The sequence below is a fragment of the Lathyrus oleraceus genome, chromosome 6 (genome assembly GCF_024323335.1).
Source record: "Lathyrus oleraceus cultivar Zhongwan6 chromosome 6, CAAS_Psat_ZW6_1.0, whole genome shotgun sequence".
NCBI lineage: Eukaryota > Viridiplantae > Streptophyta > Magnoliopsida > Fabales > Fabaceae > Lathyrus > Lathyrus oleraceus.
Window position 1 is genome coordinate 259,724,351 of NC_066584.1, and position 144,179 is coordinate 259,868,529.

Sequence of the window (144,179 nt, forward strand, 5' to 3'; positions counted from 1 at the left end):
AAATAAAAGAAAATAAAATGTAAAAAATCATGGAGCGTTAGATGCAGAGCTCATTAATTGAGTTGGCAAATCGTGTGGCTCCTGAGCGCGCTTCCACCATACACGTGAGTCAATGCATCACATGCTGCCAATTAAAAAGTCATAACATTGTGTGGTAATGATCTGATCTGGAAAACCAAACGCACGACCAAGATCTAATCTGGAGACCAGACGGTGGTATGCACCACCGTCTTCTCCGACCAGCTTCCGTCGAAGGTCAAAGTTGAAGAGAAATGAAAGTTCACTAAAAGCCACGATCCAGGTACCAAACGAAAGCTGGGGTGATGTACATCACCCCTATACCAACCAAATTCGCTCTAGGCTTCCATAGTAAGAGGAATCAGAGCATGAATTTTTGTGGTGTTCAACTGAACATGTTGGAAATTGAAAATTGAAAGCTCTAAAAGGTTGCCTCTATGAATAGGACTTCAGACAACAAGAAACAAGCAGTATATGAGCTGATTCGAAGAAAATAAAATTTGAAGTGAACCTCTGAATTGCAGAGCTTGAAGGCACGATCTCTTGAGGTTGATGCTTGCAGTGTACTCTATGGATCAAAGTGAGATAGGCTAAGGAACTTTAGATCTAAAATCAATCAATGAAATTGAAGTTTAGATCTGAAAAAAAATGAGAGAAAAATGGTGAGTTCCTTTGAGTATGGGTGAGGAGTAATTAGTGCAGCATGTAAGGTGCCTTTAGGTTACTGAAATGAGGAGCACAAGGCATGTATTTATAGCAAAAGGCATGGCTGAAAGCATGATCAATTCATTGCATGGATGGAAAAGGCCTCCATGCATGGGCCTGTACAAGCGCATGGAGGGCCCAATTCCACTTAGATTTACAAGCTAATCATCAGCAGATGCAAATTGGACGTGCAGATGGTGTATGTTTAGCTCATGCAATGCAAATTTAATTGATTTTTAAAAATGCACCAATATGTTCATGTCCTCGAAAATGGCTTTTCCATAATTGAAACACAACCTTATAAGTAATGGTTAGAAAGCTTTTTGCATGAGGATCATTTGTTATGTTGATCAAAACTTCATTTGAAGCTTGGAAATTGGTGAAAAGTGATCATGAAGTGTAGGGTGCAAAACATGTACATGTGAAAATTTCAAAAATGGCCAAACTTTAAGCACTTCTATTTCAATGATTCAAGCTCCAAATGATAAAACTTCCAACATCAAAGTTATAGATATTTTCAAGGTAATCAATTTGGACTTAAATTTTGCATCATTTGGATTTCTGATGAAGAAGTTATGGGCACTTGAAGTTGGACTTTTTCACATTTCAATGCTTTGGGTCCAAAGTGACCTATAATGTTTTGCATTATCACATGTATTTCTTTTAAGATTTTGACTTAAACTTTCCAATGCATTTGATCCCATCTCAAAATCATGAAAAATGAATGAGTTATGTTCTTGGGAAGTTGACCCAAAATTAGGGTTTCAGTCAAAATGACCTATAATGTCTTGAAATGGATGATGACCTTCCAAGATTCAAATCAATTTTTGATGAACATGAAAGTTGTTCATATGGCTATTAAGAATATTTTTTCTCTTGGGGTCATCTCCATTTGACAAGCACATAAAAAGTTAGGTCTCAGTGGATTTCAAAATAGTCAGATGAATTGACTGATCAACTTCTCAAGTCCATACCTCAAATCTTGATGAATTGATGATTGAGGGAACATAAATAAATTCAAATATTCATGAAATTATGAATTAAAGAAGTTCCCTTGATTGCATTTGATCAATGGGTTGAGGTTGCTTCATGAGCAAGGCACAATTGATGAACATATGAATTAGGGTTTCCTTGGGAAACAAGCCTCAAATCCCTTGATTTGCTTTGATAAAAATGATGAATTGAGATATTTGGGAGGCATATTTGATGGATGAGATATTTGGGAACCATTTCCATGCTTGCTTTCATCTTCTCTTGGCCATATCAATGCACATCGGATCTCCTAGAAGCTTTGGATCTTGTGACTGCTCAAGCTACAAATAAAAGATGTTAGTGACATATTTTTGTGCTTTTGGTTAGTAAATAAAATGAGAAAAGAAATAATATACAATTCAAGCATGCTTGGTGATCTCAAACCAACTCTCCAAAGTTCCCACCCAAAGGTAAGGAGCCAAGATGCTATGATCCTTGAGGCAAGATGCAAATGTAATATTATGATGCCATGAGGGATCTTAGGGTCAAAATTGGGGTCTTACAGATGCCCCTATTTAAGGTCATTCTAGCCGGAGAAGTGAAGGTTAAAATCTTCATCTCGACAAGGTAGAATGGGCTTAAATAATAACAAAGACACAAATTTTGGTCCCTAAGAGACCTCATGATGTAAATGTATGTATGCGAGAATTAATACTCTGTGGGGATATGTGTCCATAAAGAATAAAAGAAATCAGGAGAAACCGACAATCCATATGAGTAATATACTTAATGGGACAGAGACTCTGGGGACTCTTATGGGAATAAGAAAGGGAATAAATTGCGTGATCAGGTCACGACTTAAAACTTGCTGAGAGGCATGAGAGGAATTCCATGAAAATAAATCAATGGAAACACTCGAGATGACTCAGAGATGCATGTATTGGGGAATATGCCAATACATCAAAACCATTCACAAAGGACACCTCGGATAAAAATCCGGACTCAGATGGGGAAAATCCACTAAGGGAGTTCACTGGGGAATGTCCAAAGAGGACTCATCTGAGGAAACAACAGGATGAGGTATTACCGGTTACTGGGTAATAAGCTCAAGGAGACATGTGAACGAAACACCAGTATGAGGGTGAGAGAACAACACGCTCGGGGAGAATGAATATCTAAGACCGGTATAAGGGTGAGAGATATCAAACATCCAAAAACATCTGAGGAAAAACCTAAAAAGGTATACTTCGACTCAGGAAATCTGACTCCACAGGGGACAAAAAGTCATAATAGGGAGCAGAAAGGGAAGGAACACCAGGGATACCGGTTACTGGGCATATAATAGGTGACCACCCAAGCGTGAATCGGAGAAAATTTCCAAGACACTCATCATCCGAAAGGAGGGCTGAAAAAGCAAACTCGATTATAGGATGGATATTCGGTTTCCATGAGGAAATACGAATCTTACTCGACTGGGGAAGAACAAACGACTTCAACTGAAGAGCGCATGAGATATATTATCTATTACCGTCAGAACATAGATAATATACTCGCATGGAAGATTATCCACAACCGGTTACTGGGTTAATAAAGGATAAATCAACCGAAAGGAAAGGACATCGGGATACCGAATACCAGGTATAAAATGATGACCAATCAAAGGGAGAAACAATCATACCAACCAAGGGTAAATGAAAGATGACCCGCTGGGGATAAATTGCTTTATCAGAGAAATCATTCGGGAGAAATATCACCGGTTATTGGGAGATATACTCAAAAAGTGAAGGAATATCAATACCGAATATTGGATAAAGATAACCAACAAAGAGGGGATTACATCTACCGGATACTAGGTAGAAAACCACGGAAGAGTAACCGCCATCGGTTAGGATGAACAAAACAAGGTTAACTCTACAAGGGGATAAAATGGGGTTTACAACTACCGGTATGAGGGTAGAAAACCACAGAAATAGGACTTACAGCTACCGGTTACTGGGTAGAAGGCCACAGACTTCGCCGGGGGAAAAGATGGACAATTACTAGTTACTGAGCAATCGTTCATCTAAACTGCGGGGAATTGCAGGGGAAATAAGAAGAGCAGTCAGTCTAGGAATAAACTAGAGAGACACAATGAAACAAGACTCAACCCCATGAGGATACATCTCAGGGGAGAAACTCCATCCCAATATATATTTTGGGAGGAAACTGAAATAACAGTCATCCACGAGGACATAACTCAGTGGGGAATATGGAAGAAAGGGTATACACTTTCTGCCTATGGGGCTGACTCTATTATGGAGATATCAAACACCGACATCTGCTTGGAGAATTATGTATCACCAAATAGCAGGAGACAACAATCAAAGATATATGGCAAAGAATGCAACATGAATAATTGAATGTTAAGAATATGCATGTATATGCGTAGTTTATGTATGATTAATGCTGACAAACAGACATATCTAACACAACCAGGTCCAAGAATCGATGGACAAACGTCTGGTACTACATCTCAAAAGAGAGAGCCAGGCCCACAGGAGAAACATCCAAACGGATACCAGAAAACAAAGATCTCTGCAGGGAAAGGAGAACTAGTCACTCCCGTTGGAGAATGGATCAACACATCTTCCTCAGAAGTTCCCACGCCACTCTGAAATCAGGCAAAGTCTTGGCTAGGGAATCTACACATGGATAAAATCCTCCGTAGAATCAACTCTACTAGGGAAATTACCAAAGGGAGAAATGAAACTCTATAGGGGAATATCCACCTACAAATTCCTTGCACTACTGAAAAAGAAACATATCTGTCGAGGAGGAGAGAATACTACTCCGTTGGGGATGGAAAGATAAACATCTTCAACAAACACTCTGCTCGGAAGGAAACCACAAACGGGCTCTGATCAGCCAATTCCACTGGGGAAACACTGCTGACGAGCGATCTCGGGATCACCTGTAGGCAAACTACTATGTATACCCTGCTGGTGACCATACTGGGGAGTGAAAGTGGGATCAACTCTGCTGAGGATGGTCGAGGAGCAAATCTACTGGAGAAATAAAGTAGACAAGTCCATCAAGGGGAAAATCTACAAACCAACTTTGATGATAATTCTGCTCATGATGGGGATTTCCTGCTCACTCTAGCGGAGAGATTTCTAGCTTGAAGTGAGGGAAAACCAACTTCTTCGAAAAGATTAGCATATTCAATTTTTCAATCTATAAGGGATTTTAGGTCAATCCACGCAAGGGATGACAACCATATAATTGATGACACAAATGCTAAATCCAGCCTCACTGGGGCTAGGAGATTAGGATCAGACTTCCAACTCTCTAGGGATTTGGTGATGCATAATCTTCTTCTGCACCCGCGGAGGAGACAGTTCTGGAAGATAATGAAGAGGATACAAGTATGCAAGGAATATGAACAAATTTCTTACCCTTTCGGAGATCATACCATCCTTGGGAGAGCACTGAAGACGTCCCAAGTATCCTTTTTGTCATTGTGAATGTTCACTTTGTTAAAAATAATTTATTTAAAACAATGATATTTTTCAATTAAAACATGCAAAACATTTGTTGAATAGAAACAAATAAGAGTGCAAAGAAATGGATAAAGGTTCAAATTTATTTGATGGAATGGTAGTCTGCAAATGGCAAGACTCCATGGATCTTTAGAAATTTGAAATTGGTGATATATATTGGAAAAAGGGCTACATTGAACATAATGACCATTTCTCCACCAACTCTGAATCCAATGTATCTGAAGCTTCAGTTGACGATGATTGAGCGAGAATCTTTGACAGATGACAGTTGTAGAACAAAGTCTTGTCAGGACGCAGTTACTTGCCAAATCCCTAATTTTTTCCTAGATTGCCCCAGGGTGAGGTACTCAATCTAGCGGGATATATATTCACTTTTTATGTCTCTAACTTTTTCCTGGATCGCCCTTTCGGGTTTTCAATCCACCGAGACGCTCATTTTTCCTAAGCCGCCCTTTTGGGTTTTCAACTTAGCGAGCTATTCTGTTTTTATTTTAGGCGAAGTATTTCTTGACTGCATCTGAATTCACAGGACGAGTGAAATCCTCCCCATCCATAGTTGTAAGTATCAAAGCACCGTCTGAAAAGGCTCTCTTAACAACAAATGGACCTTCATAGTTTGGAGTCCACTTGCCCCTGGAATCGGGCGCGAAAGACAAAACTTTCTTGAGCACGAGGTCACCTTCTCGGAACACACGAGGCTTGACCTTCTTATCAAAGGCTTTCTTCATCCTCTGCTATTATAACGTACCATGGCACATGGCCATCAATCTCTTCTCTTCTATCAAATTCAGTTGGTCATAACGACTCTGAACCCATTCAGTATCAGTCAACTTGGCTTCCATCAAGACTCTCATTGATGGGATCTCCACCTCTACTGGGAGTACAGCCTCCATGCCATATACAAGGGAGAAAGGGGTTGCCCTTGTTGAAGTGCAGACAGATGTACGATATCCATGCAAAACAAATGGAAGCATTTCATGCCAATCCTTGCACGTAACAACCATCTTCTGGACAATCTTCTTGATATTCTTATTGGCAGCTTCAACAGCCCCATTCATCTTGGGTCTATAAGGGGAAGAATTATGATGTGCAATCTTGAACTCGCTACATAGCTCTTTCATCATCTTGTTGTTCAAGTTAGATCCATTATCAGTAATGATCTTGTCTAGCACACCATAACGACATATGAGTTGATTCTTGATAAACTTCACAACCACCTGCCTGGTCACATTTTCATATGACGCCGCTTCAACCCACTTGGTGAAGTAATAAATTGCTACGAGAATAAATCTGTGACCGTTGGACGCCTTTGGCTCTATCATGCCAATCATGTCAATTCCCCACATAGAGAAAGGCCATGGTGATGAAATCATATTCAGAAGTGTCGGAGGAATATGAATCTTATCCGCATAGATCTGACACTTGTGGCATTTCTTCACGTATTTGCAGCAGTCAGACTCCATTGTCAGCCAATAGTAGTCTGCTCTCAACATCTTTCTAGCGATGGCATGTCCATTGGAATGAGTACCAAATGAACCCTCATGGACCTCAGTCATTAACAGGTCTGCTTCGTGTCTATCCACACATCTGAGCAAAACCATGTCAAAGTTCCTCTTATAAAGCACATCGCCATTGAGGTAGAAACTACCTGATAATCTCCTCAAAGTCTTTCTATCCTTAACAGATGCCCCAGGAGGGTAAATCTGACTTTGAAGAAAACACTTGATATCATAATACCATGGCTTATCATCCTGCACCTCTTCTACTGCGAATACATGAGCTGGTCTATCCAAGCGCATCACGGTGATGTTGGGAACTTCATTCCAAAGTCTCACCATAATCATCGAAGCAAGTGTAGCAAGAGCATCTGCCATCCGATTCTCATCTCGAGGAATATGATGGAAGTCAACCTCAGTAAAGAATGTTGAAATCCTCCTTGCATAATCTCTATATGGGATGAGGCCAGGCTGATTCGTCTTCCATTCACCCTTAATCTGATTAACAACAAGGGCCGAATCACCATAAACATCAAGATGCTTGATCCTAAGATCAATTCACTCTTCTAATCCCATGATACAGGCCTCATACTCTGCCATATTATTCGTGCATTTGAAAGTTAGCCTTGCTGTAAAAGGAAAATGTGTGCCCTGAGGAGTAATAATCACTGCCCCAATACCATTTCCATATTGATTTGCAGCACCATCAAACACCATGCTCCATCGGGAACCAGGCTCTGGCCCTTCATCGAGCGTAGGCTCACCGCAATCTTTCATTTTCAAATACAGAATCTCCTCATCTGGGAAGTCATACTGAACTGACTGATAATCCTCAATTGGTTGATGTGCCAAGTGGTCAGCCAAGATACTACCTTTTATAGCTTTCTGAGCTCGATACTCAATATCATACTCAGATAACAACATCTGACAATAGGCAATCCTCCCAGTTAAAGCAGGCTTTTCGAAGATATACTTGATTGGATCCATTTTAGATATCAACCAAGTCGTATGATTCAACATATACTGGTGTAAGCGCTTAACAGTCCAAGCCAAAGCACAACATGTTTTCTCAAGCATTGAGTATCGAGACTCACAATTAGTGAACTTCTTACTCAGGTAGTAGATAGAATATTCTTTCTTCCCTAATTCGTCTTGCTGACCAATGACACAACCCATGGAGTCTTCAAGAATTGTCAGATACATAATCAATGGTCTCCCTTCCACAGGCGGGGACAGAATCGGAGGCTCGGACAGATATTCTTTGATACTGTCAAAGGCTTTTTGGAAATCCTTGGTCCAATCATGAGACTTATCTTTCCGGAGGAGCTCGAGTATAGGTGCACATGTGGCAGTCATGTGGGATATAAATCTGGAGATATAATTCAAGCGGCCAAGAAACCCTCGGACTTGCTTCTCAGTTTTGGGCGCAGGCATCTCTTGTATTGCTTTGAACTTTGCAGGATCAACCTCAATACCTCTCTCACTGACGATAAAGCCCAATAACTTGCCGGAACGGACTCCAAATGTACACTTGTTAGGATTCAGACGAAGCTTATACTTCCTCAAATGCTGAAATAGCTTCAACAAGTGCTCTACATGTTCAACTTCCGTTCTCGACTTTGCAATCATGTCATCAACATATACCTCGATCTCCTTGTGCATCATATCATGAAACAAGGTAGTCATAGCTCATTGATACGTGGCTCCGGCGTTCTTCAAACCGAAGGGCATCACTCGATAACAGAATGTTCCCTAAGGTGTGATGAATGTTGTCTTCTCCATATCCTCGGGTTCCATCTTAATCTGATTATATCCGGAAAATCCGTCCATAAACGAGAAGACATTGAATTTAGCTGTATTATCTACCAACATATCAATATGTGGTAGAGGAAAATCATCTTTCGGACTAGCTTTATTCAAGTCTCTATAGTCCACACACATTCGGACTTTTCCATCTTTCTTAGGCACGGGAACAATATTGGCCACCCATTGAGGATATGTAGAAGTCACCAGAAACCCTGCATCAATTTGCTTCTGAACTTCTTCTTTGATCTTCACTGCCATATCAGGATGAGTTCTTCTGAGTTTCTGCTTCACAGGCACACACTCAGGCTTCAATGGCAGGAAATGTTGCACGATATCAGTATCCAGACCAGGCATGTCTTCATATGACCAGGCAAAGACATCGACATATTCTCGTAGCAACTCAATCAACCCCTTCTTAATAGATTCTTCTAGGAGTGCCCCAATCTTCACTTCTCGCACACAATCTTCAGACCCCAAGTTGACTGTTTCCAGATTCTCAAGATGCGGCTGAATGATCTTCTCTTCGTGCTCAAGTAGACGAATAATCTCGTTAGGAATCTCTTCAACATCATCTTCTTCGGCCTCAAATACAGGGAACTCAAAGTTGGGAGATGGTGTTGGATCATTATGTTCAATGGGTTTGATCAACCTGCATAATGATTTGGGATATAAAAGATTTTAGAATTCAAGCAAGGCAAATCATTATGCAGATGAAAAGATTGATTTTATTATATTTTTAAGGTTTTATGTGATCACCAATTTCATGCAAAAAGAAAAAAGTGAAAATAATTGGAAAAATAAACATTTAACATGAATTTATTGAATGAAAATATCATTGTATTTATGAGCCAACAATGTCATCACTCCTCCTTTTGGCATGGGAGGATGGTTTTTGAACAAAATGAATATTACGTTGACTTATGGACGACTGTTGGAACATCAACAGCGACCCAGTTATTGCAGACCCCTCTAGGGATGACAAAGTTGCCAGGATCTTCCTCTGCATCCTCTTCCACAATAGCAGCAGCTTCCTCGTCTTAGACGGCGTGGATGAACCCACCACTCTGAAACAGCCCGGGATTTGTTGTCTTCCAGCTTGATCATTTGTCCTAAACCAGTAGTTGTGCCATGCTCAATGGCCAACTTAGCATCATTGTAGGACACAAATGAAGAATTTCTTTCTTAGTAGGCTCAGCAATAGATAAAGCTTGGAACGGCGTTCCAACTTCATCCTCAGCGTCTATGTAAGAAAAGGAAGACAAATGGCTAACCAGGAGAGCCTTCTCTCCCCCTACCACCAGCAACTTCTTGTTCTTGACAAATTTCAATTTCTGGTGTAGGGTGGATGTCACGGCGCCTGCCTCATGAATCCATGGTCTTCCCAACAGACAACTATATGATGGGTGGATATCCATTACCTGAAAAGTGATCTGGAAATCACTTGGTCCAATCTTGACTGGGAGTTTAACCTCTCCAATCACTATTTTGCGGGATCCATCAAAAGCTTTTACCACTACTCCACTCTGCCTCATGGGAGGCCCCTGGTATGACAATCTGGCCAGAGTGGACTTCGGCAACACATTCAGTGATGATCCAGTGTCTACCAGCACATTAGACATGGCATCATCCTTGCAGCTCATAGATATGTGAAGTGCCAAATTATGGTCTCTTCCCTCCTTAGGGAGATCAGCATCACAAAAACTCAGATTGTTACAAGCGATAATGTTTGCAACAATACTATCAAATTATTCTATTGTGACGTCATGGTCTACATACGCCACATCCAACACCTTTTGCAGAGCTTCACAGTGTGGTTCTGAGTTCATCAACAAAGATAACACAAAGATCTTTGATGGCGTTTGTAGAAGCTGATCTACAACGTTGTATTCACTCCTCTTGATGAGCCTCAACATCTCATCACAGTCTTCTTTCATGGGGCCACTCTAGCCAGCAGAGACAAGAGTTCTTACAACAGAGGCAGGTTTATTGGCAACAAGTGCCGGATTCGGAGCAATAACAACATTCCCAATCGGGCGCACATCACAATCAACAACATCGACTCTTCTGATGTCAGCCTAGGGTTTCGGCGGAGCCGAGAAAACACGACCGCTACGAGTCAGGCCGCTGACATCGGCAATATTAACAACAGAAGTAGAGGGCAGAGGCACCTCCTTCCCATCCTCCAATGCCACAACATTGTAGCGATAGGGGACAACTTTACCAGACGAGTATGGCACAGGGCCAACTGGTTTTAATAATCAAAGAGGGAGAAGCCTTCTCCTTACTACCATCGTACCAGATGACAATAGGCTCTGGGATCCGAAATACCGGAGATATCACATTAACCTCATCATCGTCAACATCTCGATTCTGAAGTATTTCAATTACACCTTCATCCAGCATTTCTTGGATGTCTTTACGGACTTGGCGACATCCCCTCTGATTGACAGTGCAAACTCGACATCTATCATGGTCGTGCTCGTAATGACCGTATTCACATAACAGTATGTGCATCTCGACCAAAGATTGTCGAATATGGCTGACATATTTGACCTTATATTTACCAGGGCAGCCCTGGACCATGTTGATAGAGGATTTCCCATGCTCGGGCAATGGGTTCTTCTTTATATTGGGACCTACGTCCTCGAAACACAAGATAACACTTCTCACAAGGTCTTGAACCTTGGTCTTCAGCGGGTAACAGTTTTCCACGTCATGTCCGAGGGTACCAGAATGATAAACACAGTGTAGCTCGAGCTTATACCCCCACTGAGGGTTGGTAGGTATAGCCGGTGGATCGCGTGGAGTAATCAGCTTCCTCTCTATCAAAGAGGGATAGAGCTCTGCATAGGTCATAGGAATAGGATCAAAGGTGACCCTCTTCCTCTCATAGCTTATGCTAGTCTGATTGTTGTTTCGAGGCTGGTAGGCCTGCTGTTGAGGACGGTGTTGTTGTTGTTGATATTGTTGATGTTGCTGTTGCTGGTTATTGTTGTGCTGATAGTGCTGGTTTTCTCTGAAAACAGGTGCTATGTGAGCCACCTGATGTTGATTACCGGCAGGACGCACGGTCTTCCTCCTTAGTGAGGGTCTTCTTGGTTTGATATGGGAGGTCACAACATGTGCCTCACAATCTTTCTTCTTTCCAAACGCCCCATATCGTTTGGCAGAAGAGCATTCTTCTCTGGTCAGGCGCCCTTCCCTGACTCCTTCCTCCAAACGCATCCCCATGTTCACCATCTCGGTGAAATCAGAAGGAGCGCTGGCAATCATCCGCTCATAATAGAATGAGCTCAAGGTCTTCAGGAAGATCTTGGTCATTTCTTTCTCTTCCAGCGGAGGCACAATCTGTGCTGCTAGCTCTCGCCACCTCTGGGCGTACTCTTGAAAGTTTCCTTGTCCTTCTTGGACATGACCCTCAATTGATCCCTATCGGGAGCCATATCCACGTTATAATTGTATTGCTTGACGAAAGCTTCACCAAGGTCATTGAAGGATTAGATGTTTGCGCTGTCCAAGCCCATATACCATCTCAGGGCAGCACCGGACAAACTGTCCTGGAAATAGTGAATAAGAAGCTGATCATTGTCGGTCTGAGTCGACATCTTCCTTGCATACATAACCAGGTGGCTGAGAGGGAAAGTATTTCCCTTGTATTTTTCAAAGTCAGACACTTTGAATTTTACAGGGATCTTAACATTTGGGACTAGGCAGAGTTCAGCAGCAGACTTGCCGAAAAGGTCCTTTCCTCTGAGAGTTTTGAGTTCCTTGCGGAGCTCAAGAAACTGATCGTTCATTGCATCCATCTTTTCATAGACATCTGGGCCCTCAGATGGCTCAGAGTGGTAGATGGTGTCGTCTACTTTGGGCATAGTATGCACGACAGGAGGTGGAACAGCGAGGACCGGGCTAGATGCCGGTAGAGAAGCAAATGTGGGGGCAAGACCCTCAGGAACAAAGTTGGAGGACATCCCCCAGGGAAACCCGGCTGGCATATCAGTTGGTGTAAAGTGGGCGCTGGCCGCAGGCACTGTTGAAGAGGCAATCTCAAAGATGACTGTCCTCTGGGGAGGAGTTGAGGGTGTCGGAGACGACTGGCTCTGGGCGGCCATGAAAGACTCCATCAGGGCAGTCAATCTGGCCACTTCCTCCTTGAGTTCACGGTTCTCTTGCTCTAGGTGATCCATCAGTCTTGAAGCGTTGGATCGAGTGTGTATTGGTGAGTCAACTTGTCTTCAAAATAAATGAAGAACACAGAGTTAGACCTTTGAACAAGAAGCCTGGAGCAAAACCTGCTTATGCACATGATGCATGCAATGCTTGTGCATATGATTTATTTTAGTTATCAGAGGAACTTTAGAGTCCTATTCGCAAATATTTGAAAATATTAACCATTTAGACATATATGGAAATAACATATCAATGATATCTGGAAAATATTTGTACACCAAAGAAGTACAGTCTTGGTAACCAAATACAATACAAGAGAGAAGGAAAATGAACATCCTATGGAACCCTAGAAACAATCATCCAAAGCTCTGGAGACTGGAAGATAAGCTGCACGAAGCCTCTTCACCTCCCTCTCGTAGGCTGCCTCCATATCTGCCTTCTCTTTGGTGAGTCGATCATACTTCCTCTTCCAAAACTTGGAAGACTGAGGAAGAAGAGAAGTCAATGCATCATCAGGCTCATCAATAACCTGGTGCTCAAGAAACTCTATCAAAGCATCCTTCTCTCTATGCTGCTGAAGTAACTCCTCTCGTTCATGGATCCAGGCACGTGAACGGTCTTCGTCTCTCAACTCCTCTATTCTTTGGTCAGGGAGGGTTGAAGGTCCAGCCACAACCAAAGGTGTAGGTCTCGGATACTCATAAGGCATAAGGTACTCGAAATCTCTCCTCCTAACCCATTAAGTATAGGGTTCTAAAGTAATACAGTTCTTCGGACCCAACTCCTTTCTTCCCTTCCTATGGATCTTGCGCCAAGCGTGGACCATCCTGCCCTTCAAGCCTTGGGGATCTTTACCCTCCTGGAAGAACACACCTTCTAACAGAATGTTATTAGGTTTATCCTTTAGGGGGAACCCAAGCTGACGACGTGCCAAAATAGGGTTGTAGTTAATCCCACCACATGTACCGAGAAGAGGCACATTGGAGAATTCACCACAAGAGTCGATAATCTGCACACCATCATATACACGGTTGTGCTAAAAGATATCATCATTAGTGAGAGACATAAGTCTCGTAGACCACCATAGACATTCCTTGTTCTCCTTGAAGGCGACTGTCTACGGCAAGTGCGAAATAAACCACTTGTACAGCAGAGGCAAACAGCACACAATGGTACCACCACCCTTTGCATTCCTCATATGCAAAGAGAAATAAGTGTCACCCAACAGAGTCGGAACGGGATTAAGAGTAGAGAAAATCCCAATAGCGTTCACATCCATTAATTTGTCGATGTTGGGGAATAACACTAGCCCATAGATGAGAAGCACAAATATGGCCTCAAAGGCATCCTCACAAATGTCCTTCCCATACAAAGTAGCTTGAGCAATGAGGAACTCGGAAGGAAGACCTTGAATTCCACCTTTGGTAGTCATATGGGCACCAACCAGAGATTCATCTATATGCAACATATCAGCAATCTCTTGAGAAGTAGGAACCCTCTCTAAGCCACTGAACGACAACTGGTCTAGGATAGGTATACCCACAAGATAGGCATACTCCTCAAGCGTAGGAAAAAGCTGAAAATCCGGAAATGTGAAGCAACGGTACAAGGGATCATAAAACTGCACCAATACACTCATCAATCCTTCGTCCACTTGAGTGGCCAGAATAGATAGAAGCTTCCCATAACGAGCCTTAAAATCCAAGGGATCTAATACATAGGATGTCAAATTCCTTAACTCTTTCAAGTCGGGTTGTCTGAAACTGTACTTCTTCGTATTCCTTCTTTGTCTATCCATGTCTTAAAATTTGCAAATAGACCTATTAAGTTCCTTGAAATTTTTCTCATTATTGATGATATGGATGCAAATGGGTGCATGAATGCATGGATGCAACAATCACACTCAAGGATCAAGCAAAGCACACCACACAAAGGTCATGGGATGGATCAAGTCATCCTTAATATCAATCATCCATTTTGGTGGCTTATGGTTTACACCTTATCAACACCTAAGTTCCATTGATATTAAGGATACAAGAACGGATCAACCATGAATCAAGGGTTTCTTGCAAGTCACGAGCATGGAGTCTCGGTTAAGGACCACCCAAAGGGAATGTACTAGGGTTTAAACCTGCCAGACATGTTCTACAATGGGTTCCCATAGTCATCATCCCATCTTTCGGATATTATCGGATAAACGACTACTCGTATTCCAAAAATATTCTCAAGAGAGACTCTTATGAGTGTAGTACCTCGTAACAATCGTATCAAAACTTACACTTGAATGACCTTCGCACTACGTCATAAAAATAGGCTAAGATGGGCTTGGTAAACTAAGGTCCTTGGCTTCTAAAGTCTATATTGGAAAGAGTAATGTCTAACCACGACTACTCGTGTGACATTATTGATCCCAACATGATCTCCACCAAGTGAATGGGCTTGTAAGTCAACTTGCTAAGGAATAACTCCACACAAGTTAACAAGACTATGGCATTCTCCTATCCTAAGTGCACTCGAGTTCGGGTATAGAACTCATCTCACAAAGATCACCAAGCATACAAGGAATTAATATATCAAGCAATTCAATCATTACATACAATACAGTAATCCCAAATTGCACAAAAATATGTCACAAAATAATATACAATACAATACAACAAACATGAAAAGTAGGCAAAACCCATTGGACACATATCCCCAGCAGAGTCGCCACTTTTCTATAGCGGGGTATTCGTTACCTTTAGATTTATTGACTAAATCAAAAGTAAATCTTACAAGTCGAGTCGCCACCGCACTTCTATTTATCCAAAGGAATGGTTAGAAAGCGAACAAAAACCGAGAAGTTTTATCGAATCAAAAACTAATAAAAATGTCAGAGATTGGGGTAAGGGGGTTGGTTATGCAATGGGAAGGTTTTAAGCACCCAAAACATCCTAGGTACTCCTAGGGAGCCCTTTTCACACTTGTTGTAAGGTTGGTATTTTGTGAAAAATTTGTTTGTGCAAACATGATTGACGAGATGAGAAGAGAATATACAAGTTATTCACAATTTGTGTTTGGATGGATAAACCCATTACCTACGTACCATCTTAAAAAATATTAGGATCAAAACCTCGTAGTTCGGGGTAAAAATCTCAAAACAAGTTGGTGAATTGATTGGTCTAAAAGCCTTAAGGTCTTTTGTTATCCATGGGAAAAAACTCAACCTAAAACCACAAATGCACCATGTGAGGATAGCTTCAACATGCTAGTGAGGGGTTAACCCTATAATAAGCATGGAAGACACATTGTCCATCACTAAGGATATAGGTGAGTATTACATCTACCTCAAGGATAACTCAAACCTAATAGCTAAAGGTTATGAAAAGTTTTTGATTAGAAAGTGGCCATTGAAACCACAAAAGTATTTGAATGAGTTATATTTACCAATGAAAAGTATTTACAAAATATGGTCAAAGTTGACTTAACGATTCAATTCAAAATGAGTGTTATGAAAAGAAAGTTTGAAAATAAAAAGCATAATGCTTAGGTTTCTAATGCTTGAAAACAAGTGCTAATATTTGCACAAAAGTTTTGGCTTGGGTTAGAGTGGAGGGAAGAAGAAGAATGGCTAAAGTTCTAATCATACAAGAGATGAAGGATAAGAAACAAGACCACAAATGGAGTTCCTCTTTTGAGATCATATTGATGATCCAAGTAGCTCCCATCCTTTGGAATATGCAAGCAAATAAGTGTATACTCAAGCAATCAATCAATCAAGCAAAGCGCTTAGGAATCTTCCAATGGCTCTTGGATCTCTCCCTTTTGAAGCACATGACAGTGGTTCTTCAATTTGGCTCAAATAGGAATCCCTAGCACAAAAGCACACACATCAAAAAAGTTCCATGAAGTAAATCAAGAATGGACAAGAGTGAGTTTAGAGATTTGGTCCTTCTAATCCATCTTCAACATTAAGGTCTTTTTACTCCATTTTGCATAGGGTATGCCCTAGAATCTAAGTCCTTTTTGTCCATTTTTGGATTTGGTCTGCAACAATCAAAACAAAAGCACAAGCACAATAATATATACACAATTATGTGCTCAAGTGAGCAAAAGGCAAATTGCATTAACATAAATATGTGCTCAAGTGAGCAAAGGGCAAAAGCAAATGAATAATATGTACAAGAATAGTAAATTGCATAAATGTAAAGTGCAAGAATTAAATGTTAATGGTTAATGGTTAGTGTTAGAGTTAGTGTGTCATAAGGAAATTTAGCGCTATGTTAAGCAATCGTAATTGGACTTATGTAGAAGTCACAACTATCTGAGGCCGGTCAATAATAATGTAGGCAACAACACAAGTTAGAGATCTTGATTAGTGAATCAAGCTCCTACAACTTGCCATGTCAAAAAGAAGATGAGAAATGATCTTGTATTGATTTAGGTTCTTTGCTTGATTAGGAAGCAACCTATCCTTAATGCAAAGTCATTCACTTGATCCATGATCAAGATGAATTAGATTTGAATCAAGGAAGGTTAGACCTCCCATGTATCAAGGCTAACCACCAATCTTTAACTCATTGATCAAAGAAGAAGAAGAAGAAGAAGATGATGAATAATAAAGTACATTAATGGAAATGAAATGAAATAATCAACAAGCCTTGACCAAAGATAGAGAAGATCAAGGTCAAACAATTGTAAACAGAAGCAAGATGAAGATTAGAAGTCAAGAAACAAATAAAATATTTTTGGTATTTTTATAAAAGTAAAATAATACTTGAATTAAAATAATAAAGAAAGGTCAAACTTCAAACTCACTTCAAATCAACTTTGAAAAGTCCAAGTGAATCATCCCAAGTTCAACAAGGTCAAACAAAGTTTGACAAAAAATTTCAGCATTTTTAGAAGTCAGAAACTATTTTTAATCAATTAAAAATGCATAAAAATAATCTAATTGAATTAAAATCTCAAATAAATCTCAAATCAATTAATAAATTGATGAGAATATTTTTCATATATCTAACATCATTCAAAGAGGTTGGAAAAATATTTTTGTATTTTTTGAATATCAAAAACTATTTTAAATGAATTAAAAATAACCAGAAAAAAGAAAATTCCTAAAAAATAGCAAATGCTAAAATAAAAAATATTAAAAATCATTTTTAGAAACTAGAAATTAAAAGAAGAAAAATGAAATTGGTCTCACATTTTTTGGACCAATAATGAAGGAGATATGAATTTTTAAAATGAAATGGAATTAAAAGAAATAAAAGAAAATAAAAATTAGAAAATAAAATGTGAAAAATCATGGAGCGTTGGATGCAGAGCTCATTAATTGAGCTGGCAAATCGTGTGGCTCCTGAGCGCGCTTTCACCATAAACGTGAGTCAATGCATCACATGCTGCCAATTAAAAAGTCATAACATTGTATGGTCATGATCTGATCTGGAAAACCAAACGCACGACCAAGATCTAATCTAGAGACCAGACGGTGGTATGCACCACCGTCTTCTCCGGCCTGCTTCCGGCGAAGGTCAAAGTTGCAGAGACATGAAAGTTCACTAAAAGCCACAATCTAGGTACCAAACGAAAGCTGGGGTGATGTACATCACCCCTATACCAACCAAATTCGCTCTAGGCTTCCATAGTAAGAGGAATCAGAGCATGAATTTTTGTGGTGTTCAACTGAACTTGTTGGAATTTGAAAATTCAAAGCTTTAAAAGGTTGCCTCTATGAAGAGGACTTCAGACAACAAGAAACAAGCAGTATATGAATTGATTCGAACAAAATAAAATCTGAAGTGAACCTCTGAATTGCAGAGCTTGAAGGCACGATCTCTTGAGGTTGATGCTTGCAGTGTACTCTATGGATCAAAGTGAGCAATGCTAAGGAACTTTAGATCTAAAATCAATCAATGAAATTGAAGTTTAGATCTGAAAAAAAATGAGAGAAAAATGGTGAGTTCCTTTGAGTATGGGTGAGGAGTAATTAGTGCAACATGTAAGGTGCCTTTAGGTTACTGAAATGAGGAGCATAAGGCATGTATTTATAGCAAAAGGCATGGCTGAAAGAATGATCAAATCATTGCATGGATGGAAAAGGCCTCCATGCATGGGCCTGTACAGGCGCATGGAGGGCCCAATTCCACTTGGATTTACAAGCTAATCATCAGCAGATGCAAACTGGATGTGCAGATGGTGTATGTTTAGCTCATGCAATGCAAATTTAATTGATTTTAAAAAATGCACCAATATGTTCATGTCTTCGAAAATGGCTTTTCCATAATTGAAACACAACTTTATGAGTAATGGTTGGAAAGATTTTTGAATGAGGATCATTTGTTATCTTGATCAAAACTTCATTTGAAGCTTGGAAATTGGTGAAAAGTGATCATGAAGTGTAGGGTGCAAAACATGTACATGTGAAAATTTCAAAAATGGCCAAACTTTAAGCACTTTTGTTTCAATGATGCAAGCTCCAAATGATAAAACCTCCAATATAAATGTTGTATATCTTTTCAAGGAAATCAATTTGGACTTAAATTTTGCATCATTTGAATTTTTTATGAAGAAGTTATGGGCACTTGAAGTTGGGCTTTTTCACATTTCAATGCTTTTGGTCCAAACTGACCTATAATGTTTTGCATTATCACATGTATTTATTTTAAGATTTTGAAAATTTGTTAAACATAAAAATTGAAGTAGACATCTTAAAATGTCCAATTAATTTGATCCCATCTCAAAATCATGAAAAATGAATGAGTTATGGTCTTGGGAAGTTGACCTAAAATTAGGGTTTCAGTCAAAATGACCTATAATGTCTTGAAATGGATGATGACCTTCCAAGCTTCAAATAAATTTTTGATGAACATGAAAGTTGTTCATATGGCTCTTAAGAACATTTTTTATCTTGGGGTCATCTCCATTTGACAAGCACATAAAAAGTTAGGTCTCAGTGGATTTCAAAATAGTCAGATGAATTGACTGATCAACTTCTCAAGTCCCTACCTCAAATCTTGATGAATTGATGATTGAGGGCACACAAATAAATTCAAATATGCATGAAATGATGAATTAAAGAACTTACCTTGATTGCATTTGATCAATGGGTTGAGGTTGCTTCATGAGCAAGGCATAGTTGATGAACAAATGAATTAGGGTTTCCTTGGGAAACAAGCCTCAAATCCCTTGATTTTATTTGATCAAAATGATGAATTGAGATACTTGGGAAGCATATTTGATGGATGAGAGCTTTGGGAACCATTGCCATGCTTGCTTTCATCTTCTCTTGGCCATATCAATGCACATAGGATCTCCTAGAAACTTTGGATCTTATGACTGCTCAAGCTACAAGCAAAAGATGTTAGTGACATATATTTGTGCTTTTGGTTAGTAAATAAAATGATAAAAGCAATAATATACAATTCAAGCATGCTTGGTGATCTCAAACCAACTCTCCAAAGTTCCCACCCAAAGGTAAGGAGCCAATATGTTATGATCTTTGAGGCAAGATGCAAATGCAATGTTATGATGCCATGAGGGATCTTAGGGTCAAAATTGGGGTCTTACAACAACATAAAAATGAGGGATCAAAACCTCGTAGTTCGTGGTATCAATTTCAAAGTGAGTGCATTTCTTTTAACAAAAATTTAAGTTTTACAAAGGCACAAGGGCCTAAAAATGGTTTGGATGAGTATTAGTTCTTTTTGGCTTTTTTTTTTGAAAATTTAAAGTCAAGTATATGTAAGTTCATTTACAAATTTGATTAAGAAAAAGTTTGAAAATGCAATGACATAAGGCTAAAGTTTCTAATTTGCAATATGGTCAAAGTTTTAAAAAGATACAATCAAAGAAGATTTTTAAAAGGGGGGAGAAATTTTGAAATTAAAGAAGTGGGGAGGAGATGAAGAGACTAATCTTATGCACAAAATTAAAAGTGAAGAGTTGAAAAGATCTGATCAATGGGCTACAATCCAATAGACAAGAATGACATATAGAAACCCAACTTTCCCTTGGACTTTAGAATCAAGAAACAAAAAATACACAAATAGAAAATTGAAGAGCAAGGCATCAAATAAAGATAGCCACATCCAAGCTTAGCAACTCCATGATCTTCTTCAAAATCTTCCTATGTAATAGATGTCTTCAAAAATGGCATAAGTCACAGATTCAAAATAGCAGCTCCATAATGATCATGTTGCAGATGAACTCAAATGGATCTTCAAAGTTATATCAGATGAATGTTCACTTCACAAGCACTTGGTTTCATGAAAGTTGGCATTGGCCAAATCCTTTGCATAGGGAGTGTTGCCTAAATTCTAAGTCCAATAGTCTCAGATCAAACCATCAGTCCACACAAGATTTTTTTAGGGTTTTTGTTCTTACTATGTACATTAAGGTCTAAAGACCACACAAACAAATAAGTATATACAAACACAGGATATCACAAAATATGGTACAAGTGGACAAAGTGAAATTGACATTAAAGTAAACAACTTGAATGGTATGAATAATGGCAAATGAATAAAGCTTAAAATTAAAATGCATTAAAATTAAATGACTTGAAATTAAATGTTAGTTGTTAGTTGATTAGAAGTTAGTATTTCTTTTGCTTTGTTTTTGTTTTATTCATTCTTTGGAGAATACTCAACCCACTTATCACAAGCATGGATCCTTGAACCAAGACATCTTCCAAAGGAAGGAAAAAATGCCAGGTTTCCACACAATACCATGAAAGAGGGGAGACTTACAATCTCAATAACTAGAATGTTATTCCTTTTGTGTCACAACTATTTGAGGTCGGGCAATAAAATTTTGGTGTTAATGCATGTTAGAGACATAGTGTAATGGACTATGCTCATGGAACATACCACACACAAAAAGAATATGCAAAGTGGGGGACCTAATCTCATGCATACTTATGTTGATTTTGCAATCAACTAGCGTTAGGATATAGAGATATCATAGGTCCATGACATGAATGCATAAAGAAGAGGAATGAGATGAAGAGGGAAGGGGAATGGATTCAACACAAATTGGTCAAAGGAAGACTTTTACCAAATTAAGATTATTCATTCATTTTGGGAGATGGAATGTACATTCCATCAATCCCCTAAATCCAATGATCTTAACCTAGCAAAGTCAAATCAACCTTGACCAAGGCCCAAGAACACAAGTCAAATACATACAAACAATCAAAATGGCTCAACACAATTATTTGGCATTTATTCAATTAAAAAAATACTAAAAATAATGCATTAAATTAAATATGGTTTGTCAAATTCCTAAAACCTCATCAAAACACCAAAGAAATGACCATGAGATTTATCATAGGTCAAACAAGGTCAAAGGACCCTGGAGAAAAAATTTCAGAATTTTTAGAGACTTAAAAGTATTTTTAAACAATTAAAAACATTCACAAAATCAATTAAATCATGAAAAATATTATTAATGATCCAAAAAATAATTTTAATTCAAAATATGAAAGTGGATTTTATTTAAATTTTTTTGGTGAAACTCTCATATTTTTTGGATCAATATTAAAATTAATATGAATTAATGAAAATCAAAAGAATAAAATAAAAATCAGAAAATACAAAAAATGTGGACCACTTGATCTCCCTCATTAATTGAGGTAGCAGATTAAGTGGTCATCAACACGCTTTCCACCATGGAGTTAAGTCAATGTGCCACAGGGATGGTAATCAAAACCAATGCGTGAGATTAAAACATTTTGAATTGATCATGTAAATCAGAATTTTGGTGTTAATGCATGTTAGAGACATAATATAATGGACTATGCTCATGGAACATACCACGCACAAAAATAATATGCAAAGTGGGGGACCTAATCTCATCCATACTTACGTTGATTTTGCAATCAACTAGCGTTAGGATATAGAGATATCATAGGTGCATGACATGAATGCATAAAGAAGAGGAATGAGATGAAGAGGGAGGGGGAATGGATTCAACACAAATTGGTCAAAGGAGGACTTTTACCAAATTAAGACCATTCATTCATTTTGGGAGATGGAATGTACATTCCATCAATCCCCTAAATCCAATGATCTTAACCTAGCAAAGTCAAATCAACCTTGACCAAGGCCCAACAACACGAGTGAAAGTCACAAAGTGAATTAAAATGGCTCTACAAAATTAACTTAGCATTTAATCAATTAAAAATAATAAAAATATGCACTAAATCAAATTATGGTTGGTCAATTTCCTAAAACCTCATCAAAACACCAAAGAAATGGCCATGAGATTTATCATAGGTCAAATAAGGTCAAAGGACCTTGGAGAAACATTTTCATAATTTTTGGAAACTTAAAAGTATTTTTAAACAATTAAAAATATTCACAAAATCAATTAAATCATGAAAAATATTAATAATGGCCCAAAAAATAATTTTAATTCAGAAAATGAAAGATGAATTTATTTTAATTTTTTTGGTGAAACTCTCATATTTTTTGGATCAATATTAAAATTAATATGAATTAATGAAAATAAAACAAATAAATGAAAATCAATTAATCAGAAAAAACGTGGACCACTTGATCTCCCTCATTAATTGAGGTGGCATATCAAGTGGTCTAAAACGCATGTTCCACCAAACACACGAGTCAGCGCGCCACACCAATGGTATTCAAAAGCAACGCTCAAGATTAAAATGCAAAGGCTTGATCGTGTGGCTCAGAACCTGTCCAGCACACCGCCGGAGCAAACCACCGATCATCTTCTCTGATGACCTTGGCCGAACTGGTTCTTTCATCACCATCACAAAAATGAAAAAGAAGGACATGATCTTAAAGAAAAAATGGCACTGATCACGAATCTGACCTTATTCCAACCTAACTCCAAGTATATTGAGAGATACATGGAGTTGAAATTTGAGGTACATGAACTGAGTTGCTTCAATTTGACCTCAAAGCAACTCAATCTTCTTTCCTACATTTTTAGGACTTCAGATAACCAAGGATCCAAGAGAATTGATGATAATTGAGAGAGAATGGAAGAGGAGAAAAATCTGGAAAGATACCTTTAATGTTGTGTAGAACTTGATCTCTCTTGCTTCAGTTCATGTTTGATCTTGCTTAGGAAGCTTGCAGAAGTGGATTAGGATTGGTAAAAGGGTTTGGATCCTAGACTTTTTGAATCTCCAAATAGTGATATTCAAACTCAATTTTAAATTGAAAATTATCAGGTTTTCCTTTCAAATGTGAGGGTTTCATGTGTGGGAGGCAAAGCTGGCGCGCAAGGATCCCCAAGTCTGATGCCAAGGCCTCTTATATATAGCAATTCCAAGTGTTATTTGCACCTTTCAAAATGTTACCAAATTTGGAAAATGATGTGCATGCTTGCATGGGCATGTATAGGACCATGAAGATACTCAATTAAGTCCACATGCAAGTGCAATTGAGCTGAAAGTGGATTGTGATGCAAGGAAAAAGTGTGTAGATGTTTGAAGATTGATCCTTGCCACATGATGCAGCCCTGTTCAGACCATGGGCGGACCCCTCAAACCTTGTCCAAAATGAAAGAATTTGGACTCTTTGGAAAGGTTAGATCAAGGGGAATAACTCTTATGTTGAACACTTTTCCATTTTAAACTTGTATCATGATGAATTTTGAGGTGGAAGTTTGGAAATTTCAACATGTCAAAATATTTTCTAAGTGTCAAGCCCTATGTTCAATTATTCCACCTTGGCTAACTTTTTATGTGAGCTTAAAATGTGAAAAGTGTCTTCATAAAAGTTGTAACTCTTTCAAAAACCTACAAAATGGAAACCAATTTGACCTCATTTGGATTTGGGATGAATGAGTTATGCATTTTTGAAATTGTGGAAAATCACTTGCTCAATGGTATTGGTCCAAAATGACCTATAATGATCCTCATATCACATGCTCATAAGAGTTGAATTAGATCTTAAACCAAACATCAAAGTTGTAGTAGACACCTTGAATTTGATTTTGAAACTTGTAAATCTTTCATCTCATAAAAATTGAGCAAGTTATGGCCTTGGGAAGTTGTCCTTCAAATAAGGGTTTAGACAAAATGATCTATAATATTTCAACATAAAAAGTGACTTTCCAAGAAAAAACTAGCTCTAGACCTCAAAATTAAAGTTTCTTGGAATGTTATTTAGAGTAACTTTTATCTTGGAGTAATTTTCATATGATGAAAATTCTAGGAGATAGGATCTAGGAGAACCCAGTTTTGATCAAATGAATTCCTCTGGTCAACCTTCATCAACCACCTTGCTAACTTGCACTTCTCTTGACTTTTTGGACTCTTGGTAGATCAAATATGCATAATATGATGAAAGTTGAAGTGTCCCTTGAAATATTTGATCAATTGGTGTAGAAGCTTGGTGAAGAAGTTACACAAGATACCCAAATGAACTAGGGTTTCCAAGGCAAACCAATTCCAACCTCTTGAAGAATTCTTGATCAAAATAACATGTAGAGATCATGGGGACTCATGTATGATGCCTTAGATCCATTATGGATCATTCCTTGGTTGAGCTCTTAGCAATGAGGGTCTCAAACCATAGTTGTGAACTTGATAGATCAAAGGTGATCATGTGCCCTACCTACAAAAGAGTTAGACAAATGCAAAGACATATTTTTGGTATTTTGGTTAATAAAATGATAAAATAAAAAGTATGATACAATCACATGGTGCTTGGTGATCTCTCCCAATACAAACCCACTAAATGAGGGGTAAGGAGGATGCCAAGGTGTGATCCCAATGCTAATGCATATGATGAGATAACATGAGGGATCTTAGGGTCAAAATTGGGGTCTTACAACTCTGATATAGGGTAAGTTCATAACCTGTGAATCCAAGACTCTAAAGTCTCATTCCAACTAGGTTATGAAGACATACTTTAACTTCTGATCATGCTTTAACTAATTCTATAAAAAGCCTCTGATTCATGAAGTTCAGTGTAAAGATAACAATGACTCAAATCAAGCTTCAACAAAAGTCTACAAGAAGTCTTCAGTCAGATGTTATCTAAGAAGACCACGTGATAATGCTACACTACTTTATGTCAGAATCTAATCTCTTCAACTGCTATGAACTCTACTCTTCTCCTCTCAAAGTCTTTATGCTAGCTGAGTTTAAAGTACACTTTAAGTGTTCTAGATAAATCCCTTCAATGACTACTTGTACGATAAGTAGTTTCAATCTTCAATGAGTAATCTTCAATAAATATCTACTTAAGAAGAAGATTAAAAAATATCAAATGTGTCAGTTATCTCGGAACAACAATGAATGGGCTTGAAGAATGCGTGACTGTGTTCATAAAGATATGATACTAGTTCGACACTTAGGAGAAATAAACTTATATTATGCTCAAAAATGTGTAACCTTTGTTTATCTTCTTAACCAAGAAGCACACACATAAACACAACATTAATACCAGACTCTTTTCTTAGGAGAATCTGAATACTCTAGCCGTTATGCTCAGACTAAGTCTATTTCTATTAGATTGAGCAAAGAAATCTCTTGTTGTGTCCTTGAGTAAAGAAGTCTCTTTCTGGATAGATTGAGCAAGGAAGCCTCATGCTTTCAGAAAGAGAAGGGAGTATCTTTCTAGATAGATTAAGCAGGAAGCCTTGAACGAATAGTTTATGCAAGGAAGTCTCTTGCTTGAGGGTTTGAGTAGAAGAATCTTTTCGTGGGATTGAGCAGGAAGTATTGAACGCGTAGTTCAGGAAAGGAAGTCTCTTTCTTGAGGGCTTAATTAGAATTATCTTTCTAGGTTGATTGAGAAAATTGTAATCTTAGTGATTATAGTGAAAATATCTGGTGCTGCAAGGGAACTGGACTACTCTTAGTTTGAGAGGAACCATGATATATTGTGTGTCTATTTATTTACTTCTGCATTTATATTATATTGTGTAACAAACTCTAAAGTAAGACTCTGATCTTATCGAGACTCTTACTTAGATCAAAATCTGAGCTTGATATCTCAGGTTCTGAACAGGTTTAAGAAAAAGAAGTAAATTTACCAATAGAAAATTCAACCACCCATCTTGTATATAGTTTTTTGACCTTCAATTGGCATCAAAGCCTGATTCTGCTTATTTCACTTAACAGTGAAACATAAAAGATCCTGAGAAAAAGCTACTCAAGTAATGATTCAACTTTCTTTCAAGTTTCCTCAATTAATCACAAAATGGAAACTACAGAAGGTAAAGAAAGATGAGTTGAACGGACCAAGAAACTTGTTTCTACTCTAAGTCACTTGTTTTATGATTATGAAAGGATTTTTAATCTTTAAGAGTGACTCGTGGGACAAGTGTACTTGTTGAAGAAATCAAGAAACCTTTTCTACTTTAAGTTATTTGCTTTGTGATTACGAAAGGATTTCCTAATCGTTAAGACTAACTCGTGGGGTAAATGTGCTTGCTGCAGGAATCAAGGTTTAATCTTGACCTACTTGTTCAAAAGGAAGACTGATAAGATTTCCAGATCCGAGAGTGAAGCCAATGCAGTGATCGTTGGGAGGCAGAAGAGGCCTCATGGCAGAAGAAATCAACCACCCCGTCAACATCATCAACAATTCTCATCAGTAATTCCAGTATTTTCAACAAATCAGTTAACACCAATTCAATAACAACAACGTCAACAACAACAACCACCGCAACGAACAAACACCTACAACAACAACAATACTAACAATCATCCACAACAAAATTTTGAGAGGAAAAAGGTCTCTTTTGACCCAATTACGATGACATATGCAGAATTATATCCCTCTTTGGTTCTCAAAAACCTACTACAACCAAGAAATCCTCCACAAATTCCCGAACCACTTCCTTGGTGGTACAAACCAGAACTCCACTGTGCTTTTCATCAAGGAGCTCCTGGCCATGATATAGAGAACTGCTACCCTCTCAAGTATGAAGTTCATAAGCTGGTAAAGAATGGGATGGTGTCCTTTGAGGACCGAGCACCGAACGTCAAAGCTAATCCATTACCTGCCCATGGGAATTCATCTATTAATATGGTGGACGGTTGTCCAGGGGAGTTCAAGGTATTCGATGTACGTTTCATAAGAAGGTCCTTGGTGATGATGCACAAGGATATTTGCTTGGTGAGTGATTGTGAGCATGACCATGATGGTTGTGCTATCTGTAGTGTTAATCCCCGAGGATGTATGGTTGTGAAGAGGGACATCCAGAGGTTGATGGATGAAGGTTTGATTCAGATTGTTCAGTCCTGTCTCATAGACGACGATGTTAATGTAATAGTACCGGTTTTCAGTAATCCTGAGAGAGTGGTTATTCAATATGATAGCAACAATAGTAACAACGTCAACAACAAATCGGTATTACCGTTGGTTATACGGTTGGCGGGTCCAGTCTCGTACGCATCCGATAAAGATATTCCATATCAGTATAATGCAACTATGTTGAAATATAGTCAAGAGGTTCCATTACCTATAACCAGTTTTGTTGTAAGCATTGCTGATGTTACTAAGGTGACCCGTAATGTTGTGTTTTTGGGCCGGTATTCCCAAAGAATGTAGAAGATTTGTCTGTCAATAAGAAGGTGGATGTGCCTGTTGTAGAATCTGTTAGTGTTCCAAAGTGTCAGTTTGGTGAATCCAGCGATTTGAAGCCTAATGACGATGATGAGGTACTCAAGCTAATTAAGAAAAGTGATTTCAACATAGTGGAGCAATTGCTCCAAACCCCCTCGAAGATTTCAGCACTGTCTCTATTGATGAATTCAGAAGCGCACAAAGAAGCACTGCAGAGAGTTCTTGAGCAAGCATATGTGGAACATGATGTTACAGCTGATCAGTTCAATCATATTATGGCTAACATCACTTCCTGCAACAACCTCAATTGTTATGATGAAGAACTCCCTGAAGAGGGTAGGAATCATAACTTGGATTTGCACATCTCGATGAACTACAAAGATGACGCTCTGTCGAATGTGTTGGTAGATAATGGATCTTCTTTGAATGTACTCCCAAAGTCAACATTGTCGAAGTTGTCATACCAAGGAGCGTCTATGAGATATAGCGGCGTAATCGTCAAAGCTTTTGATGGTTCGCGCAAACTTGTGATTGGAGAAGTGGACCTTCCGGTGAAGATAGGTCTGAGTGACATCCAAATTACTTTTCAAGTAATGGATATCCACCCGACCTATAGCTGTCCGTTGGGAAGGTCATGGATCCACAAGGCGGGAGCTGTTACATCCATATTACATCAGAAGCTCAAGTTTGTCAAGAATGGGAAGCTAGTTATTATTGGCGGGGAGAAGGCGTTGTTGGTCAGCCACCTGTCATCTTTCTCTTATGTTGAAGCCGAGGATGAGGTTGGAACTCCGTTCCAAGCCTTATCTATTGCTATTGAAAAGAGAGTTGGGGCACCCATGTCCTCATTTAAAGATGCATTGAAGGTTGTTAAAGATGGTCAGTCTGATCAGTGGGGACGAATGGTAGAGGTCTCCGACAACAAGAGTAGATCCAGTTTGGGGTTCCAACAAGGTTCATCAGTAGATAGATCTACAAATGTACAACTCAACTTTCGTAGTGGAGGATTCATTCATGGTAATGAACAACACTTATTTGATGTGCTAGAGGATGATGAAGAGGAAGACTGCACCAGTTTTGTGACGCATGGTAAGGCTTGCAACAATTGGACCGCTGTTGATATTCCTGTTATTATGCATCGATCTAAGTAATTGCTTTTATTTGTTTTTGAAAATCCTTCTCCTATGCCTAAGGGAGAAGTGAACATTGTTGGGCATTTTCAATTCGATCATCAATAAAATATAATTCTATTCATCCATATCTATGATGTTTTGTTTTTACTTTTTGCTTTATTATGAAAATGGTAATCACAAAAAACATAAATAAATAATATAATTGTCCATCTGCATAATATTTGGTCATAAATTCACTTCTCTAAAATCAAAATATCAAATCATTATGCAGGTTGGTTTCTAACCCCATTGAATACAATGATCCGTCTCCTTCTCCAAATTTTGAATTCCCTGTGTTTGAGGCTGAGGAGGAAAGGGATGAAGAAGTAAGTGATGAATTGTCTCGTCTTCTTGAGCATGAAGGAAAAGCCATTCAGCCGTTCGAATAGCAGATTGAGTTAGTCAACTTGGGTTCCGAGGATAACGTGAAGGAGGTCAAGATTGGATCTCAAATGTGTCCTGAGGTTAAGAATGGGTTGATTGATCTTCTCCGAGAGTATTCAAATGTGTTTGCTTGGTCCTATCAAGACATGTCTGGGTTGGATTCTGAGATTGTGGAGCATATATTGCTGTTGAAGCCAGAATGCCCGCCAGTCAAGAAGAAGTTGAGGAGAACTCATCCTGATATGGTAGTAAAGATCAAATAAGAAGTGCATAAGCAGAACGATGCCGGTTTCCTTGTTACTGCTGAGTATCCACAGTGGGTGGCCAATATTGTGCCTGTTCAGAAGAAGGATGGAAAAGTTTGTATGTGCATTGACTACAGAGATTTGAATAAAGCCAGTACGGAAGATGATTTCCCTCTGCCACACATTGTTATGTTGGTAGACAATACAGCTGAATTCAAAGTCTTTTTGTTTATGGACGGTTTTTCCAGATATAATCAGATCAAGATGGCACCCAAAGATATGGAGAAGACCACATTCATTACACCTTGAGGAACATTCTGTTATAGAGTGATGCCTTTCGGTTTGAAGAATGCTGGTGCAACTTACCAAAGAGCAATGCTTACTCTTTTTTATGATATGATGCATAAAGAGATTGAGGTCTATGTTGATGATATGATTGCTAAATCCATTGATGAAGAGGAACATGTTGAACATTTGTTGAAGTTATTCTAGCGTTTGAGGAAGTACAAACTCCGCTTGAATCCCAATAAGTGTACTTTTGGTGTTCGTTCTGGTAAGTTGTTGGGCTTTATTGTCAGCAAGAAGGGTATTGAAATTGATCCCGCCAAGGTCAAAGCAACACAAGAGATGCCTGCGCCTAAAACTGAGAAGCAAGTCAAAGGTTTTATCGGCCGCTTGAATTATATTCCAAGATTCATTTCGCACATGACTGCCACATGTACGCCTATATTCAAGCTTCTTCGGAAAGATCAGTCTTGTGATTGAACCGAAGACTGCTAGAAAGCTTTTGACAGTATCAAAGAATATCTGCTTGAGCCTCCGATTCTGTCTCTACCTGTTGAAGGAAGACCATTGATTATGTATTTGACTGTGCTTGAAGAGAGTATGGGTTGTGTTCTAGGTCAGCAAGATGAGACTGGAAAGAAAGAATTTGCAATGTACTACCTCAGTAAGAAGTTCACCGACTGTGAGACTCGATATTCTATGCTTGAGAAGACTTGTTACGCATTGGCTTGGGCTGCTAAGCGTCTGCGTCAATACATGTTGAATCATACCACTTGGTTGATATCTAAAATGGATCCAATCAAGTACATATTTGAGAAATCTGCTTTAACTGGGAGGATTGTCCGTTGGCAGATGTTGTTATCAGAGTATGAAATTGAATACCGATCTCATAAAGCTATCAAAGGTAGTATCTTGGCTGACCATTTGGCTCAACATCCGATTGAGGATTACCAGTCAGTGCAATATTATTTTCCTGATGAAGAGATCTTGTACTTGAAAATGAAAGATTGTGATGAACCATTGCTTGAAGAAGGGCCAGAACCAGGTTCTTGTTGGGGAATGGTATTTGATGGAGTTGTTAATCAGTATGTTAATGGCATTGGGGAAGTAACCATTACTCCTCAAGGCACGCATTTTCCAATTACAACTAGATTGACTTTCAAGTGTACAAACAATATGGCTGAGTATGAAGCTTGCATTATGGGGCTTGAAGATGCCACTGATCTCAGAATCAAGTATCTGAACTTCTATGGAGATTCAACTTTGGTTGTGAATCAAATCAAAGGTGAATGGGAGACGAATCATCCCGGTTTGATACCATATAGAGATTATGTCAGGAGGATTTCAATTTTCTTTACAAAGGTTGAATTCCATCATATCCCTCGAGATGAAAACCGGATGGCAGATGCTCTTGCAACATTGGCGTCAATGATTATAGTGAAATATTGGAATGAAGTTCCTAATTTGACTGTGATGCGTCTTGATAGGCCAACTCATGTGTTTGCTGTTGAAGAAGTCAAGGATGAGAAGCCATGGTATTACGACATCAAATGTTTCCTCCAAAGTCAGATTTACCCGCCTGGGGAATCTTTGAAAGATAAGAAGACTTTGAGAAGATTAGCCGACAACTTCTACTTGAATGGTGATGTGCTGTACAAGAGAAACTTCGATATGGTTTTTCTCAGATGCGTGGATAGACACGAAGCAGACCTGTTGATGACTGAAGTCCATGAAGGTTCCTTTGGTACTCATTCCAATGGACATGCAATGGAAAAGAAGATGTTGCGAGCAGGTTACTATTGAATGACAATGGAATCTGATTGTTTAAAGTTTGTGAAGAAATACCCCAAGTGTCAAATATATGCTGATAAGATTCATGTTCCTCCGACACTTTTGAACGTCATTTCCTCTCCATGGCCATTCTCCATGTGGGGAATTGATATGATTTGCATGATCGAGCCCAAAGCTTCGAATGGACATCGTTTCATTTTGGTGGCTATTGACTACTTCACAAAATGGGTGGAAGCGACATCGTATGCCAAGGTAACCAAGCAAGATGTTGTGAGGTTTATAAAGAATCAGATTATATGCCGTTATGGTGTGCCAAGTAAGATCATTACTGATAATGGATCGAACTTGAACAATGATATGGCGGAAGCTCTTTGCAAAGACTTCAAGATAGCACATCATAATTCTTCTCCCTACATACCTAAGATGAATGGGGTTGTTGAAGTTGCAAATACGAACATCAAGAAGATTATTCAAAAGATGGTTGTAACGTATAAGGATTGGCATGAGATGCTCCCATTTGCTTGACACGGGTATCGTACATCCGTTCTCACTTCAACAAGGGCAACCCCTTTCTCACTTGTTTATGGCATGGAAGTTATGCTCCCAGTAGAGGTGGAGATCCCTTAATTGCGTGTGCTCATGGAAGCCAAGTTGACTAAGGCTAAATGGTGTCAGACTAGGTTTGATCAATTGAATTCAATTGAAGAGAAGAGGTTAACTACCATGTGTCATGGTCAGTTATATCAGTAGAGGATGAAGAAGGCATTTGATAAGGAGGTCATACCTCGTGTTTTCAAAGAAGGTGACCTTGTGCTCAAGAAAATTCTATCTTTCAAACCAGATTCTAGGGGCAAATGGACTCCTAATTATGAAGGTCCATATGTTGTTAAGAGAGCCTTTTCAGGCGGTGCTTTGATCCTCACAATTATGGATGATAAAGAGTTCACTCGTCCTGTGAACGCAGATGCAATCAAGAAATACTTTGCCTAAAAAGAGAAAAGAACAGCTCGTTAAGTTGAAAACCCGAAAGGGGGGCTTAGGAAAAAATGAGCGTCTTGGTGGATTGAAAACCTGAAAGGGCGATCCAGGCAAAAGTTAGAGACATAAAACAAAAAGATTTATCCCGATAAATTGAGTACCCCACCTTGGGGAAATTTATGCAAAAATTAGGGATTATGGCAAGTAACTACATCATGCTGATCTTCAGTTTTGAAGACATTCTTTAGCACAACGGTCGGTTTTGATTCATCGTCCCCACTAGCAGTCAAGAGGACAATGGATATCAAGAGTTGGTAGAAGGATTAAGTGATCATTGTATTCAATGTAACCCTTTTTCCATGTAAATTACCATTTTCAACTTTGTACAGATCTATGGAGTCTTGTCATTTACAGACTACCATTCCATTAAATAAAGTTGAGCTTTTATCCAATTGTTTCTACTCTTGTTTAATTCAGCCAAATAGTTTTAAATTTTATTATGATCATTTTGAATATTAATTTTTTAATCAAAATCATGTTTTCTTAAACATATAAAAGCATTAATTTTAAGCAATCGATTTCATTTAAAAAGAGGAATGTCAACAGCGGTTTGAAAGAAGTAAGTCCTAAATATGGAGCATTATTGGTTCTCCCCAAGCAGTAGGAGTGATTTCTCTTTCATCCCTGACAATATTGATCAGCACTCGGTGTTCGTTGATTTCTCTAGACGGTTATTTCTCCGTTGTCCCTAGCCCAATCCATATTTGGTCTCCAGTAGAGTTTGAACATTTCGTTGCCGCAGTTCACATAGTTCCGGCAGACCTTTGGTTTCCTCACCAATCGCCATCAAATCCGCTCCCCAGTCAGAGTTCCTTCCGGGTTTCTTAGCAGTTATTTGTGGTTATCCTCTGCAGGGTTGTCTCCCATTTGATATGGTATTGACCTAAAATTCCCCACAGAGTTGATAACGGTTTTCCTTAGCAGATCTCCTCCTTCCCCAGCTAGGTTTAGCCTTTGGGATGTTGATCTCTCTTTTCTCCAGTAGTTATTTCCCTCTTTTTTGGATTGGCCGATAATTGTATCGATGATTCAAATCTGCGACATTTTTGTATCCTTTGTGATTGTTTTGTTAGCATAATCATCATATATACATATACATATACATATGCACTCATATAATTTCATTGTTGCATCATTGTGCTTTGAAACTCAATCCTATAATTCTTATTCTCTGTTATAGTGGTACTCTATCCCCATATAAGTTTGGTGTTTGTCCTCCTTCAATTGTAGAGTGTCATCCACTTAAGCAGAAAGACTTTAACCTTTCTCCCTTCCCCACTGAGTTATTTCCTCATGGATAATGATCGTTTCAGATTCCTCCCCAGTTGATTATCTGGATGGAACCACTCCCCTTGAGTTATATCCTCATTGGGTAGAGTCTTGATTGACCGTTTCTTTCTAGATCTTACCTAGATAGATATTTTTGGTCCCCTGAGAGTTTATTACCCAGTAACTGGTAGTATTCTCTTTTGTGGGCGGTTTGTTACTTCTTGCCCAATACCTGGTAAAAGTAACCTTGTTCCTCCCTATAACAACCCAATTTTTAGTATTTATTTCTTATATTATTATTATATTTTATTTTATTTATTTGGTGTGTTAATCAATTATTTAGTTGATATGAGATATAATTGAATAATTGAATTAATTAACTTGGTGTGTATATTGTGTTGGTTTAATTTATTTGAACTAAATAGAGATATTATAATACTATGTCTTATTGGGCCTAATAATTAAATTAGAGGTATAATTTCTTAAGCCCAAATATAATACTAGAATAGTAAGAGGTGAGGAGAGTGAGAAGTAACACTCATTTTTGGTCATTTTCAAGGCAACAGAGAAAGAAAGAGGAAAAAGTAAGGAGAAGAGGGGAAGAACAAGGGAGAAACTAGGATTTCCATAAAATTGAAGAGGTAAGGGGGAGAATCCTTATTATTATGGGTTAGTATAATTGGGTCAATGGGTAGAAATATGTTTAGGTTGAAATCCCTAATTTTTATGGTTTTGGAATTGTTAGGTTTTGATGAGTAATCTTTGATTTGTGATGTCTAATTGCGTTTGGAATGGATATATGAATGAAATTGAGGGATAGATTGAGAAACCACTTAGTTTATTAAATTTCATTACAGTAATGGTAACGTTAAGAAAAATTCTGTTTTCGTGTTAACGGGTTAACCAAAATGTGTTAACGGGTTACTTGCTGAAAATCTGCCCAGGAATTGAATTATGTTTTCGTGTTAACGGGTTAACCAAAATGTGTTAACGGGTTACTTGCTGAAAATCTGCCTAGGAATTGAATTATGTTTTCGTGTTAACGGGTTAACCAAAATGTGTTAACCGGTTACATGCTGAAAATCTGCCTAGGAATTGAATTCTGTTTCGGGTTAACGGGTTACCCCAAAAGTGTTAACCGGTTACCACTGTTGAAAAAAGGAAAATTGAGGATTTTAAATGCTGTAACCATTTTGAAATAAAATCTAAGTGTACGTATTTGATAAATAGCCTATATTTGTGAATGGTAATTTGTTATGAATGTGTATACGTACCATTGGTGGATAATTCATAGAGTTGAATTATGGTTATATGTGGAATGTTAAGATGGTAGAGATGATCTTAATTGCATATATTGTTGGTATTTGTACATTCATTCATGGCATAGTTGGCTTTATGGTGGAAGCGGTGAAACTGTGGGTTCACATGGTAATAGACGTTGATCCTTGAATGGAAATAGGCGTAGCAGACGTTGATCCTTAAATGGAAATAGGCATAGCAGACGTTGATCCTTAAATGGAAATAGGCGTAGCAGACGTTGATCCTTAATTGGAAATAGACGTAGTGGCTTTGATCTTGTTCGGATCGGAAGCGTGGCTTGGATTCTAGATATTGAATCGGAAAGCGGTGAAACGTTGGGTTCACATTGCGGTACCACATGCATAGAGTCACATGTCTTGCATTGAGTCACATTACAGTTATGTGATAATTGAATATATGCATTGATGTGATTGTTATGTGTGTATGAGAGATGGTAATTGAATTTGGTTATGTTTGGATACATAACTTGGTAAAATGTATGGTTATGTGATAATTGAATATATGCATTGATGTGATTGTTATGTGTGTATGAGATATGGTAATTGAATTTGGTGATGTTTGGATACATAACTTGGTAAAATGTGTGATTATGTGATAATTATAGTTATGTGTATATTTGGGAATATAGCATTGGAATTTTAATATTATACTCCTTGAGTTTTGATGTATGCTTGGAACATGTGAAATAAATATTGGTTAGTATTATTTACATGGTTATACAAGGTGTGATGAATTCCTTTAATTGTTGATTTAATCATTGTTCTTTATTATACTTCTTCATAATGATTCGATTTCTCACCCTTCTGTTTGAATGTTGCCTTTACATGGGCATCGTGCAGATATTCAAGAGTAGTATTGCTGAAGTAAGTGGACGGTAGCTCACTCGAGATTTAGCTGGAGAGTTTCTGTGTTTTGGTTTAGAGACTAGGTAGTGAGTCAATGCTCTGGTCATGTAACACTGGGTAGATTAGTAGTGTTGAACTCATATCTTATTTGGAGAAGTATTATGTTATTACTTGTGAACATGTTTAATCATAATTTACTGTTTGAGAGGCCATATTGCCAAATAGTCAGGATATGGTTTTATTTTATCTTGAGTTATTGAGAGATGATCATGGTATGGGACATGAATCATTTTATGAAATACATGAGTATTCATTATTTTCCGCTGCGAACGCATATTCTTGAATATTCATGATAATTGAAATGTGTTATTTTAAATGACCAGGTGTATTGTATATTGATGATGAATGATGTTTGGTTTTTGAAAGCTTTTAATTTTTGGAAACGTCGATGTGACGCCATTTTGTTTATATGTGTGCTTATTCACTCTGATTATATGTTAAGTATTTTGGGGTATAAAAAGGGGTGTTACATTAGTGGTATCAGAGCATGGTCGACCAGTTGGTCAATAGTCGTTAATGTTTTCCATCCTGTTGTATTTGATTTGTGTATCTGACACGATCGATACTGTGTGTCTGAATTGTCCGTTGATTATCTTTGGTAGGGATTTTGGAATTGATTTAGTTTGTCTTTCGTTAAGAGTCGCTTGATGTGATTTTGGGTATGAATTGGTTAGAATTTAATCGGGTGTATATCAACTGTTTTGAGAAGACGGTTATTTTTCCTAACGTTGGTGCTAAGGAAGATTGGTTTGTATTGGCTAAGCAAGTTGATGAATCGGTGCAAGGTGGTGCCGAGTTGTTTATGTTGTTGGCAACTTTAGATATTCGTGAGAAGAGGACGATTGAAGAATTTCCAACAGTTTGTGAGTTTGCCGAGGTATTTCCTGAAGATATAAGTGATTTACCGCCGGAACGTGAGGTTGATTTTTCGATTGATTTAGTTCCTGGAACTAGTCCTGTATCGATGGCTCCCTATAGAATGTTTGCTTCTAAGTTGAAAGAGTTGAAGAGTCAACTTGAAGACTTGCTTGAGAAGAGGTTTATTCGTCCTAGTATGTCGCCGTGGGGTGCACCTGTTCTGTTGGTCAAGAAGAAAGAAGGTTCAATGAGATTATGTGTTGATTATAGGCAATTGAACAAAGTGACGATTAAGAACAAGTATCCACTTCCGAGGATTGACGATCTGATGGATCAACTGGTTGGAGCTTGTGTGTTTAGCAAGATTGATTTGAGGTCTGGGTATCATCAGATTCGTGTAAAGGCTGAGGATATTCAAAAGACTGCTTTTCGGACAAGGTATGGTCACTACAAGTACTCCATGATGCCTTTTGGTGTGACTAATGCACTTGGTGTATTTATGGAGTATATGAATAGAATTTTTCATGATTATCTGGATAAGTTTGTTGTTGTGTTCATCGATGATATATTGATTTATTCTAAGAGTGAAGAAGATCATGCCGAGCATTTGAAGGTTGTGTTATCGGTGTTGAAAGAGAAGAATTTGTTTGCTAAACTCTCTAAATGTGAGTTTTGGTTGAGTGAAGTAAGTTTCTTGGGCATGTAATTTCGAGTGGTGGTATTTCTGTGGATCCTACGAAGATTGAAGTTGTATCTCAATGGGAAGCTCCTAAGTCTGTTGCTGAGATTAGAAGTTTCCTTGGTTTGGCTGGTTATTATAGGAAGTTCATTGAAGGATTTTCTAAGTTGTCGTTACCATTGACGCAATTGACTAGGAAAGGTCAAGTTTTCATTTGGACTTTGCAGTGTGAAGCGAATTTTCAAGAGCTTAAGAGAAGATTGACTACGGCTCCTATTTTGATTTTACCGGATCCGTTAGAACTTTTCGTTGTGTATTGTGATGCTTCTTTGTTGGGTTTGGGAGGTGTTTTGATGCAAAAAGGGCAAGTGGTAGCTTATGCTTCAAGGCAACTTAAAGTTCATGAGAGGAATTATCCGACGCATGATTTAGAGTTGGTCGCCGTTGTGTTGGTGTTGAAGCTTTGGAGACATTATTTGTTTGGATCGAGATTTGATATGTTTAGTGATCACAAGGGTTTGAAGTACTTGTTCGATCAGAAAGAATTGAATATGAGGCAAAGGAGATGGTTGGAATTCTTGAAAGATTGTGATTTTGGTTTGAATTACCATCCTGGAAAGGCGGATGTTGAAGACGATGCATTGAGTAGGAAGTCATTGCACATGTCTATGTTGATGATTCAAGAGTTTGAATTGTTGGAGCAATTTAGAGATTTGAGTTTGGTCTGTGAAGCGATGTCTTCGTGTGTTAAGCTTGGTATGTTGAAGCTTACGTGTGGCATTCTTGACGAGATTAGAGAAGGTCAGAAGTCAGATTTGAAATTAGTCGATGTTATGACATTGATTAATCAAGGCAAAGGTGGTGACTTTCGGATTGATGAGAATGGTATCATGAGGTGTCGTGATCAAGTTTGTGTTCCGGATGTCGGGGATTTGAGAAAGAGGATTCTTGAGGAAGGGCATAGAAGTGGTATGAGTATTCATCCTGGTGCTACTAAAATGTATCAAGACTTGAGGAGGATGTTTTGGTGGCAAGGTATGAAAAAGGATGTAGCGGAATTTGTGTATTCATGTTTGACTTGTCAAAAGTCAAAGATTGAACATCAAAAGCCGTCTGGTTTGATGCAACCGTTATCTATTCCCGAGTGGAAGTGGGATAGTATCTCTATGGATTTTGTTTCGGGATTGCCAAGAACATGGAGTAATTGTGACGCGATTTGGGTCGTTGTGGACAAGTTGACGAAATGTGCTCATTTTATTCCGATGAGGATGGATTATTCGATGGAGAGACTTGCTAAGTTGTACATCGAGAGGATTGTGTGTTTGCATGGTATTCCGTCGAGCATTGTTTCGGATAGATATCCGAGGTTCACTTCGAGATTTTGGGAAGGTTTGCAAAGTGCTTTGGGTTCGAAGTTGCGTTTGAGTTCGGCATATCATCCGCAAACTGATGGTCAAACGGAGAGGACTATTCAGTCACTTGAAGATCTTTTGAGGTCTTGTGTTTTGGAACAAGGAGGAAATTGGGATAGTTTCTTGCCTTTGATCGAGTTTACGTATAACAACAGTTTCCATTCGAGTATTGGAATGACACCCTTCTGTTTGAATGTTGCCTTTACATGGGCATCATGCAGATATTCAAGAGTAGTATTGCTGAAGTAAGTGGACGGTAGCTCACTCGTGATTTAGCCGGAGAGTTTCCATGTTTTGGTTTAGAAACTAGGTAGTGAGTCAATGCTCTGGTCATGTAACACTGGGTAGATTAGTAGTGTTGAACTCATATCTTATTTGGAGAAGTATTATGTTATTACTTGTGAACATGTTTGATTGCAATTTACTGTTGGAGAGGCCATAGTGCCAAATAGTCAGGATATGGTTTTATTTTATCTTGAGTTATTGAGAGATGATCATGGTATGAGACATGAATCATTTTATGAAATACATGAGTATTCATTATTTTCCGCTGCGAACGTATATTCTTGAATATTCATGATAATTGAAATGTGTTATTTTAAATGACCAGGTGTATTGTATATTGATGATGAATGATGTTTGGTTTTTGAAAGCTTTTAGTTTTTGGAAACGTCGATGTGACGCTCTTTTGTTTATATGCGTGCTTATTCACACTGATTATATGTTAAGTATTTTGGGGTATAAAAAAGGGTGTTACACTCCCCAACAGATTCATTTTCACGTTTCCCCAGAAAGTATGTCCTTGATATGTTCATCCTAACCGATGACAGATATTTTCTTCCCTTGCTTTGAGTTTATCCTTGATATGTTCATCCTAACCGGTGACGGATATTCTCATCTTTTGGTATTCTACCCAGTAAAAAGGTAATTGTAATCCCTGTTTTCATTCCCTAGAGAGTTGATCCTTGATATGTTCATCTTAACCGATGACGGATTTCCTTCTCCTAGCGGTCTTCTGCCCAGTAACCGATAGTTGTAAATCCTGCTTTTTCTCCCCTTGGAGTCTATCCTTGATCTGTTCATCCTAACCGGTAACGAATATTCTCTCTGATGGTATTCTATCCAGCATTCGATAGATGTAATTCCTATTTTTGTTGTTCAAGTGGTTTATCCTTGATATGTTCATCTTAACCAATGACGGATATCCTCCAAAACATCCCCAGACAAGACTATTCTTGATATGTTCATCCTAACTGATGACAAATTTTCTTTCCTTTGAGTTTATCCTTGATATATTCACTCTAACCAGTGACGGATATTCTCTCATTGTGGTCTCCTACCCAGTAGCCGGTAGTTGTAAATCATATTTTCAATTTTTCCCTAGCAAGGCTATTCTTACCCAGTGACCGGTAATGAATATGTCTCCTGGCGGCCCTTAGCGAGTCATCCTTGATATATTCACCCTAACCAGTGATGGATGTCCTCTTTGTCAGATTTTATTATCCCCATACCCAGTAGCCGGTAGTGGATGATAAATTTCTGCTCCTCCTGTGATGAAGTTTATTTCTTCCGCCAGTTGAGTTGAGTGCGTATTTCCTTGGTGAAATCGCTCTTCCTGCATGATTCGAGTATTTCAGTTTTATTCTGATCTACCCGTTTCCCCTGCAGGTTTTCCCTTTGTTTCCCGGCTGAGTCTTTCCATTTTCATGGAATTCCTCTAGCCCCCAGTTGTTTTAAGTCGTAGCCTAGCCTGCGCACACCCCTTTTCCCCAGAGTCTCTGTCTCCCCAGTGAGTTTTCCTTAGGAAAATGCATTACACTCCTGTGGACTTTCAGTCTCTCCGGATTCTTTTCCTTTGTAGCAACACTTCCCCACAAAGATTTATTTTAACATTCATATCATATGCATCATGAGGTCTCTTAGGGACCAAAATTTGTTTCTATATGTTGTTATTTAAGCCCATTCTACTGAGTCGATACGAATATTTTAACCTTCTTAGACAAAAAATTTCATAATTTTTGAAAAGTCAGAAGTATTTTTAAATAATTAAAAATATGCACACAAACAATTAAATCATGAAAAATATCAAAACTAATCCAAAAAAAAAATTATGAAAATGAAAGAGAAAAATATTTGCAAAATTTTGGTGAAAGTACCATCGAGTTGATAGAGAATTGATAGAGAATCGAAGAGAAGAAGTTTCTGAAAAATCACCTTCGAGTTGATCTAATTCCACTAGATATTGATCTTGATTTGATTGCTTTCTCCTCCTCTTATTTGTCGAAACCAAATGAGATGAAAAGGGAAGTGAATTTATGGAGTTTGAACTTCCAAACAGAAGATGAATTACAAGCTCGATTTCAAAAGAAACCTTCATAAATTTTAAGGCAGTGGGGGTTTAAATTGGTCTAGAAAAGCTTGGGCAAGGTGTTTATCAAGAATCTAAAGCCTTAAGCTTGTTTAAATAGGCAATGCACTTGATATTTGCACCACTTAAAATTTGGACAAATTTGGAAACTCTTTTGCATGGGTGCACGGGAAATCATTTGGGCATTAGGGATGATGTAATCCACTCCCAAATCGTGTACAAAGTGTGTTGAATGCATCATGTGTAAGCATGCAAAAGAATTTGATCACTTGAAATCCAATCTTGCCAAAACACTTTTGTTGGTTCTATGTGTTGGCAGCAATTTTGGTAAAACCTAGAGTGTTCACAAGTTGTCACATGTGTTGTCTTGACATAAGATAACATGTACCTGCAGGATGTTTAAAATGTGATTATGCAGGATTTTACTGAGATGTCAGACCCGATGTCCTGACATCTGTATACAGAACATTCAGTCTGAATGTTATGTATTATGTGATTGCGTTTTTAATGTTAATCTATGTATGGTTGATGAGATGATTGAACGCGCTATTAATCAGTAATTACAACTAGATTGACTTATTTTCCAAAGAGATATAATCAAATGTCATGAGAAGATATGAATGGAAAATAGTTTTAGGGTTTTATGATGTCTAAGCCCAGCCAAATGCTTCTATAAAAAGGACATGGAAAACCTGGTTTTATACACAAGAAATAACGAACAAAATATTGAGAGAAAACAAGGGTTTGAGTCTTGTGTGGTCGTGTGTATTGTAAGCCATTCATTCATCCTTAGATGATTGAATTGGACTGATTTTTGAGTTGTAATTTGTCCACTCTAAGCTTTGAAGCATGAGTGTGTGTTTACTTGATTGAAGCTTTTAAGTAAGATCAAGTATGTGTCTTTGAAGAGTGTCTTCTTTTCATTGTAATTCTTGTTCTATATCACTGCTGTGATTGAGGGGAGTGAGTAGGATCTCATATCTAAGAGTTCTTAGGTAGAAGTCACACGGGTAGAGATTAGGTGAAAAGACTGTAACTTGAAGTTGTTTACTGAGAGTCTTTGAACTGATTCTGTTTAGTGGATTTCCTTCCTGGCTTGGTAGCCCCTAGATGTAGGTGAGTTTACACCTAACTGGGTTAACAATTGCTTGTGTCTCTTGCATTATTGTTCTTTATCTTTTATCATGTTTGTATTGTTAAGATATTAGGGTCGTGACATTACCTTCGACATCTCATATCTGATACCAGAATTTCAATTGGTATCAGAGCAGGCATCCTGCTCTGGTTCTGGGTGATATCTATGGACGTTACTTTCATGTACTATGGATAAAGACGGAGGATCTATTCACAGACCACCTATTCTGGATGGATCCAACTATGACTACTAGAAACCTCGAATGGTAGCCTTCCTTAAATCTTTGGATAATAAGGCCTGGAAGGTTGTATTAACAGGCTGGGAACATCCAGTTATTACTAAGGACGGAGAAGCTACAACTGATAAGAAGGCTGAGGAACAATGAACCAAGGAGGAGGATGATCTTTCCATTGGGAACTCTAAAGCATTGAATACTATATTCAATGGAGTAGATAAGAATATATTTAGTTTGGTAAACAAGTGTGAGGTGGCTAAAGATGCTTGGAACATTCTCAAAACCACTCATGAAGGCACCTCTAGAGTGAAAATGTCTAGACTGCAGCTTCTCACTACCAAGTTTGAAAATTTAAGGATGAAAGAAGATGAAAATATTCATGAATTTCATATGAATATCCTTGAAATTGCTAATGCCTCAAGAGCCCTGGGTGAGAAGATGACAGATGAAAAACTAGTGAGGAAAATACTCAGGTCACTTCCTAAGAGATTTTCCATGAAACTGACAGCCATAGAAGAGACTCAAGACATTTCCAATATGAGAGTTGATGAGCTAATTGGATCCCTCCAAACATTTGAGATGGGAATGTGTGATGGATCTGAAAAGAAAGTCAAAAGCATAGCCTTCATGTCAAACACTGAAGAGAAAGAGGAAGAAAGTGGTCAAGATACTGATGAAGATTTGGTAAATGATGTAGCATTACTGGGAAGACAGTTCAACAGACTTCTGAAAAAGATGGCTGTAAGGTCTAAGTCTAATGTCAAGAACATCTCATCTGACATCAGTAAGTCCAATAATGCTGGAAGAAGAACAAGATCTGATGAAAAGACCAAAGAAGGAAAAGGAGCTCAGTGCCATGAATGTGATGGGTATGGACATATTAGAGTTGAATGTGGAACCTACCTCAAGAAACAGAAGAAGTATCTTGCTGCTACTTGGTCTGATGAAAGCGAAAAAAAAGAGTATGCAAATCTTGTGACTACATTGACTGGAAGATGGGGTTCTGATGAAGACTCAAGTGATGATGAAGTAACCTTTGATGAGTTAGCCACTACCTACAGAAAGTTGTGTCACAGAAGTAAAGAAGTGTGTCAACAAGTTGAAAGTTAGAAGAAAGTGATAACACAACTGGAGAATGAGCAGGTAGAACACTTGGAAACCATCTCTAAGTTAAAGACTGAAGCAGTGTTCTTGAATTCCAAACTGGATGAGATGACAAAGTATGTCAGAATGCTAAACAATGGATCTGACACCTTACACAAAATTCTCTAGACTGGACAAATGACCGGAGACAAGTCTGGCATTGGGTTCAATGAATCCAAACCTGAGTGCAGTCACACTGGTAGCAAATCAAAATCCAAACCTGAGTGCAGTCACACTGGTAGCAAACCAAAATCCAAACCTGAGTGCAGTCACACTGGTAGCAAACCAAAGATGTCACATCATATGTCACAACATCATAAAGGAAGACAGTAGAAAGGGAAACATCAAAGATGGAGATGTCATTACTGTGGAAAATTTGGCCACATAAAACCATTATGCTATAAGTTATATGGCTATCCTAGTCCTTCTCATCATCAACCTAGACCCAATAATCACATACCTGTCAACAGAAAATAATGGGTTCCTAGGACTGGTGTTACAAACCTGATAGCTCACACTTCCTTCAGAGTTTCAGCCAAAGAATATTGGTATTTTGACAGTGGGTGCTCCAGACACATGACTGGAAACAAAAACCTGTTAACTGGCCTTCATCCTCATGCCACCAGCTATGTAACCTTTGGTGATGGAGCAAAGGGTGAAATCAATGGGATTGGTAAGCTTAACTGCCCTGGAGTCCCTAACCTTGACAATGTCCTACTTGTTAAGGGACTGACTGCAAACCTAATAAGCATCAGTCAACTGTGTGACCAAGGTCTAACTGTAAACTTCACAAAAACTGAATGTCTGATCACTAATAAAGAAACTGAAGTGATCATGAAAGGAGTCAGGTCTAATGACAACTGTTACATATGGAGTTCTTAAGAAACTGGTTATTCATCAATGTGTACTCTAGCCAAAGAAGAAGAAGTGAAGATATGGCATCAAAGATTGGGCCATCTGCATCTTAAATGAATGAAGAGGATTATATCTGTTGAAGCTGTTAGAGGAATTCCCAACTTGAAGATTGATGAAGGAAGGGTTTGTGGGGAATGTCAAATTGGAAAACAGATAAAGATGTCACATCAAAAGCTCAGACATGACACCACTTCCAGAGTGCTGGAACTTCTTCATATGGATTTGATGGGACCCATGTAGGTGGAAAGTCTTGGTGGGAAGAAGTATGCTTATGTAGTGGTGGATGACTTCTCCAGATACACCTGGGTCAACTTTATAAAAGAAAAATCTGATGTATTTGAAGTCTTCAAAGATCTTTGTCTAAGACTTCAAAGAGAAAAAGAAAGTCAAGTTATCAAAATCAGAAGTGATCATGGGAAGGAATTTGAGAACAACAAATTTGCTGGATTTTGTGCATCAGAAGGAATTAGTCATGAGTTCTCATCTCCCATTACTCCCCAGCAAAATGGTGTGGTAGAAAGGAAAAATAGAACTCTCCAAGAATCATCCAGAGCTATGATTCATGCAAAGAAATTTCCCTACCACTTCTGGGCTGAAGCTATGAACACAGTCTGCTATGTTCACAACAGAGTAACCTTGAAAAAAGGAACTCCTACTACTTTATATGAAGTTTGGAAAGGGAGAAGACCTACAGTCAAATGCTTCCATGTGTTTGGTAGTAAATGTTATATCTTGACTGATCGTGAACAAAGAAGGAAGATGGATCCCAAGAGTGATGGAGGAATATTTCTGGGTTACTCAACAAACAACAGAGCATTTAGAGTGTTCAATTCCAGAACAAAAGTAATGATGGAATCTATCAATGTTGTGGTTGATGATCAGCAGACTGATGTCACGGACGATGTTGAGACATCCCTGAAATGATTCCCCGGCTGATTTCCTAGACAAAAGTAATGAAAGTGAACTCACTCAAGATGAACCTGAAGCTGACAAAATTAATAAGGGGCCCTCTATCAGAATTCAGAAGGATCATCCTAAAGATCTCATTATAGGAGACCCAAATAAAGGGGTCACAACTAGATCAAGGGAAATGATCTCACATGGATTTTTTGTTTCCAAGATTGAGCCTAGGAATGTCAAGGAAGCCTTGGCTGATGAGTTTTGGATCAATGCCATACAGGAAGAGTTAGGCCAATTCAAGAGGAATGAAGTATGGGAACTGGTTCCAAGACCTGAAGGAATAAATGTCATTGGAATAAAGTGGGTGTACAAGAATAAATCTGATGAACAAGGGGTGGTTACTAAAAATAAAGCAAGATTAGTAGCACAGGGATACACTCATGTTGAAGGAGTTGACTTTGATGAAACATTTGCCCCTATAGCTCGCCTTGAGTCCATTAGGCTATTGCTTGGACTGGCATGTGTTCTGAAGTTCAAACTGTTCCAAATGGATGTAAAAAGTGCCTTCTTGAATGGCTACTTAAATGAGGAAGTATATGTTAAACAACCTAAAGGATTCACATATCCAAATCTTCCAAAGCATGTGTACAAGTTGAGGAAAGCCCTCTATGGTTTGAAACAAGCTCCTAGGGCTTGGTATGATAGACTCAGAGTGTTCCTCACTAACAATGGATATAGAAAGGGAGGTATTGACAAGACCCTATTTATTAAGAATGAAGGAGGAAAACTCTTGGTAGCTCAAATATATGTTGATGACATTGTGTTTGGTGGGATGTCAGATCAGATGGTCGAACATTTTGTTAGACAAATGTAGTCTGAATTTGAAATGAGCCTTGTTGGAGAGGTGACCTATTTTCTTGGGCTACAAGTCAAGCAGATGGAAGATTCTATATTTCTATCTCAAAGCAAATATGCCAAAAACATTGTTAAGAAGTTTGGCATGGAGAATACAAGTCATTAAAGGACACCTGCTCCTACACATTTGAAAGTCTCCAAAGATGAAAATGGTGTTAGTGTAGATCAAAGTCTCTATAGAAGCATGATAAGAAGTTTACTATATCTCACAGCAAGCAGACCTGACATTGCTTTTGCTGTAGGTGTTTGTGCTAGATATCAATTTGAACCAAACGTCAGTCACATAAACCAAGTGAAGAGGATACTAAAATATGTCAATGGCACCAGTCACTGTGGGATGTTGTACACTCATGGATCTGGATCTATACTAACTGGATACTGTGATGCTGATTGGGCTGGAAGTGCTGATGATAGGAAAAGCACACCAGGAGGATGTTTCTTCTTAGGGAACAACTTAATATCATGGTTTAGTAAGAAACAAAATTGTGTGTCCCTGTCCACTGCTGAAGCTGAATACATAGCGGCTGGGAGTAGTTGTTCTCAACTAGTTTGGATGAAACAAATGTTGACTGAATACAATGTCACACAAGATGTCATGACATTGTATTATGATAACCTGAGTGCTATAAATATTCCAAGAATCCTATTCATCACAGCAGGACAAAGCACATTGATATTCGTCATCACTTTATTAGAGAACTAGTGGAAGAGAAAATCATAGCCCTGGAGCATGTTACTACTGAAATGCAATTAGCTGACATATTTACAAAGGCTTTGGATGCTAATCAATTTGAATGTTTAAGAGGGAAATTAGGGATTTGTATCCATGAGAATTTATAGCAATTAATTTGGAGTGGAAAAGGTAATAAAAATATTGACTGCCCACTTAAAAGAAAGTGCCCCATTTATGGTAAATCATTACCTAGTATTGGAACTACCATCTATAGCATTTTCACACGCAACCACAACTTAACCAGTTCCATCTTCATCAAACTTTATCGACCATCTCTGCTAGGGTAACAAAAATTCTTTCACAAGCTCAACAAGATGTCACAACAACCTTCATCTTCTGGTTCTAAAAACACCAAACCTGCGCACAAAGCAAGAACACCCTCCATGAATTTTCTTCATGAAGACATTTTGGAAGTGATTCCCCTATCAGTCATCCCAGGCGACGCTCCTGGTCCATCCTCCACCGCTGGACATACTCAAGGTAACAGTTCTGATAACCCTACCTCTAAAGATGACATGCATCATACTGATCGTGTCATTAGAAATCTTGTCACGAGGATCCTAAACGAAGGACACTTAGTAAAGGGAGTTTCGACTGCTCTGTCTAGAAGGGACCCTTCTCCTGAGGTTGAACCTCACAATGAGAAAGATGATGATTCATCTAGGTCTGAGAAAGATATTGTTGCAGAAGGATTGTGTTCTTTAGGGCAAACCGTGCCTTGTAAGAAATCTGTAGATGCTTCTCAGTCTAAGAAGCATGACTCTGGTAAGAAGGTGATTGACTTGGAAGAAGAGAGCTCAGATGATGAAGATGATAGCTTGCTTCATCACTTGAAGCCAAGTGTTGCTAAGAGAATGAAGACCAGGAAGGGTAGGTATGTGGCTGAGATGATGACCGCCAAAACTAGTAAGAAGGCTACTGTTGTAGGCCCTTCAAAGTCATGGAGTAAAGTGGAGGTAAAGAAGAGAAAGGTAAGAGAAAGTTCTGATTCAGAGGAAGATGTTGAAGACGATGTCCCAGACATCTCTCCTGTGAAAAAGCCAACTGTTAGAAAATCCCTTGCTAAGGTTGTTGTTGTACATTTGGATAACATTTCCTTCCATCTGGAAGATGGTGCAGCCAAGTGGAAATTTGTAATCCAACGGAGAGTAGCTGTGGAAAGAGAACTGGGAAAGGATGTTGTGGAAGTTAAGGAGGTCATGGACCTGATCAAGTCTGTTGGTTTAATGAAAATAGTTAGTGGGTTATCTCAATGTTTTGAAGGTCTTGTTAAAGAGTTTGTGGTGAACATCCCTGAGGACATTGCTGACAAGAACAACAAAGAGTTTTGTAAGGTGTTTGTTAGGGGAAAGTGTGTGAAGTTATCTCCAACTGTTATCAATAAGTTCCTAGGAAGAGGAACAGAAGGTGTTGTTGAACTAGAGGCCACAGACAATGAAGTCTGTAGGAAAATAACTGCTGGCAAGGTCAAGGAGTGGCCAAGAAAAAAACATCTCTCTGCTGGAAAATTAACTGTGAAATATGCTATCTTGCATAAGATAGGGTCAGCCAACTGGGTACCAACAAATCACATCTCTACAATCTCTAATGCTCTTGGAAGGATCATATTTGCTATTGGAACCAAGCTTAATTTTGATTATGGAAGATTCATGTTTGAACAAATTGTCAAACATGCTTCTGCAAATGCAGTGAAGCTGCCCATAGCTTTTCCCTTAATAATTTGTGGGATAATCCTAAGCCAGCAACCTAGTATTTTGAGCACAAGTGATATCCCTAGTAGAAGAAAACCTCCATTGTCAGTTCATTACAAGTTATTTGAAGGTAGTCATGTCAATGACATCTGCGGTGAAGAAGCCAGCCTCTCAAGGTGACCTGATTGCTGAACTGAAAGAGACCTATAAGGAATTGGAGACTGGGATAAGGGTGGCTAAGGCTAGGTAAGAAGATTTAGAGGTTATAATTAATAGCTTGGAGAAAGGAGATATGGATAATGTTGGTGAAGCCAAGGAAACAGATGCCCACACCTCTAGTGAGAGGTCTGAATCTCAAGATAAATCAAGTGGCAGTTCTGGATCTGAAGCTGATGAAGATGCTAGCTCCTCAGACTGAGTGGTGGTGAAGATGGTTCCCCTGTTATAATGATGTGCTGTTTTGGATGCTTTGATGCTTGATGTTTGATGTTTTTTGGGGCAGTCTTGTTTTGATGCCTTGATGTAATTTTTGGATTCTCTTTGTGATTTCTCTGGATTTCTTTTTGTCTCAGCTTATATAGGTGTGTATAATTGTGGTTCTGTAAAAACTGACAATATGTTTTAACATTCTATATGTTTTAACATTCCATGTGACATTCTCTGTTGGACTAATAGACATTTATTTTGTATAATTGGTCTCTTTGGTCTATTTTGACTAAAAAGGGGGAGAAGTTAATACGTGGAGAGTTGCAGTTAATATGTGTTGGAGTAGTTAAGCTAAATAGATGACAACTGATATTGAATAGAATGATGTTCTGTGGTGTACAGGTGATGTTGAAGGAGATGTCAGATGGGGTGATGGATGTTATAGGTGTTGTTGAAGGAGATGTCTGTGTTGAACAGACTTAGGGGGAGAAGAAGCACATATGTGTTTAATGTGGCTTTAATAGTTGCTATTATAGTTAGTAAATGTATGGTTTATTACTTCTGCTGCTGCTTAACTGCTGATATGTTTGTTACTTGTGAACAAATGGACTGGTATATGTTTTAGCCAAAATTTGCCAAAGGGGGAGTTTGTTGGTTCTATGTGTTGGCAGCAATTTTGGTAAAACCTAGAGTGTTCACCAGTTGTCACATGTGTTGTCTTGACATAAGATAACATGTACCTGCAGGATGTTTAAAATGTGATTATGCAGGATTTTACTGAGATGTCAGACCCAATATCATGACATTTGTATACAAAACATTCAGTTTGAATGTTATGTATTATGTGATTGCGTTTTTAATGTTAATCTATGTATGATTGATGAGATGATTGAACACGCTATCAATCAGTAATTACAACTAGATTGACTTATTTTCCAAAGAGATATAATCAGTTGTCATGAGAAGATATGAATGGAAAATAGTTTTAGCGTTTTATGATGTTCAAGCCCAGCCAAATGCTTCTATAAAAAGGACATGGAAAACCTGGTTTTATACACAAGAAATAACAAACGAAATATTGAGAGAAAACAAGGGTTTGAGTCTTGTGTGGTCGTGTGTATTGTAAGCCATTCATTCATCCATAGATGATTGAATTGGACTGATTTTTGAGTTGTAATTTGTCCATTCTAAGCTTTGAAGCATTACTGTTCTTTATCTTTTATCATGTTTGTATTGTTCAGATATTAGTGTCGTGACATTACCTTCAACATCTCATATCTGATACCAGAATTTCAACTTTCCATAATGAAGTCCTGTGCAAGTCCCTCAATTTTGATCCAAATGAGATAATATTGGATATTTTGGAAAGGTGAGATGAAGGGGAACAACTTTCGTGTTTAACACTTTTTTATTTGAAGCTTGGATCATGATGAATTTTGAGGTGGAAGTTTGGGAAATCAAACCTATTTGAAAATTTTCTAAGTCCCAAGTCAAATGTTCACTTCTTCCACCTTGAATAACTTTTTTTATGGACTTCAAATGAGAAACATTCCTTCAATTTGGATTTTTCATGAAGGAGTTATGCATTTTAGAAGTTGAGGAAAATCACTTGTTCAATGGTATTGGTCTAAAATGACCTATAATATTTCCTCTTGGCACATGCATTTGCAAGTTGAATTTGCACTTCCTACATGAATAAAAGTTGAAGTAGACATCTTGAATTTGATCATGAAATTGTAATGGCTTTCATATTATAAAAGTTGAGCAAGTTATGGTCTTGGGAAGTTGATCTTCAAACTAGGTGAAGTATCCTTTGAAATACTTGATCAATTGTTGGAGAAACCTGTTGAAGAAGTCACACAAGATACCAGATGAATTAGGGTTTCCAAGGCAAACCAACTCCAAACTCTTGATGATTTATTGATCAAAATAACATGTGAAGATCCTGGGGATTCATATATGATACTTAGAGCCAAATTAAACCATTTCTTGATTGAGCTCCTTGCATTGAGGGTCTTAAAAGCCTAGATATGAGCTTGATAGGGCATATGTGAGCATACACACTACCTACAAAAGCAACAAACTATACATAGACATATTTTTTTGGTATTTTGGTTAGTAAAAAGAAAAAAGCATGATACAATCTAAAGTGATTGGTGAACTCTCCCAATGCAAACCCAATGAATGAAGGTAAGGAGAATGCCAAGGTGTGATTCCAATGCCAATGCATATGATGAGATGGAATGAGGGATCTTAGGGTCAAAATTGGGGTCTTACACTTTTTTTTGAAATGTGAATACTTTTTTATAAATATTGCATGTGAAATTTTTGCGGTTAATAAATAAATAAAACAACTTTCAAAGAAACAACATCGAAGTTACTCTATTTTTAAAGTATCTAAACGTAACCACACTTCTAATGCGCTTGGTATACAAAGACACTGCAAAGCCACAAAGTCCTTTAGACTTGGTCAGATCAAGTAATCCTTACCAGGATGATCAACAACCACCAATAAATAGACCAAAAGCAACTTGAACATCATAAGATCCAGATTGAGATGTCGGGAAGTCAGAATTCTACTCTGCCCAAGCATACTTAAAGCCCAACTCTGTTTGATACCTCTCCAAAGCCCAATAATTATTGGCACCCCAACAAATATTTACCAGAAAGCCCAACCATACTTGAAACAACCCATAGACTACACATTTGCATATCATCAGCAACCTGAACATACATCGGCATTTTGCATACATAACATTGAATCATAATATACTATTTAAAATGGGGAACGCACGCTTAACATAAGCCACATTTAACTCTTATTCAAAAGTAGTTTCTTATAAGCATCCTCAGCAGATACACCTGGCAGGACCCCATCAGATCATAACCTTCCCAATCATTGTTAGGGACTCTCATCATTAGAATTTAGGTATTCCCAATTGTTGCTAAGAATTGTTACTGGACTTAAAACTTCCCACATGTTGCTAGGGATTGTCATCAAAATTTTAGGTATTTCCAGTCGTTGCTAGAAATCGTCACTGAACTTAAACTTTCCCAACCGTTGTTAGGGGATGTCATCATTAGAATTCAGGTATTCCCATCCATTGCTAGGAATCGTCACTGAACTTAAAACTTCCCAGTTGTTAGGGATTATCATCATTAAAATTAAGGTATTCCCAGTCGTTTCTAGGAATCGTCACAGAACATAAACCTCCCCAGTCGTTGCTAGGGTCTCTCACCATATTTTTCAATCTTCCCAGCCATGGCTAGGGATTGTTGTCACCAAATTTCAGATCTTCCCAGTCGTTGCTAGGGATTATCACCACCTGTTACATGAGAAACTTATCCCGAGCAAAGTCATTTCTCCTTCACATTTCTCTTTGGCTTTTTGTCATAGAACATTTCTCTTTGCTTTGTACACAAAGGACCTTGATCCCTAGACTTTTTGTTTGCCTTTTTCAAATGCAATGTTCTCTAGGATCCTGCAGGAATGTATCGAGTACCAGTACTAGTAAAGACAATTAGTTGAAGAGATACTTATGTTGCACATCATACCATGCATTACATATCATACACATCTTGGCATAACTACCATACAACTAACCCACGTTCTTCCCCACAAAATACTATATTCAATCCCCAGCAGATGACTTCATATCAAAGTTATTTTTCATCCCATAAACACCTCCTCACAAATGTCCATAGCTTCATACCACCTTCATTCCCAATAGAGAAAATTTATGTATATTTTTGTATTTAATCCTCTCCTACCTTGAATGTGTGAAAGTCGTTGTTATCCATACATTCATGTTAAAGAAGATTAAATAGGGGAAGTTGTCATACCCCAAATTTACCTTACCTCTTATACAACTTTCATGACCATAATGCGTAGGCGTACATTCATCATCTCATCATCTAATTTAAATTTAAATTCATAATAATAAAAGCATGGTGTTCATATCTGAGGATGACTAAGATATCTGGATCATGTTAAGGTGTCTCCAATCCACCCTAAACCATAATTCACATTTTCAAGCACTCATTAACTTTGTGATGTTGCACAAGTCACCCCATTGACCTCTAAAACCCTAATTGGATGGTAAACCTTGATTGGAAGCTTTTCTTGTTCATTTCACCCTTCACCTTGCTCATGGAAACCTTAATTTACTAAGGCCCTTTGTTCAAGGAATTATGGATCATCTAGTCATCCTTTGACCATGTCAGCTTGTAAACCCTAGGCCCTTGATGCCTTATTATTTTTCTAATCATCTGATCCCATACCATAATCCAGGAGGTACACCATGCTTTATCCCCTGTTGATCATGCTTAATCATCTGATCACTTGTGGAATACATCATGCCCAAATTCTTGCTTCAAGGCCTTGTTCTATTCATTGCACTGGTGGTTCTTGACTAAGCTTTGGTTATTTATTGTTTTGCTTGATTGTACAGTTATTCATGCATTCGTAGCCACATCATCATGATGCTTCACACACAAGTTTTGTTATGAGCATGGCATGGTCAATAACACAAGATGCATTCCAGTATTGCAGTTGCTTGGTTTATAAGTTTGCTTGTCACTTTGGTCCATTGTGTGTGATTGCATTGATTCTTGTTATGGAGACCATATTTCATTGGTCATTAGCATACCACTGATGGTTAATATATGTGTGTCATTCCTAATCCATGGTGATTCCATACACATTCATTATTACTTGATCCTTTGGTTCATTCATTCAAAATCATGTCTCTTGGTTCATATTCATTCAAGCTTTATTTTAGTAGGCAATTAAAACATTGTTCATTACATTCAAAAAGGCATGTTACAAGGAGATTCATGCACGCAAATGCCCATTCCATCATTTTACAAAAGAAAATAGCAAAAAATACAACTTTCACCAAAGGTTGACTTTGGTCAACTGTTGACTTTTTGGTAAACTTTGACCAAAGTCAACACACTTGTTATAAAGTATTGGATTCCGATCTTCAATCATGCTTTCCATAAAATTGATCCATGAAGATTTTCATTGATAACAAACATGCATTACATGTTTTCATACAAAGAAGTTCCAAATTTTATGTTTGCTACATGTTGCGCAGACTCCTAATGACATACAATACAAGGTCCATTCAATCACTATGGACCACACTTTGGCAAGGCAACCTACACACCAAACAAATCAAACTGCATCACACTCTTCAAACAAGGCATGGCATGAACCTGGGTAGCTCTCATTTCACCTACAACAACAAACCCATGGCAAGGCATTTATAATTCAACATGATGTTTTAAGGCATGCATCTTACAACAACAACTGCAACAATGACAACGGACTTCAAAGCCTGCAATGCACCAGACCAAACTCTTCAAGATCACAACATGTCAACAAGGCTAATCACCAAACTTTCAATGTAATAACACATTGGCAATGCAGAAACATCATCAATCTTGCATCCACAATAAACAAGAAGAACCAGGTCAAAGCCTACGATGCACCATTCATCGTGCAACAAACCCACGCTGCAGTGCATTCTTTAAAGCCTCATCATCGATACAACACACCCATATCAATCCAAATTGAGCCAAACCATATTCGCAAAACCAAAATCATACATGAGTCCCTAAAATCACACATCAACCAAGAACAACAATCCATATGCATGACCAAACCACAATAATTCTACAACATGCGCAGCACAACACAAACATGCACCAATGCATATCCAAAATTTCCATAAACCTATATCAAATACCAGTGCATAACATACATCCATCTAGCAGAAACTGCAAACCTACTTCAACAACCAACCAGTTTGCAAGCCTACAAAATTAACAAATAACATGCAAACCAATGCCATATCCAACCTGCAACACATTCAAACAATCAGCACACCAATCCAGACATCAATGAACATTACAAACACTCATTCCACTTATTCTTTACTACAATAAAAACTTAAGGGGGGTAAAAGCATCAAGACACAACAAGACGAAGTGAAGTAACACAGTAAAGGCACAACTTGCAAGGCGCATTTTCAAAACAAACTTGTAAATAGACAAACACATGTTGCACCTAACAAAAGTCCACCTTTCCTTTCCCTCTCAAAAATCTGGAAACCCTCTTTGTTCCTCTATATAAACATGATTTCAGAATCACAAAGGGGTTGAGCATTACATATCGAGTTTGAGGAAAACACAAGTTAAAATTTCATTTCCACTCTCAAAGAATTAGTAGAAGTATAGTACGAGAGAGAGAAAGAGAACAAAAACTCACTTTTTCCATTGCCTTTTCGATTTTCTTCTTCGACGAAGGTAGAACTCGAACACTTCATTTGCTTGCGTGTGAGTTACCCTGGTGTAGAGCTCAACTAGGGTTCTTGCACATCTGATTATATTTGGTTAACTGGGTAGAAAATAGAGTGAGTGAGCTTTGTTTTTATACTCAGGTGAGGGAGAGGAACAATTTGAGCTTTGCCTCCGCCGGTGACGAGCTCCGCTGTGATGGAGCGGGAAGTTTTTTCAATTTGAATTTGGAGGGAGATAAGTCAGAGTTTCTCTTTTCTTCATTCTAATGGGTCTGATTATGCGTGGGCCTCCCCTTTTTGCTATTTCATCAGCACCTATGCCAGGTTACACCCCCTCTTTTATTTGGCCCATTTATTTTATTCATTGTGTTTTTTATATATATGAGTGTGTGCAAATAGGTATCAACCAAGAACACTTGGTTCAATGGTTATTACCTTGGTCTGTAACCCCAAGGTCAAGGGTTCAACCCCAAGCGCCCTTTATTTTGCTTCTTTCCATTTTTTCTTTTTTTTTTCTTTTTTTTTCTTTTTACTTTTCTTTTTTTTTATCTATTATTCTTCATCACTTAATCATTTTTAATCTTTTGTTTCCCATTTGTTTTCCCTTCGTTAATTCTTTTTACTAAACATAACTCCCATCAATATCTTTTTATCATTACTATTCAGTTTCATCATTTTCTTTGTGGACCATTTTGTCGTTATATTTGGTCTTGGTTGATGACAAACTCTTAATCATTGATAATTGATCCTAGGGTTGATTAAATCTTAAACACTTTAAATATGTTGATGAATGATCAATCGATCATTCTTAAGACTTTGAGGTGTTGATAGATTGCCCTTAGTTTGATCATGTTTGAACCTCTTGATGTTTAGATGAGACCTTCGTTTGACTTGAGCTTTTTCTTTCTAATTTATTTGTATTGCTCTATTTTCATTTATCATTAGCCATTAACCATTTTTATTTGAACATTTAAACTTGTATCTTATCTAACTTTTAACTTGTAACTACTTGGGTGATATAATCTCCCATTCTTAAAATAATTGATAGATGGACTTGAGGTTGTCATAACCTTCTTTGATCCAAATATATTGATAGATGATCATGAATCATCTTCAATACTTTGCATCAATGATATGTTATCCCTCAATGTGCCTGTAAGACCCCAATTTTGATCATAAGGTCCCTCATGCCATCTCATCATTTGCATTGGCTTTGGGATCACACCTTAGTATCCTCCTCACCCCTCATTCATTAGGTTTGCATTGGGATAGATAACCAATCATATTTTATTGTATCATACTTTATTTTTATTTGTTCACTAACTAAAACACCAAAAATATATCTAGCATAATTTTATTTCTTTTATAGGTAGTGTGTGCATCCATATGTGCCTCATCAAGCTCATATTTAGGCTTTGAGACGCTCAGTGCAATGGATCAAGTTATCAAAGGTTCATAATGGTTCTAAGCCTCATATATGTACCCTCATGTCCTTTATTTTTTAATTTTATCAAGAGTTCATCAAAAGTTTGAAGCTTGTTTTCCTTGGAAGCCATAATTCATATGGGTATCTTGTGTGTCTTCCTCATCAAGTCTCTTCAAAATTTGGTAAAAAATCTAAAGGGATACTCAATTATACTTAATCTCAATCATATATGATTCTCCATGAGCCCCAAATAGCAAAGGCACTTCAAGTTTGCGTGTTGGTTCAAAGAGGTTGACCAGAGAAAGTCAACTAGTCAAATCTAGGGTTCCCTAGACCCTATATCCTACAATTTTGTCATATGAAACTTATTCTAAGATCAAAGTCACTCTTTATGACATTCCAAACAATCTTCATGTTGGAATCCAGAGCTAATTTTGCTTGGAAAGTCATTTTTATGGTGAAAGATTATAGGTCATTTTGTTTGTGCCCTAGATAGAAGCTCAACTTCCAAGAACTGTAACTTGCTTAATTTTTATGATATCAATACCATCTAAGTTTCATTATCAATTTCAAGATGTCTTCTCCAACTTTTCTTCTTTTAGAAAGCTCAAATATCACTTGCAAGGGCATGTACCAAGAGGAAACATTATAGGTCATTTGGGTCATCATCATTGAACAAGCAATTTTCCTCAACTTCTAAAATCCATAACTCACTTACATGAGATTCAAATGGTGTCAAATTTGTTACCAAATTTAATAATATTGAAAGAGATACAACTTTTAAGAAGGAACCAAAGTCATTTGAATCTCATAGCAAAAGTTATTCAAGGTGGAAAAAATGGTGATTTGACTTTTAACTTAGAAATATTTCAACTATGTATTATTCTTCCAACTTCCACACCAAAATTCATCCTGATCCAAGCTTCAAATGGAAAGAGTTTCAATATAAAATTTATTCGCCTTCATGCTAGCTTTCCAAAGCGTCCAAGATCATGGCATTTGGAATACTTTTGAGGGACTTGCGCATGGGTGCATTGCGTGGCGCTATTTGGAAACTTTTGTGCTCAATTATCAACCAACATTGCATGGCTTCATGAAGTGTGTTCAGCATCAAGTGTGCACGAATTTGGACCTTTTACAATCATCATTTGGGCCTTAGTGCATGCCCATGCAACCATGCACACCAAGTTATTATTTTTGACCAATTTTTAAAAGTGTGTGGAAATGAATTCACAAGGCTATAAATACATGTCTATTGCCTCAGAATTGAGGACCCTTGGCCCAAGCTTTGATCTGCAAATCCTCCCAACCTCCATTGATAGAATACCTTGAAGGTTTCTTTGGAAATCTAGTTTTGATTCCCATTCTATTTTGGAATTGAAACTTCAAGGACTCAAATCCTTTTGCATCCAAATCATCTCTTGCAAGCTAGTAGAAGCAAGGCTAAATGAATTGGAATTGAGATCGAGCTTCATCACTGCAAACAAAAGGTGAATTTTCTTGAACTTTCCTTCTTCGATTCTCCCTCAATTATCCATCATTTATCTTAATTTTTGGTTAGCTGAAGTCCTACAAATGGAGGCAACAAGATTGAGTTGCTTTGAGATCAAATCGAAGCAACTCAGTTCATCCACCTCATTTTTCAATTCCACATATCTCTTTGTATAGTTAGAATTGGAAGAAATGGAGGTCACATTCGTGCTCCCATTGATTTTCTCTTTAAAACCATGTATGGATCCTCCATTTTCGTGAACTTTTCAGTTAGATCAGCCCGGTGGAGGCCACCACAGAAGATGATCGGAGTTAGGGCTCCGATGATGCACTAGAGAGATCCAGGCCATCCGATTTGGTCCATGGATTCTAATCTTGGCCTTTGATGTTGATTACCAGATTTTCTGCACATTGACCAAGGTGCACCATGGATTGCACCCGCGTGACCTTCAAATCTGCCACCTTAATTAATGAGGGAGATCTGATGGCCTTATTTTTTCTATTTTATTTTATTTTCTGATTATTATTTTAAATATCTTATGTTTGTTAAATTCATAATAATTTCATTTTTAATCCAAAAATATGGCACTTTCCCCCAAAATCTTTAAATAATTTCATCTTCCATATTTTGAATTAAAATAATTTTTTTGCATTACATTTGATATTTTTTGTGAATTTAATAGTTTTTTACTTGTTTTTAAATATTTTTAAATACTTCTGACTTTGTAAAAATTCCAAAAAAAATTGTCTAAGGTCCTTTGACTTTGTTTGACCAATGATAGATCCCTTGGCCATTTATTTGGTGATTTGAAGGGATTTTAGGTTTTTCCCTTTTTAAAAATGTATTTTATTTCTTTTTTTAATTGTTTAAATGTTTAAAAATGTTGTTGAGCCATTTGGTTGACCTTGTATTGTTTCATCTTCTGTTTGGCCTTGATCATGGTTGATTTGAACTTCCATTTGATCAAAATTATTGAATTTAGGGGGTTGATGAAGTATGAACTTCATCCCTCAAGATGAATGGATAGTATTGATCAGATGAAATTCTTCCCATGATCAATTTTATTTCCCATTTCCATTTCTCTTAATTTCCATCCCTTTTCTTTCCCAATCCATCATTGACTAATAATTTCTCTACAAATCAAATGCTAGTTGATTCATTAATGACCTTGTGTTAGATGAATCAACATGATCTTTACTGAGATGGGTCCATCCCATTTTTTTTGTGTGGTATGCTTTAGGATCTTGGTTCTTTGTACCATGTTTCTAGCATGCACTAACACCAATATTTTGTTGTCCGACCTCAGATAGTTGTGACTTCTACATAAGTCCAATTACGATTGCTTAACATGGAGCTAAATTTGTCCCAAAAGTCATATCATTCTTGTAAGTGAGATTGTAAGTATCCCATTCCTCATGGTATTGTATGAAAACTTAACCTTTTTTCCATTTGTGAGAGCTAGTGGCATACCTGTTGATTTATCCAAGTTTGAGCCCTTCTCATAGATGATGACTTGGTTCATGTCTTTATGCTTATGAGTGGGTAGTTGAGTGTTTTCCCAAGAATGACTTGAACAATTGAATCCTTCACTAACATTTCACTAACATTTATTTATTGTTGTTTTATCTTTAAATGTCATTTACTTAATGTAATTTAAGTTTTAGTACCTTTATCATTCATTTCCATTTACATTTCATGCAACTTGTTTATGTTTTAGTCATCTTCACTTTGCTCACTTGAGCCATATCTTTGTGCTTGTATATATTGCATGCTTGTGATTTTTTTCTACTTATGGTCTTAGGACCTTAAAATACCTAATAACAACAAAAAACCTAAAAAGTATGTTGATGGACTGTTGGACCTCTGCCCTTGACTTGATCTGAACTTTTGGACTTAGAGTAGGAAACATCCCTATACTTTGAAGGACTTGGCCAATGCCATTATCTGAGATTGAGTTACTTTGATTGTGCCTTTCATCTAATACAAGTCTTGAGTTTTCCTTTGGTTTACCTGTTACTTTGTCTTTGTGCTTAAATTATTATCATGTTATTGTTGTTTATGTATGATGATTGTTTCTATGAGTTTGCCACAAGGAATACTTCATCTGATATATTTGAAGAAATTGAAGACTGCTTGCTTTTGGAGTGCTTGCTTGGATGTTATGGCTATATATATTATGCTTTTGGTCGTTATATTAATAGCTTGGTTGTTGTTTATGCTTGTTTCTTGCTCAACAGTCCAAAGGAAATAGGTTTCTATCTGATATTTCTTGTGTTGTGGATTGCTTCCCATTGGTAAGATCTTTTCAACTCTAAACTTTTAACTTTATCTAGGGTAGTCCCTTCATCTCCTCATTTCCTTCTTAAATTTCAAAATCTCTCCCTAATTTTAAAAACCTTATTAGTTTGTGTTTTCAACTTAGACTTGTTTCAATGAGTAGAAACTTTGGCCTTATGCCATTGATTTTCAAAATAGTTTCTTAATCAAACTTGTAAATAAACTTAATCATATTGACTTAACTTTCAAAAGGACAAAAAGAACTAACAACCTCATCTAATCCTTTTGGCCATCTTGTGCCCTTTTTTTTAAACTTTTGCAAAAGAGAGTGTTTAGATCTGCGTTATCTTTGGTTGTGATATAATTCTCCCATTCCATTATATTTTGATTATAATTCTTTCCATTTATTAGGGGTTAGTGGCATAATTGTTGATTGAATCCATGATGGAGCCCTCCATCTTAAATGTTGTAAAGCACTCATTATCGGTGTGTATTTGGTTGAGTATTCTCCCATTGATAACAAAAGATCTTTAAACTTTTGTTAAAAATAATCCACCAATCTCTTTGAAATTTTTACCACGAACTACGGGGTTTTGATCCCTCATTTTTATGTTGATACATAGGCATAAGATCGAAGGTCTTGTCAAACACAAAAACACAATAAATGAATTCTTTTCTAGTCCCCCCAATCTATATATTTAGCAAACATATTTTCAACCAAAACACTTGCACACAAAAAGGGCTCCCTAGGAGTATCTATGACATTTTGGGTGCTAATGTCTTCCGTTTGTGTAACCAACCCCCTTACCTGTAATCTCTGACATTTTATTAGTTTTGATTTGAAAACTTCTTATCTTTGGGTTTTGTTTGTACTTTTCCCTTTTCCTTTTGAAACAATAAAAGTGTGGTGGAGACTCTGGTTTTATTGTGTTTTTTTGGTATAAATGATGTTTGGTAAAATAGAGGGTGGGGATGAGAAAAGAATTCATTAATTATATTTTAGAGTTTTGCAAGACCTTCGATCTCGTGCCTACGTACCAACATAGAAATGAGGGATCAAAACCTCGTAGTTCATGGTAAAAATTTCAAATGTGTTGGTGAATTGATTTTAACAAAAGTTTAAGCAAAAAGGGGGCACAAAAGGCCAAAGGTTTGAATGGGGTTGTCAATTATTTTTTTTATCTTTTTGAAATTTAGGTCAACATGGTTAAGTTGATTTATAAGTTTGATTTAAGAAGAAGTTTGAAAATTCAATGGCATAAGGCCAAAGTTTCTAATCATTAAAATATGTCTATGTTTGAAAAAAAGAAAAGAAGATTTTTTAAATGAGGGAGAAGTTTTAAAGTTTAAGAAAGTGGCGAATACACCACTATAGAAAGAAAGTGGCGAATCTACTGGAGAGTAGTCCTCAGTGGGTTTAGCCTACTTTTTGTGTGCATTATTTTGTTAATATTTGATGTTTGTTTGTATATATGTGCGATACTTTGTCTGTTATGTTTGGGGATCTCTGAGTGGTGAGATAAGTTCTAACCCGAACTTGAGTGAAATTAAAATAGGAGGATGATATAGTCATGTTCGCCTCATGTGGAGTAGTCCTTAAAGAATTGGCTTGAGCCCCATCTATTCAGTGGAGACTGTAGTGGTAAATTAATGACCATAAAGATATGGATAAACTTGACTCAATAAAACTAGAGTCGTCACCGTGCTTTTATTATTTCCAAAGGAAAAGGTAAAAGTACGAACAAAACCCAAAGATAAGAAGTTTTCAAATCAAAACTAATAAAATACCAGGGATTACAGGTAAGGGGGTTGGTTACATAGAGTGAAGGTGTTAACACCCAAAGTATCCTAGGTACTCCTAGGGAGCCCTTTTTTATGTGTGCATGTGTTTTTTGGTATAAATGATGTTTGGTAAAATAGAGGGTGGGGATGAGAAAATAATTCATTAATTATATTTTTGAGTTTGGAAAGACCTTCGATCTTGTGCCTACGTTCCAACATAAAAATGAGGGATCAAAAACTCGTAGTTCGTGGTAAAAATTTCAAATGTGTTGGTGAATTGATTTTAACAAAAGTTTAAGCAAAAAGGGGGCACAAAAAGCCAAAGGTTTGAATGGGGTTGTTAATTATTTTTTTTCTTTTTGAAATTTAGGTCAATATGGTTAAGTTGATTTACAAGTTTGATTTAAGAAGAAGTTTGAAAATTCAATGGCATAAGGCCAAGGTTTCTAATCATTAAAATATGTCTATGTTTGAAAATAAGCAAAGAAGATTTTTGAAAAGAGGGAGAAGTTTTGAAGTTTATGAAATGGGAGGAGATGAAGAGGCTATCCTAAGCACAAATTAAAAGTTAAGAGTTTGAAAAGATCTGACCAATGGGATGCATTCCAACAGACAAGTATGTCTCATAGAAACCCATTTTACTTTGGACTTTGATCAAGCAATAATCAATAAGCAATGAGAAATATCCAGATATCATGAAGATCGAGGCATCAAATATAGATAGCCACATCCAAGCAAGCACTTCAATAGTTAGCACTCTTCATTGTCTTCTAATGTACCAGATGAAATATTCCTTGATCAACTCAGAACAAAACATCAGGGATAGGTAATAATTGAATAAGCAATTAAGAACCAAGACATAGTAGCAGATGAACAAAGAAATCCTCAAGGTCTCGCATCAGATGAATGATCAATTGTCAAAGATAGCTCAGTCTCAAAATGTGGCATTGGCCAAGTCCTTTAGCACAAGGAATGTTGCCTAATTCTAAGTCCAAAAGTTCAGATCAAGTTCAAGAGTCCACCAAAAGTTTTTTTTAGGGTTTTTCTTGTTATTAAATGGTTTATAGTCCTAAGACCACAAACAAAACCAAAAGCAAGCAAACAATATATACAATCACAAAAAATGGCTCAAATGAGCAAAGTGAAAATGACTTGAAACATAAACAAGTTACATGAAATGTAAAATGGCAATGAATGATAAATGACTAAAATTTAAATTTCATAAAATAAATGACTTGAAAGTAAATTCATAATGAATAAGAGTTAGCCAATGGTTAGTGTTAAGTTAGTGGTGAGTTTTAATTGATTAAGTCATTCTTTGGAGAACACTCAACCATTCATTCACAAGTATGGATCCTTAAACCAAGACATCTTCCATGAGAAGGGATCAAATGTCAAGTCTCCACACCCAATGCCAAGAAGGATGGGAGACTTACAATCTCACTTGCTATAATGATATGCCTTGAGGGTCAAATTTAGCTATATGTTAAGCAATCATAATTGGAGTTATATAGAAGTTACAACTATCTGAGGTCGAGTAATAAAAGTATAGGTATTAATGCATGTTAGAGATTTGGTACAAATAACCAAACTTCTAAAACATACCACACACTAAAAGAAAATGGGAAGGACCTATCTCAGTCATACTTGTATTGATTCATCTGACACAAGGTCATTGATGAATTAATTAGGCTTTTGACATTAGAGATTTCATTGGTCAAATGAGGGAATGGGGAAGAATAGGATGAAGATGAAGAGGGAAGGGGGAGATAGAAACACAAATTGATCATGAGAGGAATTTCATCTGATCAAAACCATCCATTCATTTTGGGAGATGAAATATACATTTCATCAATCCCCTAAATCCAATGGTTTTGATCCAACAAAAGTCAAATCCATCATGACCAAGGCTCAAACATAAAGTCAAACATCACAAGACCATAAAAATGGCTCAACAATATTTTTAAACATTTAATTAATTAAAAATCATATTAAAAATGATTTCAAATACATTTTTATTTGGTCAAAACCTAAAATTCCTTCAAAACACCAAATAAATGGCCAAGGGATTTATCCTAGGTCAAACAAGGTCAAAGGACCTTAGACAAAAAAATTCATGATTTTTAAAAAGTCAGAGGTACTTTTAAATAATTAAAAATATGTACAAAAACATTTAATTCATGAAAAATACCAAATTTAATCCAAAAAATAATTTTTATTCATAATATGGAAAAGAAAAATATTTAAAGGATTTTGGTGAAAGCCCCATATTTTTGGATTAAAAATGGATTTATTATGAATTAAACAAAATAATTAAATGAAAAATCAGAAAATGTAAAAAAACAAGGGACATCAGATCTCCCTCATTAATTGAGGTGACAGATTTGATGGGCACGCATGTGCATCCCACCAAAGACCAAGTCAAACGCGCAGCAAGAGTGGTAATCAGAACCAAGGGACATGCTAACACACCATTAAAGCTAGGGCTTCGGTCATATTCTCCGGTGAACCTCACCAGACTGGATGACCACCAACCATCACCAAAATGAAAAATAAGTACATGGTTTTAAAGGAAAAATGCTCAGGAGCACAAATCTGACCTTCATTTCTTCTAATTCCAAGAATATTGAAAGATACATGGATTTGAAATTTGAGGTTTATGATCTGAGTTGCTTCGATTTGACCTCAAAGCAACTCAATCTTATTGCCTACATTGGTGGAACTTCAGCCAACCAAAAATCAAAGAGAATGATGAATAATTGAGAGAGAATCGAAGGCTCAGAGTTTCTGAAAAATCACCTTCGGGTAGCTTCAAATTGACTTGATCTCGATCTGAATTTGCTTGATTCTTCCTCCTCTTGCTTGCAGTGATCAATTGAGATGAAAAAGGCTATGAATCCTAGGAGTTTGAACTTCAAAACAGAAGGTGAAATTCAAACTCGATTTCAAAGAAATCTTCAAGGAATTCTATGGTGTGAGGTTCTGAGATCTCTTGGCAAAGCTTGGGCAAGTTAAATATCCATTTCTTCCACCTTGAATAACTTTTGCTATGAGCTTCAAATGGAAAAAGTTCCTTCATCAAAGTTGTCAATATTTCAATCCTCTTCAATTTACTCACAAATTTGACCTCATTTGGATTTGGCATGAAGGAGTTATTCCTTTTAGAAGTTGAGGAAAATTGCTTGTTCAATGGTAATGGCCCAAAATGTCCTATAATGTTTCCTCTTGGAACACACCCTTGCAAGTTGAATTTTACATTTTGTAAAAGAATAAATGTTGGAAAGAAAATCTTAAAATTGATCATGAAAGTTAGATGGCCTTCATATTATACAAATTGGGCAAGTTATGGTCCTCAGAAGTTGACCTCCTAACTAGGGCACAAACAAAATAACCTATAATATTTCACCATAGAAAATGAATTTCCAAGAACAAATAGATCTTGATGTAAACATTAAATTTCTTTGAAATGTCATAAAGAGTAACCTTTCTCTTGGACTCATTTTCATATGACAAATATTGTAGGAGATAGGGTCCAGGGAACCCCAACCACTTGAACCAACTTGCAAATTTGAGCTTCTATTGATCTTTAGGACTCATGTAGGATCATATATGTATAATATGATGTAATATGAAGTATCCCTTGAAATATTTGATCAAATGATGAAGAAACTTGCTGAGGAAGTCACACAAGATACCTAGATGAATTAGGGCTTCCAAGGCAAACAAGCTTCAAATTCTTGATGATTTCTTGATCAAAATGATAAATGAAGATCATGAGGATCCATATATGATGTATAGAATCACTGTGAATCATTTAATGATTGATCTCCTTGCACTGAGGGTCTCAAACCCAAGTTATGAGCTTCATGAGGCATTGATGGATGCACACACTACCTACAAAAGAAATAAAGCTATACATAGACATATTTTTGGAATTTTGGTTAGTAAATAATGAAAAACAAAGTATGATACAATCAAATGTTCTTGGTGTTCTCTCCTAATTCAAACCCAATGAATAAGGGGTAAGGAGGATGCCAAGGTGTGATCCCAAAGCCAATGCATATGATGAGATAGCATGAGGGATATTAGGATCAAAATTGGGGTCTTACGGAGACCCCATTGGAATTACTGATGTCACAAGAGTAAGTCGTGGATAGACATTACTTTTTCCGACCTAGGAGTCCGAGAAGCTGATGATTGTATAACATTTAACCCAATTTGGCCTATTTAGGAAGAAGTGTGAAAATTGTTCAAGTGTAGACTTGATAACAGTTGTTACACGATACTACACTCAGACGAATCTCTCTTGAGAATACTATGGGTTGATGAGTCGGTCTTCTAAACCTATAGCATCCGATATATGGGATCACGACTCTGGGGACTTTTTAGAACATGCCCTATAAGTTTTTATTCGTAGTGCACTCCTTTGGGATGGTTCTTAACCTGACTCCATGCTCGTGACTCACAACAACCTCTTTGATTCTCGGTTGATCTGATCGGTCTCGTAAAAATCAATGGATCTTTGGTGCTAATAAGGTGAAAACCATAATCCACCAAAAAGGATGATTGATCTTGATGACGACTTGATCCATCACGTGACCTTTGTTTGTGTTTGCCTTGTGTGTGATCCCTTGTGTATGATTGTTGGATTCATGCATTCATGCACATCATAACATTCATCACAACAATAAATTTTCAAGGAACTAAGGTCGTATTTTCAAATATTTTCACACCATGGATTATGGATGAAGGAACACTAAAAAGTATGATTTTAGATGTCCTGACTTGAAAGAGCTAAGGAAGTTATCATCCTTTGTAGTTAATCCCTTGGATTTCAAGTAACGTCATGAGAAGCTTTTATCCGTGTTGTCTACCGAAGTTGTGGAAGTAATCTTGAATGTCTTTGTCCAATTCTATGATCCTCTTTACCAGACCTCTACTTTTCCTGATTATTAGCTCATGCCCATGTTGGAAGGGTATTCCCATCTCTTGGGTATACTTGTATCCAAGAAGGTGCCCTCCAGTGGATTAGAGGAGATTTTGAGGTCTCATGTCTTAGCCGAGGCTCTTCATTTGAAGAAATATGAGATTGATGCTAATTTGATGAAGAAAAGAGGGATTCAAGGGTAAACTTCTGAGCTTCTCATTGGTAGAGCTACTGCATTTTCTTAAGCCGGTAGCTTGGACGCTTTTGAAGCCATCTTTGTCTTTCTCATATATGGTTTCAATTTGTTCCCTAACATTAAAGGTTTTGTTGATGTTAACTCCATTATAATTTTCTTGATTGAGAATCATGTCCCCACTTTGTTGGGTGACACGTATTTCTATTTGCATTTAAGGAATTATAAAGGCGGTGGAATTTTTGTGTGTTGTGTTCCTCTTCTATACAAGTGGTTTATTTCGCACTTGTCTCAGACACTAGTCTTCTTGGAGAACCAACAATGTCTACGATGGTCTCAGAGACTTATGTCTTTCACTAATGATGATATCTTTTGGTATGTTTCCTCTTTTGATGGCTTGGAGATTATTGACAGTTATGGTGAGTTCTCTAATGTACCTCTCATTGGTACACAAGAAGGAATCAACTACAACTTGTAAGACCCCAATTTAGACCCTAAGATCCCTAATGTTATCTCATCATTTGCATTGGCTTTGGGATCACACCTTGGCATCCTCCTTACCCCTAATTCATTGGTTTGCATTGGGAGAGGTCACCAAGCACATTTGGTTGTATTATACTTTATTTTTATTTTTTTACTAACCCAAATATCAAAAATATGTCAATGTATAGTTTACTTCTTTTGTAGGTAGTGTGTGTGTTCACCTATGCCTCATCAAGCTCATATCTAGGGTTTGAGACCCTCAGTGCCAGGAGACTAAACAAGAGATGGTTCAAATTGACTCTATAAATCATATATTGGATCACCATGATCTCCAATTATCATTTTGATCAAGACTTCATCAAGAGTTTGAAGCTTGTTTGCCTTGGAAGCCCTAATTCATCAGGGTATCTTGTGTGACTTCTTGAGCAAGTCTCTTCAACATTTGATCAAATATTTCAACAGGATACTTCATATTACATCACCTTCTGCATATATGATCATCCATGAGTCCTAAAGATTAAGAGAGCTTCAAGTTTGCAAGTTTGTTCATGGTGGTTGACTAGAGAAAGTCAACTGGCCAAAACTGGGGTTTCCTAGACCCTATCTCCTACAATTTTTGTCATATGAAAATTATTCCAAGATAAATGCTACTCCTTATTACATTCCAAACAACTTTCATGTTGAGGTCAAGAGTTATTTTTTCTTGTAAAATCAATTTTTATGGTGAAAGATTATAGGTCATTTTTTATGAACCCTAGTTAGGAGGTCAACTTCCAAGGACCATAACTTGCTCAATTTTTATGAGATGAATACGATTCAAGTTGAATTATCAAACTCAAGATGTTCTCTCCAACTTTTATAGTTTTCATAAGTTCAAATTCAACTTGCAAATGCATGTTCCAAGAGGAAACATTGTAGGTCATTTTGGACCATTACCATTGAACAAGTGATTTTCCTCAACTTCTAAAATGAATAACTCTTTCATGCTAAATTCAAATAAGGTCCAATTTATGACCAAATTGAATAGTTTTGGAATAGCTACAACTTTGATGAAGTAACTGTTTCCATTTGAAGCACATAACAAAAGTTATTATAGGTGGAAGAAGTGAACATTTGACTTGGTACTTAGAAAATTTTCATTTATGTTTGATTTTCCAAACTTCCACCTCAAACTTCATCGTGGTCCAAGCTTAAAATGGAAAAGTGTTCAACATGAAAATTGTTCCCCTAGATCTCACGTTTCCAAAAAGTCGAAGATCATCTCATTTGGCCAAGAATTGGATGACTTGTGCATGGTTTTTCTTCAAGGTTCCATTTGGATTAATCTCATGCTCACTTTCCAATTTCTATTGCATGATCATCTGACACACTTTCAGCATTTCACATGATGAACTTTGGACCTGATTACAACATTTCATGGGCCTATCACACGGCTATGCAACCATGCAAGAGTGAATTGCTATTATTGGAATTTTTAGGGAAGGGTGTGAAAATAAATTGCATTGCCTATAAATAAGACATGTCATGCTCAAAATTATGGAGACCTTGCCCAAGCTTTGAACCTGCAATCCTAACCCTCGCCATTAGAAGACAATCTTGAAGGTTTTCAACTAAAAATCGAGTTTCAATTTCACTTCAGTTTTGAAGTTGAAACTCCAAGAATCCAAGCCCTTCCTTGATCCATTTCACTTCCTGCAAGCATCTGAAGTCAAGCCAAGGCCGATTGAAAGTGTAACGGTAAATTCATGACCATTAAGCTATGGATAAACTTAATGTCACTTAAACCAGAGTCGTACCGCGCTTTTATTGTTTCCAAGGGAAAAGGGAAAAGTACAAACAAAACCCAAAGATAAGAAGTTTTCAAATCAAAACTAGTAAAATGCTAGAGATTACAGGTAAGGGGGTTGGTTACACAGAGGGAAGGCGTTAGCACCCAAAGTGTCCTAGGTACTCCTAGGGAGCCCTTTTTATGTCTACATGTGTTTTGGTATAAAAAGATGTTTGCAATAAATAGAGTGTGGGGATGAGAAAATAATTCATTAATTATATTTTTGTGTTTGACAAGACCTTCGGACTTGTGCCTACGTACCAACATAAAATGAGGGATCAAAACCTCGTAGTTCGTGGTATCAATTTCAAAGTGAGTTGATTTCTTTTAACAAAATTTTGAGTTTAAAAGAGGCACAAAAGGCCTAAAAAAGTTTGAATGCGTGTTAGTTTTTTTGTCTTTTGAAATTTTAAGTCAATATGGTTAGATTCATTTACAAATTTGATTAAGAAAAAGATTTTAAAAATGCAATGGCATAAGGCCAAAGTTTCTAATTTGCAATAAAGAGTCTAAGTTTAGAAATCATAAGCAAAGAAGATTTTGAAAAATAAGGGGGAGAGATTTGAAATTTAAGAAGTGGGAGGAGATTGAGAGACTAATCCTAAGCAAAAATTTAAAAGTTAAGGGTTGAAAAGATCTGACCAGTGGGATGCAATCCAATAGACAAGAGTGTCATATAGAAATCAACAAGAAAGCAAGATGAAGAACAAGGCATCAAATAGAGATAGCCACATCCAAGCTAGGAACTCCATAGTCTTTTTCATAATCTTCCCCATGTATCAGATGACATACTCCTTGAATGGCTCAAAAATAGGTGTTAGACACAGGTTTAAAGTAACATTTGCATCAAGACCATGTAGAAGATGAACTCAAATGGATCTCAACACTTGCATCAGATGGAAGTTCAATTCACAAGCACTTGGTTTCTAAAAAGTTGGCATTGCCCAAGTCTCTTTGCATAGGGAATGTTGCCTAATTCTAAGTCCAAGTCTCAGATCAAACCCAACAATCCACACAAATATTTTCTTAAGAGTTTTTGTTGTTATTATGTACATTAAGGTCAAAAGACCACAAGCACAAACAAGTATATACAATCACAATATATGGCTCAAGTGAGCAAAGTAAAAATGGCATTAAAATAAACAAGTTAAATGGTATGAATAATGGCAAATGATAAATGACTTTAATTTAAAGTGCACAAAGTAAATGACTTGAAATTAAAAGTTAGTCAAATGTTAGTCGATTAAAATATAGTATTATTTTGCTTTTCAATTGTTTAAGTCATTCTTTGGAGAACATTGGACCCTCTATTCACAAGCATGGATCCTTGAACCAAGACATCTTCCAAAGGAAGTAAAAAAGGCCATGTTTCCACACAATACCATGAAATGGGGGAGACTTACAATCTCACTTACTAGAATGTAATGCTTTTGGGTCAAAATTTAGCGCTATGTTAAGCAATCGTAATTGGACTTATGTAGAAGTCACAATTATCTGAGGCCGGGCAATAGAAATTTTAGTGTTAATGCATGTTAGAGGTATGTGTAGCACCTCGAAATTTGCCCTCCTCTCTTGGGACTAGCATAACATATTGCATATCATTTGTAGGTCTTTAGGCATTGCATATTGCATATCATGTGGTTACATTGTGCAAGTTATCCTCCCAAGTCTTGATCAGGAGATGAAGAGGTTATGTGCAAGCTAGGGTTTCATTGGACTGGATCACTGACTGTCTGAGGGTGGTTCAAATTAGGGTTTCATGGTTCTCAAGGAGATTGGTCTACATATTGATTGAAATAATACATCATCATCATCATGGTCTTGATATTATCCAAGAGGTGCAAGAGATTGATCATATACCTTGAGATTAGGGTTTTGACCACTGGTCAACCCTAATCAGTTGCATTGGGCCAATCAGGGCATAGCAAGGAGATGGGGTCTATGATGGATATGGGGATCATCACATGATTATATTGAGCTTATGGAGGCTAGGGTTTCATCCTTGAGCCATTTCATCAGAGGATTGGGGCTCAGATTGATCAGTGCATTGCTAAATTCATCTATCAGTTGAAAAAGTCAACTGTGGTCAACTGTGCTTGTTTTTATGGATTTGGAGGTGGGAGAGAGTTGGATACACTTCATTCATGTTGAAACAAGTTTCATTTGACATGTCAAAGCTCAAGAATGAAGAAAATAAAGTCAGGACAAAAATTGCCAAAAATGGAAAGTGACTTGTAATGGAAGTTTCCAAAAATGGAAAGTTTTTCATCACAAAATTACATGTCCAAAAAAGCTTCAAATGAAAATTTTTTCAACATGAAAGTTGTAGATCTTGTTCTCACCTTTCCAAAAAGTCCAAGAACTTGAAATTCCCATGTATGGTTGACAAGTTATGGTCCATTCATTTTCCAAAAATGCTTATAATCAAAGTGGCATAACTTTCACATGGAATGGCCAAAATGGATGATCTTTTTATGAGCAAACTCCATTTCACATGTACTTTCATGGTGCATAATCCAAATTCATCAAAAATGGTCAATGCAAAAGGTCAATTTTCAAGTGCAACAATTAAAATCCAAGGGCAAAATGGTCCAATTTGAGAAATACATGGAATTTTGGAATGGGACTTTTTGCAACACACTCCAAATGACATTTAGAAGTTGTTTGAGCTGTCATGAGCTATCATGGTGTAATATTGGGCAAGGCCATTTTGGAACTTTCATATTAAATCACATTATGCTAATTCTTCCAAATGTTGCTAATTGAGATTAGTACATTGGATTAAGGTGGAGTATAAGTTACTAATTGTAACAGAATGCTAATCACAATTGCACATTCCAAGAAATCTAACTGATTTTCCCTCCATTTTTTCTCAATTTCTCAAGAACTTCATCAAGCTTTTTTGATCCAAATCTTCATCAAATCTCAACCAAATTGCGAAATTCTTGTTGATTCTTCCATGAACCTTCATCTACATCTGTTTCATCAAGATTCATGCCAAAAGCCTCAGAATCGTGACTGTCCAAAGTGTGCATATCAATGGTGATTTGAGAGTTCTTGCTTCTGGATCGTGCTCGAGCCAAGGATCTTCCTCCATTCATCTTCCTATACCTGGACACGCATCTGTTTTGGAAAATTACGTCCAGAAACATCGAATTCAAGCACTGCTTCATACCTAAGGTGCATTTTCGAATCTCACCATTTCTTAAATTATTATATGCGTATTGTAGTGCATTCAACGTAGATCAACATGATATGCTTGGTTTGTGAATTGATTGAATGTGGAGAAAGATATTTCGATTCAAAGTTTTGTGTCCATATCTTAATTTGATCGATCCGTGCTGTATGTTAGGAATTAGGAGAAAATAGTTACATGTTCAGATTCCTTGTTGGAAGACGGTTCGTTTGGCTATAGGTTTGTAGATTTTGGTTGTGATTTGGTGATTTTCATGTTCTGCAAAATCTGGTGATGAATGATGAAGAACGATGAAGTTCTTGTTGTTTTTTCTGGAAAATATGCCGTTTGATCCACAATTGCCCTTGCCTTGTTCAAAATTGTGTTTCCCGCTTCCCAGGTCCAATGAGCGCGTGCCACTGCAGGTGTTCAGGACGACGTCGTTTTGGCCAGTGGCATTAGTATTACAAAAATGCCACTGGCGCATTTAATTTATATTATTCTTTATTTCTTTTTCATTTGTTTTACATTTTTTGTTATGTGATCTTCAAAAATTCGTATCTCACTCAAAACTCATCCAAATTTTGTGAAATTTTTTGCATAATGCTCATGATGATGTGTAGAATTTAATGGTTATTTTTGTGGATTTTTTGCATGTGTAAAAAAATAGTTGGCCTAGGGTTTGTGGAATGTGTCACATTTATGTATGTTTTGCCAAATCCTTCATGAAATGATGATAACTTTAAAGAAATGGATGAAAATTTTTGTGCTTGTTCTGGACTCATTGATGGTGATTTTCATGTAGAGTTTGTGATTTTTGGATACTTGGTTGATTAGATATGATTTTTTGATTAGAGGTGTGACAATTTGTGTTACACCAAGCTAGGTCAACTTCATGATTTTATTTGCCTGGCTTAGGAATGTTGAATTGCTCCAATTTTTTGCATGAATGATAATTGATATGTCAAGATTACATGTGAGTTTTGCTGGAATTGTTGATGGAGTTTTCTAATTGATTGATAATTTTCTTCTCTGTATGCTCATTTGGTAATCTTGTGTGACACATGTTGGCATTTCATTTGTGAAATTCTCATATTGTATTGGATGAAGATGAAATTTGACATGAGCATTCTAGACACATTGTAGGACATCATGGTTTTAATCCCATTCATTTCTTAATTGTTGTCACTGTTTTATGATTTATGGAATTTGATGCTTGTGTTGATGCCTTGAATTGGCTTGTATAAATGTGTCTGGACTTCTTGATTTTCATTGACCTACTTTCTTTTGTCCAATTGAGCTGAAAATTGACATGCTATACATTGAATGTATCCTGTTTAGGTGTGAATTTTTGTGGAATTAATTGAATTATTTTGGTATGCTTTTGATTGAAATAGTTCTGTTTGGTCATTTGAAGGTGCAAATTGCATGTTTGATACTAAATTGTGCATGAAATGATAATGGTGATTGATATGAGCATGGGACCAATTGCATTTGCTTTTGATTTGTTTGAATGTGATTTTGGATAAATTTCACTTGCTGTTTTGGATTTTTCATCCCCTTTGGACCCTAGGCTTGGCCTAGTGGTCTTGTTTCTCACATTTGGTTTGGATTTTCAGGTTAAAAGTGCAAAAGGCTTAAGGAGAGAAATTCAAGTTGTAAATTAAGATTGTTTGATGCTGTAAACTAACATTGGTTTTGTGTTGTAGGGTTTGATGCTTGAGCTTGAGCTCATGGCTTGCACTTATGTGCATTAACTTGTGTTGTCTGTATAGATTGACTTTTGCTGTTTACTGTTGGTTTGTCTGAGTACTGATGATACTTGATTGATTTCAGGTACATTAAGTCGCTTACAGTTCTTTAAGAACTTGCTTGCTGCTGCTTGGTTTTTAAACCAGTTGAGGTAGAATCTCTATACTTCATGTAGTCTGGAAGACCTGGCCTGTTACTTGGCCAGGCAACTGTCTGAAGTCCTCCTTAAGAGGCGATGTTTGTGATTGTTTACTTTTGTGCCAAGCAGGTAAAGACCTCTATGAGGCAATTGGCGGAACCCAAGGGATATGCAATCTATCCCCCGCTATTCTGTTGAGTCGTCCCTCTGCTCACACCACTGTGTTGATGCATTGGGATACAAACCCAAGATCTTGTACTTTGTACAGTTGTGTCAGAGTCTTGAGCGTAGAAGGGTCCCTCCATTCTGGACCCACGCTCCTTTGTCTGAAGCTCTCCCTGGACAGGGATAAGAGCTGTGAAGTCTGATCTTCACTCACCTTTCATCTGCTTCACCTTAGCCCCTCAATGGCAAGGATTAGCTTGTTGTTGTGCAAGTAGATAGAAACCACAACATAGGGCAATGATGCATGATAACACTAGGCTCGAGTACAGCTCCCTGGTAGTGTGTCTCCCCTTGGTTTCTGGCTAGAATTTCTTTTCCTTTCAGGGGAACTACATCGCCCTGATCCTCGTTCCAGACGAGGTATGTAGGCAGGAGACCGTGCGAGGTCTCTCCGGGCACTTTTTTTCTTTTTGTGTGTGTGCTTGACAGTTATAGGCTCGAGTTCCCGACTCCCTATTAACTTGTTGGTTGTTGTGTGCTTGGAAGCTGATGTAAGTCCATCGAGTGGCCTTCGGGTTCCAGTATGCGTGTGTTTGGTTCGGATGCCGACGTAAGTCCAGTGATTGGCGGTCGGGCTCCACGTTTGCCGTTTTGTGCGTGTTTTGGTTCGGATGCTGATGTAAGTCCAGGGATTGGCATTCAGGCTCCATGTTTGCCTGTGTGTTGGTTTGCTTGTTTGGCGTGCGTGAGCTGAACTACGGCAGCTCTGATTCTCGTTCCAGACGAGATACGTAGGCATAGGACGCGATGTCCTAGCGAGCCCTCTCCTCTTTAACCCCACCTGTGTTGTCTTCGGTGTGTGTGTGTGATGTTTGTGTTAGCAACCTATTCTTTCTTTTAGAGCGTGGATCCCGTCGAGTACGACGGACGTGAGGGGTGCTAATACCTTCCCCTTGCGTAACCGACTCCCTTACCCTTTCTCTTTGGTCGCGAGACCTTGCTTTTTCCAGGTTTACTCTGAGCGTTTCCTTTGCCTCTTTTGGGATAAATAACGCACGGTGGCGGCTCTGTGTTGTTTTTGTTTTAGCCCGCCGGTTGTTTTTCGCGGATACGACAGCTGGCGACTCTGCTGGGGACTGATAGATGTTGACCTGTGCTGGTCCATCTTCCCTAAGCGAGTCTCTCCTAGCGTTCTAGGATAGTTTAGGTTGTTTTGCTGTATTTATTGCATTTATTATTCTAATAGTGTACATATTTGCATAAATATTTGCATGCATCATACTATCATGTTGTTGTCGTCCTCTGTGCAGGTGGTTCCTCTGTTTTGGGGTGGGTGTTCTGAGCGGGGCTAAAACCCAGGCCCGAGTATACACCTAGGATTAGTGTGGTCTCACGTTCCTCATTTGCTTTATCAGCATATTGTTGCAACGTGACATACCACAAGCCAGACGAGGTTCATTTGATAGTGCTTTCCTCTGTGGGGTACTCCACTTTGGTTGAGTTACTTCATTTGAGCTGTTGACTCTGGTGACCGATCATTTCCCGGATCTTTGGTTTAGACGATCTTAAGGGAGCTACAATGGCACACCCGAAAGGGCAAACCTATTGAGTATCTCCGCCCGATTGTCGAGACTATTATCCGCCTTAGGATGACCTGTTTAAAATTTACCTGTGAGGGGAGGGTGGTTCTTTCAGATGCATGATCTGTTGGTGACTTTGATGGTGACTAATGGTTCCGTTGATCAGAGTCCTATTTATAAGTCAGATTTATGGCATTTATTTTTGAGACGCCGAAGTGCTATCCGAGTTATTTATCAGTGGGGATCCGTTTATTTCAGGATTCCCCGGGCCGATTCAGAGGATTGAGGTCATCTGATCAGTGACTGTTTGGTGATGATGATGATGATGTATCTTCCGTTTATTTCGGAACCCTTGAGTTGGATTTGTGGTTATATTTTCCTTCAGATGGTTGTGATCGGTTCAGAGATCAGGGCTGTGATTCAGAGCAACAAATGATCAGAGGACTTGGAGGATGGCGATGCATTGCATTCATACATCTGCATCATTCTCATTTTGCATTCATCTGCATCGAACCTATGTCTAGCCATATGGGGAGTATTATTGATTGAGAATCTGGTTGAGAGACATCTTGAATTTCAGAATGTGGATGTCAAAATATTATCTGTCTCGATGAAGCCAGAATCAAAGGACAGAGTCTTCCTCATATGGATAGATGGTGCATGCGTGAGTCATACTAACCCATTTGCTGTTTTGTAGGTGTCAACCGGTGCGCATAGCTTGTTTGCTCAGATATCCTGCTAGGGGCAACAAATCCAAACTGATGGATCCTCCCAACGCCGACATCCTCGAACTGAAAGAGATGGTGAGGGATTTGTTCAGTGTTGTGAAAGGGCTTGCCTTGGGGCAGAAAGCCATGGCCAAGAGATTGGAAAGGATTGAGGGCTGGATGATCAAGGAGAAAGTTCAGGGAAAGGCTCTGTCATCCGAAGTAACAAATCCCTCTGGCTATGAAGCAAAAAAGCCCTCTGGCAATGGTCATCTTGAGAAGGAAGTTGAATCAGGTGGTGTGCAGGCCAAAAGAGAACGCGGTAAGGATCGTTATCACCCATATGCTGATACGGTAACAATCCCTACTAGTAATCAATCTGCGCAACAGAGACAACCACCACCTCAACAGAGGACACAAAGAGCAGTGGGCCAAGTGAGAAGGGGGATGACAGATCGTCATTTCAATAAGCCGCCTGTGACTTACGCATCTCTGTTTAAAAAGTTGAAGGATTTTGGGTTGGTGCAGCTGAGGATGTTGACTCTGTTGAAACCTGATCAGAGGCCTGCCAGTTATGATGAGAATGTCAGGTGTGAGTTCCATGCTGGGGCACCCGGACATCATGTTGAGGATTGCAAAGCTTTTAAGCATGTGGTCCAGGACTTGGTGGATTCTAAGGCAATCAATTTTGCACCGACGACAGATGATAGTGCTAACCCCGTGACAAGGCATGGTCCTGTAAAAGTGGAGATGATGTCGAAGGACAAGAAAGGGATAGAGGTGACTGAGAAGGATCAGTTAAGAATGCCCATGTCTGTGGTCCCAAAATGCCCGACGAAAAATGGAGCTTTCCCTCGTGTTGATGATTGTTGTGCGGCCATCGCTACAAAGGGGTGTGTAGTAATTGGGGAATCGATCCAGAGAATGATGAAAGTAGAAATGGACGATGTAAGGTGTAAAGCACCCAGTCTGGCAGTTGAAACCATCAAGGTGGAAAATGCCATTGGTATTGAGAAAGAGAAAAAGCCGTCCATTTCTTCTTACAAACAGGCCGTGGAAGTGGTGAGAAATGGAGGGATCCCAGGGTGGGGACAGATCATATGCATTGTGGTAAAGGCGGATATGTTTGGGATTGGTTATCATCCAGGTCAAGACTCGTCTGAGCAGAACAGAGGACGTCGTCCGTCGTTCACCTTTGTCAGTGCTGGAATGCTAGATTCAGATCACGCCTATACAGTGGGTGAAGAGACTGACAGTGACTGTGAATTGGGGTCGTGGATAAAATCGTGCGTACCAGGAGACTGGAAGGCCTAAGAAAGATCATCACCGTCGCTCGTTTGGAAGAGTAATATTTCTTGTTTTCAGTTTTATCTGCATGAAAGCCTTGCGTGTTGCCCGACACGTAATGGTTCATTGTAAGGGCCACCTCATGTTCATAATTTGCAACATTTCTGCATCATTAATAAATGGATGTTTTTCAGTCAAAAAGCGGTGTTCCCTGTTTTTCATTTATTTTTGCAGTTTAAAAACAAATAAAAATGGCAATGTTTATTTTCATTTTTCTCTTTTTTTGATTTGTCTCGTTCCGAATTCAAAAATAATTCTCCGGATCTCGTTGATAACAATTTGGTTACACCTCATATGACTTCGACAAACCGATCTATCATGCCGAAGAAGAAGGCGAAGAAGATTGTGATCTGCTGGAATTAGCCAGGTTGTCAAAACAAGAGGAGAAGGTGATTCAGCCGCACGAGGAGCGGGTTGAGATTGTTAACCGGTGCACCGCCGAGGTCAGGAAAAAAAATTGGGGCCGCTTTAGAGGCGAGTCGAGAGCAGAATGGTAGTCTTGTTGAAAGAGCATGTGGATACCTTCGCCTGGGCGTGTCAGGATAGGCCAGGGTCGGATACCGATGTCGGTGTGCGCAAGCTACCACGGAAAGGAGATTGTCCTCTAAAGAAGCAGAACGCCAGTGCCTGTATCAGAGAGCCATGGTGACTTTGTTTCATGATATGATTCATCATGAAATCAATTGCTATGTTGATGACATGATAGCAAAGTCCCAAGCAGGAGAGGGGCATCTGGTAGATCTGGCCAAGCTGAGTGGACCAGTTGAGACAATTCAAACTGAGGTTGAATTCAAATAAGTGCACTATCAGAGTGCGGGCCGGTAAGCTGCTGGGGGGTTTATTGTCAGAGAGGAATCCGAGGTTGATCCTGCAAAAAAAAAAAAACAAAAAAAAACAAAAAAAAGGAAAAAAGAGAAAAATGCCTGAACCGAGAACAAAAAAGAGGTTCGTGGTCTATTAGGTAGATTGAACCACATGTCATGGTTCACATCTCATCTAACAGCCACGTGTGAATCCATATTCAAGATGTTAAAAAGAAAGATCAAACGGTCAGGTGAAATAATGATTGCCAAGGGGCATTGAAAAATAAAGGAATAATTTGCGGGAGCCTCTGATTCTGATAACTCTTGTGGGAGGAGCGATTGTTAATCTGGTACTTGACAGCCTTCGAGGGGTCTACGAGGTGTATTGGGTCGGCATGACGAGTCTTGTCGAAAAGAGCATGCAATTTACCTTAGCAAAAAGTTTACCGACTGTGAAACAATACATTCACTGCTCGGGGAACTTGATGTACTTTGGCATAGGTTGCTCGCCGACTGAGACAGTATATGCTGGTTCATACCACCTTGTGGATTTCGAGATGGATCTGATCAGGTAGATTTCTGAAAGAGTCAGCAATGACCGGACAGGTTGCGAGAGGGCAAATGATTTTGATACGAGATTCAGTATACCTCCCAGAAAGTAATCGAGGGGAGTGTATGGCCTGATTACCTCGCCCAGCAACCCGTGAAGGATCATCAACCGATGAAGTTTGAGTTCCCTGATGAGGACATCTCGAGGTACTCTAATCGAAAGATTGAGAGTAACCGATCCCGGAGGAGGGGCCGGACCCCGAATCCGAACGGGTTTTGATGTCTGATGGGGTTAATGTGGACGAGTTAGTGCTTTGGTTATGCCAAAGGGATCCCATGTTCCCTTCGTTTCCCGGATAGCATTTGAATGCGCCGACAATGTGGCAAGTACGAAGCTTGTATACCGGGTATCGAACCTCGGTGTGCCTACTGGGGCAACGCCTTTCTCGTTGGTGTATGGAATGAAGCCGTGCTACCGGTTGAGATTCAGATTCCCTCTTTGAGAGTCCTGATGGACGTGAAATTGCAAGAGGCTGAATGGGTAAGAACCCGGTATGAAGAGTTAAGCCTGATTGAGGAAAAGAGGCTGGCAGCCATCTGTCATGGGCAGTTATACCAGCAAAGGATGAAGCGTGCTTTTGACAAGAAGGTACGACCTCGTGTGTATCACGTGGGTGATATGGTGCTGAAAAGGATCCTTCCTCCTCAAAACGATCGTAGGGGCAAATGGACACCGAATTATGGAGGTCCATTCGTGGTCAAGAAGGTTTTCTCTGGAGGAGCCTTGTTGCTAACGACCATGGAGGACGAAGATTTTCCATCCCCTGTGAATGCGGACGCAGTTAAAAAATACTTCGTATGAAGAGACCCGCTGGACGAAAAGAATAAAATAGTCCAGGCAAAAATGGGCATCCCGGCGAACCAAAAACAGAAAAAAGGTTCGGGCAAAAATTAGGGATAAAATGAAAAACTGTACACCCGGCAAGTCGAAAACCTAAAAAGGCGACTTGGGCAAAAAAGGGTGTCCCGGTGGACTGAAAACCCGAAAGGGCGGTCCAGGCAAAAGAGGGATTGAAACGAACAACTGCGTCAGGCATGATCATTTGCGCTTTGGTTAAAAGCATCATGGATAATACCCGGTGGGGATCGATCAGAAAACGTCTTGTTCAGAAGGCAGAAAGTAAGGAGAGTCTGAGGACATATGGGGTGTAACCGAGTTGGAACTCGATGAGATCACGGGTTTCACATTGCCATTAGGATAGATTTTTCCTTTTGTGCGCAATTACCTCTTTTCAGGAATTGCTTCCTTTGTATTGCTCAATTTGAGCCACACATTTTTCAATCAATAAAATGCATATTCAGTCAAATAATTTTGTTTTTGTTTTTCATTACCGCTTTGATTGCAAGAACATCCGATTATTTTGATAAAGAATCTTGCATTTTAAGACATACAGGTCCCTTCCAATGCATGCTTATAAGATTGAAAGTTGGAAATCTTATTCGGAAGGTTGAGTGACCCAAGTGTTGAAATCTTGACACGCTTGGGGCACGGTTTTATCTAACGATCTGTTTTGCAGGAACTGTTAGATATTTTTCACTCACTTGCAGGTTGTGATGTAGAAGCTTTGACAAAACAAATCCCCAGGGAGTCCAATCAGGGACGAATGAATGTGAAGGGATGACGAAGAGACGTTGAGACGTACGACGATCCTTGAATGATATCAAGAAGACTCTTCAAAATCGGAAGATTGGAAAGTCTGTAGGAAATCCCCGCAGGGTCCAATCAGGGACAGGCAAGTGGGAGAACAGTGCAGAGACGTAGAGACGTCCGACGACCCTTGGAATTAATCAAGAAGACTCTTCAAAGTCGGAAAATTGAAAAGTCTGTATAGTCCCCAGGAGTTCGCTCTCCGTCGAGCGCGGAGCGGTTGGGAATACAAGATGATGGAGCAGAAAAGGTCCAGACGAGTCTGGGAGTTCTCAAAAGTGGAAAGCTGATACGAGATTGGGAGGCGGATACCGTAGTTCGATGAGTCGACGGGTGTTCTGTACCAACTTTTCTCATTTCCCCAGCTATATCCCCAAGCAGAGTTGTGAGGACCAACTCCCTAGCAGATCCAAGGTCTGTGGATCCCCTAGCTGAGTCAGAATGATTATCCCCGACAGGTTTAAAACGGTAGTTCCTCAGCAGCCAGGCCTGAAGGTTGCTATTCCCCGAGTGGAGCGGGTTTCAATGAAATATATCTCCAGCAGTGTTCATCCTACCAGTGGATCGGATGAGTTTCCGTAGTAGACTGATATTTTTATCCCCAGCTGAGTTGATTCTACCTATGGATTGCATGGGTTGTCCCCAGCGGAGTAGCATTCGCTTCCCTAGCAGGGTCAGGATGGTTATCCCCAGCAGGTGTCAGATCGATGCTTCCCCAGTCGTCAGGCCTGGAGGTTGCTGTTTCCCAGCGGAGCTATCTGTGAGCATTTCCCCAGTGAAGTTGCCAGATATCTGTGAGGGTTCCCCAAAGCAGAGTCGGGATTGACATCCCTAGCAAGTCGAAGACTGTTGTATCCCCACAGAGTGTTGATGGTTCTTATCCCCTGCAGTTTCCCGAGCGGATTGGGTGCAAAGGAGGTTCTTCCCCAGCAAGGGTTACCTTTTCCAGCAGCATCAGTGCTATTCCCCAGCGGGGTGGAGATCGGAGTATTGACGAGTTCCTCAACGGAGTGTCTCGTGCTCCCCAGTAGAATCCCTTGAGGGGGACGCTTTTTATGCATTGATCATGTAGAATAAGCATAGCATGTTGCATAGAAAAATAAACCGCGTAGCATTTCCATAATTATGGAGCATTACGCAGAAAAAGTCATTCATATTGCACGCATAAGCTAGTCTCAAGCCGTGGTTACCGTTTGAGAGGTGGTTTTATCAGACAGTGAAGGTGTTACTCCGAGGAGTCTAGCATCATGGTTTTAATCAAGGATATTCCCCAGTAGTACGATACTGGAGGGTACTTTTCCGTCGGACAGAGATGGAAAGGTTACGCGATCAGCGCGACTCAAGCCGTGGTTACCGCTTGAAGGTTTGGTTTCACCAGATGGTGAAGATGTTACTCTGAGGGGTTTAGCATCATGACGTCAGATCAGCAATGTTCCCCAGTAGTGCGATATTGGAGGAAATGTTTCCGTCGGACAGAGATGGAAATAAAATCAGAGGACGTTACGCGATCAGCGCGATTTTGGGGTTCAACTGGAGAAAAGGAAATGTTGAGACATTTTCTGGAGATCGGGGTTCAATCGGAGAAAAGGAAGTGTTGAGGCATTTTCTGGGGTTCAAATGGAGATTGGAGTTGAAGATTATATCCAGGATGAGGTCCTAAGGATGATCTTCTGTTCATGTGTCACCTTAGACTTTGGCGGATGCCAATGGAGGTCGTTTTGGGTGTCTTCTGAAGAAGAGATGCACATGTTACCTTCCTTTTGTGAAGGTTTACCCTCTGATATGTCGCCCTCAGAGTGGTGTTTGGTGTTATTTCCGATGTTGCCAGCGGAATTATCACGAGAGATGGGAGAACGGGGTTCAAATGGAGAAAGGGAAGTGTTGAGGCATTTTCTGGAGATCGGGGTTCAAGCGGAGAAAGGGAAATGTTGAGGCATTTTCTGGAGAGCGGGGTCCAAATGGAGAAAGGGAAATGTTGCGACATTTTCTGGAGATCGGGGTTCACAATGGCGATCGCAAGTTATCGTCAGGCGACTGGGGTTCAAATGGAGAAAAGGAGACACGAGGTGTTTTCTGGGGATTGGGGTTCATTATTTTGGCAAACGGTATCGGGGTTCAAATGCAGTGATCTGGGATCATTTGCGCGGAAGAAAATTTCGGGGTTCAAGAAAATGAAAAAGATAAGATAAGAAAAATTTCGGGGTTCAAGAAAAACAGAAAAGCATAAAAAAGGAGATAATAATCCCCAGCGGATGTGGTGATCAGGCCGACTTTCTCCGTACCAAACAGATTTTTGTTCAGAGATTGTTTCTTCGCCGATTCTGACAGGCGTTCTTAATTATTTCCCATCAGAGTGCAAATTGTTCGTCTGTTCTTGGTATTCAATCACTCTTCATCCTGATCATCTGAAAGCCGAGGCTATTCATATTGACAGGTTCACAGTGGATTGAATAGGGGCAGCTGTAGCACCTCGAAATTTGCCCTCCTCTCTTGGGACTAGCATAACATATTGCATATCATTTGTAGGTCTTTAGGCATTGCATATTGCATATCATGTGGTTACATTGTGCAAGTTATCCTCCCAAGTCTTGATCAGGAGATGAAGAGGTTATGTGCAAGCTAGGGTTTCATTGGACTGGATCACTGACTGTCTGAGGGTGGTTCAAATTAGGGTTTCATGGTTCTCAAGGAGATTGGTCTACATCTTGATTGAAATAATACATCATCATCATCATGGTCTTGATATTATCCAAGAGGTGCAAGAGATTGATCATATACCTTGAGATTAGGGTTTTGACCACTGGTCAACCCTAATCAGTTGCATTGGGCCAATCAGGGCATAGCAAGGAGATGGGGTCTATGATGGATATGGGGATCATCACATGATTATATTGAGCTTATGGAGGCTAGGGTTTCATCCTTGAGCCATTTCATCAGAGGATTGGGGCTCAGATTGATCAGTGCATTGCCAAATTCATCTATCAGTTGAAAAAGTCAACTGTGGTCAACTGTGCTTGTTTTTATGGATTTGGAGGTGGGAGAGAGTTGGATACACTTCATCCATGTTGAAACAAGTTTCATTTGACATGTCAAAGCTCAAGAATGAAGAAAATAAAGTCAGGACAAAAATTGCCAAAAATGGAAAGTGACTTGTAATGGAAGTTTCCAAAAATGGAAAGTTTTTCATCACAAAATTACATGTCCAAAAAAGCTTCAAATGAAAATTTTTTCAACATGAAAGTTGTAGATCTTGTTCTCACCTTTCCAAAAAGTCCAAGAACTTGAAATTCCCATGTATGGTTGACAAGTTATGGTCCATTCATTTTCCAAAAATGCCTATAATCAAAGTGGCATAACTTTCACATGGAATGGCCAAAATGGATGATCTTTTAATGAGCAAACTCCATTTCACATGTACTTTCATGGTGCGTAATCCAAATTCATCAAAAATGGTCAATGCAAAAGGTCAATTTTCAAGTGCAACAATTAAAATCCAAGGGCAAAATGGTCCAATTTGAGAAATACATGGAATTTTGGAATGGGACTTTTTGCAACACACTCCAAATGATATTTAGAAGTTGTTTGAGCTGTCATGAGCTATCATGGTGTAATATTGGGCAAGGCCATTTTGGAACTTTCATATTAAATCACATTATGCTAATTCTTCCAAATGTTGCTAATTGAGATTAGTACATTGGATTAAGGTGGAGTATAAGTTACTAATTGTAACAGAATGCTAATCACAATTGCACATTCCAAGAAATCTAACTGATTTTCCCTCCATTTTTTCTCAATTTCTCAAGAACTTCATCAAGCTTTTTTGATCCAAATCTTCATCAAATCTCAACCAAATTGCGAAATTCTTGTTGATTCATCTTCCATGAACCTTCATCTACATCTGTTTCATCAAGATTCATGCCAAAAGCCTCAGAATCGTGACTGTCCAAAGTGTGCATATCAATGGTGATTTGAGAGTTCTTGCTTCTGGATCGTGCTCGAGCCAAGGATCTTCCTCCATTTATCTTCCTATACCTGGACACGCATCTGTTTTGGAAAATTACATCCAGAAACATCGAATTCAAGCACTGCTTCATACCTAAGGTGCATTTTCGAATCTCACAGTTTCTTAAATTATTATATGCGTATTGTAGTGCATTCAACGTAGATCAACATGATATGCTTGGTTTGTGAATTGATTGAATGTGGAGAAAGATATTTCGATTCAAAGTTTTGTGTCCATATCTTAATTTGATCGATCCGTGCTGTATGTTAGGAATTAGGAGAAAATAGTTACATGTTCAGATTCCTTGTTGGAAGACGGTTCGTTTGGCTATAGGTTTGTAGATTTTGGTTGTGATTTGGTGATTTTCATGTTCTGCAAAATCTGGTGATGAATGATGAAGAACGATGAAGTTCTTGTTGTTTTTTTCTGGAAAATATGCCGTTTGATCCACAATTGCCCTTGCCTTGTTCAAACTTGTGTTTCCCGCTTCCCAGGTCCAATGAGCGCGTGCCACTGCAGGTGTTCAGGACGACGTCGTTTTGGCCAGTGGCATTAGTATTACAAAAATGCCACTGGCGCATTTAATTTATATTATTCTTTATTTCTTTTTCATTTGTTTTACATTTTTTGTTATGTGATCTTCAAAAATTCGTATCTCACTCAAAACTCATCCAAATTTTGTGAAATTTTTTGCATAATGCTCATGATGATGTGTAGAATTTAATGGTTATTTTTGTGGATTTTTTGCATGTGTAAAAAAATAATTGGCCTAGGGTTTGTGGAATGTGTCACATTTATGTATGTTTTGCCAAATCCTTCATGAAATGATGATAACTTTAAAGAAATGGATGAAAATTTTTGTGCTTGTTCTGGACTCATTGATGGTGATTTTCATGTAGAGTTTATGATTTTTGGATACTTGGTTGATTAGATATGATTTTTTGATTAGAGGTGTGACAATTTGTGTCACACCAAGCTAGGTCAACTTCATGATTTTATTTGCCTGGCTTAGGAATGTTGAATTGCTCCAATTTTTTGCATGAATGATAATTGATATGTCAAGATTACATGTGAGTTTTGCTGGAATTGTTGATGGAGTTTTCTAATTGATTGATAATTTTCTTCTCTGTATGCTCATTTGGTAATCTTGTGTGACACATGTTGGCATTTCATTTGTGAAATTCTCATATTGTATTGGATGAAGATGAAATTTGACATGAGCATTCTAGACACATTGTAGGACATCATGGTTTTAATCCCATTCATTTCTTAATTGTTGTCACTGTTTTATGATTTATGGAATTTGATGCTTGTGTTGATGCCTTGAATTGGCTTGTATAAATGTGTCTGGACTTCTTGATTTTCATTGACCTACTTTCTTTTGTCCAATTGAGCTGAAAATTGACATGCTATACATTGAATGTATCCTGTTTAGGTGTGAATTTTTGTGGAATTAATTGAATTATTTTGGTATGCTTTTGATTGAAATAGTTCTGTTTGGTCATTTGAAGGTGCAAATTGCATGTTTGATACTAAATTGTGCATGAAATGATAATGGTGATTGATATGAGCATGGGACCAATTGCATTTGCTTTTGACTTGTTTGAATGTGATTTTGGATAAATTTCACTTGCTGTTTTGGATTTTTCATCCCCTTTGGACCCTAGGCTTGGCCTAGTGGTCTTGTTTCTCACATTTGGTTTGGATTTTCAGGTTAAAAGTGCAAAAGGCTTAAGGAGAGAAATTCAAGTTGTAAATTAAGATTGTTTGATGCTGTAAACTAACATTGGTTTTGTGTTGTAGGGTTTGATGCTTGAGCTTGAGCTCATGGCTTGCACTTATGTGCATTAACTTGTGTTGTCTGTATAGATTGACTTTTGCTGTTTACTGTTGGTTTGTCTGAGTACTGATGATACTTGATTGATTTCAGGTACATTAAGTCGCTTACAGTTCTTTAAGAACTTGCTTGCTGCTGCTTGGTTTTTAAACCAGTTGAGGTAGAATCTCTATACTTCATGTAGTCTGGAAGACCTGGCCTGTTACTTGGCCAGGCAACTGTCTGAAGTCCTCCTTAAGAGGCGATGTTTGTGATTGTTTACTTTTGTGCCAAGCAGGTAAAGACCTCTATGAGGCAATTGGCGGAACCCAAGGGATATGCAATCTATCCCCCGCTATTCTGTTGAGTCGTCCCTCTGCTCACACCACTGTGTTGATGCATTGGGATACAAACCCAAGATCTTGTACTTTGTACAGTTGTGTCAGAGTCTTGAGCGTAGAAGGGTCCCTCCATTCTGGACCCACGCTCCTTTGTCTGAAGCTCTCCCTGGACAGGGATAAGAGCTGTGAAGTCTGATCTTCACTCACCTTTCATCTGCTTCACCTTAGCCCCTCAATGGCAAGGATTAGCTTGTTGTTGTGCAAGTAGATAGAAACCACAACGTAGGGCAATGATGCATGATAACACTAGGCTCGAGTACAGCTCCCTGGTAGTGTGTCTCCCCTTGGTTTCTGGCTAGAATTTCTTTCCCTTTCAGGGGAACTACATCGCCCTGATCCTCGTTCCAGACGAGGTATGTAGGCAGGAGACCGTGCGAGGTCTCTCCGGGCACTTTTTTTCTTTTTGTGTGTGTGCTTGACAGTTATAGGCTCGAGTTCCCGACTCCCTATTAACTTGTTGGTTGTTGTGTGCTTGGAAGCTGATGTAAGTCCATCGAGTGGCCTTCGGGTTCCAGTATGCGTGTGTTTGGTTCGGATGCCGACGTAAGTCCAGTGATTGGCGGTCGGGCTCCACGTTTGCTGTTTTGTGCGTGTTTTGGTTCGGATGCTGATGTAAGTCCAGGGATTGGCATTCAGGCTCCATGTTTGCCTGTGTGTTGGTTTGCTTGTTTGGCGTGCGTGAGCCGAACTACGGCAGCTCTGATTCTCGTTCCAGACGAGATACGTAGGCATAGGACGCGATGTCCTAGCGAGCCCTCTCCTCTTTAACCCCACCTGTGTTGTCTTCGGTGTGTGTGTGTGATGTTTGTGTTAGCAACCTATTCTTTCTTTTAGAGCGTGGATCCCGTCGTGTACGACGGACGTGAGGGGTGCTAATACCTTCCCCTTGCGTAACCGACTCCCTTACCCTTTCTCTTTGGTCGCGAGACCTTGCTTTTTCCAGGTTTACTCTGAGCGTTTCCTTTGCCTCTTTTGGGATAAATAACGCACGGTGGCGGCTCTGTGTTGTTTTTGTTTTAGTCCGCCGGTTGTTTTTCGCGGATACGACAGCTGGCGACTCTGCTAGGGACTGATAGTTGTTGACCTGTGCTGGTCCATCTTCCCTAAGCGAGTCTCTCCTAGCGTTCTAGGATAGTTTAGGTTGTTTTGCTGTATTTATTGCATTTATTATTCTAATAGTGTACATATTTGCATAAATATTTGCATGCATCATACTATCATGTTGTTGTCGTCCTCTGTGCAGGTGGTTCCTCTGTTTTGGGGTGGGTGTTCTGAGCGGGGCTAAAACCCAGGCCCGAGTATACACCTAGGATTAGTGTGGTCTCACGTTCCTCATTTGCTTTATCAGCATATTGTTGCAACGTGACATACCACAAGCCAGACGAGGTTCATTTGATAGTGCTTTCCTCTGTGGGGTACTCCACTTTGGTTGAGTTACTTCATTTGAGTTGTTGACCGATTATTTCCCGGATCTTTGGTTTAGACGATCTTAAGGGAGCTACAATGGCACACCCGAAAGGGCAAACCTATTGAGTATCTTCGCCCGATTGTCGAGACTATTATCCGCCTTAGGATGACCTGTTTAGAATTTACCTGTGAGGGGAGGGTGGTTCTTTCAGATGCATGATCTGTTGGTGACTTTGATGGTGACTAATGGTTCTGTTGATCAGAGTCCTATTTATAAGTCGGATTTATGGCCATTTATTTTTGAGACGCCGAAGTGCTGTCCGAGTTATTTATCAGTGGGGATCCGTTTATTTCAGGATTCCCCGGGCCGATTCAGAGGATTGAGGTCATCTGATCAGAGACTGTTTGGTGATGATGATGATGATGTATCTTCCGTTTATTTCGGAACCCTTGAGTTGGATTTGTGGTTATATTTTCCTTCAGATGGTTGTGATCGGTTCAGAGATCAGGGCTGTGATTCAGAGCAACAAATGATCAGAGGACTTGGAGGATGGCGATGCATTGCATTCATACATCTGCATCATTCTCATTTTGCATTCATCTGCATCGAACCTATGTCTAGCCATATGAGGAGTATTATTGATTGAGAATCTGGTTGAGAGACATCTTGAATTTCAGAATGTGGATGTCAAAATATTATCTGTCTCGATGAAGCCAGAATCAAAGGACAGAGTCTTCCTCATATGGATAGATGGTGCATGCGTGAGTCATACTAACCCATTTGCTGTTTTGTAGGTGTCAACCGGTGCGCATAGCTTGTTTGCTCAGATATCCTGCTAGGGGCAACAAATCCAAACTGATGGATCCTCCCAACGCCGACATCCTCGAACTGAAAGAGATGGTGAGGGATTTGTTCAGTGTTGTGCAAGGGCTTGCCTTGGGGCAGAAAGCCATGGCCAAGAGATTGGAAAGGATTGAGGGCTGGATGATCAAGGAGAAAGTTCAGGGAAAGGCTCTGTCATCCGAAGTAACAAATCCCTCTGGCTATGAAGCAAAAAAGCCCTCTGGCAATGGTCATCTTGAGAAGGAAGTTGAATCAGGTGGTGTGCAGGCCAAAAGAGAACGCGGTAAGGATCGTTATCACCCATATGGTGATACGGTAACAATCCCTACTAGTAATCAATCTGCGCAACGGCGGCAACCACCACCTCAACAGAGGACACAAAGAGCAGTGGGCCAAGTGAGAAGGGGGACGACAGATCGTCATTTCAATAAGCCGCCTGTGACTTACGCATCTCTGTTTAAAAAGTTGAAGGATTTTGGGTTGGTGCAGCCGAGGATGTTGACTCTGTTGAAACCTGATCAGAGGCCTGCCAGTTATGATGAGAATGTCAGGTGTGAGTTCCATGCTGGGGCACCCGGACATCATGTTGAGGATTGTAAAGCTTTTAAGCATGTGGTCCAGGACTTGGTGGATTCTAAGGCAATCAATTTTGCACTGACGACAGATGATAGTGCTAACCCCGTGACAAGGCATGGTCCTGTAAAAGTGGAGATGATGTCGAAGGACAAGAAAGGGATAGAGGTGACTGAGAAGGATCAGTTAAGAATGCCCATGTCTGTGGTCCCAAAATGCCCGACGAAAAATGGAGCTTTCCCTCGTGTTGATCATTGTTGTGCGGCCATCGCTACAAAGGGGTGTGTAGTAATTGGGGAATCGATCCAGAGAATGATGAAAGTAGAAATGGACGATGTAAGGTGTAAAGCACCCAGTCTGGCAGTTGAAACCATCAAGGTGGAAAATGCCATTGGTATTGAGAAAGAGAAAAAGGCTTAAGGAGAGAAATTGAAGTTGTAAATTAAGATTGTTTGATGCTGTAAACTAACATTGGTTTTGTGTTGTAGGGTTTGATGCTTGAGCTTGAGCTCATGGCTTGCACTTATGTGCATTAACTTGTGTTGTCTGTATAGATTGACTTTTGCTGTTTACTGTTGGTTTGTCTGAGTACTGATGATACTTGATTGATTTCAGGTACATTAAGTCGCTTACAGTTCTTTAAGAACTTGCTTGCTGCTGCTTGGTTTTTAAACCAGTTGAGGTAGAATCTCTATACTTCATGTAGTATGGAAGACCTGGCCTGTTACTTGGCCAGGCAACTGTCTGAAGTCCTCCTTAAGAGGCGATGTTTGTGATTGTTTACTTTTGTGCCAAGCAGGTAAAGACCTCTATGAGGCAATTGGCGGAACCCAAGGGATATGCAATCTATCCCCCGCTATTCTGTTGAGTCGTCCCTCTGCTCACACCACTGTGTTGATGCATTGGGATACAAACCCAAGATCTTGTACTTTGTACAGTTGTGTCAGAGTCTTGAGCGTAGAAGGGTCCCTCCATTCTGGACCCACGCTCCTTTGTCTGAAGCTCTCCCTGGACAGGGATAAGAGTTGTGAAGTCTGATCTTCACTCACCTTTCATCTGCTTCACCTTAGCCCCTCAATGGCAAGGTTAAGAGCGAACACTACCTTGTACAGATGACTTGCTTCGGCAGTCAAACCCGTTGTTTGAGCCCACTTCTGACTGGATATAGTGTGTGCTTTGTGAAATGTTTGTTTTATTTTGATTGATGCTTGCATGCTTGATTTCTTCCTGGATAGGATTAGCTTGCTGTTGTGCAAGTAGATAGAAACCACAACATAGGGCAATGATGCATGATAACACTAGGCTCGAGTACAGCTCCCTGGTATTGTGTCTCCCCTTGGTTTCTAGCTAGAATTTCTTTCCCTTTCAGGGGAACTACATCGCCCTGATCCTCGTTCCAGACGAGGTATGTAGGCAGGAGACCGTGCGAGGTCTCTCCGGGCACTTTTTTTCTTTTTGTGTGTGTGCTTGACAGTTATAGGCTCGAGTTCCCGACTCCCTATTAACTTGTTGGTTGTTGTGTGCTTGGAAGCTGATGTAAGTCCATCGAGTGGCCTTCGGGTTCCAGTGTGCGTGTGTTTGGTTCGGATGCCGACGTAAGTCCAGTGATTGGCGGTCGGGCTCCACGTTTGCCGTTTTGTGCGTGTTTTGGTTCGGATGCTGATGTAAGTCCAGGGATTGGCATTCAGGCTCCAACTTTGCCTGTGTGTTGGTTTGCTTGTTTGGCGTGCGTGAGCCGAACTACGGCAGCTCTGATTCTCGTTCCAGACGAGATACGTAGGCATAGGACGCGATGTCCTAGCGAGCCCTCTCCTCTTTAACCCCACCTGTGTTGTCTTTGGTGTGTGTGTGTGTGATGTTTGTGTTAGCAACCTATTCTTTCTTTTAGAGCATGGATCCCGTCGAGTACGACGGACGTGAGGGGTGCTAATACCTTCCCCTTGCGTAACCGACTCCCTTACCCTTTCTCTTTGGTCGCGAGACCTTGCTTTTTCCAGGTTTACTCTGAGCGTTTCCTTGCCCTCTTTTGGGATAAATAACGCACGGTGGCGGCTCTGTGTTGTTTTTGTTTTAGCCCGCCGGTTGTTTTTCGCGGATGCGACAGTATGGTATAATGAACCATACTCCTAAAACATACCACACTTAATAGAAAATGGCAAAAGGCTGGACCTAATCTCATCCTTACTTGTATTGGTTTATGAACCAATTATCCTTAGAATATAGAGATATCATAGGTCAATGAAATGGATTGGATAGAAAGGGATTGAAGATGAAGAGGGAGGGGAAATGAGACAAACACAAATTGGTCATGGGAGGACTTTTATCAAATTAAAATCATTCATTCATTTTGGGAGATGAAATGTATCTTTTATCAGTCCCCTAAATCCAATGATTTTAATCCAACAAAGTCAAATCAACCTTGACCAAGGCCCAAAAACAATAGTCAAATTCAACAAGTCAATGGAAATAGCTCAATACAATTTATTCACAATTAAGCAATTAAAAATGCATTAAATTAAATTATGGTTGATCAAAAACCTAAAACTCTTCAAAACACCAAATAAATGGCCAAGATACTTATCATAGGTCAAATAGGGTCAAAGGACCTTAGAGAAAAATTTCATAATTTTTGGGAAGTTAAAAGTATTTTTAAACAATTAAAAATATGCACAAAAACAATTAAATCATGAAAAATATTAATATTGATCCAAACAATAATTTTAATTCAGAAAATGAAAGAGAAATATATTTGAAAATTTTAGGTGAAAGTCCCTAATTTTTTGGATCAATATTAAATTTAATACGAATTAATGAAAATAAGGAAATAAAAAATGAAAATCAGAAATTACAAAAAAACGTGAACCACTTGATCTCCCTCATTAATTGAGGTGACAAATCAATGGATCAGAGCGCGCTATCCATGTGTTCCCTAGTCAAATGTCCCACACGCGCGGTAATCACTTTGGACGCTCAGGATTAAAACAATTTAAATGGATCATGTGGTTCAGAAGGATGTCACCACATCACCGGAGGCAGAGCTCCGGTATTCTTCTCCAGTGGGCCTCATTGTACTGGTCCACCCTCAACCATCACCAAAATGGAAAAGGAGGACATGAATTTAAAGAAAAAAATGCTCAAGAGCTCGATTATGGCCTCAATTTTGTCTAACTCCAAGTATATAGAAAGATATAGGGAGTTGAAATTTGAGGATCATGATCTGAGTTGCTTCAATTTGACCTCTAAGCAACTAAATCTTGTTGCCTACATTGGTAGGACTTCAGACAACCAAAAATCAACAAGAATAATGGAGAATTGAGTGAGAATCGAAGAGATGAAAAATTCTGAAAATAACCTTCAATGTAGCTTCAGATTGGCACGATCTTGCTCTCAATTATGCTTGGCCTTGCTTCAGATGCTTGATGGAGTGGAAATGGATCAAAGAGAAGGAAGGACTCTTGGAGTTTCAATCTCAAAAACAGTGGGAGATTCAAACTCGATTTTTTAAAAAAATCTTCAGGCTTATCCTTTGAATGTGAGGGTTTAGGGTTGCTGATTCAAAGCTTGCGCACCAGGGTCCCTAATTTTGAGCAAGAGGACCTCTATTTATAGTCAAGGAGATTGATAATTGCACACTTCCATTTTTGTCCAAAGTTGGAAATCTCACTTGCATGCTTACATGGGTGTGTGATAGGCCCATAAAATGATGCAGTTAGGTCCAAAATTATGTGTAAGAAATGCTAAAATTATGTGGAGAGGCCATGCAATCGTGTATCAAAAGTGGAACTTCAAATCTTCCAAATGGTCCTTCAACTTTAAGCCATGCGCAAGTCATTCATACTTTGTCAAAATGAGATGAATTTGTAATTTTTGGAAAGGATAGATCAAGAGGAACAGCTTTCATGTTGAACACTTTTTCATTTGAAGTTTGGACCATGATGAATTTTGAGGTGGAAGTTTGGAAAATCAAACATATCAAAACAATTTCTAAGTACCAAGCCATATGTTCACTTCTTCCACCTTGTGTAACTTTTTCTATGAACTTCAAATGAAAACAGTTCCTTCATAAAAGTTGTAGCTATCTCAAATTTCTTCAAATGGGTCACAAATTTGACCTCATTTGGATTTAACATGAAGGAGTTATGTATTTTAGAAATTGAGGAAAATCACTTATTCAATGGTATTGGCCCAAAATGACCTATAATGTTTCCTTTTATCACATGTATTTGAAAGTTGCACTTCCTCTAAACATAAAAGTTTAAGTAGATATCTTGAATATGGTCATGCAACTTGAATTGATTTCATCTCATAAAATTTGAGCAAGTTATGGTCTTGGGAAGTTGACCTCCAAATTAGGGTTTAGATAAAACAACCTATAATCTTTCACCATAAAAATGACTTCCCAAGCAAAACTAGCTCTTGACCTTAACATGAAAGTTGTTTGGAATGTCATTTAGAGTAACTTTTATCTTGTAATAATTTTCATATGACAAACATTATAGGAGATAGGGTCTAGGGAGTCCCAGTTTTGACCAGTCGAATTCCTCTGCTCAACTACCGTGAACCAACTTGCTAGCTTGATATTCTCTTGTCTTTTGGGACTCATGTAGGATCATATATGCATAAGATGATTAAATGTGAAGTATCCCTTTATATATTGGACCAATTGGTGAAGAAACTTGTTGAAGAAGTCACATAAGATACCCAGATGAATTAGGGTTTCCAAGGCAAACTAACTCCAAACTCTTGATGATTTCTTGATCAAAATAACATGTGAAGATCATGGGGATCCATATGTGATACTTAGAGCCAGTGTAGACCAATTCTTGATTGAGCTCCTTGTAATGAGGGTCTTAAAACCTATATATGAGCTTAAGAGAACATAGGTAAGCATGTGCACTACCTACAAAAGAGTTAAACTATACAATGACATATTTTTGGTATTTTGGTTAGTAAACAAAGAAAAATGAAGTATGATACAATCAAATGTGCTCGGTGATCTCTCCCAATGCAAACCCAATGAATGAGGGGTAAGGAGAATGCCAAGGTATGATCCCAATGCTAATGCATATGATGAGAATAACGTGAGGGATCTTAGGGTCAAAATAGGGGTCTTACAGCTGGCCCTATTTAAGGATGTTTTAGCTAAGGAGATGAAGGTTAAAATCTTCGCATCGACTGAGTAGAATGGTCTTAAATAATAACATATTGAAACAAATTTTTGTCCCTAAGAGACCTCATGATGCATATGATATGAATGTTAAAATATGATATATGTGGGGAAAAGGTTGCCACAAAGGAAAAGAATCCGGAGAGACTGAAAGTCCGCAGAAGCATAATGCGTTCCATAAAGAAAACTCATTAGGGAGACAGAGACTCTAGGGGGTAAAAGATACGTGTAGGCCAGGCTACGACTTTAAAAGTGCTGGGGGACTCGAGGGATTCCATGAAAATAAATCAATGGAAAGACTCAGTCGGGGAATAAAAGGAACATCTATAGGGGAAACGGGTAGATCAGAACAAAGCTGAAGTACTTGACCCAAGCAGGAAATAGCGATCTCATATAGGAAATACGCACTCAGACTCAACAAGGGAAGAAATGATGTTCAACACAGGAGTAACAGAAGTATATTATCTACTACCGATTACTGAGTAAGGAGATAATAAAATCTGTCAGAGAGGACATCCGTTACCGATTAGGCTAAACATATCAAGGATGACTCGCTTGGGGCAACAAAAGGTGTATTCATTACCAGTTACTGGGTAAGAATTAACCTGCTGGGGAAAGCCAAATAGGATTTATAACTATCGGTTACTGGGCAGAAGACCGCAAAGAAAGAGAATATCTGCCACTGATTAAAGTGAACATATCAAGGATAGACTCAAAGGGGAAGAATCTCCGTCATCGGTTAAGATGAACATATCAAGGATAGACTCACCTGGGGACATTAGGAAGTATATTTGTCACCGGTTAAGATGAACATATCAAGGATAAACAACTTGAAAAAGTAGGAATTATATTTATCGTCTATGGGATAGAATACCGGAAAGAGAATATTCGTCATTGGTTAAGATGAACATATCAAGGATAAACTCTGAGAGGAAGCAGGATTTACAACTACCGGTTACTGGGAAGAAGATCGCAAAGAAGAGGAAATCTATCATCGGTTAGGATGAACATATCAAGGATTAACTCTCTAGTGAAAGAAATAGGGATTACAACTACCCTTTTACTGGGTAGAATACCAAAAAGAGAATATATGTCATCAATTAGGATGAACATATCAAGGATAGACTCAAAGCGGGGGAAGAAAATATTCGTCATCGGTTAGGATGAACATATCAAGGATAAACTTCCTGGGAAATGTGAAAACGAATCCGCTGGGGAGAAAAAGGGTTACTTTTGCTGGGCATTGGGCAAAAGTGAAATACTTGAGAATTGAGAATAATATTACCAGTTACTTGGTAATGGACTCTCAGGGGACCAAAAGCGTCTATCTAGGCAAGATCTAGAAAGAAACGGTCAATCAAAGACTCAACCCAATGAGGATATAACTCAGGGGGGTGATTCCATCCAGATAATCAACTGGGGAGGAAACTGAAATAATGATCATCCATGAGGAAGTCACTCAGTGGGGAATGAGAAAGGTTAAATTCTTTCTGCTTAAGGGGCTGACACTCTACAATTGAAAGAGGACAAACATACAAAATCTGCGTGCGGGCAGAGTATACCACTGTAGCAGAGGATAAGAGAAATAATGAATTACAAAGTGCATTATGATGTAATAATGAAATTTATGAATGTATATATATATATATATATATATATATATATATATATATATATGATGATTATGCTGACAAAATGATCACAAAGGATATAAATGTCACTGGTCTGAATCATAGATATAATTCTAAGACAATCCTCCCAGGAGGGAAGCATATGCTGAAGAGAATCATCCACCTCAGAGGCTCAAACCAGGATGGGGAGAAGGAAAAGGTTGTCGAAGATCTGCGCTATCAACTCGGGGAATTTTAGGTCAACACCATATCAAATGGGAGACAACCTTGCAGAGGATTGAAAATACTGCTCAAGAGTTGGGGCTAACAGAGGTTAGGGATAACTCTGATGGCGACTTGCGGGAAAAAAATTCTGCTGAATTTATCCCAACTGCTGCAATAACGCGCCTACAACCCGAGGGAGGCAATTTAGAACTCAGCTGAGGGAACCATCAAAACTCGGCTGGAAGCTGAAAAGTTGATGAGGAAGAAACAAAGATCATACCAACTGCTTGGGGAAAACCAACATTGCTTCGCATTTTAGGGCTTACTTGTCCTTGGACCGTTGTGGTCATCCCTTAATGAAATCGATTGCGCTTAAAGTAACTGCCTTTATTATTTGAGAAAACATGATTTTTATTTTTAAAACATTAACTTCAAAATGATCATAATAAAATTAAATTCTATTTAGCTGAATAAATAAGAGTAAAAACAATTAGATAAAAAGCTCAACTTTATTAATATAATGGTAGCCTGTAAATGACAAGACTCCATAGATCTTTACAAAAGTTGAAAACTGGTAATTTACATGGAAAAAGGCTACGTTGAATACAATGATCATTAATCCTCCTACCGCCTTCAATATCCATTGTACTCTTAACTTCGGTTGAAGACGAGTCAGAACCAAAGGTTGTGCTCAAGAATGTCTTCAAGACTGGGGATCAACAACTTGCAGTTACTTGCCATAATTCCTAATTTTTGCATAAATTTCCCCAAGGTTGGGTACTCAATTTATCGGTGTAATTTTTCTGTTTTATGTCTCTAACTTTTGCCTGGATCCCCCTTTCGGGTTTTCAATCCACCGAGATGCTCATTTTTGCCTAAGCCGCCCTTTTGGGTTTTCAACTTAGCGAGCTTTTCTTTTCTTTTTAGGCGAAGTATTTCTTGACTGCATCGGCATTCGCATGACGTATGAACTCTTCACCATCCATAGTTGTAAGAATCAAAGCACTGCTTGAAAAGGCTCTCTTAACAACGTATGGACCTTCATAATTAGGAGTCCATTTTCCCCAAGAATCTGGTTTGAAAGATAGGATCTTCTTGAGCACAAGATCACCTTCTATAAATACATGCGGCTTGACCTTTTTATCAAATGCTTTCTTCATTCTATGCTGATATAACTGGCCATGACACATGGAAGTTAACCTCTTCTTTTCAATCAAATTTAGGTGATCAAACCTGGTTTGACGTCATTCAACTTCAGTCAACTTGGCTTCCATCAGCACATGAAATGATGTGATCTCAACCTCTACTGGGAGCGCAGCTTCCATGCCATAGACAATTGAGAAAGGGGTTGCCCATGTTGAAGTGTAGATGGATGTACGATACCCATGTAAAGCAAAGGGAAGCATCTTATGCCAATCTTTGCACGTCACAACCATTTTCTGGATGATCTTCTTGATATACTTATTCGCAGCTTCAACATACCCATTCATCTTTGGTCTGTAGGGAGAAGAATTATGATGTGCAATCTTGAAGTTTTTGCAAAGAGCTTCCACCATATTATTATTCAAGTTAGATCCATTATCAATAATGATCTTACTTGGCACACCATAACGGCATATAATCTGATTCTTGATGAACCTCACAATAACTTTCTTAGTTACATTCGCATACGATGCCGCTTCAACCCACTTTGTGAAGTAGTCAATAGCCACCAAAATGAAACGATGTCCGTTCGAAGCTTTAGGCTCAATCATGCCAATCATATCAATTCCCCACATGGAGATGGGCCATGGAGAGGAAATGACATTCAACAGTGTCGGAAGAACATGAATCTTATCTGCATAGATTTGACACTTGTGGCATTTATTCACAAACTTGCAATAGTCAGATTCCATTGTTAGCCAATAGTAGCCTTCTCTAAACATCTTCTTAGCCATAGCATATCCATTGGAATGAGTACCAAAGGATCCTTCATGGACTTCAGTCATCAACATGTCTGCTTCGTGTCTATCCACGCATTTGAGCAGAACCATATCAAAGTTTCTCTTGTAAAGCACATCACTGTTCAGGTAGAAATTACCAGCTAATCTCCTCAAAGTCTTCTTATCTTTCAAAGATTCCACAAGTGGGTAGATCTGACTTTGGAGAAAACATTTGATATCAAAATACCATGGATTCTCATCTTTGATCTCTTCCACAGCAAACACATGAGTTGGCCTATCAAGACGCATCACAGTCAGATTAGGAACTTCATTCCAATACTTCACCATGATCATTGAAGCCAACGTTGCAAAAGCATATGCCATCAGGTTTTCATCTCAAGGGATATGATGAAACCCAACCTTTATGAAGAAAGTTGAAATCCTCCTCACATAATCTCAATATGGTATCAAACCGGGTTGATTCGTCTCCCATTCACCTTTGATTTGATTCACAACCAAAGTTGAATCTCCATAGACGTCCAAATACTTGATTTTGAGATCCATGGCCTCTTCAAGCCCCATATTGCAAGCTTCATATTCAGCCATATTATTTGTACACTTGAAAGTCAATCTAGCTGTAAACGGAAAATGCATGCCTTAAGGAGTAATAATCACTGTCCCAATGCCATTACCATACTGATAAATAGCTATATCAAATGTGAATTGGGATTCAAGCGGAGCTTGTACTTCCTCAAACGCTGGAACAACTTTAATAAATGCTTAACATGTTCTTCTTCATCACTGGATTTAGCAATCATATCATCAATATAGACTTCGATCTCTTTGTGTATCATATCATGAAAAAGAGTGGTCATTGCTCTCTGGTAAGTTTCACCAGCATTCTTTAAATCGAAAGGCATCACTCTATAATAGAATGTTCCCCAGGGTGTAATGAATGTGGTCTTCTCCATATCCTCGGGTGCCATTTTAATCTGATTATAACCGGAAAATCCATCCATAAATGAAAATACTTTGAATTTAGCTGTATTGTTTACCAACATATCAATGTGTGGCAGGGGGAAATCATCTTTCGGACTGGCTTTGTTCAAATCTCTATAATCAACAAACATGCAGAATTTTCCATCCTACTTTGGAATAGGTACAATATTGGCCACCCACTGCGGATACTCAGCAGTGACAAGGAAACCAACATCAATCTGTTTCTGCACTTCTTCTTTGATCTTCACTACTATATCAGGATGAGTTCTCCTCAACCTATGCTTGACTGGAGGGCATTCTGGATTCAACGGAAATCTATGCTCCACAATCTCAGAATCCAAACCAGGCATGTCTTGATAGGATCAGACATGTCTTGATAGGACCAGGCAAATACATCTGAATACTATCGAAGAAGATCAATCAACCCCTTCTTAACCTCTGGACACAATCGAGACCCAATCTTGACTTCCTTCACATCATCTTTGGAACCCAAGTTGACTAACTCAATCTGCTCTTCGAACGGCTGAATGGATTTTTCCTCATGCTCAAGTAGACGAGATAATTCATCAGACACTTCTTCATCACTTTCTTCCTCAGCCTCAAACACAGGGAATTCAAAGTTTGGAGAAGGAGTAGGATCATTGTATTCAATGGGTTTAGAAACCAACTTGCATAATGATTTGATATTTTGATTTTAGAGAAGTGAATTGTGACCAAATATTATGTAGGTGGACAATTACTATTTATTCAATCATGTTTTATGTGATTACCATTTTAAGGAAAGCAAAAAGTAAAAATAAAACATCATAAATATGGATGAATAGAATTGCATTTTATTAATAATGAATTTGAAATATGCCAAACAATGTTCACTTCTCCATTAGGCATAGGAGAAGGATTTTCAAAAATAATAAAGCAATTACTTAGAGTGCTGAACAATAACAGAAATATCGACAGCGATCCAATTGTTGCAAGTTTTTCCATGCGTCACAAAATTGGTGCAGTCTTTGTCTTCGCCACCCTCGATCACGGAAGCTGAGTGTTGTTCATTGCCATGAATGAACCCTCTTCTACGGAAACTGGGTTGCACATCTTCTACTTTAATCACAGACGACCCTTGTTGGAATCCCAAACTGGCTCGATTCTTGTTTTCGGCGACCTCTATCATCCGGCCCCACTGATCAGAACTACCCTCTTCAACAATCTTCTGTGTGTCATTAAAAGAGGACATAGTTTACCGAACCCTCTTTTCTTCAACAATAGATAAGGCCTGGAACGGAGTTCCTACCTCCTCCCCAGCTTCAACATACGAGAAAGACGACAGATGACACGCCAACAACGCTTTCTCTCCACCAACGAGAACGAGCTTTCCAGTCTTCACAAATTTCAATTTCTGATGCAGAGCGGATGTCACAACTCCTGCCTCATGTATCCATGGCCTTCCTAACAAGTAACTATAGGCCGGGTGGATATCCATTACCTGAAAAGTAATTTGGAAATCACTCGGACCTATCTTCACTGGGAGGTCCACCTCACCAATAACAATCTTGCGAGAACCATCAAAAGCTTTGGCGATCACACCACTATATCTCACTGGAGCTCCTTGGTATGATAATTTGGACAAAGTTGACTTGGGGAGTACATTCAAGGAAGAGCCTGTATCAACCAACACATTTGACAACGCGTCCTCCTTACAATTCATTGAAATATGTAAGAAGTGATCTTGGCAACAATGTGGTCAAACTGATCTATTGTCACATCATGTTCCACATAAGCTTGCTCCAATACTTTTTGCAATGCTTCTCTGTGCGCTTCAGAATTCATAAGCAAAGACATCATTGAAATTTTGGAGGGAGTCTGGAGCAGCTGCTCCACCATATTAAATTCACTTTTCTTGATCAAACGAAGTACCTCATCATCATCATTAATATTCAAACTACTGGATTCACCAGACTAACACTTTGTAGCATTAACCGGATCTACTGCGGGTACCTCAACCTTCTTACCAACATCCTCTATATCCTTCAGGAAAACAGGACCAAACACACGACCGCTACGGGTCACCTTCTCTATATCGGCAATATTCACAACAGAATTAGTCGTAGGCAACGAGACCTCTTGATAATTCTCCATCATAATTACCTTATACTGATATGGAACAACTCTATCGGATGCATACGGGACTGGGCCCGCTAACCGTATCACTAACGGTGATACCGACTTGTTGACGTTGTTACTGCTGCTACTATCAAACTAAATTACTACCCGCTGAGGGGTCTTAAATTCTGGTACTATCACGTTGACATTATCTATATCCCTTGACTGTTGAATCTGGATTACATTCTCATCCATCAACTACTGGATATCTCTCTTGACAACCGAACACCTACGGGGGTTAACACTGCAGATTGTACAATTGTCGTCATCATGCTCACAATCACTAATAGTGCATAGGGTCTTGTGCATCTCAACCAAAGATCGACGAATACGTTGTACATCAAACACTCGGAAACTCCCTGGATAGCTATCTACCATATTGATAGAGGAATTACCATGAGAACGCAATGGGTTAACTTTCACATTCGGCGCACGGTCCTCAAAGGACACCATCCCACTCTTCACAAGCTTCTGGAACTCCTATTTCAACGGATAGAAATTCTCAATATCATGACCAGGATACCCTTGGTGAAAGGCACAATGAAGCTCTGGCTTATACTACCATGGAAGTGGTTCCAGAATTTGTGGAGGATTTCTTGGTTGGAGTAGGTTCTTGAGAACCAAGGATGGGTACAATTTAGCATACGGCATAGGAATCCAGTCGAAAGAGACCTTCTTCCTCTCAAAGTTCTGTTGTTGATTATTGTTGGTGTTGGTGTTGTAGTTGTTGGTTCTTTGTTGTGGCTATTATTGAGTTTGTTGTTGAACTAGTACTGATTGATTGTTGGAAAACACTGGAATAACAGATGATACTTGATGATGGTGTTGACGGGGTTGCGTACTTCCTCTGACATAAGGCCTCATCTGCCTCCCAACTGACACTGCATTGGTCTCGCCTTCCTTCTTCTTAGCGAAACTGTTACCATACCTCTTGCTAGAAGATACCTCTTCCTTAGACAACCGTCCCTCACGGATACCTTCTTCTAATCTCATCCCCATATTTACCATTTCGGTAAAGTCACTGGGGGCACTAACAATCATCCATTCGTAATAAAACGAACTCAGGGTCTTGAGAAAAATCTTGTTCATCTCCTTTTCTTCCAATAGAGGGTTGATCTGAGCGGCAAGCTCTCTCCATCTTTGGTCATACTCTTTAAACGTCTCCTTATCCTTCTGAGACATAGACCTCAATTGGTCTCTATCTGGTGCCATATCAATGTTGTATTTATATTGCTTCACAAAAGCCTCACCCAAATCATTGAACGTGCGAATACTCGCACTACCCAAACTCATGTACCACCTCGGAGCGACACTAGTCAGACTATCTTAAAAGTAATGAATTAGTAACTGATCATTATCAATTTGCGTCGACATTTTCCTAGCATACATGACAAAATGGCTAAGTGGGCAGGTATTTCCTTTATACTTTTCAAAGTCATGGACTTTGAACTTCATCAGGATCTTGACGTTGGGAACCAAGCAAAGTTCCGCAGCACTCTTACCGAACTAATCTTTTCCCCTCAAGGTCTTCACCTCCTTTCACAGTTCAAGGAATTGGTCTTTCGTCTCATCCATTTTCTCATAAACATTCAGACCCTCGAACGGCTCGGAATGGTAGACGGTGTCCTCAACACAAGGCAGAGTGTGAACAACTAAAGGTGGCATAGACATGACCGAGCTAGATGTCAGCATGGAAGCAAAAGTAGGCGCTAACCCTTCTGGAAAAAAATTCGGCGGCATCCCCCACGGTTATCCGGCAGGCATAGCAGGCACAAATTGAGTGATAGGTACAGTTGAAGTCACAACCTCTGAAATGACAGTCCTTTGAGGAGGATGAGTTCCAGGCATTGGAGAAGATTGACTTTAAGCATTTAGGGCAGACTCCATTATGGCAGTCAAGCGAGAAATCTCTTCCTTCAACTCTCGGTTCTATTATTCCAAGTATTCCATGATTCTCGGATGATTGGCGTGAGTATTGTATCGATGTGTCAGCTTGGCTGAAGCACAGAAGAATAACCAATAAGACATCTCGCGGAAGAAAAACCTTCTATGCAAATGATGCATGAAATGCAATGCTTTGATTGTTTTTATTTTCAAGGAACATACTATTTTATTTGCAAATATATAATAACAATTGTAATAATTTGATTGTCCATAAAAATCTCTTTGATTCATATAATTGGAAGGATTACACTGAGTACAATTTCAGAAACCAAAATAAAAATACAAGAGAAAAGGAGACTAAGAATCCTAAGGATCCCCTAACAACGGTGTCAGATGATCTGGCTGCAGGCGCCTACTTTCTTCGGATGCGTTAAATCTCGGACTCAAAAGAAGTCTTCATCTGAGCCTTCTCGTGGACAAGTTGGTCAACTATTTTCTTCCAAGCATCGGAAGGCTGAGGAATACTAGAAGAAGATGGACCCTCTGGCTCTCTCTGTATCTTCACTTCTATATCTTCAAGAAGTTCAATAATTGCATCTTTATCCTTAGATTCAAGCCGCAACTCCTCATGCTTTCTTCTCAAAGCATGGAACCGCTCTTCCCACAAATCCTTCTCTTGCATCAACTTGGCGAGTGCGTCTTCCCAGTCCTCTACATCTTGGTTAGGGAGAGTTAATGGCTCAACCACAACCGTAGACATAGGTCTTTCACAAGCATATGACATCTTCAACTTCAAACCTCTCTTCATCACCCAAGAAGTGTAAGCTTCCAAAGCTACATAGTTGCACGGACCAAGCTCGGATCTTCCTTTCCTATGCATATTATGCCAAGCATGGACTATCTTCTGCTTAAAATGTTGGGGATTTTTACCCTCTTGATAGAAAAGACCTTCTAATTGAGTCTTATTAGGCTTGTCTCTCAAGGGGAACCCAAGTTGACGACGAGCCAAAGCAGGATTGTAATTGATTCCTCCTTTTGTACCAATCAGAGGCACATTAGGTAATTCATCACAACCATCAATAATCTCCAAGTTACCCAATGAAGAATCATACCAAACTATATCATCATTAGTGAGAGACATAAGTCTCTAAGACCACCTTAGACATTGTTTGTTCTCCATAAAAGCGGGCGTCTGAGGCAACTGCGAAATAAACCACTTGTACAGAAGAGTAACACAGCATACAATAGTTTCACCATCTTTAGAATTCCTTAGATGCAAAGAGAAATACATATCACCTAGCAGAGTAGGCACAGGATTCCCAACCAAGAAGATTATAATGGCGTTAACATCAACAAAACCACCAATGTTAGGGAACAAAGCTAAACCATATATGAGAAACACAAAGATAGCTTCAAAAGAATCCACACTACCGGCTTGAGCAAAGGTAGTACCTTTCTTCACCCATTGACCCTCAATCTCAGACTTCTTTAGATGAAGAGCTTCATCTATGATATGAGATCTGGGAATCTCCTCCAATCCACTAAATGACGCTTTATTAGAAACAGGTATTCCCAAGAGATGGGCATACTCCTCTAACGTAGGCACGAGCTGATAATCGGGAAAAGTAAAGTAACGGTAGAGAGGATCATAAAACTGAACCAACACACTCAAGAGTCCTTCAACTACATCAACAGACAATACAGATAGAAGTTTCCCATGATGTTTTTTGAAGTCCAATGGATATAATACAAAAGATGATAGATTCCTTAACTCTTTCAAATCCGGACATCTGAAACTGTACTTCTTAGTATTCCTTCCTCCATAATCCATGGTCTGAAAATATTTGCAAATAAAGCCTTAGTTCCTTGAAGTCATTTTTGGTGTGATGAATGTTATGATATGCATGAATGCATGAATGCATGAATGCAACAATCACAAATAAGGGATCACACACAAGGCAAATAAACAAAGGTTAAGGGATGAATCAAGTCATTGTCAAGATCAATCATCCATTTTGGTGGATTATGGTTTTCACCTTATCAACACCCAAGTTCCATTGATATTGACAAGACTTGATTGGATCAACCAAGAATCAAGGGTTTGTTGTGAGTCACGAGCATGGAGTCAAGTTAAGAACCATCCCAAAGGAGTGTACTAAGGATAAAACCTGTAGATCATGTTCTAAAAAGTTCCCAGAGTCTTAATTCCATCTATCGAATATTACAGGTTAGGATGACTGACTTATCAACCCATAATATTCTCAAGAGAAACTCGTCTGAGTGTAGTATCGTGTAACAACTGTTATCAAGTCTACACCTGAACAGTCTCTACACTACATCCTAAATAGGCCAAGTTAGGTTAAATGTTCTACGGTTCTCAGCTTCTCGGACCCCAAATAAGAGAAAGTAAAGCCTAACAACAAAAAACTTGTGTGACATTCATCACTCCAAAAGGATCTCCACTGAGTAGATGGGTCTCAAGCCAACTTGTTAAGGACTTACTCCACACAAGTCGAACATGACTATACCATCCTCTTATCTTAACTGCACTCAAGTTCGGGTTAGAACTTATCTCACCACTCAGAGATCATTAAGCATAACAAGCAGATTATATCATTCAAACAAATATACTAACATCAGATATACAATTATATACACACAAAAAAGTAGGCTAAACCCACTGAGGACTACTCCCCAGCAGAGTCGCCAATTAATATCTATAACGGTAAATTCATGACCATTAAGTTATGGATAAACTTAACTTCCATTTAACAAGAGTCACGCCCGTGCTTTTATTGTTTCCAAGGGAAAATGGAAAAGTACAAACAAAACCCAAAGATAATAAGTTTTCAAATCGAAACTAATAAAATTCCTGAGATTATAGCTAAGGGGGTTGGTTACACAAAGGGGAGGTGTTAGCACCCAAAGTGTCCTAGGTACTCCTAGGGAGCCTTTTTTTTTGTGTACATGTGTTTTCGTATAAAAAGATGTTTGCAATAAATAGAGTGTGGGGATGAGAAAAGAATTCATTAATTATATTTTTGTGTTTGACAAATCCTTTGAACTTGTGCCTACGTACCAACATAAAATGAGGGATCAAAACCTCATAGTTCATGGTATCAATTTCAAAGTGAGTTGATTTCTTTTAACAAAATTTTAAGTGTAAAAGAGGCACAAAAGGCCAAAAAGAGTTTGAATGGGTGTTAGTTCTTTTTGTCTTTTGAAATTTTAAGTCAATATGGTTATATTCCTTTAAAAATTTGATTAAGAAAAAGAGTTTAAAAATGCAATGGCATATGGCCAAAGTTTCTAATTTGCAATAAAGAATCTAAGTTTAGAAATCACAAGCAAAGAAGATTTTGAAAAATAGGGGGAGAGATTTGAAATTTAAGAAGTGGGAGGAGATGAAGAGACTAATCCTAAGTAAAAATTTAAAAGTTAAGGGTTGAAAAGATCTGACAAGTGGGATGCAATCCAATAGACAAGAGTGTCATATAGAAACCCACTTTCCCTTGGACTTTAAAATCAAGCAATGTCAACAAGCAAGCAAGATGAAGAACAAGGCATCAAATAAACATATCCACATCCAAGCTAGTAACTCCATAGAATTCTTCATAATCTTCCCCATGTATCAGATGACATACTCCTTGAATGGCTCAAAAATAAGTATTAGACACAAGTTCAAAGTTACATTTGCATTAAGAACATGTAGAAGATGAACTCAAATGGATCTCAACACTTGCATCAGATGGAAGTTCAATTCACAAGCACTTGGTTTAAGAAAAGTTGGCATTGGCCAAGTCCTTTTGCATAAGGAATGTTGCCTAATTCTAAGTCCAAGTCTCAGATCAAATTCAACAGTCCACACAAACATTTTCTTAAGAGTTTTTGTTGTTATTATGTACATTAAGGTCAAAATACCACAAACACAAATAAAATACACAAACAAGTATATACAATCATAATATATGGCTCAAGTGAGCAAAGTGAAAATGGCATTAAAATAAATAAGTTAAATGGTATGAATAATGGAAAATGATAAATGACTTGAATTTAAAGTGCATAAAGTAAATGACTTGAAATTAAAAGTTAGTCAAATGTTAGTTGATTAAAAGTTAGTATTGTTTTGCTTTTCAATTGTTTAAGTCATTCTTTGGAGAACACTCAACCCTCTATTCACAAGCATGGATCCTTGAACTAAGACATCTTCCAAAGGAAGGAAAAAAGGCCAAGTTTCCACACAATACCATAAAAGGGGGGAGACTTACAATCTCACCTACTAGAATGCTACGCTTTTGGGTCAAAGTTTAGCGCGATGTTAAGCAATCGTAATTGGACTTATGTAGAAGTCACAACTATCTGAGGTCGGGAAATAGAAATTTTTGTGTTAATGCATGTTAGATATATGGTATAATGAACCATACTCCTAAAACATACCATACTTAAAATAAAATGGTAAAACGGTGGACCTAATCTCATCCTTACTTGTATTCGTTTATGAACCAATTAGCTTTAGGATATAGAGATGTAATAGGTCAATGAAATGGATGGAATAGAAGGAGATTGAAGATGAAGAGGGAGGGGAAATGAGACAAACACAAATTGATCATGGGAGGACTTTTATCAAATTAAAATCATTCATTCATTTTGGGAGATGAAATGTACATTTCATCAATCCCCTAAATCCAATGATTCTAATCCAACAAATTTAAATCAACCTTGACTAAGGACCAACAACAATAGTCAAACTCAACAAGTCAATGGAAATATCTTAACACAATTTATTCACAATTAAGCAATTAAAAATGCATTAAATTAAATTATGGTTAATCAAAAACCTAAAACCTCTTTAAAACACCAAATAAATGGCCAAGAGATTTATCATAGGTCAAACAGGGTCAAAGGACCTTGGAGAAAAAATTTAATAATTTTTGGGAACTTAAAAGTATTTTTAAACAATTAAAAATATGCACAAAAACAATTAAATCATGAAAAATATTATTGTTGATCCAAAAAATAATTTTAATTCAGAAAATGAAAGTGAAAAATATTTGAAAATTTTTGGTGTAAGTCCCATATTTTTTGGATCAATATTAAATTTAATATGAATTAATGAAAATAAGGCAATAAAAAATGAAAATCAGAAATTACAAAAAAAACATGAACCACTTGATCTCCCTCATTAATTGAGGTGGCAGATCAAGTGGATCAGAGCATGCAATCCATGTGTTCCCTAGTCAAATGTCCCACATGTGTGGTAATCACTTTGGACGCTCAAGATTAAAACAATTTAAACGGATCATGTGGTTAAGAAGGATGCCAGCATATCGCCGGAGCCAGAGCTCCGATCTTCTTCTCCGGTGGACCTCACCGGACTGGTCCACCCTAACCCTCACCAAAATGAAAAAGGAGGACATGAATTTAAAGAAAAAATGCTCATGAGCTCGAATCTGGTCTCAATTTTGTCTAACTCCAAGTATATAGAAAGATACAGGGAGTTGAAATTTGAGGGTCATGATCTGAGTTGCTGTGATTTGACCTCTAAGAAACTAAATCTTGTTTCCTACATTGGTAGGACTTCAGACAACCAAAAATCAACAAGAATAATGGAGAGTTGAGTGAGAATCGAAGAGATGAAAAATTATGAAAATCACCTTTAATGTAGCTTCAGATTGGCAGGATCTTGCTCTCAATTATGCTTGGACTTGCTTCAGATGCTTGATGGAATTGAAATGGATCAAAGAGAAGGAAGGACTCTTGGAGTTTCAATCTCAAAAACAGTGGGAGATTCAAACTCGATTTTTAAAGAAAATTTTCAAGCTTATCCTTTGAATGTGAGGGTTTAGGGTTGCTGATTCAAAGCTTGCGCGCCAGGGTCATTAATTCTAAGCAATTGGACCTCTATTTATAGCCAAGGAGGTTGATAATTTCACACTTTCATTTTTTTCCAAAGTTTGAAATCTCACTTGCATGCTTGCATGCTTACATGGGTGTGTGATAGGCCCATCAAATGATGCACTTAGGTCCAAAATTATGTGTAAGCAATGCTGAAATCATGTGGAAAGGCCATGCAATCGTGTATCAAAAGTGGAACTTCAAATCTTCCAAATGGCCCTTCAACCTTAAGCCATACGCAAGTCATTCATACTTTGTCCAAATGCGATAAATTTAGACTTTTAGGAAAGGTTAGATCAAGAGGAACAACTTTCATGTTGAACACTTTTTCATTTGAAGCTTGGATCATGATGAATTTTGAGGTGAAAGTTTGGAAAATCAAAATATCAAAAAAAAAATCTAAGTACCAAGCCATATGTTCACTTATTCCACCTTGAGTAACTTTTTCTATGGGCTTCAAATGAAAAAAGTTCCTTCATAAAAGTTGTAGCTATCTCAAATTACTTAACCTGGATCACAAATTTGACCTCATTTTGATTTAACATGAAGGAGTTATGCATTTTAGAAGTTGATGAAAATCACTTGTTCAATGGTATTGGCCCAAAATGACCTATAATATTTCCTTTTATCACATGTATTTAAAAGTTGAACTTGCACTTCCTCCAAACATAAAAGTCGAATTAGACATATTTAATTTTATCATGAAACTTTAATGGCTTTCATCTCATAAAAATTGAGGAAGTTATAGTCTTGGGAAGTTGACCTCGATATTAGGGTTTAGACAAAATGACATGTAATCTTTCACCATAAATAATGACTTTCCAAGCAAAAATAGCTCGTGACCTCAACATGAAAGTTGTTTGGAATGTTACTTAGAGTAATGTTTATCTTGGAATAATTTTCATATGACAAACATTGTAGGAGATAGGGTCTAGGGAACCCCAGTTTTGACCAATTGAATTTCTCTGGTCAACTACCATGAACCAACATGCTAGCTTGATATTCTCTTGACTTTTGGGACTCATGGAGGGTCATATATGCATAAGGTGATGAAATGTGAAGTATCCCTTGAAATATTTGACCAATTGGTGAAGAAACTTATTGAAGAAGTCACATAAGATACCCAAATGAATTAGGGTTTCCAAGGCAAACCAACTCTAAACTCTTGATGATTTCTTGATCAAAATAACTTGTGAAGATCATGGGGATCCATATATGATACTTAGAGCCAATGTAGACCAATTCTTGATTGAGATCCTTATAATGAGGGACTTAAACCCTAGATATGAGCTTAATAGAACACATGTGAGCATGTGCACTACCTACAAAAGAGTTAGACTATACAATGACATATTTTTGGTATTTTGGTTAGTAAACAAAGAAAAATGAAGTATGATACAATCAAATGTGCTTGGTGATCTCTCCCAATGCAAACCCAATGAATGAGGGGTAAGGAGGATGTTAAGGTGTGATCCCAATGCTAATGAATATGATGAGAATAGCATGAGGGATATTAAGGTCAAAATTGGGGTCTTACAGGAAGCAAGATCAATCAAGATTCAAGCTCCCTCAAAGGTGATTTTCCAGAATTTTCATCTCTTCGATTCTCTCTCAATTCTTCACCATTCTCTTTGATTTTTGGTTGGCTGAAGTCCTACCAATGTAGGCAACAAGATTGAGTTGCTTTGAGGTCAAATTGAAGTAACTCAGTTCTTGATCCTCAAAATTCAAATCCCTTTATCTTTTTATATACTTGGAATTAGAGAAAATTAAGGCCATATTCGTAATTCTGAGCATTTTTTCTTTGAAATAGTGTCCTTGTTTTTCATTTTCCATTAAGATGAAGTTGGACCAGTTCGGTGAAGGTCATCGGAGAAGATGATCAGAGTCCTAGCTCCGGTGGTGTGTTGCCACACTTCCTGGCCATCTGATCATGTTTGAATGTTCTAATCAGAGCCATTGCCTTTGATTACCACACGTACATCACGTTGACTCAAGACTACCATGGAATGCGCGCGCGTGGCCATCTTATTTGCCACCTCAATTAATGAGGGAGATCTGATGGCCCTTGTTTTTTATTATTTTATTTTAAATTATGATTTTATGTTTAATCCTTTTATTTTGCTTAATTCATAAAAATTTCATTTTTAAATAAAAAAATATGGGACTTTCACCAAAAATATTTAAATATTTTTCTCTTTCATATTCTTATACTAAAATTCTTTTTTTGGATTAATTTTGATATTTTTTATGAATTAAATGTTTTTGTGCATATTTTTAATTGTTTAAAACTACTTCTGACTTTTTAAAAATAGTGAAATTTTTTGTCTAAGGTCCTTTGACCTTGTTTGACCTAGGATAAATCCCTTGCCCATTTTTTTGGTATTTTGAAGGGATTTTAGGTTTTGACTAACTTAAAATGTATTTTAATTCATTTTAAAATTGATTAAATGCTTAAAAATTACGTTGAACCATTTTTATGGTCTTGTGATGTTTTACTTTCTATTTGGGCCTTGGTCAAGGTTGATTTGACTTTTGTTGGATCAAAACAATTATATTGAGGGGATTGATAAAATGTACATTTCATCTCCCAAAATAAATGAATAGTTTTGATTTGATAAAAGTCATCCCTTGGTCAATTTGTGTTTCTATCTTCCCTTTCCTCTTCATCTTCATCCCTATTCTTTCATATTCCCTCATTTGACCAATGAAATCTCTAATGTATAAAGGCTAATTAGTTCATCAATGACCTTGTGTCGAATGAACCAATACAAGTATGACTGAGATAGGTCCCTCCTTCCTGATCTTTTCTTTTAGTGTGTGGAATGTGTAAGACCCTAATTTTGACCCTAAGATCCCTCATGTTATCTCATCATATGCATTAGCTTTGGGATCACACCATGGCATCCTCCTTACCCCTCATTCATTGGGTTTGTATTGGGAGAGATCACCAAGCACATTTGATTGTATCATACTTTGTTTCTCATTATTTACTAACCAAAATACCAAAAATATGTCAATGTATAGTTTGTTGCTTTTGTAGGTAGTGGGTGTGTGTGTGCACCCATGCTTCATCAAACTCATATCTAGGGTTTGAGACCCTCAATGCAAGAATAAGAATAAATATATAGTTAACATTGACTTAAGACATCATATATGGATCCCCATGATCTTCGCATATCATTTTTATCAAGAAATCATCAAGAGTTTGAAGCTTGTTTGTCTTCGAAACCCTAATTCATCTAGGTATCTTGTGTGACTTCCTCAGCAAGTTTCTTCATCATTTGATCAAATAATTCAAGGGATACTTCATATTACACATATATGATCCTCCATGAGTCCTAAAGATCAATAGAATGTCAATCTTGCAAGATGGTTCATGGTGGTTGACCAGAGAAAGTCAACTAGTTAAAATTGGGGTTCCCTAGACCCTACCTCCTACAATTTTTATCGGATTAAAATGAATCTAAGAGAAACTTTACTCCTTATGACATTCCAAACAACTTTCATGTTGAAGTCAAGAGCCAATTTAGCATGGAAAGTCATTTTTTATGGTGAAAGATTATAGGTCATTTTGTTTGAACCCTAGTTAGGAGATCAACTTCCGAGGACCATAACTTGCTAAAGTTTCATGAGATAAACGCCATTCAAGTTTCATTATAAAATTCAAGATGTCCTCTCCATATTTGGTTGTTTGAATAAGGTCAAATTCAACTTGAAAATGCATGGGCCAAGAGGAAACATTATAGGTCATTTTGGGTCATTACCATTGAACAAGTGATTTTCCTCAACTTCTAAAATGCATAACTCCTTCATGACAAATCCAAATGAGGTCAAATATGTGACCAAATTGAAGATATTTGAAACATCTACAACTTTTATGAAGTGATTGTTTCCATTTGAAGCCCATAGAAAAGTTATTCAAGGTGGAAGAAGTGAACATTTGACTTGGTACTTAGAAAATTTTCAAATATGTTTGATTTTCCAAACTTCCACCTAAAAATTCACCATGATTCAAGATTCAAATTGAAAAGTATTCAACATTAAAGTTGTTCCCCTTGATTTCACCTTTCCAAAAAATCCAAGATCATCTCATTTGGCCAAGAAATGAAGGACTTGCGCATGGGTTCTTTTCAAAAATCCATTTGGATGGATTTCACATTCACTTTCCAATTTCAAATGCATGGATGCATGACATGATTTTAGCATTAAAGGACCTCATGGCTCAGAATTAAGGACCTCATGCCCAAGCTTTGAAACTATAATCCAAACATTCACCATTAAAGGATAACCTTGAAGGTTTTCATTGGAAAATCGAGCTTCAAATCTCATTCTGTTTTGAGTTTGAAACTCCAAGAGTCCAAGCTTTTCTTTGATCCTATTCATCTCCTACAAGATTCTGAAGCCAAGCCAAGGTCAATTGGAAGCAAGATCGAGCAAGGTTAAAGCTCATTCAAAGGTAATTTTCCAGAATTTTCATCTCTTCGATTCTCTCTCAATTCTTCATTATTCTTTGTGATTTTTGGTTGGCTGAAGTCCTACCAATGTAGGAAACAAGATTGAGTTTCTTTGAGGTCAAATCGAAGCAAATCAGTTCATGATCCTCAAAATTCAAATCTCTATATCTTTTGATATACTTGGAATTGAAGAAAATTGAGGCCAGATTCGAGGTCCTGAGCATTTTTTCTTTAAATCCATGTCCTTATTTTTCATTTCCATGGTGGTTTGTGGTGGACCAGTCTGGCGAGGTCCACCAGAGAAGAAGACCGGAGCCCTAGTTCCGATGATGTGTTGGCAATGTTCTGAACCATCTGATCTTTTCCCATGTTCTAATCCTGGCCTTCGCTTCTTATTATCACGCGTTTACACGCGTTGATTGTGGTACATGATGGAGCACGCGTTTTGGCCATCAGATTGTCCACCTCAATTAATGAGGGAGATCTGATGGCCCTTGTTTTTTCTATTTTTATTTTAATTTCTAATTTTATGTTTAATCCTTTAATTTTGTTTAATTCATCATACTTTAAGTTTTAATCCAAAAAAATTGGAATTTCACCAAAAATCTTTAAATATTTTTCTCTTCCATATTCTGAATTAAAATTATTTTTTGGATTAATTTTGATATTTTTCATGAATTAAGTGTTTTTGTGCATATTTTTAATTGTTTAAAAATACTTCTAACGTTTCAAAAATCATGAAATTTTTTGTCTAAGGTCCTTTGACCTTGCTTGACCTAGGATAAATCTCTTGGCCATTTATTTGGTTTTTTGAAGAGATTTTCCGTTTTGACCAAATAAAGTTGTATTTTAATGCATTTTTTAATTTGATTTTTAATTGATTAATTGTGTAAAAATTATGTTGAGCCATTTTTATGATCTTGTGATGTTTGACTATTTGTTTGGGCCTTGGTCAAGGTGGATTTAACTTTTGTTGGATTAAAATCATTAGATTTAGGGGATTGATGAGATATACATTTCATATCCTAAATTGAATGAATGATTTTAATTTGATAAAATTCCTCTCATGACCAACTTGTGTTTCTCTCATTCCCTTCCCCTTCATCTTCATCCCTATTCTTTCTCATTCCTTCATTTGACCAATGAAATCTCTAATGTTTAAGGCTATTTGGTTCAGCAATGACCTTGTGTCAGATGAACCAATACAAGTGGAGATGAGATAGGTTCACCCCTCTTGATCTTTTCTTTTAGTGTGTGGTATGTTTTAGGAATTTGGTTCATTATACCAAATATTTAACATGGATTAACACCTAAATTTTTATTGCCCGACCTTAGATAGTTGTGACTTCTACATAAGTCCAATTATGATTGCTTAACATAGAGCTAAATTTGACCGTAAAGGCATATCATTCTAGTAAGTGAGATTGTAAGTCTCCCATACTCCATGGTATTGTGTGGAAACTTGACCTTTTTTCCTTCTCATAGAATATGTCTTGGTTCAAGGATCCATGCTTATGAATGGATGGTTGAGTGTTCTCCAAAGAATTACTTAATCAATTAAAAAAACACTAACACTTGACCAACCTTTGACTAACATTTGACTATCTCTTATTAATATTGCTTTAATTTCAAGTAATTTACTTTATGCAATTTAAATTTCAATCATTTATCATTAATTGCCATTTACATTTGATTTAACTTGTTTATGTTTATGCCATTTTCACTTTGCTCATTTGAGCCATATCTTGTGATTGTATATATTGTTTGTGCATCTTGATTTTGTTTGTGGTCTTAGGACCTTAAAATACTTAATAAACCCCAAAAACCCTAAAAAACATTTTGTGGATTGTTGATCTTGATTTGAACTTTTGGACTTAGGATTAGGCAGCATTCCCTGTGCAAAAGGGACTTGGCTAATGCCAACATTTTGAGACCAAGTTATTGTGAACTGAGCTTTCATCTCATGCAAGCCTTGGGATTTATTTGAATTCATCTGCTACCTTGTCTTGGTGCTAACTGTTATTTTGATCTTGTCTCAGATATTTTCTTCTATGTTGATCAAGGAATATTTCATCTGATACATGAGAAGACAAAGAAGACTGCTAGTTATGGAATTTGCTTCCTTGGATGTGGCCATCTTTATTTGATGCCTTGATCTTCATGATGTCTGATATTGCTAATTGCTTGTTGATTATTGCTTGATTCAAAGTCCAAAGGAAAAGTGGGTTTTCTATATGACATTCTTGTCTGTTGGATTGCATCCCATTGGTCAGATCTTTTCAACTCGTAACTTTTAATTTTATGCTTAGGTTAGCCTCTTCATCTTCTCCCACTTCTTAGATTTCAAAATCTCTTACCCTTTTTAAAAACATTATTTGCTTGTGATTTCAAACATATACCGTATTTCAAATAAAAACTTTGGCCTTATGCCAATGGGTTTTCAAACTTTTTCTTAAATCAAATTTGTAAATAAACTTAATCATATTGACTTAAAATTTCAAAAGACAAAATGAACTAATAAGTTCACTCAAATTTGTGGCCCTTTGTTCCCTTTTCATTTAAACTTTTATTAAAAGCAATTCACTAACTTTGAAATTTTTACCACGAACTACGAGGTTTTGTCCCTCATTTTTATGTTGGTACGTAGGCACAAGACCGAAGGTCTTGTCAAACACAAAAATTTAATTAATGAATTCTTTTCTCATCCCCACACTCTATTTTGTTCAAACATCTTTATACTAAAAATACATGCACATATGAAAAAGGGCTCCCTAGGAGTACCTAGGACACTTTGGGTGCTAACACCTTCCCTCTGTGTAACCAACCCCATTTCCTGTAATCTCTGGCATTTTATTAGTTTTAATTTGGAAACTTTCTATCTTTGGGTTTTGTTCGTACTTTTCCCTTTTCCTTAGGAAACAATAAAAGTGCGGAGGCGACTCTAGTTTTATTAACGTTAAGCTTATCCATAGCTTAATGGTCATGAATTTACCGCTACAGAAATTAATTGGCGACTCTGCTGGGGAGTAGTCCTCAGTGGGTTTAGCCTACTTTTTTATGTGTATATATTTGAATATTTGATGTTTGTATATTTGTTTGTATGATATAATATGTTTGTTATGCTTGGTGATCTCTGAGTGGTGAGATAAGTTCTAACCCGAACTCGAGTGCAATTAAGATAGGAGGATGGTATAGTCATGTTAAACTTGTGTGGAGTAGTCCTTAACAAGTTGGATTGAGACCCATCTACTCAGTGGAGACCCTTTTGGAGTTACTAATGTCACACAAGACATTTATGGTTAGGCATTACTAAAACACCCCAATTTTGACCCTAAGATCCCCCATTCAATCTCACCACATGCATTAGCATTGGGATCATACCTTGGCATCCTCCTTACCCCTCTTTCATTGGGTTTATTTTAGGAGAGATCGCCAAGCACCATGTGATTGTATCATACTTGTATTTTATCATTTCACTAAACCAAATACCAAAAATATGTCTTTGTATTTGCCTAACTCTTTTGTAGGTAGGGCATGATCACTATTGATATATCAAGTTCACATCTAGGGTTTAATACCCTCATTGCGAAGAGCACAACCAAGGAATAATCCATAATGGCTCTAGGCATTATATGTGAGTCCCCATGATCTCTAAATGTTATTTTGGTCAATATTTCTTCCAGAGTTTGGAGTTGGTTTACCTTGGAAACCCTAGTTTATCTGGGTATCTTGAGTAACTTCTTCAACAAGCTTCTTCATCAATTGATCAAATTTCTCAAGGGGCACTTCAAATTTCATCATCTTATGCATATATGATCTAAAATGAGCCTAAAAAGTAAAGAGAATTTCAAGTTAGCAGGTTGGTTGATGGTGGTTGGCCAGATGAATTCATCTGATCAAAATTGGGTCCCCCTAGACCCTATCTCCTACAATTTTTATCATATGAAAATGATTCCAAGAGAAAGGTTATTCTAAATGACATTTCGAACAACTTTCATGTTGAAGTCAAGAACTAATTTTTCTTGGAAAGTCATTTTCTATGTCAAAACATTATAGGTCATTTTGTCTAAACCCTAATTTGAAAGTCAACTTCCCAAGGCCATAACTTGCTCAATTTTTATGAGACGAAGATTTAGAAGTTGCACAATCCAATTAAAGGTGTCTACTACAACTTTGATGTTTGTAGTAAGACCTAATTTAACTTTTATGAGCATGTGATTGTAGCGGTAAATTCATGATCATCAAGCTATGGATAAGCTAGAGATCAAATAACAAGAGTCGTCACCGCGCTTTTATTGTTTCCAAGGGAAAATGGAAAAAGTACGAACAAAACCCAAAAAGTAAGAAGTTTTCAAATAAAAACTAATAAAATGTCAGAGATTACAGGTAAGGGGGTTGGTTACATAGAGGGAAGGTGTTAGTACCCAAAGTGTCCTAGGTACTCCTAGGGAGCCCTTTTTGTGTGCATATGTACTTGGTATAAAGTGATGTTTACAAACAAATAGAATTGGGGGATGAGAAAATAATTTATTAATTATATTTTTGTGTTTGGCAAGACCTTCGGTCTTGTGCCTACGTACCAACATAAAAATGAGGGATCAAAACTTCGTAGTTCGGGATACAAATTTCAAAGTGGATGCATTGCTTTTAATCAAAAATTAAGCTTGAAAGGCACAAAGGCCTAAAAATGGGTTGAATGAGTTAGTTCTTTTTGGCATTTTTGAAAGTTTAAGTCTAGTATAGTTAAGTTTATTTACAAGTTTTATTTAAGAAAAGAAGTTTGAAAATGCAATGGCATAAGGCCAAAGTGTCTATCTTTTTCCAAAAGTGGTCAAAGTTTAGAACAAAATAAGTTCAATCAAAGAAGATTTTTGAAAAAGGGGAGGGAGAGATTTTGAAATTAAAGAAGTGGGGAGAATATGAATAGACTGTTGGTTCTAGGTGTTGGCAGCAATTTTGGTAAAACCAAGAGTGTTCACAAGATGTCACATGTGATGTCTTAACATAAGATATCTTGTACCTGCTGGATGTTTAAAATATAATTATGCAGGATTGTTTCAGGATGTCATACCCGATGTCATGACATCTGATATCATGTACCTGCTGGATATTTAAAATGGAATTATGCACGATTGTTCCAGGATGTCAGACCCGATGTCATGACATATGTATACAGAACATTCAGTCTGAATGTTATGTATTATGTGATTGCGCTTTTAATGGCAATCTGTGTATGATTTATGAGTTAATTGAACATGCTATCAATCAGTAATTACAACGTGATTAACTTATTTTCCAAAGAGATCTAATCAATTGTCATGAGAAGATATGAATGGAAAATATTTTTAGGGTTTTATGATGTCCAAGCCCAGCTGAATGCTTCTATAAAAAGGACATGGAAAACCTGATTTGATACACAAGAAATACAGAGCGAAATATTGAGAGAGAATAAGGGTTTTAGTCTTGTGTGGTCGTCTGACTTGTAAGACATTCAATTCATCCATAGATGATTGAATTGGTCTGATTTTTTAGTTGTAGTTTGTCACTCTAAGCTTTTAAGCATGAGTGTGTGTCTACTTGATTGAAGTTGCTAAGTAAGATCAAGTGTGTGTCTTTGAAGAGTGTCTTATTTTCATAAGTAATTCTTGTTTAATATCACTGGTGTGATTGAGAGGGAGTGAGTGGGATCTCATATTTAAGAGTTCTTAGGTAGAAGTCATACGAGTAGAGATTAGGTGAAAAAGACTGTAACTTGTGTTGTTTACTGAGAGTCTTTGAACTGATTCTATTTAGTGGATTTCCTTCCTAGCTTGGTAGCCCTCAGACGTAGGTGAGTTGCACCGAATTGGGTTAACAATTTCTTGTGTCTCTTGCATTATTGTTCTCTATCTTTGTTCCTGTTTGTATTATTCAGATATTAGTGTCATGACATTACCTTCAACATCTCATATCTGATACTAGAATTTCAATTGGTATCAGAGCAGGCATCCTGCTCTGGTTCTGGGTGAGATCTAGGGACGATACTTTCTGGTACTATGGAGAGAGATGGTGGATCCGTTCACAGGCCACCTATTTTAGATGGATCCAACTATGACTACTGGAAACCTCGAATGGTAGCCTTCCTAAAATCTATGGATAATAAGGCTTGGAAGGCTGTGTTGACAGGCTGGGAACATCCATTAGCTACTAAGGAAGGAGTAGCTACAACTGATAAAAACCCTGAAGAATAATGGACCAAGGAGGAGGATGATCTAGCCCTTGGAAATTCTAAAGCATTGAATGCTATATTCAATGGAGTAGACAAGAATATCTTCATATTGATAAACAACTGTGAGGTGGCTAAAGATGCTTGGGACATTCTCAAAACCACTCATGAAGGCACCTCAAGAGTTAAGATGTCTAGACTGCAGCTACTCACCACCAAGTTTGAAAATTTAAGGATGAAAGAAGATGAAAATATTCACGAATTTCATATTAGTATCCTTGAAATTGCTAATGCCTCAAGAGCCCTGGGAGAGAAGATGTCAGATGAAAAATTAGTAAGGGAAATACTCAGGTCACTCCCTAAGAGATTTGTTATGAAGGTGAAAGCCATAGAAGAGTCTCAAGACATCTCCAATATGAGAGTTGATGAGCTAATTGTTTCATTCCAAACATTTGAGATGGGAATGTGTGATGGATCTGAAAAGAAAGCCAAAAGCATAACCTTCATGTCAAACACTGAGGAGGAAGAGGAGGAAAGTGGTCAGGATGTTGATGAAGATCTGGCAAATGATGTAGCAATGCTGGGAAGACAGTTCAACAAACTTCTGAAAAAGATGGATGTAAGATATAAGGCAAATGTCAAGAATATCTCATCTGACATCAGTAAATCCAACAATGCTGGAAGAAGAACTAGGTCAGATGAAAAGACCAAAGAAGGAAAAGGAGTTCAGTGCCATGAATGTGATGGGTATGGACACATTAGAACTGAATGTGGAACCTACCTCAAGAAACAGAAGAGGAGTCTTGCTGCCACTTGGTCTGATGAAAGTGAAACAAAAGAGTCTGCAAATCTGGTGATTGCCTTGACTACAAAAGAGTCTGCAAATTTGTGTCATAGAAGTGCAGAAGTGTCTAAACATGTTGAAATCCAGAAGAAGGTAATAACGTAACTAGAGAATGAGAAGGTAGAACACTTGGAAACCATCTCTAAATTAAAAATAGAAGAAGTGGTTCTAAATGCCAAACTAGATGAGACTCAACAAGTTGAAAGCCAGAAGAAAGTGATAGCACAGCTGGAGAATGAGAAGGCATAACATGTGGAAACCATCTCTAAGTTAAAGACTGAAGCTGTATTCTTGAATTCTAAACTGGATGAGATGATCAACTATGTAAGGATGCTAAACAATGGATCTGACACCTTAGACAAGATTCTCCAGACTAGACAAATAACAGGAGACAAATCTGGCATTGGGTTCAATGAATCTAAGCCTGAGTGCAGTTAGACTGGTGGTAAACCTAAATCCAAACCTAAGTGCAGCCATATTAAAGCAAACCTGACATGTCACATCATATGTCACAACATCGTAAGGGAAGACAGCAGAAAGGGAAACACCAAAGATTGAGATGTCATTACTGTGGGAAATTTGGTCACATAAAGCCCTTCTGCTATAAGATGCATGGTTATCCTAGTCCTGCTCACCAACAACCTAGACCCAAACATCACATGCCTGTCAACAGAAAGCAATGGGTTCCTAAGACTAGTGTTACAAGTCTAATAGCTCACACTTCCTTTAGAGTTTCAACCAAAGAAGATTGGTATTTTGATAGTGGGTGCTCCAGACACATGACTGGAAACAAAAACCTGCTAACTGGCCTTCATCCTCATGCCACAAGCTATGTAACCTTTGGTGATGGAGCAAAGGGTGAAACCAAGGGAATTGGTAAGCTTGATTTCCCTGGAGTTCCTGATCTTGACAATGTCCTACTTGTTAAGGGCTTAACTACAAATCTACTAAGCATCAGTCAACTGTGTGGCCAAGGTCTAAATGTTAACTTCACTAAAACTGAATGTCTAATTACTAACAAATAAAGTGAAGTGATCATGAAAGGAGTCAGGTCTAAAGACAACTGTTACATGTGGAGTTCTCAAGAAACTGGTTATTCTTCAATGTGTACCTTAGTCAAAGAAGAAGAAGTGAAGACATGGCATCAGAGATTGAGCCATCTGCAACTTAAAGGTATGAAGAGGATTATATCTGTTGAAGATGTTAGAGGAATTCCCAACTTGAAGATTGATGAAAAAAAAGTATGTGGGGAATGTCAGACAAGGATGTCACACCAGAAACTCAGACATGACACCACTTCCAAAGTTTTGGAACTCCTCCATATGGATTTGATGGGACCCATGCATGTGGAAAGCCTTGGTGGGAAGAAGTATGCATATGTAGTGGTGGATGACTTCTCCAGATACACCTGGATCAATTTTATAAGAGACAAATCTGATGTGTTTGAAGTCTTCAAGGATCTTTGTCTAAAACTTCAAGAAAGTCAAGTTATCAAAATTAGAAGTGAACAAAGAAGGAAGATGGATCCCAAAAGTAATGAAGGATTATTTCTAGGCTACATCAGAGCATATAGAGTCTTTAATTCCAAAACTAAAGTAATAATGGAATCTATTAATGTTGTGGTTGATGACCAACAGAATGATGTCATAGACGATGTTGAGACATCTCTGAATGATCCCCCAGCTGATTTCTCAGACAAAAATAAGGAGAGTGAACCTCCTCAAGTTGAACCTGAAGACGAGAAAATCAACAAGGGACCCTCCATCAGAGTTCAGAAGGATCATCCCAAAGAGCTCATTATAGGAGATCCAAATAAAGGGGACACAACTAGATCAAGGGAAGTGATCTCACATGGCTGCCTTGTGTCCAAGATTGAGCCTAGGAATGTCAAGGAAGCCTTGACTGATGAGTTCTGGATCAATGCCATGCAGGAGGAGCTAGGTCAATTCAAGAGGAATGAAGTATGGGAACTTATTCCTAGACCTGAAAGAATAAATGTCATAGCTCGCATTGAGTCCATTAGACTTTTGCATGGAATGGCATGTAGTCGGAAGTTCAAACTGTTCCAAATGAATGTAAAAAGTGCCTTCTTGAATGGCTACTTAAAAGAGGAAGTATATGGTGAATAGCCTAAAGGATTCACAGATCCAAACCTTCCAAAGCATGTGTACAGATTGAAGAAAGCCCTCTATGATTTGAAGCAAGCTCTTAGGGCTTGGTATGAGAGACTCATAGTGTTCCTCACTAACAATGGCTACAAGAGATGAGGTATTGACAAGACCCTATCTATGAAGAATGAAGGAGGAAAGCTCATGGTGGCTCAAATAGATGTGGATGATATGAACCTTGTTGGACTTGTGCTATAAGTCAAGCAGATAGAAGATTCTATTTTCCTATCTCAAAGAAAATATGCCAAGAACAATGTTAAGAAGGTTGGCATGGAGAATGCAAGTCATAAAAGGACACATGCTCCTACACATTTGAAAGTCTCCAAAGATGAAAATGGTGTTTGTGCTATATATCAAACTGAATACATAGCAGCTGGAAGCATCTGTTCTCATCTAGTTTGGATGAAACAAATGTTGACTGAATACAATGTCACACAAGTTGTCATGACATTGTACTGTGACAACCTGAGTGCTACAAATATTTCCAAAAATCCTATTCAGCACAACAGGATAAAGCACGTTGATATTCGTCATCACTTCATTAGAGAACTTGTGGAAGAAAAAATCATAGCACTGGAGCATGTTACTACTGAAATGCAATTAGTTGACATATTTACAAAAGCTTTGGATGCTACTCAGTTTGAAGTTTTAAGAGGGAAATTGGGGATTTGTATTCATGAGAATTTATAGCAATTAAAGTGGAGTGGAAAAGGGAATAAAAATATTTTCTGTCCACTTAAAAGAAAGTGTCCCATTTATGGTAAATCATTACCTAGTATTGGAACTACCATCTATACCATTTTCACATGCTACCTCAACACAACCACTTCCATCTTCATCAAACTGCTCAGACCATCTCTGCTAGGGCAACAAAATTTTTCTCAAAAGTTCAACAAAATGTCACAACATCCCTCATCCTCTTGTTCAAAACCCACACACAAAGTAAGGACTCCCTCCATGGAGTTTCTAGATGAATATGTTTTGGAAGTTATTCCTCTTTCTGTGATCCCAGGCGACGCCCCTGGCCATTCTTCCACGGTAGGAAACAATCAAGGTAACTACTCTGAAAACCCTCCATCTAAGGATGACATGCACTATACCGATCGTGCCATTAAGAACCTGGTAACTAGAATCCTAAACGAAGGACACATAGTCAAGGGAGTTTCGACTCCTCTGTCTAGAAGGGACCCCTCACCTGAGGTGGAACCTCAAACTGAGAAAGATGATGACTCATCTAGATCAGAGAAAGACATTGTTGCTGAGGGACTGTGCTCTCTAAGAAAAACCATGCCTAGTAAGAATCCTATAGATGCTTCTCAATCTAAGAAGCGTGACACTGTTGAGAGAGTAATTGATTTGGACGAAGAAAGTTCAGAAGAGGAAGATGACACCTTGGTGCATCACTTGAAACCGAGTGTTGCAAGGAAAATGAAGACCAGGAAAGGCAAGACTGTGGCTGAGATATTGACAGCCAGAACTAGTAGGAAGGCTGCTGCTGTAAGTCCTTCTAAATCATGGAGTAATGTAGAGGTCAAGAAGAGGAAGGTCAGAGAAAGCTCTGATTCTGAAGATGATGTCGAAGACGATGTCCCAGATATCTCTCCTGCCAAAAGGCATACTGTTAGAAAGTCTCCAGCTAAGGTTGCAGTTGTGCATTTGGACAATATTTCCTTTCATCTGGAAGATGGTGCTGCCAAGTGGAAATTTGTTATACAGAGGAGAGTTGTTGTGGAGAGGGAGCTAGGGAAGGATGGTGTAGAAGTGAAGGAGGTTATGGAATTGATCAAGACTATTGGTTTGATGAAAACAGTTGTTGCATTACCCCAATGTTTTGAAGGTTTAGTGAAGGAGTTTGTGGTGAATATCCCAGAGGATATTTCTGACAAGAATAGCAAAGAATTCTGCAAGGTCTTTGTGAGAGGAAGGTGTGTAAGGTTCTCCCCAACTATCATCAATAAATTCCTAGGAAGAGGAACAGAAGGAGATGTTGAGTTAGAGGCTACAGACAATGAAGTCTGTAGGACAATCACTATTGGCCAAGTCAAGGAATGGCCAAGCAAAAAGCATCTATCTGCTGGCAAATTGACTGTAAAGTATGCCATCTTGCATAAGATTGGTTCAACCAACTGGGTGCCAACAAACCATATCTCAACTATCTCTAATGGACTTGGAAGGATAATTTATGCTATTGGAACAAGGCTCAACTTTGATTTTGGAAGGTTCATGTTTGAACAAATTGTTAGACATGCCTCCACTAATGCAGTAAAGCTACCTATTGCCTTTCCCTCTATCATTTGTGGAATTATTTTAAGCCAGCAACCTGGTATTCTAAACACAACTGATATCCCCAGCAGAAGGAAGCCTCCATTATCCATTCACTACAAGTTATTTGAAGGCAGTCATGTCAATGATATTGTCATGACATCTGCAAGGAAGGAACCAGCCTCTCAAGGTGGCTTGATTTCTCAATTGAAAGAAACTTGTAAGGAGCTGGAAATTGGGATTAGGGTTGCCAAGGCTAGGAAAGAGGCTTTAGAGGTTCTCATTAGTAGCTTTGAGAAAGAAGAGATGCATAAGGTTGGTGAAGCCAAGGAGTCAGATGCCCATACCTCAAGTGAGAGGTCCAATTCTCAAGATCAATCTAGTGGCAGTTATGAATCTGAAGGTGAAGAAGATGCTACCTCCTCAAACTAAGTTGTGGTCCCCCTGTTAATGATGTGTGTTCTGGATGTTGTTTTGGAAGCTTGGATGATTTGATGTTTTTTCTGTTTGATGTTTGTAATTTTTGGCAGTCATGTCTGATGCCATGATGTAATATTTGGGCTCTTTATGAGTTCCCTGGATTTCTGATTATCTCAGCTAATGCAGCTGTGTATAATTATGGTTTGTATCTCCTGACATTGTGTTTTAACATTTTATATGTTATAACATTCTTTGTGACATTCTCTGCTGGACTGATTGACATTTATTTTGTCTAATTGGTCACTTTGGTCTATTTTGACTAAAAAGGGGGAGAAGTTATTATGTGGAGAGCTGCAGTTTATGTGAGGAGATGTGGAGAGCTGCAGTTATTATGTGCTGATGTAGCTAGCTAGGCTAAACAGATAACAACTGATGATGTTGAACAGAATGATATTCTATGATATTCTGTTCTGTGATGTTGAAGGAGATGTCTGATGGTGAACAGAAGAATGTTCTGTGTAGTACAGGTGGTTGTACAGGTGATGTTAAAGGAGATGTCAAAATGTGAATCTGAATGTTACAGATGTTGAAGGAGATGTCAGAAGGATATTCTGATTATTACAGGTGTTGTTGTTGTTGAAGGAGATGTCTGTAGGTGAACAGACTTATGGGGAGAAGAAGTACCCATGTGCATTTGTGTATTACTAGTTGCTATTATAGCTAGTAATTGTGTTTGCTTCTGCTACTGCTTAAACTGTTGTTATGTTGTTTAACTGCTGATGTGTTTTTTTCTTGTGAACAAAATGGACTGATACATGTTTTAGACAAAATTTGCCAAAGGGGGAGTTTGTTGGTTCTAGGTGTTGGCAGCAATTTTGGTAAAACCAAGAGTGTTCACAAGACGTCACATGTGATGTCTTAACATAAGATATCTTGTACCTGCTGGATGTTTAAAATATAATTATGCAGGATTGTTTCAGGATGTCATACCCGATGTCATGACATCTGATATCATGTACCTGCTGGATATTTAAAATGGAATTATGCAGGATTGTTCCAGGATGTCAGACCCGGTGTCGTGACATCTGTATACAGAACATTCAGTCTGAATGTTATGTATTATGTGATTGCGCTTTTAATGGCAATCTGTGTATGATTGATGAGTTAATTGAACACGCTATCAATCAGTAATTACAACGTGATTAACTTATTTTCCAAAGAGATCTAATCAAATGTCATGAGAAGATATGAATGGAAAATAGTTTTAGGGTTTTATGATGTCCAAGCCCAGCTGAATGCTTCTATAAAAAGGACATGGAAAACCTGATTTGATACACAAGAAATACAGAGCGAAATATTGAGAGAGAATAAGGGTTTTAGTCTTGTGTGGTTGTGTGACTTGTTAGCCATTCAATTCATCCATAGATGATTGAATTGGTCTGATTTTTAGTTGTAATTTGTCACTCTAAGCTTTTAAGCATGAGTGTGTGTCTACTTGATTGAAGCTGCTAAGTAAGATCAAGTGCGTGTCTTTGAAGAGTGTCTTCTTTTCATAAGTAATTCTTGTTTAATATCACTGGTGTGATTGAGGGGGAGTGAGTGGGATCTCATATCTAAGAGTTCTTAGGTAGAAGTCATACGGGTAGAGATTAGGTGAAAAAGACTGTAACTTGTGTTGCTTACTAAGAGTCTTTGAACTGATTCTATTTAGTGGATTTCCTTCCTGACTTGGTAGCCCCCAGACGTAGGTGAGTTGCACCGAACTGGGTTAACAATTGCTTGTGTCTCTTGCATTATTGCTCTCTATCTTTGTTCCTGTTTGTATTATTCAGATATTAGTGTCGTGACATTACCTTCGACATCTCATATCTGATACCAGAATTTCATAGACTATCCTATGCACAAAATTAAAAGTTTAGAGTTGAAAAGATATGACCAAGTGGGTAGCAATCCAATAGACAATAATGTCAATAGAAACCCAGAATTCCCTTTGACTTTTTTAGAATCAAGCAACACACAAATACACAATTATATTATCTTGAAGAGCAAGGCATCAAATAAATATAGCCACGTCCAAGATTATCCATTCCATGATCTTCCTCAAAGTAGCCCATATAACAGATGAATTCCATAAGTCACAGGTTCAAAATAATAGCTTCACAATGATCATGTTGAAGATGAACTTAGAGAGATCTTGAATGATGTATCAGATGAAGTTTCAAATTGCAAGCACTTGATTTCTCAATAAGTTGGCATTGGCCAAGTCCTTTAGCATAGGAATGTTGCCTAAATTCTAAGTCCATTTATCCAAGATCAAGCCAACAGTCCACACAAAAGTTTTTTAGGGTTTTTGTTGTTATTATGTACATTAATGGTCAAAGATTGCACAAACAAGCAAAGTATACACAAACAAAGTATATCACACAATATGGTCCAGGTGGACAAAGTGAAAATTGCATTAACATAAACAATTAGAATGATATGAACAATGGAAAATGTATAAAATCTATAATAGAATGGCATTAAAGTAAAGGGCTTGAAATTAAAAGTTAGTAGTTAATAGGTTAGAAGTTAGTATTGTTTTGCTTTTGCTTTTCATTTTAAGACATTCTTTGGAGAACACTCAACCCACTTATCACAAGCATGGATCCTTGAACCAAGACATCTTCCAAAGGAAGGAAAAAAGGCCAAGTTTCCACACAATACCATGAAAGAGGGGAGACTTACAATCTCACTAACTAGAATACTTATGCCTTTTATGTCACAAATTTAGCGTTATGTTAAGCAATCGTAATTGGACTTATGTAGAAGTCACAACTACTTGAGGCCGGGCAATACAATTTTAGTGTTAATGCATGTTAGAGACATAGTACTATGAACTATGCTCATGAAACATACCACACACAAAAAGAATATGCAAAAGGTGTGGCCTAATCTCATCCATACTCATGTAAATTTTTCAACCAACTAGCTTTAGGACTTTGAGATATCATAGGCCAAATGAGATGAATGCATAAAGAAAGGGAATGAGATGAAGAGGGAGGGGAATAGATGAAAACTCAAATTTATCAAAGGAGGACTTTTACCAAATTAATATCATTCATTCATTTTGGGAGATGGAATGTACATTCCATCAATCCCCTAAATCCAATGATATTAATTTGACAAAGTCAAATCAACCTTGATCAAGGCCCAACAACAATAGTCAAACACCAACAAGTCATCACAATTGGTCAACAAAATTATTTGGCATTTATTCAAATTAAAAATACTAAAATAATGCATTTAAATTAAATATGGTTTGTCAAATTCCTAAAACCTCATCAAAACACCAAATAAATGGTCATGAGATTTATCATAGGTCAAACAAGGTCAAATTACCTTGGAGAAAAATTTTCAGAATTTTCAAAGACTAAAAAGTATTTTTAAACAATTAAAAACAAACGAAAAATAAATTAAATCATGAAAAATATTAATAATGATCCAAAAAATGATTTTAATTCAGAATATGAAAAAGGAAAATATTTGAAATTTTTTGGTGAAACTCTCATATTTTTTTGATCAATATTAAAATTAATATGAATTAATAAAAATAAAGCAATTAAAAGGAAATTCAAATAATTAGAAAAAATGTGGACCACTTGATCTCCCTCATTAATTGAGGTGGCAGATCAAGTGGCCACCAGCACGCGTTCCATTGTGGTCTTGAGTCAATGCGTCATAGGAAAGGTAATTACAATGCACGCTCATGATTAAAACAATTCAAATGAGATCAATGGCTCAGAACCAAGCCAGCACATCACCGGTGTCCAAAGGTCGGTCGTCTTCTCCGGCGACCCTGGCCGAACTGGTTCACTCATCACCATCAAAAAAATGAAAAATGAGGACATGATCTAGAAGAAAAAATGGCGTAGAGCACGAATCTGACTTCAATTCATCCTAACTCCAAGTATATTGAGAGATACATGGAGTTGAAATTTGAGCTACATGAATTGAGTTGCTTCGATTTGGCCTCAAAGCAACTCAATCTTCATGCCTATATTGGTTGGACTTCAGACAACCAAAGAATCAAGAGAATTGAGCAAGATTGAGAGAGAATCGAGGAGATGAATTTTTTTGGAAAATACCTTCAATGTAGGTCTGGATTCAACTGTTCTTGCTTTGGCTTGTGCTTGATCTCACTCAGAATGCTTGCAGAAATGGAATAGAAGGCACAAAAGGTCTTGGATCCCTGGAGTTTTGAATCTCAAAACAGTGAGAATTCAAACTCAATTTCAAGTGAAATTCTCAGGATTATCCTTTGGAATGAGTGGCTTAGAGGTTTGGGATCAAAGTTGGTGCGAATGTGTCTGAAATTCTGATGTTAGAGGTCTCTATTTATAGCCAATTCAATTGATATTTGCACACTTGAAGTGAACTTCCAAAATTAGCAATGTGTGATGCATGAGTGCATGGGTGTGTATAGGCCCATGAAATCACACCATCTGATCCATAATTGAGTGTAAGCAAGGCTGAAGTCATGTTGGAATGCTAGGCAATTGTGCATGGATGTTTGAAGTTCATTCTTGCCAAATGATGATGCAATGTTCAAGCCATGCGCAGCCTATTCAACTCTTATCCAAAATAGATAATTTGGACTTTTTAGAAAGGTGTGATCAAGAGGAACAACTTTATTGTTCAACACTTTTTCATTTGGAGCTGGTATCATGATGAAATTTGAGGTGGAAGTTTGGAAATTTTTAACATATCAAAAATTTTCTAAGTGTCAAGCCATATGTCTCAATATTCCACCTTGCTTAACTTTTTATGTGAGCTTCAAATGGGAAAAGTGTCTTCACAAAAGTTGTAGCTCTTTAAAAGACCTTAAAAATGGTCACCAATTTCATGTCATTTGGATTTTAAATGATAGACGTATGCATTTTTGAAGTTTGGAAAAATCACTTGTTCAATGGTACAGGTCAAAAGTGACCTATAATGTAACCTCATATCACATGCTCATAAAAGTTGAATTAGCCCTCACTCAGAACATAAACATTGAATTAGACATCTTGAATTTTATTGTGCATCTTGGAAATCTTTCATCTCATAAAAATTGAGCAAGTTATGGCCTTGGGAAGTTGACTTTCAAATTAGGGTTTAGACAAAATGACCTATAATATTTCAACATAGAAAATGACTTTCCAAGCAAAACTAGGTCTAGGTATCAACATGAAAGTTGTTTTTAATGTCACTTAGAGTAACTTTTCTCTTGGAATCATTTTCATATGGTGAAAATTGTAGGAGATAGGATCTAGGGAGACCCAGTTTTGATCAGATGAATTCATCTGGCCAACCACCATCAACCAACTTACTAACCTTAAATTCTATTGACTTTCTAGGCTCATGGTAGATCATATATGCATAAGATGATGAATTTTGAAGTGTCCCTTGAGAAATTTGATCAATTGGTGAGATAGCTTATTGGAGAAGTTACTCAAGATATTTAGTCAAACTAGGGTTTCCAAGGCAAACCACCTTCAAACTCTTGAAGAATACTTGATCAATATAACATGTAGATATCATTGGGACTCATATATGATGCTCATAACCATTCTCGTGTCAATTCATGGTTGTGCTCTTTGTCATGAGGGTCTCAAACCCTAAATATGAACTTGATAGATCAATGGAGATCATGCCCTACCTACAAAAGAGTTAGGCAAATGCAAAGGCATATTTTTGGTATTTTGGTTAGTAAACTGATAAAATACAAGTATGATACAATCACAAAGTGCTTGGTGATCTCTCCCAAAACAAATACAATGAAAGAGGGGAAAGGGGGATGCCAAGATATGATCCCAATGCTAATGCTTAAGATGAAACTGCATGAGGGATCTTAGGGTCAAAATGGGGGTCTTATAGTGATATGAGGATACATTATAGGTCATTTTGGGCCAATACCATTAAACAAGTGGTTTTACTCAACTTCAAAAATCCATAACTCACTTATCCCAAATCCAAATGATGTCAAATGTGTGACCATTTTGAAGTTTTTTGAAAGAGCTACAACTTTTATGAAGACACTTTTCTCATTTGGAGCTCACATAAAAAGTTAGGCAAGGTGGAATAATTGAACATGTGGCTTGACACTTAGAAAATATTTTGACATGTTGAAATTTCCAAACTTCCACCTCAAAATTCACCATGATACAAGTTCTAAATGGAAAAGTGTTCAACATAAGAGTTGTTCCCCTTGATCTAAGATTTCCAAAGAGTCATAATTCATTCATTTTGGACAAAGTTTGAGGGGTCTGCACGTGGCTTAAACAGGTTTGTATCAGTTGGCAAGAATCATGCTTAAAACATTCAAATATATTTGCCTTGCAATCCAAACTTCATTCAGACCTCATTTCAGTTGATTGTGGACCTAGTAAAGTTGCTTCATGGACCTGCACACACCCATGCAAGCATGTACGTTGCATTGCCAATTTTGGAAGTATTTTCATGTGTGCAAATAACATGCATCTTTTGCTATAAATAGAGGTCCAATGCTTCAGTTTGAAGGACCTTGCGCGTCAGCTTTGCCTCCAACCATTGAACCCCTCACCATTCAAAGGAAAATCTGATAAATTTCAATTGAAATTTGAGTTTGAATCTCACTGTTTGGAAATTCAAAAACTCCAAGATCCAAAGCTTTGCATCACGCTTAATCCACTTCGACAAGCTCCATAAGCAAGATCAAGCAAGGATTGAAGCAAGAGGGATCTATTTCTGCACAACATTGAAGGTATTTTTCCAGATTTTTCTTCTCTTCGATTCTCTCTCAATTCTCATCAATTATCATCAATTCTCTTGGATCCTTGGTTGTCTGAAGTCCTACCAATGTAGGCAAGAAGATTGAGTTGCTTTGAGGTCAAATCGAAGCAACTCAGTTGACACACCTCAAAATTCAACTCCACGTATCTCTCTATATATTTGGAGTTAGGTTAAATTGAGGTGATATTTGTGATCTACGTCATTTTTTCTTCAAGATCATGTCCTCCTTTTTCATTTATGATATGGTGATAAATGAACCAGTCCGGCCAGGGTTATCGGAGAAGATGACCGACCTTTGGCTCCGGTGATGAGCTGGATGTGTTCATAGCCATTGATTTGATTTAAAACGTTTTAATCTGAAGTGCTCATTGTGATTACCAAACGTGTGGAATATTGACTAGCGCGCACCATGCAACGTGCGCTCTCCACCACTTGATATGCCACCTCAATTAATGAGGGAGATCAAGTGGTCCACGTTTTTTTGATTATCTAATCTTTATTTTTATTCCTTTGTTTTTCATTAATTCATATTAATTTTACTATTGATAAAAAAATATGAGAGTTTCACCAAAAAAAATTTAAATAAAATCCCCTTTCATTTTCTGAATTAAAATTTTTTTTTGGATCATTATTAATATTTTTCATGATTTAATTGATTTTGTGAATATTTTTAATTGTTTAAAAATACTTTTAAGTTTCCAAAAATTCTGAAATTTTTTCTCCAAGGTTCTTTGACTTTGTTTGACCTATGGTAAATCTCATGGCCATTTCTTTGGTGTTTTGATGAGGTTTTAGGAAATTGACCAACCATATTTAATTTAATGCATTATTTTTAATTTTTTCAATTGATTAATTTCCAAATTAATTGTGTAGAGCCATTTTAATTGACTTTATGAGTTTAACTTGTGTTGTTGGGCCTTGGTCAAGGTTGATTTGACTTTGTTAGGTTAAGATCATTGGATTTAGGGGATTGATGGAATGTACATTCCATCTCCCAAAATGAATGAATGGTCATAACTTGGTAAAAGTCCTCCTTTGTCCAATTTGTGTTTGATTCATTCCCCCTCTCTCTTCATCTCATTCCCCTTTTTTATGAATTCATGTCATGGACCTATGATATCTTAATATCCTAAGGCTAGTTGATTGCAAAATCAACATAAGTATGGATGAGATTAGGCCCCCCACTTTGCATATTCTTTTTGTGTGTCGTATGTTTCATGAGCATAGTTCATCAAACTATGTCTCTAACATGCATTAACACCAAAATTCTATTGCCCGTCCAGAAATAGTTGTGACTTCTGCATAAGTCCAGTTACGATTGCTTAACACAGCGCTAAATTTTGACACAAAAGGCATAGCATTCTAGTTAGTGAGATTGTAAGTCTCCCCTCTTTCATGGTATTGTGTGGAAACTTGGCATTTTTTCCTTCCTTTGGAAGATGTCTTGGTTCAAGGATCCATGCTTGTGATAAGTGGGTTGAGTGTTCTCCAAAGAATGACTTAAACAAAAAAATCAAAGAAAAAGCAATACTAACTTCTAACTTATTAACAACTAACATTTAATTTCAAGTCATTTATTTTTAATGCAATTTAATTTTCGAGCTTTATTCATTTGCCATTATTCATACCATTCAAATTTTTTATGTTAATGCCATTTTCACTTTGTCCACTTGGACCATATTTTGTGATATATTTTATTTGTGTATATTGTGTTTGTTTGTGTGGTCTTTGACCATTAATGTGCATAATAAGAACAAAACCCCTAAAAAATATCTTGTGTGGACTGTTGGTTTAATCTGAGACAATTGGACTTAGAATTTAGGCAACACTCCCTATGCAAAGGACTTGGCCAATGCCAACTTTCATGTAACCAAGTGCTTGAAATTTGAAACTCCATCTGATACATCATTGAAGATCCATCTGAGTTCATCTGCAACATGATCATGGTGAAGCTGTTATATTGAACCTATGAGTTGTGCCATCTTGAAATTCATCTGCTACCTGGGCAACTTTGAAGAAGATCATGGAATGGATAAGCTTGGATGTGGCTATCTTTATTTCATGCCTTGTTCTTCGAATTGATATTTTGTGCATTGTTTATTGCTTGATTCTAAAGTCCAGGGGAAATTTTGGTTTCTATATGACATTATTGTCTATTGGATTGCAGCCCATTGGTCAGATCTTTTTAACTCTCAACTTTTAAATTTGTGCCTAGGATTAGTCTCTTCATCTCCACTCTACTTCTTTAATTTCAAAATCTCTCCCTCCTTTTAAAATCTTCTTTTCTTGTGTTTCTTGATTTCTAAACTTTGACCATTTTTGCAAACTAGAAACTTTGGCCTTATGCCATTGCATTTTTAAAATCATTTTCTTAATCAAATTTGTAAATGAACTTAACTATACTTTACTTAAAATTTCAAAAGTTAAAAAGAACGAACACTCATTCAAACCATTTTCAGGCCTTTGTGCCTTTCAAACTTAATTTTTTGTTAAAAGCAATGCAATCACTTTGAAATTGATACCACGACTACGAGGTTTTGATCCCTCATTTTTATGTTGGTACGTAGGCACAAGTCCGAAGGTCTTGTCAAACACAAAAATATAATTAATGAATTTTTTTATCATCCCTCCATTCTATTTGTTTGCAAACATCATTTGTACAAAAACACATATGCACACAAAAAAGGGCTCCCTATGAGTACCTAGGACACTTTGGGTGCTAACACCTTCCCTCTATGTAACCAACCCCCTTATTTGTAACCTCTGGAATTTTATTAGTTTTGATTTGAAAACTTCTTATTCTTGGGTTTTGTTCGTACTTTTCCCTTTTCCCTTGGAAACAATAAAAGCGTGGTGGCGACTCTTGCTTAATTGATGTCTAGCTTATCCATAGCTTGATGATCATGAATTTACCACTACAATTACTTTCTTTGATTTAGGGTCCGAGAAGCTGAGGATCGTAGAACATTTAACCCAACTTGGCTTATTTAGGATGTAGTGCGGAGACTGTTCAGGTGTAGACCTGATAACACTTGTTACACGATACTACACTCAGACGAGTTTCTCTTGAGAATATTATGGGTTGATGAGTCAGTCGTCCTAACCTATAATATCCGATAGATGGGATTAAGACTCTGAGAACTCTTTTAGAACATGATCTACAGGTTTTATCCTTAGTACACTCCTTTAGGATGGTTATTAACCTGACTCCATGCACGTGACTCACAACAAACCCTTTGATTCTCGGTTGATTCGACCAAGTCTTGTCAATATCAGTGGAACTTCGGTGTTGATAAGGTGAAAACCATAATCCACCCAAATGTATGATTGATCTTCATGATGAATTTATCTATCCCTTAACATTTGTTTATGTTTGCCTTGTGTGTGATCCCTTATTTGTGATTGTTGCATTCATGCATACATGCGCATCATAAAATTCATCACAAAATTCATCACAAAAAATAAATTTCAAGGAACTGAGGTCTTAGTTGCAAATATTTTCAGACCATGGATTATGGACGAAGGAACACTAAGAAGTACAATTTCAGATGTCCTTATTCGAAAGAACTAACAAAGTTGTCATCCTTTGTATTAGATCTCTTGGACTTCAAGCAACGTCATGGGAAGCTTTTGTTTGTGTTATCCACTGATATGGTTGAAGGAATCCTGAGTGTGATGGTTTAGTTTTATGACCCTCTCTATTGTTGCTTCACTTTTCCTGATTATTAGATTGTGCCTACGTTAGAGGAGTATGCCCATCTCTTGGGAATACCCGTATCTGACAAGGTACCTTTTAGTGGATTGGAGGAGATTCCTAGATCTCATATCATAGCTGAAGCTCTTCATTTGAAGAAATATGAGATTGATGCTCATTTTCTCAAAACGGTAGTATGGATGTTTTTGAATCCATCTTTGTATTGCTCGTCTATGGTCTATCTTTGTTCCCTAAGATTGACGATTTTGTTGATGTTAACGCCATTAGAATCTTCTTGATTGGGAATCCTGTTCCCACTCTATTGGGTGGAATGTATTTCTCTTTTCATTTAAGTAATTCTAAAGGTGGTGAAATATTGTGTGTTGTGTTCCTCTTTTGTACAAGTGGTTTATTTTGCACTTGCCTCAGACGCCTGCTTTTTTGGGGAACAAATAATGTCTCTCACTAATGATGATATTGTTTGGTATGATTATGCATTGAGTAGCTTGGATATTATTGACAATTGTGGTGAATTCTATAATAAGTCTCTCATTGGTCCACAAGGAGGAATCAACTACAACCCTGCTTTGACTCGTCGTCAACTTGGGTTCCCCTTGAGAGACAAACCTAATAACACCCAGTTAGAAGGTCTTTTCTATCAAGAGGGTAAAGATTCCCAACATTTGAAGCAGAAGATGATACATGCTTGGCATAAGGTGCATAGGAAAGGAAGACCCGAGCTTGGTCCGTGCAACTGTGTAGCTTTGGAAGCTTACACTACTTGGATGAAGAAGAGAGCTTTGGAGCTGAAGATGTCGTATGCTTGTGAAAGACCTCTGTCTTTGGTTGTGGCTGAGCCATTAACTCTCCCTAACCAAGATGTAGAGGAATTGGAAGACACCCTCACCAAGATGAAGCAAGAGAAAGATATTTGGGAAGAGTGGTTACGTGCTTTGAGCCGAAAGCACGAAGAGTTGCAGCTTGAGTCAAAAGACAAGGATGCGCTTATTGAACTTCTTGAAGACCGAGAAGTGAAGAGACAGAGAGAGCCAGAGGGTCCATCTTCCTCTAGTATGCCTCAACCTTCCAGTGCTTGGAATAAGATTGTTGATCAGCTTGTCCTTGAGAAAGCTCGGATGAAGACATCCTTTGAGTCCGAGATTCGGAGCATCCGAAGGAAGTACGCACCCGTAACCAAATCATATGGTACCGTTGCTAAATGATCCTTAGGATGATTAGTTTCCTTTTTTTTGTATTTGTAATTTGGTTTCTGAAATTATACTCAGTGTAATCCTTCCAAAATGTTATGAATAAAAAGAGGTTTTATGGTCAGTCAAATTGTTGTTATTACTATTATATATATATATATATATATATATATATATATATATATATATATATATATATATATATATATATATATATATATATATATATATATATATATATATATATATATATATTTGTAAATAGAACTTTACATGTTCCTTGAAATTAAAAACAAACAAAAATATTGCATTTCATGCATCATTTGCATAATAGGTTTTTTTCAGCCAGATATCTTATCGGTTATTCTTCTGTGCTTCAGCCGAGCTGACTCACCGATACAACATTCACGCTAATCAACCAAGGATAATGGAGCATCTAGATCAAGAGAACAGAGAGCTGGAGGATGAAATTTCCAGGTTAACAACATTGATGGAATCTATCATTGTTGCGCTAAACCAATATTCACCAACTCCTGCAACTCCTCCCTAGAGGACTGTTATTTCTGAGGTTTCTACCTCAACTGTTCTTGTCGTTGCCAGCCAATCTGATCCTTCCATGCCTGCTGGATTCCCTTGGGGAATGCCATCTAAATTTATGCCAGAAGGGTATGCACCTACTTTTTTTTCTTTTCCGACATCTAGTCCGATCATGTCAGTGCCACCTCCTATTATTCACACTCTGCCTCGTGTTGAGGACACCATCTACCATTTTGAGCCATCTGAGGGTCCAGATGTGTATGAGAAAATGGACGAAATGAAGGATCAGTTCCTCGAGTTGCATGAAGAATTGAAAACTTTGAGAGGAAAGGACTTGTTTGGGAAGAGTGTTGATTAGCTCTACCTGGTACCCAATGTAAAGATCCCGATGAAGTTCAAAGTCCCCGACTTTAAAAAGTATAAGGGAAACACTTGTCCACTGAGCCACCTTCTGATGTACGCCAGAAAAATGTCTACTCAAACTGATAATGATAGTTACTGATTCACTACTTCCAAGACAGTTTGACTGGTGCCGCTTTGAGATGGTATATGGGTTTGGACAGTGCAAGCGTCTGTACTTTCAATGACTTAGGCGAGGCCTTTGTCAAATAGTACAAGTACGCCATTGATATGGCACCTGATAGAGACCAGTTGAGGTCTATGTCTCAGAAGGACAAAAATACGTTCAAAGAGTACGCTCAGAGATGGAGAGAGCTTGCTGCCCAGATTAGTCCTCCATTGGAAGAGAAAGAGATGACGAAGATCTTCCTGAAGACGTTGAGTTCGTTTTATTACGAACGTATGATTTCCAGTGCCCCCAATGATTTTACCGAAATGGTAAACATAGGGATGAGGTTAGAAGAAGGAGCTCGTGAGGGACGTTTTTCTAAATAAGAAGCATCGTCTAGCAAGAAATATGGTGGGAGTTTCTCCAAAATGAAGGAGGGAGAAACTAATTCGGTATCAGAGGAAAGGCAAAGGAGGCCTCACGTAAGAAAGAGTTCTCAACCTCGTCAACATCAACATCAAGTTTCATCAATAATTCCTATATTTTCCAACAATTCCAACAATCAATCAGTTTTGATTCAACAATAACAACCGCAACAAAGAACCAACAACAACAACAATAATAACCAGCAAAGCTTTGAGAGGAAGAAGGTCTCTTTTGACCTTATTCCTATGTCGTATATAGAATTATATCCATCCTTGGTTCTTAAGAAGCTAATTCAACCCAGAAATCCTTCACAAATTCCCGAGCCACTTCCATGATGGTTCAAACCAGAAATTCGCTGTGCTTTTCACCAGGGAGCCCCTCGCCACGACATAGAGAACTGCTATCTGTTGAAGTATGAAGTACAAAAGCTTGTGAAGAGTGGGATGGTGTCCTTTGAGGACAGAGTGCCTAATGTGAAAGTTAATCCATTGCCTGCTCATGGTAATGCTTCTGTTAACATGGTAGATGGTTGTCCTGGTGAGTACAAGGTTTATGATGCTCTCCATATCATAGAATCTTTGGTGTCAATTCATAAAGATATTTGTTTGGCCAATGAGTACGAGCATGACCATGATGGTTGTGTAATATACAGTGTGAACCCTCGTGGATGTGTTGTTGTCAAGAGGGATATTCAAAGGTTGATGGATAAAGGACTTATTTAGATTTTCCAGTCAAGAGATATAGGAGATGTAAATGTAATTGTGTTTGTGTTTAAGACCCCTGAGTGGGTAGTTATCTAGTTTGGTAGCAGCAACAACAACAATGTTAACAGATCGGTATCGCCATTCATTATACGGTTGGCGGACCCTGTTCCGTATGCATCCAATAAAGTTGTGCCTTATCAAGACAATGCCACAATGATAGAAAATGGTCAAGAAATTCCTTTACCAGTTGCAGACTCTGCGGTGAATATTGCGGATATTGCGAAGGTGACCCGTAGTGGTCGTGATTTTGGTCCAGTTTTTCCGAGAGAGGTAGAAGATGTTACAGCAAGTAAGAAGGCAGAGATTCCAATAGCGAATCCGGTTAGTACTCCAGTGTGTCAGTCTGGTGAATCCAACAAACCGAAGACTAATTATGATGATGAATTGTTGAAATTAATCAAAAGAAGTGAGTTCAATTTTGTGGAGGAGATGCTCCAAACTCGGTCAAAAATCTCTATGTTGTCAGTATTAATGAACCCTAAGGCACATAGGGAGGCATTGCAAAAAGTGCTCGAGCAGGCTTATATGGAGCATGATGTGACCGTAGATCAGTTTGACCATATTGTTGCCAATATTACTTCTTGCAATAACTTGAGCTTTTGTGATGAGGAGCTTCCTGAGGAAGGCAGAAATCAGAATTTGGCATTGCATATTTCAATGAACTGTAAGGAGGACACTTTGTCCAATGTGTTGGTTGACACTAGGTTATCATTGAATGTGCTTCCAAAATCAACTTTGTCAAGACTTTCTTATCAAGGCGCCCCAATGAGATACAACTGCGTAATTGTTAAAGCATTCGACAGTTCTCGAAAAACAGTCATTAGCGATGTGGACCTTCTAGTGAAGAATGGTCCGAGTAATTTACAGATTACTTTCCAGGTAATGGATATCCACCCAGCCTACAATTGTCTATTGGGAAGGCCATGGATTCATGAAGCAGGAGCAGTAACATCCACTTTACACCAAAAGCTAAAATTTGTGAAAAACGACAAGCTTGTCGTTGTTGGTGGAGAAAAGGCCCTATTGGTAAGCCATTTGTCATCTTTTTCATATGTTGAAGCGGAGGAGGAGGTTGGAACGCCGTTCAAATCCTTGTCTATTGTAAGACCCCAATTTTGGCCCTAAGATCCCTCATGGCATCATAACATTGCATTTGCAAAGCCTCAAGGATCATAAGCATCTTGGTTCCCTTTGCCTTTGGGTAGGACCTCTTGTGAGTGGTTTGAGATCACTAAGTATGCTTGAATTGTATATTTTTTCCTTTCTCATTTTTGTATATTAACCAAAAGCACAAAAATATGTCACTAACATCTTTTTGTTTGTAGCTTGAGCAATCACAAGGTCAAGAGCTTCAAGGAGATCATCTGTGCAATGACATGGCCAAAAGAAGGTGAAGGCAAGCATGGTAATGGTTCCCAAAGCTCTCATCCATCAAATATGCCTTCCTAGCATCTCAATTCATCATTTTGATCAAAGCTAGTCAAAGGGTTTGAGGTCTTGTTCTTCAAGGAAACCCTAATTCATCTATGCATCATAATGCCTTGCTCTTGAAGCAACCCCAGCCCATGGTCAAAATAAATCAAGGGAAGTTCTTTAATTCATCATTTCATGCATATTTGAACTTATTTGAGTATCCTCAATAATCAATTCATCAAGATATTAGTCATGGACTTGAGAAGTTGATCAGTCAATTCATCTGACTATTCTGAAATGCACTAAGGCCTAACTTTTTATGTGTTGGTCAAATGGAGATTATTCCAAAAGAAAAAATGTTCTTAAGGGCAATATTAACAACTTTCATGTTCATCAAAATTTGATTTGAAGCTTGGAAGGTCATCTCCCATCCCAAGACATTATGGGTCATTTTGACTGAAACCCTAATTTTGGGTCAACTTTCCAAGGACATAACGCATTCATTTTTTATGATTTTGAGGTGGGATCAAATGAATTGGAAAGCTTAAGATGTATAATTAAAATGTTATGTTGGATAAAATTTCAAAATCTCAAAGTAAATATATGTGATAATGCAAGACATTATAGGTCCTTTTGGACCAAATGCATTGAAAGGCAAAAAAGTCCAACTTCAAGTGCTCATAACTCTTTCATAAAAACTCCAAATGATTCAAAATTTAAGTCCATTTTGATTTCCTTGAAAAGATATACAACTTTGATGTTGGAGGTGTTTTCATTTGAGGCTTGCATCACCAAAACAGAAGGGCTTGAACATTGGCCAAATTTGGAAACCTTGCCTTGACATGTTTTGCACATTACACTTTAAACTCAAAATTC